Source organism: Phyllobates terribilis, unplaced genomic scaffold, assembly GCF_046119375.1.
Source record: "Phyllobates terribilis strain yellow unplaced genomic scaffold, ASM4611937v1 Scaffold_600__1_contigs__length_992639, whole genome shotgun sequence".
In the NCBI taxonomy this organism is placed as follows: domain Eukaryota; kingdom Metazoa; phylum Chordata; class Amphibia; order Anura; family Dendrobatidae; genus Phyllobates; species Phyllobates terribilis.
The window spans coordinates 1-144,179 of NW_027363360.1; the positions used below are offsets into that span (position 1 = coordinate 1).

The 144,179-nt window shown below is 46.4% G+C and overlaps 1 protein-coding gene across 1 annotated transcript; it reads right to left on the reverse strand.

The window, feature by feature from the left end:
* Nucleotides 1–3,792: 3,792 nt before the first annotated feature.
* On the reverse strand, nucleotides 3,793–56,634 carry LOC141233438 (uncharacterized). Its single transcript, XM_073667899.1, has 7 exons — nucleotides 56,574–56,634; nucleotides 17,875–18,024; nucleotides 17,566–17,745; nucleotides 17,359–17,482; nucleotides 17,178–17,275; nucleotides 16,554–16,644; nucleotides 3,793–8,863 (listed from the first exon to the last, which is right to left on the reverse strand). The coding sequence occupies exons 2-7, from the start codon at nucleotides 17,944–17,946 to the stop codon at nucleotides 7,335–7,337; spliced, it is 2,094 nt and encodes a 697-aa protein (XP_073524000.1). The 5' UTR covers nucleotides 17,947–18,024; nucleotides 56,574–56,634; the 3' UTR covers nucleotides 3,793–7,334.
* Between the last annotated feature and the right edge of the window lie 87,545 nt (nucleotides 56,635–144,179).

The following is a 144,179-nucleotide window of genomic DNA, read 5'->3' on the forward strand; positions in this document are numbered from 1 at the left end:
ACTCAATCTCAGAATCAATGGGATCCGCTGAAGCTCCAGAGTTATTACCTCATAAAGTGCTACTGCTCAGGAAGGTGAAAAAACAGGCTCTGGGGAGAAAGGGTTAATAGGACTTACAGGAGGAACCGGTCCAGAAAGCAGAAGATCCATTGAGTACCTGCCACATACAGTATTCTGTGATAGAACTAGGAGAGGAATAATGGCGTTGTGTGAGGACTTCTCTGGGCTTCTGTCCTTCATCCTGCAGTCGTCTGAATGGATCTAATGTGGACGGGAACCAGCTAAGCCGCATTCTGTACACAGCTGTTACCTCACTGTTCACACCACACAGAGACCCCAAAAGAGTCTCAGTGCTGAAGGGGTTAATGCCCCCCCAGCGCCCAGTAAAGGGGGATCTCCAGATACCTCCACCTGCAGAGCCGGTGGAGAAACTTCTCCGCAGTCAGTGACATTTCCGGCATTATTTGCCCCTCACTACTGGCACAATTACCCCGCGCCGCCTTTTCTACAGTTTTGTGTGTGGAATGTAACGTGGGATTTTCTCTGCTTGGAGACAAATAGACGACACATGAGGTGATTATTACCAGTTACCGGACGTCTACTATATGGCGGCATATGATTGTGCTATCCACTTCATACCAGGAGCTAAAATGCAGAAATCTCGTATGTTTAACCCCTTCCAGGGAGGGCGGCCTTGAAAAACTATATTCAGAAGAGTCCAGCTAAGGGCTCATACCCATACGTGAAAAAAAAATTCCGTATTCTGGACCGAAAAACGGAAGAGTTCCATGCGATTTTGATGAGAGGAAAATGCGATTTTTCGCACCTAACATCCGTATGGGTTTTTTTTCTCTGCAACTATTATTCTGCCATCATTTACAGGACCATTTACAGTGTTCTGTGCTACAGAATGATAATGTATCCATAAAAATCGGATGGCATACGGCTGGTCCCATTAACTTGCATTGGCGAGTCTCGTCCGATATACGCAGTATGCTGCGATTTTTTTCTCAGTCCAATTTCAGCTGAGAAAAAAAATCACAGATGAGATGTACCTCATAGATTAACATTGATCAGAGTGCAATCCGATTTATTATCGGATTGCTCTAGTCTGTTTTTCTTGCATAGGGCTCATACTCATCTGCGTGAAAAAACGGATGAGTGCAATCCGATAAAAAATCAAAGCATGCTGCAATTTGCCACATATATCGGACAAGACTCGCCAATGCAAGTCAATGGGCGCGAGAAAAAAAAAACGGATGGCACACGGACCATCCATATGGCATCCAATTTTTACGGCTACATTACCATTCTGTAGCATATAACACTGTAAATGATTATCGAATAATAGTTGCAGAGAAAGCAAAATGCATTGCATACGGATGTCATATGGATGCTAGGTGTGAAAAATCGCATAGTCCTCATGAAAATCGCATGACACTCATCTGATTTTCCGGTCCATATATCAAAACGTTTTTTTCACACATATGGGTATGAGCCCTAAGGGTGATATACGGCCATCCACCTCTCCAGTCACAGAGGGGTGGGTGAAGATCTTAGGCAGCACATTCAGGATGCTCAGGACAGTGCGCAGGAAGGTTTACCTATGAACAAGCTTTATGTACTGCCCTCTTTACGTGTAGATCTTTTTGATGAAGAACATGATTCCGTTTTAACTGGGCACGCGGGTTCGTCTGCCACTAGGAGATCTCTTTCTAGGTCCTTTTGGTGGCAGAATGCTCTTAAGGATATTGGAGAGTATGTTTGGAAATGCAAAGTCTGTTCCAAGGCTAAAGCCTCTCATCAAGCTCAGTGGGTTATTTCTTCCCTAACGATGTTTCGTTGCAGCCCTGGACCCACTTGTCCATGGACTTTGTCAATGATTTGCTTAACTCTGGTGGTATTACTGTCGTGTGGGTGGTGGTGGAACGTTTGAGCAAAAAGGTTCTTTTGGTCCTGCTTCAAAAGTTGCCAACTGCTAGGATCTTAGCAACTTTGTTAATTTCTCATAGATTAAATTTCATGGTGTTCCCAAAAATCTAATTTTTGATTCAGCGGTTCAATTTCTGGCTAGTTTTTGCTCCAGATTGGGTAATAAGCTGCTTTTTTCTCTCAGTCTATCATACCGAGACTAATGGTCAACCAGAAGGATGAACCAGGAAATAGAGCAGTATTAGTGATGTTTTGTCTCCTCTAATCAGGAAGACTGGGTGGAATTTCTGCCCCTTATCGAGTGTGCTCTAAATAACTGTTCCTCAAAGGCTACCGGGACCTTGCCTTTTTTTAGCTGCTGTAGTTTTAATCCAGTGTTTGGGAATATTTCAGGATTACAATCTTCCCTGCCAGAGGAGGAGAGATTTTGTCCCCAACTAATTAAGGTCTTGAGGGAGGACAAAAGGGATTTTTGGTAGCTAGTGACCAGGCCAAAAGTGGTGCTAACTGCAGACGTAGGAATGCTTCTATCTTTAGGGTGGGGGATTTTGTGTGGTTGTCCTCAAAATATCTGCACTTAAAGATCACATCTAAAAAGTTTGCACCTAAATTTGTAGGTACTTATAAAATTATTACAAATTTAAATCCTGTGACAGTTAATTTGCAACTTCTTATTACCTGGAAAATCATAATTCTTTCCATTCTTCTCTTTTCAAAAAATTTGAGGGGACCTCAAGACATAAATGAGGTGGATTTGGAAGGGTGTCGGGAGTATGAGGTAGAGCGAGTTCTTAGTTCCAGGTGGGTCAGGCGCTGTCTGCACTATCTCGTTAAGTGGAAATATTATGGTCCTTAAGGTAGCTCCCAAGTTAATATGGGGGATCTTCCTGCGATCAGATAAACAGATTATTGGGTGGGGCTGGGGAAAACCCAGCAGTCATGGTACACATTGGTACCAATGACAAAGTTAGAGGAAGGTGGAAGGTCACAGGGAATTAGGAGAGAAGTTGAAGTACAGGACCTCTAAGGTAGTGTTTGCAGAAATACAGCCAATTCCACTAGCGTCACTAGAAAGTTAGCGGGAACTTAAGGAGATAAATAAGTGGCAGGATAAAGGGTTTGGGTTCATGGAGAACTGGGCCTACTTCTGTTGGCTACAGGCTCTACGATAGGGACAGGCTGAACCTCAACTGGGGGGGGGTGCAGATGTGCTGCAGTGAAAAATGGTCAGATGGATGGAAGAGCTTTTAAACTGGGATCTGGGGGGAGGGAGGTTTTTTGTGAAAATAAGGGGATAGAGTAGACAGAGAGAGAGACAGTAGGGGTCAATGAGGATTTAGGGGGCTGGGACATTCAAGGAAAGTAAGGAGGCAAGAAGGAGTAATAAATAGTTAATAGTATTAAATGTCTGCTGGCAAATGCAAGAGGTCTTGCAAACAAAATTAATGAATTAGAGACTCTTAATGTCAGCCACAGATTACAATGTGGTGGGCATTACGGAAACCTGGCTGGCAAGTCACGACTGAGTGATAAACAGAGGATTACACTACATTCAAAAGGTTAGGAAAGATAAAAAGGTAGAGGGGTGGGTATTTTCATTAAATCCAACTTAAGACCTGCGCTAAATGACGACATTGGAGGGGAGCTTCGACAATGTAGAGTCAGTATGGGTAAATGTACAAGGAAATGCCAATAATGTAACGCTGTTAATTGGAATTTGCTACAAGCCTTCTAATATAGCTGAACATGTAGAGGATGAAATGCTGCAACAAAAACAAGTCATGGTCAAAGTGTTGGCTCCCTTGAAATTGTTCCAGAAAATGACGTAATTCTCCCAGAAAATTATTGCAATTACACATATTTTGTTATACATGTTTATTTCCTTTATGTGTATGTGAACAACACAAAAAAAAAACAGATAAAAAAAGGCAAAGTGAACATAATTTCACACAAAACCACAAAAAATGGACCGGTCAAAATTGTTGGCACCTTTTCTCAAAATTGTGGGGTGTGGGTAAACAACTTCGTTTCAAGCATGTGAAACTCGTTCATACTCAATTGTGGCAAGTAACAGGTGTGGGCAACATGAAAATCACACCTGAAACCAGATAAAAAGGGAGAAGTTGATTCAATCTTTGCATTGTGTGCAAGCGTGTGCCACACTAAGCATGGAGGACAGAAAGAGAAGAAGAGAACTGTTTGAGGACTTGAGAACCAAAATTGTTCTAATCTTGAAATTCTTGATATTTTTCAAGTCCATCTCCAGAGATCCGGATGTTCCTTTGTCCATGGTGCACAACATAATCAATACATTTACAACCCATGTCACTGTAGCTAATCTCCCTGGATGTGGACAGAAGAAAAACTGACGAAAGGGTAGTCCAGATGGTGAATAAGTAGCCCCACCAAAGTTGCAAAGAAATTCAAGCTGTCTTGCATGCTCAGGGTGCTTCAGTGCCAACGTGAACCAGCCGTCAACATTTGAATTAAATGAAACGCTATGGCAGGAGAATAAGGCGGACCCCACAGCTGACACAGAGGCATACAAAAGCTACACTGCAGTTTGCCAAAATGTACATGAGTAAGCTAAAACCCTTTCTGGGGAAGCGTCTTGTGGACAGAAGAGACCAATATAGAGCTTTTCGGTAAAAGCACATCGTTCTACTGTTTAAACAGAATGAAGCATGCAAAGAAAAGATCACAGTAACTACAGTGGAATATGGTGGAGGTTCAAAGATGTTTTGGAGTGGTTTTACTGCCTCTGGCATTGGGTGCCTTCACTGTGTGCAAGTCATCATGAAATCTGAAGATTACCAAAGGATTTTGTGTGGCAATGTAGTGCCTAGTCTCAGAAAGCTGGGTTTGCGTTCTAGGTCATGGGTTGCCAGCATGGCAATGACCCCAAACATACATCAAGAAGCACCCAGAAATGGATGGAAACAAAGTGCTGGAGAGTTGTGAAGTGACCGCCAATGAGCTTGGATCTAAATCCCATTGAACACCTGTGGAGAAATCTTAAAATTGCTGTTTGGAGAAAAATATTAAAATTTGAGAGTCTTCAGTAGTTGATACCTTTGGCTAACTGAAAAATTTCAAGACTACTCAGGTCTCTTTTCAGACACAGTATAACACAAAATCTGAAGTGTCATATATTTATACACAACAGGGCACAGGAATAATGCAATAGATAAGACAAGTGGCGTGAAGCAGAACTATTAGCATGGGAGAGGGAGAAGCAGTTGTGGCCATGAATATTGGAACAGTTCATTGATAAGGAGTGTGAAAGTTTTATTGTCCTGTGATTGAGGTCTGGTCCATGATTGTGACGCCCAAAACGGTCTGAGGAGCACGTTCCTTAGTTGACATAAATCCATATGACACATTAACTCCTGATCTGTGAGTGTGTCAAAGATTGTCATAAGTTTGTAATTCCACATTTTTCTGTCTCTCTGAGATTTGAAGTTCCCTTTTAATACAAGTAATTTCATGTCCATGATGCTGTGATCAGGGATAAAAAATGTTTGGCCACAGGTAGATCTATTCTTTTTTCTTTTATTGTGTGGCGATGAGAATTCATCCTTGTTCTAAGTTTTTGCCCTGTCTCCCCTATGTACAGACCGCCAGCTGGACATTTGGTACATATAATTAAGTACACTACATTAGAAGTGATGAAGCTGAAAGTACCTGGGATCGTGTGGTTGTCTCCTGATTTGAGTTGGGAATCCTTATCTTGTCAGTGGTCATTATAAATAGACAGGTTTTACATTTTTTTCTGGCTGCAGGGAAAAGTTCCTGTAGCTGTTGGAGAGGACAGGGAGTTTCTGATAATGATGCTTCTTAGATTTGGGGGCTGCCTAAATCACAGAAGTGCTGGGTCTGGAAATATAGATTGTAATCAGCATCTTTTTGTAATAATGGTTGTAATTTCCATGCAGATCCCATTGGCATCTCCAGATTTGGATTGTAGGTGACTACTAGAGACACCAGATTGCTTTCTTGTTTAGTTTTGAAATGTAGGAGATGATTCCTTGATATTCTGGTGGCTCTTGCAATCTGGTTTACAATTGTTCTTGTATGGTAGCTCTCGTTCAAAAAGGCCTTTCTGAGGCCACCAAGGTGTTAATTTCAGTACAGGAGTAGTTGAGTGTTAAGTTGATGGTGAGATGAAATTGATTAAAGTGTTCATGGAACGTCTTAAGCTGTTGCTGAGATTCCGTCCAGATGATTAAATTATCGTCAATGTAACGGTAGTAGGCAAGAGGCCTGATGGGACATGAGGACAAGAAGTCACTATAAAGCTTGGCCACAAAAAGATTTGCGTACTGTGGAGCCATTTTACTTCCCATTGCTGTACCAGTCTCCTGTAGATAAATGTTATCAAATTCAAATAATTGTGGGTGAGGATGAATTTTGTAAGTTTCACCACAAAGGTGAAACAATCCTCCTTGTCTGTTTTCTTTCTACCACTGTTAGGTTTCTGGGAAGTTATACTTATTCCTTTTATTTTTGGTCCTCATTAGCTTGCCTTCTTTGCCCTATATGAATGTGTCTTAGTTTCTCACTCTGGGTTTTCATATCTTCACACTTTTCTTTCCTCTTGTTGACAGTGTGTTGCGGCCTCCCCTCTGATTCCTCAGGAGGTAAGAGAAACTCTTCAACTGCCTATTAGGGAGTTAGGTCTGAGGTGTTATTTTTAGTTAGCTAGGGCCTGTCTGCACAGAGACCAATTGGGTGTAGTTGCTGCATTCTTCCCTGTGTGGGTTCTCTGGTGGCAATCAAGATGCGCTTTCTGGTTAAAAGATTTCCCAAATTTTGAACATGAAAAAGGCTTCTCTGCCCAACTCTCCTGAATCTCTTTTGCTCTTTATGATCCAAACTAGTCTCACAAAATACAAAAGTTCTTTAATAAGCTACCTTATACAGGCTGCTAAGAATATCATTCCTCGTCACTGGAAAAGTACTTCTCCACCTACTCTGGAGGAGTGGTTCTGTGACATAGCTCTTCTAAATAGGATGGAACATTTGATTGCCCGATCCCCCACTGGTTGTGATAGATACTGTGAGTCTTGGAGAGACTGGATTGAATTCCAGGAATCCGATGCCTACCGTCTTACATCAGACTGATGTGACCCACCCTTTTCTCTGGTGCGTTTCTTCTCTGTCCAGATTGTGCTCCGCATTGGTTCACGTCTGGCTGCACTATGTATGGTTTCCATTGGATTTTACAATTGTAATACTGATGGCCTAAAATGTTCCATTCCTTCCTTTTCCTTCCTATAACTTGATGTTTTATTGGACGTTATACTTATATTCTATGATATACTGATGCTGATATTGTCCTGGTTATTGTTTTTTTTTTGTTTTGTTTTTTGTATTTTTGTAATTGAAAATTATTTAACCTTTCAATAAAAATTGAATTTTGAAAAAGGCTTCTCCCCTGTGTGACTTCTCTGATGTTTATTAAGAGTTGCTTTCCGCGTAAAATATTTCCCACATTCTGAACATGAAAAAGGCTTCTCCTCTGTATGAGTTCTCTGGTGAATAACAAGACCATATTTCTGTTTAAAATATTTCCCACATTCTGAACATGAAAAAGGCTTCTCCTCTGTATGAGTTCTCTGGTGTATAACAAGACCGTATTTCTGTTTAAAATGTTTACCACATTCTGAACATGAAAAAGGCTTCTCCCCTGTGTGACTTCTCTGATGTTTATTAAGAGCTGCTTTTCGTGTAAAATATTTCCCACATTCTGAGCATGAAAAAGGCTTCTCCTCTGTATGAGTTATCTGGTGTATAACAAGACCGTATTTCTGTTTAAAATGTTTACCACATTCTGAACATGAAAAAGGCTTCTCCCCTGTGTGACTTCTCTGATGTTTATTAAGAGCTGCTTTTCGTGTAAAATATTTCCCACATTTTGAACATGAAAAAGGCTTCTCCTCTGTATGAGTTATCTGGTGTATAACAAGACTGTATTTCTGTTTAAAATGTTTACCACATTCTGAACATGAAAAAGGCTTCTCCCCTGTATGAGTTCTGTGGTGTTTAACAAGATTGCATTTCTGTTCAAAATGTTTACCACATTCTGAACATGAAAAAGGCTTCACCCCTGTGTGAGTTCTGTGGTGTTTAACAAGACTTGATTTCTGGTTAAAACATTTCCCACATTCTGAACATGAAAAAGGCTTCTCCCCTGTGTGAGTTCTCTGGTGCCTAGAAAAATTTGATTTGTGGTTAAAACATTTCTCACATTCTGAACATGAAAAAGGCTTCTTCCCAGTGTGAATTCTCTGGTGAATAACTAAATCTGATTTCTGGTAAAAACATTTCTCACATTCTGAACAGGAAAAAGGCTTCTCCCCTGTGTGAATTCTCTGGTGACTAACTAAATATGATTTCTGGTAAAAACATTTCTCACATTCTGAACATGAAAATGGCTTCTCCCCTGTGTGAGTTTTCTGGTGCTTAACAACATTGGATTTTTTTGTAAAACATTTCCCACATTCTGAACATGAAAAAGGCTTCTCCCCTGTGTGAGTTCCCTGGTGTTTAACAAGATCTGATTTCTTGTTAAAATATTTCCCACACTTGGAACAATAAAATCTATTCTCGGCTGTGTGAATTTTTTGATGTTTAGGAAAAGATTTTTCGAGAGGAAAACTATTTCCATATTCTAAAAATGTCTTCTTTGCTTTAGGAGCAGTTTGTTTTTTAATGCTTAATTTGTGACTATGATTTTCCTTAGTAGTCAGTAATGAATCAGAAGACAGGACCTGTTTCAAAGGATCAGATGACAAATCTTTGCTGTGAAGGGATGATGGTATATCTGGAGTAATAGCATTCACTTCAATTGTATATTGTGGGATCTCAAGATCTTCTGATTTAAAAATTGAAGATGTCAGCTGTCCCTCTGATCTCCAGGTACAGTTATCTGCTAAGATAAAAATCTATTATTTTTCAATAAAATATCCTTGGGTTTTATTTTTTTAAATTTCTACTTAAACAGTCTATAATAATGGCAAGTTATGTACCGTATTTTTCGGACTATAAGACGCACCGGACCATAAGATGCACCTAGGTTTTAGAGGAGGAAAATAAAAAAATAAAAATTTAAGCAAAAAATGTGGTCATGATGCACTTTTAAGGGGGAGGAGGGTCTTCTGCTGACACTGGTATAGGGGTTATGTCCCCCAATTCTGACAATATCCCCCATCCTGGTATATATGCCGCCCCATTCCTTTTATACGTGGTCCCAATCCCCATCCTGGTATGCCTGGCATCCCTCCATCCTGGTATGCATGGCACCCCTCATCCTTATCCTGGTATGCATGGCACCCCTCATACCTATCCTGATATGCATGGCACCCCTCATCCCTGTCCTAGTATGCATGGTACCCCTCATCCCTGTCCTAGTATGCATGGCACCCCTAATCCCTATCCTGGTATGCATGGCACCCATCATCCCTGTCCTGGTATGCATGGCACCCCTCATCCCTGTCCTGGTATGCATGGCACCCCTCATCCCTGTCCTGGTATGCATGGCACCCATCATCCCTATCCTGGTATGCATGGCACCCCTCATCCCTGTCCTGGTATGCATGGCACCCCTCATCCCTGTCCTGGTATGCATGGCACCCCTAATCCCTGTCCTGGTATGCATGGCACCCCTAATCCCTGTCCTAATATGCATGGCACCCCTAATCCCCATCATGCTGCACATTAAAAAAAAATAAACACTCCTACTCACCTTTCTTCTCTCTCCTCAAGCGCTGCATCCTGTCTGTCTGCACTGATCTCTCCATGTGAGCCGTGCATGATGTCACTGCCATGCGCGGCTCACAAGGAGAGATCAGCTGCCGGAAGTCACTGCTTCCCACGCCGGGACTGTGTGCGCGGGGAGCAGTGACTTCAGTCTCCTTCATAGCCGGCACATAGCGGAGCCGCGCTGCGGCTGCTGGCTATCTCCTGTGCCCGCTCATTAAAGGGCATGAATATTCACCCCCTCCCCATGCCCATGGGCGTGGAGAGAGGTTGAATATTCATGCCCTTTAACAGCGGGCATAGGAGAAAAAAAAAGGAGGAAAAAAGTGCGTCTTATAGTCCGAAAAATACGGTAAATACATTGAATTAATTATTCACCAAGACACTGACATTTCAAAATCGAATAGAAAACCTCATAGGATGAACCAGTAGAGCGTTGTTTTCAACTGTTTGTTCATTCTGCCTCCCAAATATGGAATAAAAAGCCACCAAGTTATGTAGGCAACAATAATACCAATAAAAACTTCTACTCATCTCACAAACAACAAGCCCCACTCAGGTCCATCGTCTGTAAATGAAAAAAATCATAGTTACCGGTAACAGGATTTTACAGAGCCCATGATAGCACCACCTGAGAGATGGTATCCGCCCACCCAGGACAGGAAACCTGCTGAATAAAAAAGGCGGTACCTCTCCTCCACATCAGTTTTGTTTTTGAGCATGAGAGGACCTCCAGACAGTATGTTAGTACACAACTACCACCAATAAAACATTTCATACTATACACCCATATATAGAGAACACCATAAGTGATCAAAAAAGGGGAGGGGGGCATATGAGGGTGCTGTCATGGGCTCTGGAAAATCCCATTACCGGTAGGTAACTATGATTTTTTTCCCTTTCTCCTATGATGGCACCACCTGAGAGATTTATATAGAACAGACACCTTAGGGATGGATCACCGCTTGCAACACCTTTCTCCCAAAGGATAGATCAGCAGATGAAGAAAGATCAAGCCGGTAATGGTTATAGAAGGTAGAAGGAGATTACCATGTTGCTGCCTTACATATGTTATCAATGGACACTTCCACCTTCTCAGTCCAGGAGGCTGCACTAGCTCTGTGGAATGGCCCTTCAGTTTCTCTGAAACCGGCACATTACTAGGGAAATATGCTAAGCTAACGGTGTCCCTGATCCATCTAACTATAGTTCCCCTTGTAACTTTAAGTCCCTTTCTTGCTCCCTGGAAGGAGACAAATAAGGCATCACTTCTCCTCCAAGGCCTTGTTACCTCCAAATACTGAACCAAAACCAGTCTAACATCTAGAGTTTGAAGCCTCTGTTCCTCTAAATCTTTTGGGTTAGGATACAATGAGGGGAGAATGATCTCCTGTGTTCTGTGGAATTTGGAGGCCACCTTCGGAAAATAGGCCGGGTCTGGTCTTAACGTAACTCCATCTACAGTGACCTGTGTAAAAGGATGATTTACTGACAGAGCTTGTAAGTCACTAACTCTACGGGCTGATGTTAGCGCTATCAGTATCGCTGTCTTCAGAGTGAGAGTTCTTTCTGTCACACTTCCTTAAGTCTCAAAAAGGAGACTTAGTCAGGGCTTCCAGGAACAGGTTTAGATCCCAGGGAGGCATTCTCGGGGTAGCAATAGGTCTGGATCTATCGCACACCTTTTTAAACCTGATAACCCATCTATCTGCTGCCAAATTATAGTTATATAAAGCTCCAAGCGCTGATACTTGCGCCTAAAGGGTACTGGTAGCCAACCCCATAACTAAGACCCTTTGAAGAAATTCCAGAATAGCTTTAATAGGAATTTTAACCTTAGCTGACTGCGCCGAAATAGATAGGAATTTTGCCGATGTCCTACCATAGATCTTAGTCGTCACAGGCTTCTTGCTTTTGAGCAGAGTAGTGACTAGACCTGGGGAAAACCCTTACTGGATTACTAACAACCTTTCAAACTCCAGGCCATCAAAAGCCCGACCTCTGAGCATGGAAGACTGGGCCTTGCTTGAGGAGATCTGGAGCATCTGGAAGGACCCATGGATCTGACTGGGACATCCTCTTTATCCAGGTGAACCAGGGTCTCTTGGGCCAGAATGGGGCGATTAGTATGACCCTTGCCTGTTCCTCTCGGATCTTCCTCAAAATCGTTGGCATTAACATTAGCGGGGGGAAAGCATAGGCTAGGCCAAAGCTCCAGGGTATTTGTAATGCATCTACTTTCTTTTGGATTTAAGGAGCAGAAGATCCTTATTTTTCTGTTTTGTTTGTTTGCGAAAAGATCTATTTCTGGTTGACCCCAGCGATCCACAATTTGCTGGAATACTGTTGGATTCAGCTCCCATTCGCCCTGCTTCAGTATATTCTGACTCAGAAAATCTGATCTTTAGTTTTCTTTGCCTCTTATATGCAGAGCCGAGAGCATAAATTGATGTTCTGCAAACTGTAGAATCTGCTCTTTCACTAACAGGAGAGGTCGGGATCTCGTGCCCCCGATGATTGACATAGGCGACTGTTGTCCTGTTGTCTGACATGATTCGGATGTGTTGTCCCTGTAGTTGGGAACTGAACTTCATCACTGCACTCTTTACCGCCGACAAATCCTTCATGTTTTGAGGAGAAGCCTTTCTCGCTGTCCGACCAGACTCCTTGTATTACACGATCTCCCAGATGTGCTCCCAGCCATCTGAGCTTGAGTCCGCTGTAATTATGTCCCACACCTGATACGACCAAAGAACTCTCTGTGACAGGTTCTCCCGATCCAGCCACCATGCGATTGAGATGATGGCTGTATTGGAAAGTGTCATCTTCCTGTCCAAGTGTCCCCTGAGTCTAGAGACATAATTCTGTTTTTCTTGTCTTCCGGTAGCAGACAAGTCTATCCCTCTGAGTCCAAGATAAGCCCTAAAAAAGACGGAACCTTCCGAGGCTCCAGGTTTGACTTCTCTAGATTCAGTATCCATTCAAGATTGATCAGGCTGGCTCTGACTCTTGTCAATGCGAGTTTTCAATGCTCTCTTGATCTGCATACTACCAGGAAGTCGTCAAGGTAAGGGACAACTAGAGTATCTTGTTCTCTCAAATGCGCCATTACTTCCAGAATGATCTTCATAAAGATTCTTGGAGCCATGGAGAGGCCGAAGGGCAGAGCTGTGAACTGAAATTGCCTCACACGATTGATGATATACACAGCTACTCTCAGATACTGCTGGTATCCTGTATGGATTGGGACGTGGTAATAGGCGTCCTTCAAGTCGAGGACACTCATATAACAACCCGGGAATAACACCTTTATGGCTGATATTATACAGTACAGACCAAAAGTTTGGACACACCTTCTCATTTAAAGATTTTTGTGTATTTTCATGACTATGAAAATTGTACATTAACACTGAAAACTATGAATTAACACATGTGGAATTATATACTTAACAAAAAAGTGTGAAACAACTGAAAATATGTCTTATATTCTAGGTTCTTCAAAGTAGCCACCTTTTGATTTGATGACTGTTTTGCACACTCTTGGCATTCTCTTGATGAGCTTCAAGAGGTAGTCACCGGAAATGGTCTTCCAACAATCTTGAATTAACACATGTGTTAATTCATAGTTTTGATGCCTTCAGTGTGAATATACAATTTTCATAGTCATGAAAATACAGAAAAATCTTTAAATGAGAAGGTGTGTCCAAACTTTTGGTCTGTACTGTAGATTCCATCTTGAAGGGTCTGTAGATTAGAAAGTTGTTTAGGCCCTTCTAGTTGATTTAGGCCCTTCAAGCCGTCCGGCTTCTTTATCAGAAACAGGGGCGAATAGAATCCTTTGCCCTGCTCGCTTATTAGTCTCTCTCAGAACCTTCTTTTCCACTACGTTTACTATCTCTTGCTCCAGGGCTGTTAGCTCTCTCGGCCTCCTGGGAGACGAAATCCTGAAGGTCTGCAGGAGAATGGATCTGAATTCCAGTCTCAGTCCTGTCTTTATAATCCCTAATATCCAGGCACTGGATGTAATTTTTTCCCAGGTAGGCAGGAAGTGGGACAGTCTTCCTCCTACCTGGGGAGGCCCATCACTTAGGGTTTTTTCTGTTCTCAGAGGAAGGGCCTCCGAACATGAAGCCTCCACTCCTTGTCCTTCTATCTGCCCTGGTCTCTGGAAAATTTACCTATTCTATACTTCCTTTTACGAAAGGAAGTCTTGTACTGAGGCATCAACACACTGGAAAACCCGTGTTTCTTATCTGCGGCTTTATCCAGTAGGTCATCTAGAGCTTTGCCAAAAAGAAACTCCCCTTCACACGGGATTGAACACAGTTTCATCTTAGACTGTACATCACCTGACCAGCTCTTGAGCCACAGAGCTCTGCGAGCTGCGTTGGATAAATTCGCTGATCTGGCGGCCAGCCTTACTGAATCTGCCGACGCGTCCGCGAGGAAGGCAGCCGCCCCCTGCATTAGCGGAAGACTGGCCAGGATTTTTTCCCTTGGAATGTCCCCTTTAATCTTGTCTTCTAGCTGCTGCAACCAGACCATCATTGACCTGGCTGTGCAAGTGGCTGCGACTGCCCGTTTCAATGCTCCCGCTGGTCACTCCCAGGTTTGTTTTAATAAGGTTTCCGCTTTTTTATCAAGAGGATCCTTGAAAGCTCCTAAATCCTCAAACGGCAGGGCGGATTTTTTTTTTAGAGAATTTTGATACTGTCACGTCAATTTTTAGGGTTTTATCTCACCTGGTTGATTCTTCTTCCTCAAACGGGTATCTTCTCTTTGAAGGTGATGGTAACTGCCCTCTCCTATCAGGTCTTTTCCATTCCCTGTCGATGAACGATCCTCTCTTTGACGGGGAATGTGCGCCTCTTCTTCTGATCCAGACCCCCAAACATAATGTCCTGAACAGTCCTAGAGGTCTTGGTATCGGCTATGCCCATAGTTGTTCTGATGGCTTTAATCAGCTTATCTGTGTTTTGCGCTGGAAAACATGGCCTACCTCCTGTATCGCTATCTGAGGAAGATGATGATGAGGATAACGAGTAGGTAGGAGAGGAAATAGACTTCCCCTTGCCCTGGAATACTACAGATTCCTCTGAGTCTGATGTATGACGTTTCAGCTTCCTACTCTTTTTACGTGTAGCCAACGTCTTTAGGGAGTCCCTAACCTCCGTCTGGATTAAAGATTTTAAATCCATAGCAAAATTAGGTGTTTCCTCTGATATGGTTTCTTGGATACAACTCGAGCAAAGCTTTTTAGTATAAGTGCTGGGAAAATTAACACCGCACAGCTCACACTACTTGTTATTCCTCTTGGCACTACACTTTTGGGGTTTTTCCTAGTACAAAAAATATGGTGAACTTTCATGTAGATCACTCACTACTCTGCCGTTCAGGGTACCGGAGATTGAGGCTGGATAAATTCATATGATTGCTCCTGGCTGGAGGTTGTGGACTCGCGACCTGCCCTGCTCCTCTGGCTGGTCTTGCTGCCGCTTGTCCGACTGCCACTGCTGCGGCCTTGATGATGGAGCTGCTGTTGCTGCTGAGGCTGCTTTGGTGGCTTCTGCTGCTGCTGCTCTGGAGATCGCACCCTACTAAAGCTGGAAGCATATTGCCGGAAGCTGCCAGATACAGCCTTGTTCTCCTCTGGTTCAGTCCTCTGTGCTCAGCTCCCGGCTTGTGTATTTGTTTCTGTTGGGACCCCGACCCGTTTACTGACTACTCTTGTGTCTTCTGATTTTGTATTTTCTCTGCTCTCCTGGTTCTGACCCGGCTACCTGACTATTCTTCTTCCCATCTCACACCATAGAACAGCAGGTAACACCGTGGCCCAAGCCTAGGGGTCTCTGTATAACGCCAGATCCATGTAGAAGGGTTAAAGAATAATGAGCAAAGCAATCCCTGGGATCTGGAAAACAGGGTAGATAGCGCCAAACCTGTTTGTGGTGGCCATCTTTTGAGCTGCCAAGTGACCACGATACATTGTGTCTGCAAACTAATCCACCAAGATCAGCATTCAAACAGCTAAATGCCGCTCCTTCCCTTCTTAACCTGCCTTGTGCCCAGACAATAGTGTACAACCGTATATAGGGTACTGTCAGATTAAAGAGAAGTTGGAAAATAATTTGTATAGTCCATTCATTTCCTATTATCCTTTGAGAAGAATTCCAAAATTATTCCCGCATAAAGTGACACACATCAGATTTGAAAAAATGGGGCCTGATTAGGAACACAAAAGTGGCTGTGGGAAGGGGTTAAATCAGAGTATGTTGAGCACCAATTACTGTAGTCAAAAACTGAATATAGACAAGAACACATCTACTGAAATGATCAAACTCAACAGTCTTCATCAAAAAATGACTAATGGAGTTTGGCCAGAAAGACTGGACCTGGTCTTGTAGGGACCATATGAGCACATTCAGCAGCACAGAAGGGAGAGAAGGTAGATTCATCCAATAAGATATCAAGGTTCTAGGAAGCCAACAGCATCATTACCCTCCGCTTTCTCTTACAGGCCCATCATAATATTTTTCTTTAAGTGATTTTCTAACTTGTCAGCACATTCTACGTACGCTGTCATTTGGCTTTGTAGTTTACAGATCTGGGCAAGTAACGGTCAGCGTCTCCTAATCCCAGGGGGTAGGTGAATTCTCCAGGTTGTAAATTCTATAGAAAAGGTCTTTCACAATTACACAAAGTAATTTGAACATTTTCGCACGGAGGAGAATGTTGTGGTCTAGCAGCAAAATGGTGATCACCCGATTGTGATACGGCCGGACTACACCACCGATAAAGCAGCCACAGCCGGTGACTGAGAAGAATCTGTGACTTCTCTGCCTTTAGTGGTTACTACTCACCTGGGTAGTCATATGTAGGAATCTCCTCTTTACACCACTCATCAACCCTCACATATGTCTCTGTAGTATTAATATGGGTCAGATCTTCACCCTGAAACAAATATTGTAAAAGTCACAGACAGATGGAGAGGTCACATCTATGATCAGCTCTAATCCTGCCATCTCCACCGTTCTCATTACACAAGTATAAAACATATAATACTGGTGGATAAAACAAGACTGAGCACCAGGGCTGTGGAGTCGGTAAGCCAAAACTCCGACTCCTCAATTTCCATGACACCGACTCCAAGACTCCCTCATACATGGTCCATTATTAAAGTGATAAATTTACTGTAGCACAGATTCATCTCAGCTAAAAGTCTAGACCCTTAGATCAGGAATACGACAGACATTTATAGGACATTTCATAACTTTCCCAAATTCTTATGAAAAAATATTCCCCACAAACTGCATTGAACTACTGTACCCAATTTATTATATATTTTAGGAGTCGGTCCATTTGATACCACTCCAAATCCACCAAAATGGGCTCCGACTCCGACACCACAGCCCTGCTGAGCACAAGACCTTCACAGCCGTCTACACATCATAGAGAAGATCTCATGATATCTTCTCTCTATCTACCTGATGATCCTGAGGAACATTGGGATCTTCTTGGTTACAGTCCTGTGGAAGAAGAGGACGGTGACATCTCTCTGGCGTTGTCCTCTTACTGGATAGAACTGGAGAAAACACATACAGGGACTGAATTCATTCTTTACATACAGATAATTATAGGCCGTGTGTATTTAGTCCTGTTTATTACCTGGTGATGTGAGAGGCTGAGGAACCTCCATCATGACATCTTTGTACAGATCTTTGTGTCCCTCTAAATACTCCCACTCCTCCATGGAGAAATAGATAGCGACATCCTGACACCTTATAGGAACCTGACACATACAATGATAATGTCATCCCCCCGATCCCTTCATAGCTTTACTGTATAATGTCCCAGCATTCCCAGCAGTGTCACCTCTCCAGTCAGCAGCTCAATCATCTTGTAGATGAGTTCTAGGATCTTCTGGTCATTGATGTCCTCATGTAGCAAGGGTTGAGGTGGAGGTCCTGTGATTGGGCTCAGGGGTCTTTCCCATCCCTCAGACACAGGGGCCTGACAGCGCCCACTAGAGGTCCTCTTCACTACTGTGTAATCCTGGTTATGGAGAGATACATTAATAAATCTCACTACAGACATTTCCAGAGTCCTCACCTCTCCAGTTCTGTCCATCTGTTATTCCTATAGATAAGAATGATGTAATGTGACGTCATTAGAATCTCTCACCTCTCCAGTAAGCCGGAAGAGGATCTCTAGGGTGAGGTGTAATATTTTCTCTGCCATCTTGACCTTGTCCATATCCAGTTTTGATGGGTAAATCAGGAAAACTCTCTTATATAGAAGATTGTCACTGAGCGGATCGAATATTGTAGAGACCTGAATGAGAAGAAGATAAGTAGATATAACATCATAAAAATCCTGTGTAATAATACAATTACTGGAGATAATTAGAGAAAAATATGAGGAGATTTATAATTTTATACTATTTAGTTTTTTTCTTTATATCTGCTAATAAAACCTATATATTTTAGGCCACAGACAACAAGCAGTTTCTTCCTCGGAGTCTGCAGCTGAATACGTTTCTCATAGACTCATCTTCAATAACGCTAGTTGTCGTCTCATTTACGGACACTACAATCGGCATTAGCAATACTGCAGGAGATATTCATTACACGTGACATGAGAAATAACTACTTCATGATGAGGACGACATTTTCATCTTCTTATACAGCTCCAGAAACATATTTGGCCAGAGTCCATCACTGACTACATCTCCACCCGTCTATATGAATGTTTCCCGTCTTCCCCGGACTGTAATCTTCTATCTCGTTAGATCTTATGTCTGATTCACACACAGAAGTTTGATGCTTTTATGAAACCTTTTTTGTTTACACAAATATTGTGGGCAGAAATTATTAGATATCAAAGTTTCCAGGTAAAGTGATTTATGGGGTTTATTTCTGGCCTTAGGCGTTCCTATATTACAAGAAAAACACCAGAAAAAAAGCAGAAATTAAAATGTTTCAAAAGAAAATTGGCACCAACAATTCTTATAAAAAGAAAAAAACATGCAAAAATCATAAGACACATTTTGTTATTTTCTAACACATTAAACATTTGTTTTAATATAATTAATTCCTTTGAGCACCAGAACATAGATGTACACCGCAGGGATGGCACAGGTGCGGCTGCAACATAAACCCTGGCAGTTTACCAAATTGCTGCTGTCAAAAGCAAACATGGCATCTCAGAAGGTGTGACAGAGTTTGGCTGAATGCCCCTCCTCCCCCAAGTACTCAATAGTATGGGGCTGCCTAGTTACTATGATACTTAAATACCTAATAATGGTGTCTGGGCCTGCAATGTACGAAAGTCTATTAGGCTGGGCCAGAGGCAGCGTCAAATGAGTTACATTTTAAAGCCCCCATACACATTAGACTAAAGTTGCATGGAAGTAATGAATTCGGGGTTGGCTAACTATATAATGACAGATGATGTCAGGGCAGAGAAGGATCTGGCATCCTGAATTTTAGAGGCTAATTGTTTGCTTTTCCTGTAGATACTCCCCTGCTAGAGGAGTCTGGAGGTGACCCTCATACAGACCACAAGAAAGCTGGAATATTTGTGTGTATGGTGGAGTCGGGAGAGATAGTCATCTGCCAAATGACTGTTCAGCCAACACTTATCTCGTGTATGGGGCTGTTACGTACACTACTCAAAAATATAAAGGGAACACTTAAACAACACAATGTAACTCTAAGTCAATCACACTTCTGTGAAATCTATCTGTCCAGTTATGAAGCCACACTGATTGTGAAGCAATTTCTCCTGCTGTTGTGTAAATGGTACAGACAACTGGTAGAAATGAGATTCAATTAGCAAGACACCCCCTATAAAGGAGTGGTTCTGCAGAACATTTCTCTGTTCTCATCCTTTTTGTCTGTTTTGGTCACTTTTGCATTTTATCATTGCTCTCACCCCTAGACGTACATTAGCATGAGGCAGTGTCTACAACCCAAGGAAGTAGCTCATGTAGTGCAGCTCATCCAGGATGGCACATCAATGAGAGCTGTGGCAAGAAGGGTAACTGTGTGTCAGCACAGTGTCCAAAGCATGGAGCATATACTGTACCAGGAGACAGGTCAGTACACCAGGAGATGTGGAGGGGGCCTTAGGAGGGCAACAACCCAGCATCAGGACCGCTACCTCCTCCTTTGTGCAAGGAGGAACAGGAGGAGCATGTCAGAGCCCTGCAAAATGACGTCCAACAGGCCACTAACATTTATTTGTCAGCTCAAACTGTCAGAAACAGATTCCATGAGGGTGGTATGAAGGCTTGAAGTCCACAAGTGGGTGTTGTGCTTATAGTACAACATGGTAAAGGGTCATTGGCATTTGGCAGAGAACACCAAGATTGGCAGATTACACATTGACGGCCTGTGTTCTTCACGGATGAGAGCAGGTTCACACTGCACACATGTGACAGACGTGACAGAGTCTGGAGATGCTGTGGAGAACGTTCTCCAGAATGACCGGTTGGCAGTGGGTCAATAATGGTGTGGGGAGGCATTTCCTTGTAGGGCCGCACAGCTTTCCATGTGCTCGCCAGAGGTAGCCTGACTGCCATTAGTTACCGAGATGAGATCCTCAGACCCCTTGTGAGACCATATGCTGGTGCAGTTGGCCCTGGATTCCTCCTAATGCAGGACAATGCCAGACCTCATGTGGCTGGAGTGTGTCAGCAGTTCCTGCATGATGAAGGCATTGATGCTTTGGAATGGCCTGTCCATTCCCCAGACCTGAATCCAATCGAGCACATCTGAGACATCATGTCTTGTTCCATCCACCAATGCCACATTGCATCACAGACTTTAATTTGGTGGAGTCATATTTCCCGACTCTGAAGACCGTATGCTGCCACTGCACTTGGCAGGCCCAGTCCAGATGGTATGGAGATAAATGAAGGAGACCAAAGTCCAAAAATAAACTTTACTTTACTTAACAAGAACTTGATGACAAGTATATATATCAGATAACAGGCACAACACTTTATGAATGTTTCTCCTGCATTATGCAGAGTCAAGAACTTTTGTTAAAAGCTACAACAGTATAGCAAGCCATTATGGGAAGGTCCATCATCCCTGTAAGGACCATACAGGTTGAGATGTGTCGTTACAGCCCTTGTTCGTCTAAGATAAGGAATCCTTCCTTAATTCCCTTTACTCACAGTGGCATGTAAAGGTTGAAACATCCATGGTCAAAATTACAAAACGGAAAATGGGCCGATGCAAAAGTTTGGACACCCTGATTGGTTAGTACCTAGTAGCACCATCTTTTGCAAGTATCACAGCTTGTAAACGTTTTTTGTAGCCAGACAAGAGTTTTTAAATTCTTGTATGAGGGATTTTCATCCATTCTTCCTTGGAAAATTCTTCCAGTTCTGTGAGATTCCTGGGTCGTCTTGCATGCACTGCTATTTTGACGTCTAGCCACAGATTTTCAATGATGTTCAGATCAGAGGACTGTGAGGGCCATTGTAAAACCTTCATCTTGTGCCTTTGTGGTTGTCTATTGTGGATTTTGAAGTGTGTTTAGAATCCATTATCCATTTGAAGAAGCCATCCTCTTTTCAACATCAGCTTTTTTTACAGATGGTGTTATTGCATTAAGAATTTGTTGAAACTTCATTGAATCCATTCTTCTCTCTACCCATGAAATAATCCCATGCCATTGGCTGCAACACAACCCTAAAGCATGATTGATCAACCTCCAGGCTTAATGGTTGGCAAGGCATTCTTTTCTTGAAATTCTGTGCTCTTTTTTCTCCACACATACCTTTGATCATTGTGGCCAAAGAGTTTTATTTTAACCTCATCAGTACACAGAACATGTTTCCAAAATGCATCAGGCTTATTTAGATGTTCTTTTGCATACGTCTGACACAGAATTTTATAGTGAGGACTCAGGAGAGGTTTTCTTCTGATGACTCTTTCATGAAGGCCATATTTGAGCAGGTGTCTCTGAACAGTTGAAAAATGTGCAACAACTAAAGAATCTTCTATATCTTTCTGAAGGTCTTTTGCAGGGGGGGTTTCTGATTTGCCTCTCCAGCAATCCTACGAGCAGCTCTCACTGAAATTTAGCTTGGTCTTCCTTGCTGTTGCTGTTAACTGCCATTTCTTAACCACATTTCGAACTGAAGAAAGAGTGTAAAGATAAGTGTCCTAAAATATGTATGCACATATACATACATTATATATATATATATATATATATATATATATATATATATATATATATAAAGTACAGACCAAAAGTCTGGACACACCTTCTCATTTAAAGATTTTTCTGTATTTTCATGACTATGAAAATTGTACATTCACACTGAAGGCATCAAAACTATGAATTAACACATGTGGAATTATATACTTAACAAAAAAGTGTGAAACAACTGAAAATATGTCTTATATTCTAGGTTCTTCAAAGTAGCCACCCTTTGCTTTGATGACTGCTTTGCACACTCTTGGCATTCTCTTGATGAGCTTCAAGAGGTAGTCACCGGAAATGGTCTTCCAACAATCTTGAAGGAGTTCCCAGAGATGCTTAGCATTTGTTGGCCCTTTTACCTTCACTCGGCGGTCCAGCTCACCCCAAACCATCTCGATTGGGTTCAGGTCTGGTGACTGTGGAGGCCAGGTCATCTGGCGTAGCACCCCATCACTCCGCCTCTTGGTCAAATAGCCCTTACACAGCCTGGAGGTGTGTTTGGGGTCATTGTCCTGTTGAAAAATAAATGATGGTCCAACTAAACGCAAACCGGATGGAAGAGCAAGCCACTGCAAGATGCTGTGGTAGCCATGCTGGTTCAGTATGCCTTCAATTTTGAATAAATCTCCAACAGTGTCACCAGCAAAGCACCCCCACACCATCACACCCCCTCCTCCATGCCTCACGGTGGGAACCAGGCATGTAGAGTCCATCCATTCACCTTTTCTGCATCGCACAAAGACACGGTGGTTGGAACCAAAGATCTCAAATTTGAACTCATCAGACCAAAGCACAGATTTCCACTGGTCTAATGTCCATTCCTTGTGTTCTTTAGCCCAAACAAGTCTCTTCTGCTTGTTGCCTGTCCTTAGCAGTAGTTTCTTAGCAGCTATTTTACCATGAAGGCCTGCTGCACAAAGTCTCCTCTTAACAGTTGTTGAAGAGGTGTGTCTGCTGCTAGAACTCTGTGTGGCATTGACCTGGTCTCTAATCTGAGCTGCTGTTAACCTGCGATTTCTGAGGCTGGTGACTCGGATAAACTTATCCTCAGAAGCAGAGGTGACTCTTGGTCTTCCTTTCCTGGGGCGGTCCTCATGTGAGCCAGTTTCTTTGTAGCGCTTGATGGTTTTTGCAACTGCACTTGGGGACACTTTCAAAGTTGGCCCAATTTTTCGCACTGACTGACCTTCATTTCTTAAAGTAATGATAGCCACTCGTTTTTTTTTACTTAGCTGCTTTTTTCTTGCCATAATACAAATTCTAACTGTCTATTCAGTAGGACTATCAGCTGTGTATCCACCAGACTTCTGCACAACACAACTGATGGTCCCAACCCCATTTATAAGGCAAGAAATCCCACTTATTAAACCTGACAGTGGACACCTGTGAAGTGAAAACCATTTCCGGTGACTACCTCTTGAAGCTCATCAAGAGAATGCCAAGAATGTGCAAAGCAGTCATGAAAGCAAAAGGTGGCTACTTTGAAGAACCTAGAATATAAGACATATTTTCAGTTGTTTCACACTATTTTGTTAAGTATATAATTCCACATGTGTTAATTCATAGTTTTGATGCCTTCAGTGTGAATGTACAATTTTCATAGTGATGAAAATACAGAAAAATATTTAAATGAGGTGTGTCCAACTTTTGGTCTGTACTGTATGTTTTTTCATACTACCATGTATGCAAATTCATATATATACACAGGTGCATCTCACTAGAATATCATCAAAAAGCCATTTATTTCAGTTCTTCAATAAAAAAAGGAAACTCATATTATATAGAGTCATTACAAACAGGGTGATCTATTTCAATTGTTTAGTTCTGTTAATGTTGATGATTATGGCTTAAAGCCAATGAAAACACAAAAAAGTCATTATCTCAGAAAATTAGAATAATTAACAAAAAAACATCTGCAAAGGCTTCCTAAGCATTTAAAAAGGTCCCTTAGTCTGTTTCAGTAGGCTCCACAATCATGGGGAAAACTTCTGACTTGACAGATGTCCAGAAGGCAGTCATTGACACACCCCACAAGGAGGGTAAGCCACAAAAGGCCATTGCTAAAGAAGCTGGCTGTTCACAGAGTGCTGTATCCAAGCATATTAATAGAAAGTTGAGTGGAAGGAAAAAGTGTGGTAGAAAAAGGTGCACAAGCAACCGGGATAACCGCAACCTTGAAAGGATTGTTGAGAAAAGGCCATTCAAAAATGTGGGGGAGATTCCCAAGGAGTGGATTGCTGCTGGAGTCATTGCTTCAAGAGCCACCACACACAAACATATCCAGGACATGGGCTACAAGTGTCGCATTCCTTGTGTCAAGCCACTCATAACCAATAGACAACGCCAGAAGCGTCTTACCTGGGCCAAGGAGAAAAAGACCTGGACTTTTGCTCAGTGGTCCAAGGTGTTGGAATCAAGGTCCCAGAGTCTGGAGGAAGAATGGAGAGGTCACAATCCAAGCTGCTTGAGGTCTAGTGTGAAGTTTCCACAATCAGTGATGGTTTGGGGAGCCATGTCATCTGCTGGCGAAGGTCCACTGTGTTTTATCAAGACCAAAGTCAGCGCAGCCGTCTACCAGGAAATTTTAGAGCAGTTCAAGCTTCCCTCTACTGACAAGCTTTTTGGAGATCGAAATTTCATTCTCCAGCAGGATTTGGCAACTGTCCACACTGCCAAAAGTACCAATACCTGGTTAACAAACAACAGTATCACTGTGCTTGATTGGCCAGCAAACTCTTCTGACCTTAACCCTATAGAGAATCTGTGGGGTATTGTCAAGAAGAAGACGAGAGACCCCAGACGCAACAATGCAGATGAGCTGAAGGCTGCTATCAAAGCCACCTGGGCTTCCATAACACCTCAGCAATGTCACAGTTGATCGCCTCCATGCCACGAAGCATTGATGCAGTATTGATGCAAAAGGAGCCCCGACCAAGTATTGAGTGCATTTACTGAACATACATTTCAGTAGGCCAACATTTCAGATTTTAAAATAATTTTCAAGCTGGTGTTATAAAGTATTCTAATTTACTGAGATAATGACTTGTGTGTTTTCATTGGCTGTAAGCCATAATCATCAACCTTAACTGAAATAAACTCTTAAAATAGATCACTCTGTTTGTAATGACTCTATATAATATATGAGTTTCACTTTTTTGTATTGAAGAACTGAAATAAATTAACTTTTTGATGATATTCTAATTTAGTGAGAAGTACCTGTATATGCATGTGTATATACACTGCGTGCCGAATTATTAGGCAAGTTGTATTTTAGAGGATTATTTTTATTATTGATCAACAACTATGTTCTCAATCAACCCAAAAGACTCATAAATATCCAAGCTTAATATTTTTGGAAGTTGGAGTGTTTTTTTTTTAGATTTGGCTATCTTAGGAGGATATCTGTTTGTGCAAGTAACTATTACGGTGCAGAATTATTAGGAAACAATAAAAACCAAATATAATCACACCTCACTTGTTTATTTTCACCAGGAAAACCAATATCGGTGCACAAAATTTAGAAATAAACATTTCTGACATGCAAAAACAAAAAAATTAGTGATCAATATAGCCACCTTTCTTTATGATGACACTCAACAGCCTTCCATCCATAGATTCTGTCAGTTGCTTGATCTGTTTTCGATCAACATTGCGTGCAGCAGCCACCACAGCCTCCCAGACACTGTTCCGAGAGGTGTACTGTTTTCCCTCCCTGTAGATCTCACATTTTATGATGGACCACAGGTTCTCTAAGGGGTTCAGATCAGGTGAACAAGGGGGCCATGTCATTATTTTTTCTTCTTTTAGACCTTTACTGGCCAGCCACGCCGTGGAGTGGTTGGATGCATGTGATGGAGCATTGTCCTGCATGAAAATCATGTTTTTCTTGAACGATACCGACTTCTTCCTGTACCACTGCTTGAAGAAGTTGTCTTCCAGAAAATGGCAGTAGGTCTGGGAGTTGAGCTTCACTCCATCCTCAACCCGAAAAGGTCCCACAAGTTAATCTTTGATGATACCAGCCCATACCAGTACCCCACCTCCACCTTGCTGGCATCTGAGTCGGAGTGGAGCTCTTTGCCCTTTACTGATCCAGCCAATGGCCCATCCATCTGGCCCATCAAGAGTCACTCTCATTTCATCAGTCCATAAAACCTTTGAAAGATCAGTCAAGATATTTCTTTGCCCATTCTTGACATTTTATTTTATGTTTCTTGTTCAAAAGTGGTCATTTTTCAGCCTTCCTTACCGTGGCCATGTCCCTGAGTATCGTACACCTTGTGCTTTTTGATACTCCAGTAACGCTGCAGCTCTGAAATATGGCAAAACTGGTGGCAAATGGCATCTTGGCAGCTTCACGCTTGATTTTCCTCAATTCATGGGCAGTTATTTTGCGCCTTTTTTGGCCAACACGCTTCTTGCGACCCTGTTGGCTATTTGCCATGAAACGCTTGATTGTTCGGTGATCACGCTTCAAAAGTTTGGAAATTTCAAGACTGCTGCATCCCTCTGCAAGACATCTCACAATTTTGGACTTTTCAGAGCTTGTCAAATCTCTCTTCTGACCCATTTTGCCAAAGGAAAGGAAGTTGCCTAATAATTAAGCACACCTTATATAGGGTGTTGATGTCATTAGTCAACACCCCTCCTCATTGCAGAGATGCACATCACCAGATTTACTTAATTGGTAGTTGGCTCTCAAGCCTATGCAGCTTGGAGTAGGACAACATGTATAAAAAATATCATGTGATCAAAATACTCATTTGCCTAATAATTCGGCACACAGTGTATTGCCTTATGTGCCTATGTCCCCATGTGTCCCCACACTTATATATGCCCACATGCACATAAATATAATTGTGCCTCCACACATATATAGTTGGCCCCCTTATAATAATTCCCCCACTTTTCAGATATGCCCAGGACAAGAAAAGTCTGGGCATGTCAAAAGAAGATGGACAGATGTCCATCTATTGCCTGTGACTATAGGCTGACATGGTTAATTACCATGTCAGTAGAGAGTCACACTGCTAGGATAAAAGGATCAAAGAGATCCTTGTCCTGGCAATAGCCGCTGCCTGCAGGCGTCCAGACGCCAGCACTGATATAATCATATCAGTGTGGGCGTCCCGCACTTCAAAGCGCCCTGCCGCCGGGTGCGCAAAGGTGCATACAGGGATGCCTGTGCATGCAGTGTCATCATAACGCCATGCTGGCACTCGCGTCCTGCATGCTTGGCAGGAGGACGGCGGAGGTCGTGGCAAAACGGCAGTGCTTGCACGCTCTACTCTTCTACTTCCCTGCCTGCCTCCACCTGACCTGCCGCTGTTCCCCTCCTCTCTAGCTCCACGTGTCATCCTTTGCCCGCAGTCCCTTCATCTCCTCTGCTCTCCAGCCTCAGCCCTGCTCCCGTCCTGCACTGTACTCCGCAGCAGCCCCTTCATCCATGGCCTCCTCCTCCTCTCTGTGTCATCCTCTGCCCGCAGTCCCTTCATCTCCTCTGCTCTCCAGTCTCAGCCCTGCTCCCATCCTGCACTGTACTCCGCAGCAGCCCCTTCATCCATGGCCCCCTCCTCCTCTCTGTGTCATCCTCTGCCCGCAGTCCCTTCATCTCCTCTGCTCTCCAGCCTCAGCCCTGCTCCCGTCCTGCACTGTACTCCGCAGCAGCCCCTTCATCCATGGCCTCCTCCTCCTCTCTGTGTCATCCTCTGCCCGCAGTCCCTTCATCTCCTCTGCTCTCCAGCCTCAGCCCTGCTCCCGTCCTGCACTGTACTCCGCAGCAGCCCCTTCATCCATGTCCCCCTCCTCCTCTCTGTGTCATCCTCTGCCCGCAGTCCCTTCATCTCCTCTGCTCTCCAGCCTCAGCCCTGCTCCCGTCCTGCACTGTACTCCGCAGCAGCCCCTTCATCCATGTCCCCCTCCTCCTCTCTGTGTCATCCTCTACCCGCAGTCCCTTCATCTCCTCTGCTCTCCAGCCTCAGCCCTGCTCCCGTCCTGCACTGTACTCCGCAGCAGACCCTTCATCCATGGCCCCCTCCTCCTCTCTGTGTCATCCTCTGCCCGCAGTCCCTATATCTCCTCTGCTCTCCAGTCTCAGCCCTGCTCCCGTCCTGCACTGTACTCCGCAGCAGACCCTTCATCCATGGCCCCCTCCTCTCTGTGTCATCCTCTGCCCACAGTCCCTTCATCTCCTCTGCTCTCCAGCCTCAGCCCTGCTCCCGTCCTGCACTGTACTCCGCAGCAGCCCCTTCATCCATGGCCCCCTCCTCCTCTCTGTGTCATCCTCTGCCCGCAGTCCCTTCATCTCCTCTGCTCTCCAGCCTCAGCCCTGCTCCCGTCCTGCACTGTACTCCGCAGCAGCCCCTTCATCCATGGCCCCCTCCTCCTCTCTGTGTCATCCTTTGCCCGCAGTCCCTTCATCTCCTCTGCTCTCCAGTCTCAGCCCTGCTCCCATCCTGCACTCCAAAACCAGGGGAGGAGTCCTGAGGAGATAATTTGCATATTCCCACTGCATTTTGGGGTAAGTGAAGAGTCTCCGCGAGCTCAAAGAACACTGGATTTTGGCTGTTGGAGCTGAAAAGAGGACATCGGTAAACCAGGGGAGGAGTCCTGACGAGATAATTTGCATATTCCCACTGCATTTTGGGGTAAGTGAAGAGTCTCCGCGAGCTCAAAGAACACTGGATTTTGGCTGTTGGAGCTGAAAAGAGGACATCGGTAAACCAGGGGAGGAGTCCTGAGGAGATAATTTGCATATTCCCACTGCATTTTGGGGTAAGTGAAGAGTCTCCGCGAGCTCAAAGAACACTGGATTTTGGCTGTTGGAGCTGAAAAGAGGACATCGGTAAACCGCGCGCCTACCGGCGCGAGCATTTTGGAGCTTTTTTCACTGTTTTCAGAACATTAACAGTAAGAACATGGAAGAGTCCAGGAGCCATTTGGTGAGCTCCATATCCTGCTACATGTTCACAGATTTGCCAGTGGAAAAGCCAAACTTCACATGCCAGAAATGCAAGCTTGTGTCCCTGTTGGAGGAAAAGTTGCGAAATCTAGAAGAGAGGTTAACTACCTTGAAAATCATTAAGGAAGGTGAAGAGTTCTTAGACAGAGCAGAATTATCTCTTCATGATTCAGAAAGAGAAGAAATTCGAACTGCACCTGATGAAACAGAGGAATGGAAGCATGTGACCCAGAGAAGCAGGAGGATCGAGAGGCAGTCAGCACCCATACTGCTCAGGAACCAGTACCAGGCTCTCACGCAGGAGAACCATGAAGAAATACAGCAAAATAAGACTTTGCCAGCAATGAATAACCTTGTAAGCCCTCAGAATCCTCCTGGATGGAGAAAGAAGAATGTTGTGAAGAATAAACGGAGAGTGGTGGTCATAGGGGATTCCCTGTTAAGAGGAACAGAGGCCGCTATCTGCAGACCAGACATAACCTCAAGAGAAATGTGCTGTCTTCCAGGAGCAAAAATTAAAGATGTGTCTGACAGGATATCAAGACTCTTCAGACCTACAGATCACTACCCATTCCTGCTAATACATGTGGGGACAAATGACACCGCAAGAAAGGACCTGGTAACCATCTGCAGTGACTTTGAAGACTTAGGCAAGAAAGTGAAAGAATTGGGAGCGCAGGTGGTCTTCTCATCCATCCTCCCAGTGGATGGCCATGGAACAATGAGGTGGAATAAGATTCTACAGGTGAACAACTGGCTACGTCGATGGTGCCGTCAACAAGGATTTGGATTTCTGGATCACGGAATGAATTACCTATACGATGGACTACTTGCTAGAGATGGGGTGCATCTTACGAAGACTGGAAAACATGTATTTGGAAGTTGCCTTGCTACACTCATCAGGAGAGCTTTAAACTAGAACAATGTGGGAAGGGAAGCAAAAGGCCAGAAAAAGCCATACAGCTGACAAATACTATTGAGATCTCTGCTACTGGAAGTGGAAAGGAAGAACAAAGACAAAACAATTTAAATAATAAAAATATGGGAGGAAGAGAAACCAATCACAAACTAAAATGTTTTTATACAAATGCACAAAGCATGGGCAACAAACAAGGAGAATTGGAACTACTAACGCAGGAAAAGGAATATGATATCATTGGAATCACTGAGACTTGGTGGGACGATACACATGATTGGAATAAAAGGCTAAAAGGATACAAATTATTTGCAAGAAACAGACTTGATAAACGAGGAGGAGGTGTCGCATTGTATGTTAGAAAAGCGTATATCTGCACAGAGATTGAAGCTTCAGAGACTGGGAGTTCTGTGGAAACTGTTTGGGTAAGACTACAAGGAGAGAACAACGGAAAGGACACGATTGTAGGCATTTACTACAGGCCACCTGGGCAAGCTGAAGATATGGATGAACTCTTTATGTATCAAATGACCAAGTTCTCCAAAAAATATGACGTAGTGGTCATGGGAGATTTCAACTATCCAGACATTTGTTGGGAATCTCTCTCAAGTAAAACTAACAGGTCAAGCAAATTCTTATCCTCTCTTGCTGACAACTTTATCTTCCAAAAGGTAGGGGAGAAAACAAGGGGATCTGCTACTTTGGATCTAATCCTTATAAACAGGGAGGAAATGGTTGAGGAGGTAAAGGTGGCTGGGACCCTAGGAGGCAGCGATCATGCTATTATAGAATTTTGGATAACTAGAGGAGGAAGACATGTGAAGACTCAAACTTCAAGGTTAGATTTTAGAAAGGCAGATTTTAAGAGACTCAGAAAGAGAATAGGAGGGATCCAATGGCTGGATGTCCTTAAGGACAAAAATGTCCAGGAAGGATGGGAAATTTTTAAAAATGAGATTCTCAAAGCACAATCGTTAACAATCCCGAAAAGTAGGAAGAATGGGAAGCATTTAAGGAAACCAGGATGGATTAACACAGAACTTAAACACATGCTAAAAAGAAAGAAAGAAATGTTCATTAAATGGAAAGAGGGAGGCATATCTAAAGAAGATTATAATGCAGTCTGCAGATCCTGTAGGGCACGTATCAGGTTAGCTAAAGCTGACAATGAATTAAGGCTTGCAAGAGATGTCAAAATCAATAAAAAAGGATTTTGGGGGTATGTCAAAAGTAAAAGAAAAGTCAAAGATGCTATAGGATTTTTACAGGATGAAAATGGAGAAATGGTAAGAGAGAATGTTGAGAAGGCCGAACTTTTTAACTCCTATTTTGCATCTGTTTTCTCTCAGAAAGAAAATGTAACATCAACTGATCTTCACTGTCCTTTTAAAGGAATAGAGGAATCCAAGTTATCTGTAAACAGAAAGATTGTGAGGGAATATTTAGCTAACATAAATGAGTTCAAGTCTCCAGGTCCAGATGAATTACACCCCAGAGTACTGAAGGAGATCGTAGAAGAAATTTTAGAACCACTCTCCATAATCTTTGAAAATTCTTGGAGAACAGGAGAAGTCCCAGAAGACTGGAGAAGAGCAAATGTTGTTCCTATCTTCAAAAAGGGGAAGAATGTGGACCCAGGGAACTATAGGCCGGTGAGTCTGACTTCTATACCAGGAAAGATCTTTGAACAAATTATTAAACAACATGTATGTAAGTACATGGATAAGAATGAAGTGATTAACCAGAGTCAGCATGGGTTTGTAACTAACAAGTCATGTCAGACTAACTTAATTTCCTTCTATGACAGAATCACTGACTGGGTGGATCAGGGAAATGCTGTAGATATACCGTGTTTCCCCGAAAGTAAGACCCCCCCGAAAGTAAGGCAGGGTGGGGGGTTTCGGGGGGTCCGCCAATGTAGGGCACCCCCCGATTGTAAGGCAGGGTAGCGGGGGGGGGCCGGGGAATGTAAGGCTGATTCGTCACAGGCTCCCTAGCCGGCTCGCAGCTGATTGGCCGATCAGCCTGTTCGTCACAGGCTCCCTAGCCGGCTCGCAGCTGATTGGCCGATCAGCCTGTTCGTCACAGGCTCCCTAGCCGGCTCGCAGCTGATTGGCCGATCAGCCTGTTCGTCACAGGCTCCCTAGCCGGCTCGCAGCTGATTGGCCGATCAGCCTGTTTGTCACAGGCTCCCTAGCCGGCTCGCAGCTGATTGGCCGATCAGCCTGTTCGTCACAGGCTCCCTAGTCCCTGCTGGCCATCAGCTCGAGTGTGATTGGCCAGTCAGCCGGCTCGCAGCTGATTGGCCGAATCAGCTGCGACGTCACCGCCTGCAGGCTCGCTCCGATTGGTCCAGCTTCCCCGGCATCCGAATCGTCAGCCCGGCACCGCAGAGGAGATCGAAACAGAAGGAAAGTAACGGTAAGTTCCGAAACTCTCTCTGTGTGTGTGTGTGTGTGTGTGTGTGTATACGATATGTGTACGGTATGTGTATGGGTGCCGTATGGGGCTGTGTGTGTGTGTGTATACGATATGTGTACGGTATGTGTATGGGTGCCGTATGGGGCTGTGTGTGTGTGTGTATACGATATGTGTACGGTATGTGTATGGGTGCCGTATGGGGCTGTGTGTGTGTGTGTGTGTGGTGGCAGAGTGGGGGGCAGAACCACTGTATGGGGAGGCTGCATACTGTTCAGCCTGTTTTTTTTCCCAATGTAAGGCCTCCCCCGAAAGTAAGGCAGGGTGGGACTTTTGGGGGTAAAATTAATGTAAGACAGGGCCTTACTTTCGGGGAAACACGGTAGTATATCTTGACTTCAGCAAAGCATTTGACAAAGTATCTCACACCATCCTTATTGAAAAAATGACCAAGTATGCAATGGACCAGGCAACTGTTAGGTGGATTCATAACTGGCTTAGTGATCGGACTCAAAGGGTGGTTGTAAATGGCTTCACATCCAGCTGGATGAATGTCTCAAGTGGGGTACCACAGGGCTCCGTCCTGGGAGCTGTATTGTTCAACATCTTTATCAATGATTTAGATGAAGGAATTGAGGGTAAACTGATTAAATTTGCTGATGACACAAAGCTAGGAGGGATAGCTAATACTAGAGAAGAGAGAGAGAGGATTCAAAAAGACCTAAATAAACTGGAGCAGTGGGCAGCAACCAACAGAATGGTTTTTAACAGGGAAAAATGCAAAGTACTACATCTGGGCAATAAAAATGAAAAAAGCATATACAGAATGGGAGGAATAGAGCTAAGCAACAGTACATGTGAAAAAGACTTAGGTATACTAATAGATCATAGACTGAACATGAGTCAACAGTGTGATGCAGCAGCAAAAAAGGCAAATACAATTCTGGGATGTATTAACAGAAGCATACAGTCTAGATCACGTGAAGTCATTATCGGTCTCTACTCCTCTTTGGTCAGACCGCATCTGGAATACTGTGTACAGTTCTGGGCACCACATTTTAAAAAAGACATAGACAAACTGGAGCAAGTTCAGAGAAGAGCGACCAGAATGGTGACTGGTCTGCAAACCATGTCCTATGAGGAACGGTTGCAGGATTTGGGAATGTTTAGCTTGCAAAAAAGAAGACTGAGAGGAGACTTAATAACTGTCTACAAATATGTCAAGGGCTGTCACATTGTAGAAGGATCATCTTTATTCTCATTTGCACAAGGAAAGACTAGAAGCAATGGGATGAAACTAAATGGGAGGAGACACAGATTAGATATTAGAAAAAACTTTTTGACAGTTAGGGTGATTAATGAGTGGAACAGGCTGCCACGAGAGGTGGTGAGTTCCCCTTCAATGGACGTCTTCAAACAGAGGCTGGACAGACATCTGTCTGAGATGATTTAGTGAATCCTGCTTTGAGCAGGGGGTTGGACCAGATGACCCAGGAGGTCCCTTCCAACTCTACCATTCTATGATTCTATGATTCTATGTACTCCGCAGCAGCCCCTTCATCCATGGCCCCCTCCTCCTCTCTGTGTCATCCTCTGCCCGCAGTCCCTTCATCTCCTCTGCTCTCCAGTCTCAGCCCTGCTCCCATCCTGCACTGTACTCCGCAGCAGCCCCTTCATCCATGGCCTCCTCCTCCTCTCTGTGTCATCCTTTGCCTGCAGTCCCTTTATCTCCTCTGCTCTCCAGCCTCAGCCCTGCTCCCGTCCTGCACTGTACTCCGCAGCAGACCCTTCATCCATGGCCCCCTCCTCCTCTCTGTGTCATCCTTTGCCCGCAGTCCCTTCATCTCCTCTGCTCTCCACCCTCAGCCCTGCTCCCGTCATGCACTGTACTCCGCAGCAGACCCTTCATCCATGGCCCCCTCCTCCTCTCTGTGTCATCCTCTGCCTGCAGTCCCTTCATCTCCTCTGCTCTCCAGTCTCAGCCCTGCTCCCATCCTGCACTGTACTCCGCAGCAGCCCCTTCATCCATGTCCCCCTCCTCCTCTCTGTGTCATCCTTTGCCCGCAGTCCCTTCATCTCCTCTGCTCTCCAGCCTCAGCCCTGCTCCCGTCCTGCACTGTACTCCGCAGCAGACCCTTCATCCATGGCCTCCTCCTCCTCTCTGTGTCATCCTTTGCCCGCAGTCCCTTCATCTCCTCTGCTCTCCAGCCTCAGCCCTGCTCCCGTCCTGCACTGTACTCCGCAGCAGCCTCTTCATCCATGGCCCCCTCCTCCTCTCTGTGTCATCTTCTGCCCGCAGTCTCTTCATCTCCTCTGCTCTCCAGCCTCAGCCCTGCTCCCGTCCTGCACTGTACTCCGCAGCAGCCCCTTCATCCATGGCCGCCTCCTCCTCTCTGTGTCATCCTCTGCCTGCAGTCCCTTCATCTCCTCTGCTCTCCAGCCTCAGCCCTGCTCCCGTCCTGCACTGTACTCCGCAGCAGCCCCTTCATCCATGGCCCACTCCTCCTCTCTGTGTCATCCTCTGCCCGCAGTCCCTTCATCTCCTCTGCTCTCCAGCCTCAGCCCTGCTCCCGTCCTGCACTGTACTCCGCAGCAGCCCCTTCATCCATGTCCCCCTCCTCCTCTCTGTGTCATCCTCTGCCCGCAGTCCCTTCATCTCCTCTGCTCTCCAGCCTCAGCCCTGCTCCCGTCCTGCACTGTACTCCGCAGCAGACCCTTCATCCATGGCCCCCTCCTCCTCTCTGTGTCATCCTCTGCCCGCAGTCCCTTCATCTCCTCTGCTCTCCAGTCTCAGCCCTGCTCCCGTCCTGCACTGTACTCCGCAGCAGCCCCTTCATCCATGGCCCCCTCCTCCTCTCTGTGTCATCCTCTGCCCGCAGTCCCTTCATCTCCTCTGCTCTCCAGCCTCAGCCCTGCTCCCGTCCTGCACTGTACTCCGCAGCAGACCCTTCATCCATGGCCCCCTCCTCCTCTGTGTCATCCTTTGCCCGCAGTCCCTTCATCTCCTCTGCTCTCCAGTCTCAGCCCTGCTCCTGTCCTGCACTGTACTCCACAGCAGACCCTTCATCCATGGCCCCCTCCTCCTCTCTGTGTCATCCTTTGCCCGCAGTCCCTTCATCTCCTCTGCTCTCCAGTCTCAGCCCTGCTCCTGTCCTGCACTGTATTCCACAGCAGACCCTTCATCCATGGCCCCCTCCTCCTCTCTGTGTCATCCTCTGCCCGCAGTCCCTTCATCTCCTCTGCTCTCCAGCCTCAGCTCTGCTCCCGTCCTGCACTGTACTCTGCAGCAGACCCTTCATCCATGGCCCCCTCCTCCTCTCTGTGTCATCCTCTGCCTGCAGTCCCTTCATCTCCTCTGCTCTCCAGTCTCAGCCCTGCTCCCATCCTGCACTGTACTCCGCAGCAGCCCCTTCATCCATGGCCCCCTCCTCCTCTCTGTGTCATCCTCTGCCCGCAGTCCCTTCATCTCCTCTGCTCTCCAGTCTCAGCCCTGCTCCCCTCCTGCACTGTACTCCGCAGCAGCCCCTTCATCCATGGCCCCCTCCTCCTCTCTGTGTCATCCTTTGCCCGCAGTCCCTTCATCTCCTCTGCTCTCCAGTCTCAGCCCTGCTCCCATCCTGCACTGTACTCCGCAGCAGCCCCTTCATCCATGGCCCCCTCCTCCTCTCTGTGTCATCCTCTGCCCGCAGTCCCTTCATCTCCTCTGCTCTCCAGTCTCAGCCCTGCTCCCATCCTGCACTGTACTCCGCAGCAGCCCCTTCATCCATGGCCTCCTCCTCCTCTCTGTGTCATCCTTTGCCTGCAGTCCCTTTATCTCCTCTGCTCTCCAGCCTCAGCCCTGCTCCCGTCCTGCACTGTACTCCGCAGCAGACCCTTCATCCATGGCCCCCTCCTCCTCTCTGTGTCATCCTTTGCCCGCAGTCCCTTCATCTCCTCTGCTCTCCAGCCTCAGCCCTGCTCCCGTCCTGCACTGTACTCTGCAGCAGTCCCTTCATTCATGGCCTCCTCCTCCTCTCTGTGTCATCCTTTGCCCGCAGTCCCTTCATCTCCTCTGCTCTCCAGTCTCAGCCCTGCTCCCATCCTGCACTGTACTCCGCAGCAGCCCCTTCATCCATGGCCCCCTCCTCCTCTCTGTGTCATCCTCTGCCCGCAGTCCCTTCATCTCCTCTGCTCTCCAGCCTCAGCCCTGCTCCCGTCCTGCACTGTACTCCGCAGCAGCCCCTTCATCCATGGCCCCCTCCTCCTCTCTGTGTCATCCTCTGCCCGCAGTCCCTTCATCTCCTCTGCTCTCCAGCCTCAGCCCTGCTCCCGTCCTGCACTGTACTCCGCAGCAGACCCTTCATCCATGGCCCCCTCCTCCTCTCTGTGTCATCCTTTGCCCGCAGTCCCTTCATCTCCTCTGCTCTCCAGCCTCAGCCCTGCTCCCGTCCTGCACTGTACTCCGCAGCAGACCCTTCATCCATGGCCCCCTCCTCCTCTCTGTGTCATCCTCTGCCTGCAGTCCCTTCATCTCCTCTGCTCTCCAGTCTCAGCCCTGCTCCCATCCTGCACTGTACTCCGCAGCAGCCCCTTCATCCATGTCCCCCTCCTCCTCTCTGTGTCATCCTTTGCCCGCAGTCCCTTCATCTCCTCTGCTCTCCAGCCTCAGCCCTGCTCCCGTCCTGCACTGTACTCCGCAGCAGCCCCTTCATCCATGGCCTCCTCCTGCTCTGTGTCATCCTTTGCCCGCAGTCCCTTCATCTCCTCTGCTCTCCAGCCTCAGCCCTGCTCCCATCCTGCACTGTACTCCACAGCAGCCCCTTCATCCATGTCCCCCTCCTCCTCTCTGTGTCATCCTCTGCCCGCAGTCCCTTCATCTCCTCTGCTCTCCAGCCTCAGCCCTGCTCCCGTCCTGCACTGCACTCCACAGCAGACCCTTCATCCATGGCCCCCTCCTCCTCTCTGTGTCATCCTTTGCCCGCAGTCCCTTCATCTCCTCTACTCTCCAGCCTCAGCCCTGCTCCCGTCCTGCACTGTACTCCGCAGCAGCCCCTTCATCCATGGCCCCCTCCTCCTCTCTGTGTCATCTTCTGCCCGCAGTCCCTTCATCTCCTCTGCTCTCCAGCCTCAGCCCTGCTCCCGTCCTGCACTGTACTCCGCAGCAGCCTCTTCATCCATGGCCCCCTCCTCCTCTCTGTGTCATCTTCTGCCCGCAGTCTCTTCATCTCCTCTGCTCTCCAGCCTCAGCCCTGCTCCCGTCCTGCACTGTACTCTGCAGCAGCCCCTTCATCCATGGCCCCCTCCTCCTCTCTGTGTCATCCTTTGCCCGCAGTCCCTTCATCTCCTCTGCTCTCCAGCCTCAGCCCTGCTCCCGCCCTGCACTGTACTCCACAGCAGCCCCTTCATCCATGGCCTCCTCCTCCTCTCTGTGTCATCCTCTGCCCGCAGTCTCTTCATCTCCTCTGCTCTCCAGCCTCAGCCCTGCTCCCGTTCTGCACTGTACTCCGCAGCAGACCCTTCATCCATGGCCTCCTCCTCCTCTCTGTGTCATCCTCTGCCCGCAGTCCCTTCATCTCCTCTGCTCTCCAGCCTCAGCCCTGCTCCCGTCCTGCACTGTACTCCACAGCAGCCCCTTCATTCATGGCCTCCTCCTCCTCTCTGTGTCATCCTTTGCCCGCAGTCCCTTCATCTCCTCTGCTCTCCAGCCTCAGCCCTGCTCCCGTCCTGCACTGTACTCCACAGCAGCCCCTTCATTCATGGCCTCCTCCTCCTCTCTGTGTCATCCTTTGCCCGCAGTCCCTTCATCTCCTCTGCTCTCCAGCCTCAGCCCTGCTCCCGCCCTGCACTGTACTCCGCAGCAGCCCCTTCATCCATGGCCCCCTCCTCCTCTCTGTGTCATCCTCTGCTTGCAGTCCCTTCATCTCCTCTGCTCAGCAGCCTCAGCTCTTCTCCCGTCCTGCACTGTACTCCGCAGCAGCCCCTTCATCCATGGCCCCCTCCTCCTCTCTGTGTCATCCTCTGCCCGCAGTCCCTTCATCTCCTCTGCTCTCCAGCCTCAGCCCTGCTCCCGTCCTGCACTGTACTCCGCAGCAGCCCCTTCATCCATGGCCCCCTCCTCCTCTCTGTGTCATCCTCTGCCCGCAGTCCCTTCATCTCCTCTGCTCTCCAGCGTCAGCCCTGCTCCTGTCCTGCACTGTACTCCGCAGCAGCCCTTCATCCATGGCCTCCTCCTCCTCTGTGTCATCCTCTGCCCGCAGTCCCTTCATCTCCTCTGCTCTCCAGCCTCAGCCCTGCTCCCGCCCTGCACTGTACTCCGCAGCAGCCCCTTCATCCATGGCCCCCTCCTCCTCTCTGTGTCATCCTCTGCTTGCAGTCCCTTCATCTCCTCTGCTCAGCAGCCTCAGCTCTTCTCCCGTCCTGCACTGTACTCCGCAGCAGCCCCTTCATCCATGGCCCCCTCCTCCTCTCTGTGTCATCCTCTGCCCGCAGTCCCTTCATCTCCTCTGCTCTCCAGCCTCAGCCCTGCTCCCGTCCTGCACTGTACTCCGCAGCAGCCCCTTCATCCATGGCCCCCTCCTCCTCTCTGTGTCATCCTCTGCCCGCAGTCCCTTCATCTCCTCTGCTCTCCAGCGTCAGCCCTGCTACCGTCCTGCACTGTACTCCGCAGCAGCCCCTTCATCCATGGCCCCCTCCTCCTCTCTGTCATCCTCTGCCCGCAGTCCCTTCATCTCCTCTGCTCTCCAGCGTCAGCCCTGCTACCGTCCTGCACTGTACTCCGCAGCAGCCCCTTCATCCATGGCCCCCTCCTCCTCTCTGTGTCATCCTCTGCTTGCAGTCCCTTCATCTCCTCTGCTCAGCAGCCTCAGCTCTTCTCCCGTCCTGCACTGTACTCCGCAGCAGCCCCTTCATCCATGGCCCCCTCCTCCTCTCTGTCATCCTCTGCCCGCAGTCCCTTCATCTCCTCTGCTCTCCAGCCTCAGCCCTGCTCCTGTCCTGCACTGTACTCTGCAGCAGCCCCTTCATCCATGGCCCCCTCCTCCTCTCTCCATGTCCTCCCTATGTGCCGCAGCGGGCAGCCTGTCACACTCTGCTGCTCACCTTCTGACCGGATCTTCTGCCTCTCTTCACCCCACACGACCCCAGCGTTCCTTCAGGCTGCAGCACCCACTCTCCTACCATCAAGCAACTGTGGTCACCCTCAAGCTGGATCTTCAGCTTCACAGTACCTGGACTCTGCTAAATATCGCTGCTATTAACCCCTTGTCCTCTGTAGGGATAGTTAGCGATGGGCAGGTGGATTGTTATTAATGTATGTATGTTTTTAGGTAAGTGGGTGGGAAGTATAATTAGGTTATTGTGGGGCTAATTATATATTATTATTTGTACTGTGATAGTGCGGTAATTAGTAGTATAATAACTGAAGACTTGTGTGTAATAAATATCTTTCATTGGTACGCGGTTTCATCTCAGTTAGTCGCTGTTCAGTATAGTTTATAGCATGTGAATCAGTGTACGTAACATGTGAGGTATTAGCCGGATATTGGTTATTGATAGCCAAGGCCGGCATTAATAATTAATATACGGAATAAAGCCCTGTAACAAAGGGAAAATTGAAAAAGCTTTGATATCTTCTTATGGTCTTCTCCTGCTTTGTGGCCTCCACCATTTTCATTTTCAGAGTGCTCGGCAGCTGCTTAGAAGAACCCATGGCTGCGGTTTTTTTGGCACAAGGTTAGAGGAGGCTGGGTTTTTATAAATCTGGGAAATTTGCATCACCTGGCCTTTCCTAACGATGATAGTGAACAAGCCATAACCCTAAGGTATGTGCGCACATTGAGTATTTGCTGCAGAAATGTCGGCAACATTTTTGAATCTCTTGGCAGCAAAAACACAACGGCTAATTAAGGTCAGAAACCTTGGTCAAACTGAGTCTCCACACTACAGTTGTGATGTAGTGACGTGTTTGTGCCTGCAGTGCACGGAGTCTCAGACTCACAGGTGAAGGGTGAATGGTGGATCAGGGAGCTTTCAACTCCTGATTCACTATTCTATTCAATGGTATCACCGTCACGGGAATGTGGATGTCGCTGAAACTGTGATGATGGGGAAGGAGAGGGAGGTCCGAGATACTGTTGTGGATCTATATAAACAGATGTAAGCAATGATGCTGCTGAATAATTGATACAGTCACTACCTTACCCTATCCTGTACCTAAACAAAGCTGATACTGGCTAACCGCAGAGGTTAGCACTCTAAGGAACAACAATGGCACCTCCACTCACTGATGGCTGTCCCTCAGAAGCTCTAGTTAACCCTGATATATATAAAAAATACACTGATACATTAAATAGGATCAGATATGTCTCAAGCTATATATAAATGGAAAGGGTATGGCACTCACCAGAGAATGCTTCAATAATCCACCTCAGTGCATTTCCCCACTAGTTTCATCAGGAGGCTTGATACAGGGATGATAATTCATGATGTTCAGCATAGTGTGTCTAATAGCCAGGTGTCCATGTTTAAATATCCCACTTCATCCAAAACCCCTCCCCAGACTAGGAGATCCATTCCCATTCCTAGAGGTGAATTGTCATAGGATATATAGAATGGAGTATGTCTATAATAATGTATTGTGGCTGCGCTACTTCTCATGCGCTAGAGGTCCGATAATGTCCATCCCCTAGTGTTCATGTCCGGAAGTGACGTGCTTTACACTGAAACGCCAGATAAACTGATTGCCTCCGTGCCACTCGTACCTGGGACTGCATGTTAAGGGGACGGTTGCAACAACTTTATTAAAATGGAAAGCAACCGAACCCGGGGTCCGCGATGCAGCCTAGAAGACTGCAGCCGAACACCTACCGGGTAAGAATGTAAAACAACCAACTAAAGTATAAATCCCTCCAGTGTTACTACACACCGGGACAGGAAAAGGGATTCGCACTATCTCCGTTAACTGCACGATAGATGTGCGACAAATAACGTAGCCGTAGCTCTGTTGACTGCACAGAGGCTACGCAGCAGGCGCTAGGAGGTGTGTGTGACTCACGCCGGAGTGTACGTGCTCCCAGCCGGTGTGTGACCAGCCTGCGGATTAACTCTCCAAGTGGCTAGCAGGCAGTGCCAGGGATACGGACCCCGCAGTCTGCTCGGGGTGTATAGCAACCCCCTTGCCGGAGCCAGAATGCCAAACGGGAACTACCTCCCTAAACACAGCTAAGCCTGCCTAAGCGACCTGTGCTAATCAGCCGAGCGAACTCTGGCATCGGAAGGTCACGGAGAGAGCAGCTAGGGAGCACGTGGAGCCCAAACAGACAAGCGTCCACACAAGAGCACAACCTAAATGGAATGATCAGAGCGCACCATGTTTGTGGTCGGGCTATTTAAAGACTAAGCCCTGCCCACAGTCGTATTATTGGTCGCACTACTGATGACGTCACCCGCGACCAATCAGGCGGTGCCAGGTCACCGGATCACCTGACATCCAACCACCAATCACAGTCCGCCATGTCACGGGCATGCTCAGTGCAGTGCACCCTGGACTTAGGCTGTAGCAGCCATGTTCCCCTCCGCAACCTATTCTTAACACTACTAGGAACAAAGACCCGAGAGACAGCTTGTACATCTCGTGCACTAGCTAGGCGTTGGGACTGATGGTGATGCTGAGCAGCATCTGCCCTGGCTGGACCAGAATGGGAGACCACAGAATCCACTGAGGATTCTGACCCAATTTCAGATCCAGCAAACGCCTGACGTCTAACACTGCGCATGGCCGTAGTTATGCACTCCATGCCAGAGCGCATCTAGGGTCATTGCCAGCGATTGCGCATGCCTGGATGTGTGTATTCTATGCTGGAGAGCATTACGGTCTCCTATGTATGACTGTGCATGAGTTCCATGCTGGAGTGCATAATGAATTTGGATTGCGTTCCAGCAATATAGAAAAGTCCCGTCTCTGAGATCAGCATGATAGGAGACTAAAAACAAGAATAGCTCATCCTCCCATCATGCAATAAGCATGTAGATCTACAATATCACTACATAAAATAGGGATGATGGACCACAGTATATTCCTAAATGGTCAAATTTGATCCCTATTGTATAATTAGAGATACACAAGGAACACCACACTTGTTAGTTACTAAATAGTATATGTGTGTGATATAACTGATAAGAAATAATTCTTATATAAAAGCTCAAATATCTCGATGAAGTACAACAATATGTGAACCCCATTCACAGGGAACGGAGTAGCAATGGGTAGAGTATACAATCCAAAAATGTAATCCGGAATGGGGCTGTATTCATACAAAACAGGCATAGGGAATTTGCTCATTGAGTGGCTAGTGAATAACATCTAAAAATTCACTTTCCTTTTTGAGGATACATCTATTGTGATCACCTCCTCTCACATTAGGTTTAACCATCTCAATGATACATAAGATGTCTCCGGTTTCACATCGATGTACACTGTTCATATGTCTCACTAATGGAGTGTCCCGACCATGGTGTATATCACCCAAATTCCCCCTCCCCCACCCTCCTCCTAGACTCCCTCTTGGTCCTGCATACATAATCTAGGGGGCAAGTGCATGTGGCCATATATATAAGTCCTGACGTTTTACAGTTGGAATAATCCCTCTGAAAAAAGGTTTTACCCGTGGAGGAGCTCGAGAAAGATTTACATGGTCTCATCCAATTACATGTACAACGTTCTCCACATCTAAAGAAACCGCAAACTGTTCTATCTAGCCAAGTCCCCTTCGGTGGAGTTTTTTTTTATAGAAACTATGCACTAAACGGTCCCTAATTAAACGACCCTTTCTGAAAGTTGTTTTGACAGTACATCCCACAGCACCCTCAGGTCCGGGTCGACCACAAGTATATAGCAGTGTTTTCTGAGGATATTAACCACTTAACCCCCGAGGGTGGTTTGCACGTTAATGACCAGGCCAATTTTTACAATTCTGACCACTGTCACTTTATGCGGTAATTACTTTGGAACGCTTCAACGGATCCCCCTGATTCTGAGATTGTTTTTTCGTGACATATTGTACTTCATGATTGTGGAAAAATTTCTTCGATATCACTTGCGTTTATTTGTGAAAAAAACGGAAATTTGGCAAAAATTTTGAAAATTTTGCAATTTTCAAACTTTGAATTTTTATGCCCTTAAATCAGAGAGATATGTCACGCAAAAGAGTTAATAAATAACATTTCCCACATGTCTACTTTACATCAGCACAATTTTGGAACCAAAATTTTTTTTTCTTAGGGAGCTAAAAGGGTTAAAAGTTGACCAGCGATTTCTCATTTTTCCAACAAAATTTACAAAACCATTTATTTTAGGGACCACATCACATTTGAGGTCACTTTGAGAGGTCTTTATGACAGAAAATACCCAAAAGTGACACCATTCTAAAAACTGCACCCCTCAAGGTGCCCAAAACCACATTCAAGAACTTTATTAACCCTTCAGGTGCTTCACAGGAATTTTTGGAATGTGGAAGAAAAAAATGAACATTTAACTTTTTTCACAAAAATGTTACTTTAGACCCAATTTTTTTTATTTTCACAGGGGTAACAAGAAAAAATGGACCCCAAAATTTGTTGTGCAATTTTCCCTGGGCACGCAGATACCCCATATGTGGGGAAAAAACACTGTTTGGACGCTCGGCAGGGCTCGGAAGGGAAGGAGCGCCATTTGACTTTTTGATTGTAAAATTTGCTTGAATAATTAGCGGACGCCATGTTGCGTTTGGAGAGCCCCTGATGTGCCTAAACATTGGAGCTCCCCCACAAGTGACCCCATTTTGGAAACTAGACCCCCAAAGGCACCTATCTAGATGCATAGTGAGCACTTGGAACCCCCAGGTGCTTTACAAATTGATTCGTAAAAATGAAAAAGTGTTTTTTTTTCACTTTTTCATTTTTACGAATCAATTTGTGAAGCACCTGGGGGTTCCAAGTGCTCACTATGCATCTAGATAGGTGCCTTGGGGGGTCTAGTTTCCAAAATGGGGTCACTTGTGGGGGAGCTCCAATGTTTGGGCACACAGGGGCTCTCCAAACGCAACATGGTGTCCGCTAACAATTTGAGCCGATTTTCCATTCAATTTGTTAGCGGACACCATGTCGCGTTTGGAGAGCCCCTGATGTGACTAAACAGTGGAGCTCCCCCCCAAGTGACCCCATTTTGGAAACTATACCCCTCAAGGATTTTGTTAAGGTGTATAGTGAACATTTTGAACCCAGAGGTACGACACAGAATTTGATAACATTAGGTCATCATATTGAATAAGTTGTCATTAGTCTTGAGCGCAAGTGCTCGCTACTTGAGTTTGCATCGGGTACTCAGGTATGCACCATGTACTGTGTGTGCTCGAGTGACATGCTCGAGTCCCTGCCCCGCATGTTTCAATGTTATTAGACACCCAAAAAAAACATGCGGGGATCGCTCGTGCATGGCAGGCAATCCCCACGAAGTTTTTTTGGCCGCGAAGCATATGGGGCGGAGACTCGAGCATGTCACTCAAATACCCACGATACTCAATGCATACCCGAGCACCCGATGCAAACTCAAGTAGCGAGCACTTGAGCTCAACACTAGTCGCCATATCGTCATCTTTTTTTCTTACTTTTGAAAAAAATCCCAACCCCATCACAACCCTAACCCCAAACCCAGCCCTAACCCTAGCCCAACCCTAACCCGAGAGTTTATTTTTTACGCCGTTCTTCATGCGGTATAAGTGATTAGACGACTTTATTCTTCGGGTCCGTGCGATTACAGTGATACCAGAATCATATGGAGTTTTTATGACTGACAGCTGTCACACACTAAAAGACGCATTTTTTGTAAAATCTAGTTTTTGCATCGCCATATTTTGAGAGCTATAATTTTTCCCAGATTTTGGCAGACAGTCATGTGACGGCTTGTTTTTTGAGGGATGAGTTGACGTTGTTATTGGTGCCATTTTCAGGCACGTGACATTTTTTGATCGCTTTCTATTCCGATTTTTGGGAGGCAGAACAAACAAAAACCAACAATTCAGGAATTGTTTTTTTTTTTATTCTGTTCCGCGTGTGGTAAAATTGATAAGGCAGCTTTATTCTTTGGGTCAGTACGTTTACAGCTGTACCACATTTATATCGTTTTTCTATGTTTTGCACTTTTACATAATAAAAGCAATTTTATAGAAAAAAATATTTTTTAGCATAGCTTTATTATAACTTTTATTTTTCGGCTGATGGAGCTGTATGGTGGCTTGTTTTTTGCGGGACGAGATGACGTTTTCAGCGGTACCATTTTTATTTATATTCGTCTTTTTGATTACGTGTTATTCCATTTTTTGTTTGGCGGTATGATGATAAAGCATTGTTTTTTGCTTCATTTTTATTTATTTTTTTTCCCTTGTTCACTGAAGGGGTTAACTAGTGGGAAAGTTTTATAGGTCAGGTTGTTCCGGACGCGGCAATACCAAATATGTGTACTTTTATTGTTTTTTTTATTTTTATAATAACATTTATTGATGGGTACATTCTATTTTTATTTTTGGTGGATTTTTTTTTTATATATTTTTACAATTTTTTTTTAATTTTTTTTTTCACTTTCTGATAGTTTTTATACATTACTTTGTCCCACTCTGGGACTTTCACTTTTTTTATTCTGATCGCCTGCATGGCACAGGAATGCAGCACCATCCCTGTGCTATGCAGGCTGTCAGCGCTGGACAGGGAGAAGATAGTTTGGAGATGCACTGCGCATGTCCAAACAATCTTCCTGTTGTCCGGTGACCCGGATGTTGTCATCGGGTCGTCATGGCAACATCCTGGAAGCCACGGCAGACAGAGCTGGAGGCCGGAAGAGGAGGTGAGTATCTGCGATCACCTCCCCTTGCCACCGCAATGCTGCGATTGACTTCGATCGCAGCATTGCGGGGGTTAATGTGCTGGGAGCGGTGCGGGACCGCTCCCTGCACATAGTACCGGGTGTCAGCTGACACCCAGCGGCGATCGCGCCCGCACAGCCTGTGTGCGCGCGTGATCGCGATGACGTACTAATAGGGGTCTGGCTCTTAAGTCCCAGGGCACAGATGCGTATTAGTACGTCTAATGTTGTTAAGGGGTTAAAGATATGGTCACTCTGATTGTCACAACTTCCTATTAATTGTGTTATCCTAAATTTTTCTTGGTCTCTTGGTTAGGTATGGAGGAGTGTCTGTCTCTCCCAATTTTCTGCAAACAATTGTGTGAAATCCAAAATGTACTGTGGGTACCTTTTTCCTTGAATTTGGTGTTCATGTCTATTGCCTGTATATTAATATCTGTGACATTAGTACAGTGCCTTCTCAACTGTAAAAATTGGCCCTTGGGTATTCCTTTTTTTAGGGGGATGGAGCGGTGGCTATCCCACTTCCATAGACCATTAGTGCTTGTCGGTTTATGGTAGATGAATGTCCCTAGGGTCCCATCCAGTTCTTTCTTGATTAGTACATCCAGGAAAAGCAACTGGTTATAATTAACCTCTGATGTACCTCTAAGGCCATCGCTATTGACATTGAGTTCCTTGACAAATTCAAGAAATTGTTCACTCGTCCCTGACCAGATGATAAAAATGTCGTGAATATATCTATACCATACCCCAATATATGGTTGCCACCACTTATGATCATCCCAGAATATTGTGGTTTTCTCCCACCAGCTCAAAACTAGGTTAGCATATGAGGGGGCACAGGGGCTCCCCATCGCAGTACCCCTGAGCTAGTGAATAACTTCCTGTCAAAAAGAAAGAAGTTATGAACAAGAGTGAATTTTAAAAGATCCTCCATGAAGTCATTATGTCTGCTACACTCTATTGATCTCGATTTCAAGAAATGTCTTACTCCTCTGATACCATCCTCATGCGGTATATTACTGTACAAAGCCTCGATATCTGGTAAGGCCTGCTCCCCTACATGCATGCATACATGCTTGAGGGTTTACATGTAGGGGAGCAGGCAAAGGGAAAACCAATCCCAGAGGAATCATTCCACGTGCAGGACCTCAGGACTTATTCCAACTGCAGGACCTCAGGCGATATTATGGGAACATTATACTGTGTGTGTGGGGGGAAGGTGGTACTATAGGAATATTACTCTGTGTGGGGACATCATACATACTGCATAAAGGGCATAATGGGGGCATTACACTGTGTGGGGGCATCATAGATACTGCATAAGGGCCATAATGGGGGCATTACACTGTGTGGGTGCATCATACATCTACTATATAATTGTCTTATCCCGTCTGTCTGTGTGTCTGTCTGTCTGTCCAGGAAATCCCGCGTCGCTCATTGGTCCGCCAGCGGCCAATCAGCGCCGCGGGATTTCTGAAAAAAGATGGCGGCCATTAGCGGCTCATCTGCGGGACGGAGCTGAGCGGCGATGCAGCCGGGAGATGACCGGCGCGAGGAGCTCATCTCCCGGCCAGCAACAGCAGAAGGAACCCGACCGCTGGACCCATCTGCGGGACGGAGATGCAGCCGGGAGATGAGCGCCGCGAGGCGCTCATCTCCCGGCCGGTAGCAGCAGAAGGACCGCCGGCGCCGCTGACCCGCCGCTGCGGGTCAGGATACTTCTGCTGCGAGCGCCCGCTATGTCCCGGGTTCTTGCAGCGTAAGTAGCCGCACAGGCAGCGCCGCTCCCCGGTCCTCACCAAGACGATTCGATGATTGGTCGCGGTCTTCGGACCCGACCAATCACTGAGTTAAGCACCGCTGTGCAGATTGGTCGCCGACGCTGCCCGTGACCAATCACCGATTTGGGCGCCAAATTTAAATATCGGCCGCAACCAATCAGCACAGCGGTGTTTAAATATGGAGCCAAGATCGGTGATTGGTCGCGGGCAGCGTCGGCGACCAATCAGCACAGGGGTGCTTAACTTTAAATATCGGCCGCGACCAATCACCGATTTGGGCGCCAAATTTAAATATCGGCCGCGACCAATCAGCACAGCGGTGTTTAAATGTGAAGCCAAGATCGGTGATTGGTCGCGGCCGATATTTAAATTTAGCGCCCAAATCGGTGATTGGTCGCGGGCCAAGACAGCGACCAATCACCGATTTGTGCGGCAGATTTAAATAGCGGCCGCGACCAATTGGATGTCAGCGCCGCTCCCCGATCCTCCCTTCACACCCTAGCCGCATGGATGTCAACGCAGCTGCCCGTGCGGATACTTCCGCTCCGAGAACCCAGGGCATGAGCGGGCGCTCGGAGCAGAAGTATCCGGACCCGCAGCGCCGCTCCCCGGTCCTCCCTTCACACTCTAGTCGCTGATGTCCCCACAGTATCCGCATGGTGTTACAAAGGTCCGGACATTTGTGTTAAAAATTGGTGATTGGTCGCGGGCGCTGCCCGCGACCAATCACCGATTTGGGCGCCAAATTTAAATATCGGCCGCGACCAATCACCGATCTTGGCTCCAGATTTAAACACCGCTGTAATGATTGGTCGCAGACGCTATTTAAATGTGCCGCCAAAATCGGTGATTGGTCGCGCACAGCGTCGGCGACCAATCAGCACAGCGGTGTTTAAATGTGGAGCCAAGATCAGCGATTGGTCGCGGCCGATATTTAAATTTAGCGCCCAAATCGGTGATTGGTCGCGGGCAGCGCCTGCGACCAATCAGCGATTTTTAACACAAATGTCCGGACCTTTGTAACACCATGCGGATACTGTGGGGACATCAGCGGCTAGGGCGTGAAGGGAGGACTGGGGAGCGGCGCTGACATCCAATTGGTCGCGGCCGCTATTTAAATCTGCCGCACAAATCGGTGATTGGTCGCTGTCTTGGCCCGCGACCAATCACCGATTTGGGCGCTAAATTTAAATATCGGCCGCGACCAATCACCGATCTTGGCTCCACATTTAAACACCGCTGTGCTGATTGGTCGCGGCCGATATTTAAATTTGGCGCCCAAATCGGTGATTGGTCGCGGGTAGCGCCAGCGACCAATCACCGATTTTTAAAACAAATGTCCGGACCTTTGTAACACCATGAGGATACTGTGGGGACATCAGCGGCTAGGGTGTGAAGAGAGTACCGGGGAGCGGCGCTGCGGGTCGGGATACTTCTGCTCCGAGCGCCCGCTCATGTCCCGGGTTCTCGCAGCGGAAGTACCCGCACAGGCAGCGGCGCTCCCCGGTCCTCACTAATACGATTCCGCTCCCTGCTCCTCACCAATACGATTCGCGGATTGGTCGCGTGCGGAGAGCGCGACCAATCAGGGATCTTGGCGCTAAAGTTAAACACCGCTCTGCTGATTGGTCGCGGCCGCTGCCCGCGACCAATCACCGATTTGGGTGCTACATTTAAATAGCGGCCGCGACCAATCACCGATCTTACCGCCACATTTAAACACTGCTGCTGCGAGCTTGGCGCAAAATTTAAACAACGCTCTGCTGATTGGTCGCGGACACCATCCGCGACCAATTAGCGAGATTGGCGCCAAATTTAAACAACGCTCTGCTGATTGGTCGTGGACTCCAGCTGTGACCAATCAGCGATTTTGGCGCCAAATTTAAACACCGCTCTGCTGATTGATTGCGGTCGCTGGCCGAGATCAATCAGCAGTATTGGTGCAAAATGTAAACAACGCTCTGCTGATTGGTCGCGGACGCCAGACGCGTCCAATCAGCGAGATTGGCCCCAAATTTAAACAACGCTCTGCTGATCGGTCGCGGACTCCAGCTGCGACCAATCAGCGATTTTGGCGCCAAATTTAAACACCGCTCTGCTGATCGATCGCGGTCGCTGGCCGAGATCAATCAGCAGTATTGGTGCCAAATTTAAACCTCACTCTGCTGATCGGTCGCAACCACCGGCCGTGACCAATCTGCGTTTTTTGTGCCAAATTTAAACAACGCTCTGCTGATTGGTCGCGGTCGCCGGCCGCGACCCATCAGCATTATTGGCGCCCAATTTAAACCCCGCTCTGCTGATTGGTCGCGGCCGCCGGCCTCGACCAATCAGCAGAGCGATGCAGAGCGGGGTTTAAATTTGGCCCCAAAATCGCGGATTAGTCGCGGCTGACGGACGCGATCAATCAGCAGAGCGTTGTTTAAATTTTGCGCCAAAATTGCTGATTGGTCGCGGACGGCGGCCTCGACCAATCAGCGATTTTGGCGCCAAATTTAAGCAACGCTCTGCTGATTGGTCGAGGACGCCGGCCGAGATCAATCAGCAGTATTGGCGCAAAATTTAAACACCGCTCTGCTGATTGGTCGCAACCACCGGCCGTGACCAATCAGCCATATTGGTGCCAAATTTAAACACCGCTTCGATGATTGGTCGCGGTGGCCGGCTGCGACCAAGCAGCGAAATTGGCGCCAAATTTAAACACCGCTCTGCTGATTGGTCGCGGTTACCGGTCTCGAATAATCAGCATTATTAGTGCCAAATTTAAACACCGCTGTGCTAATTGGTCTCGGCCGAGACCAATCACCATAATTGGCGCCAAATTTAAATACCGCTCTGCTCATTGGTCACGTTTACTGGCCGCGACCAATCAGCATTATTGGCGCCAAATTTAAATCCCGCTCTCCTGATTAGTCGCGGCCGCCGGCCTCGACCAATCAGCGATATAGGCGCCAAATTTTAACACCGCTTTGTTGATTGGTCACGGTTGCCGGCCTCGACCAATCAGCGATTTTGGCTCAAAATTTAAACACAGCTCTGCTGACTGCGCCCGGTCGGCCGCATACCTATTCTAGAATACCCGATGCATTAGAATCGGGCCACCATCTAGTACTGTATAAGGGGCATAATGGAGGCATCACACTGTGTGAGGGGCATAATGGTGGCATTACACTGTGTGGGGGGGAATCATACATACTGCATAAGGGGCATAATGGGGGCATCACATTGTGAGGGGCATAATGGGGGCATCATACATAATACATAAGAAGCATAATGGGGGCATTACACTGTGTGGGGGGATCATACATCCTACATGAGGGGCATAATGGGGGCATTACACTGTGTGGGAGCATCATACATCCTGCATAAGGGGCATAATGGGGGCATTACACTGTGTGGGGGCATCATACATCCTGTATAAGGGGCATAATGGGGGCATTACACTGTGGGGGCATCATACATCCTGCATAAGGGCAAAAAATTGGATCAAACACCATGATGCATAGTACAATAAACAGGGTACTCCTTAATCGAACATAGAGCCTAGAGAAAATGGAGTAGGACACCCAAACAATCAGAAACAAGGAAAAACTTATTTCAATTTAAAAACACTTTTATTAGATAGAAAAATTAAAAGAGTTTCCTTTTCAATATATATATGTGACACTAATAGAAAGAGGTCATACAGGGTAAGAGAAACACACATAGCAGTTACGGCAACTCGTTTGTGGGTCCCCCGGTAGAATAATGCAAAAAAAACCCGTCAAAGGGTACAAGATAGCATAGTGTGTATGCAATGTATACCATTATAGGGCGTAAGTAAGAGTTCAGAGTCAAAAAACAGGAGAAAAATGGCCACCACTCAGATAAGAGAAATAATGGCCAGGATACAGAGACAATGCATAGTATAGGACTCACCCATGGGGACTAGGGTAACCACGTGGCCGTACTGCAGCCCCGACGCACGTTTCGCGTGGCTTCCTCGGGGGGCTGTGGTTGTGGATGGGGTGGGCACCTTTAAATATACCTCAGGATTTTTTGTCATTTGCTGATACTGTGTCTTTTCACAGCGTGTGGATCTGAACAGATGGATCACAAAATACGTGAGCAGACGTGGCTCACGCAACTTAATAAGGTCTTCGGGGAGGAAACCACCGTGGTTTTAAATACGAGGGAGAATGAGGACTTACTTGATGAATTGAGAACCCTGTATAACAAAAAAATCCGCCTTTGGTGGAACAAAGCGTTTCTTGAGCGCTACATCATTAGGGGACTGATCCCCAGGGGTCTACGGATCCAGGTTTTTCCAGCACATAACTTTGATGATGATGCACTAAAGACCCAATGGGAAAAACTGTCCTCGGTATGCTCCAAGGGCTTTATGGAGCTTTTGATCAAATCTAATGAGTCTTCTTTACAAATTATTGAGACAGAGATTGATCGTCTCCAAAATTTGATATCTACTAAATTGACCCCTGAGGGATGGAATAAATTCAATACTGATTTGGATTCTGATTTTGTGAAGTGGGAAAAGGAAATAGTGGCTACCAAAACCAAAAAATATCAGAGGGATCTCTCTGATTTTAATTCCAAACGGGTCTACAAGTGGAGAGGACACAAGGGCCCCAATAGACAAACATGGGAGAATCGGTGGAACTCAGTGTCATCATTATCCTCTATGGATGAAGGGACCTCCACAAGTAATCAATCCAATGTCGGTGGCACTAAATTTGTGAATGACAAACAGCATGGACAATTAAGGGGTAAAACCTACTCAAAACGTAAATTGACACCCCCCCACTCTCTGGAGAAAAAATCAAAACCAAATAAATTAGAGGTAATTAATTTGTCCACACACACTCTTTCTGACTGCCAGATTGAAGTACTCTCTTTGGGATTGACTTTTGTTCCGACTAACGGTTATAATTTCTTCACAGTATTGAAGGACTTACAGCTTTTCCTTAGAAAAGTAATTCTACGTAGATTACACATGAAACCAACGTTTGATATGAATCCTGACACGACCCTGGAGAGAGAGGCTCTATCGGCTCTGGAAGAGCTAGAGGGAGAGGGCAACTCCGTTAACACAGGTACTTTCCCGTGTTCTATTCTGGCCAGATCTACCACATTTCCCCCCTTCTCCCTCTGCCCACAGGTGGAGATATTTAATAAATTGGTTAGTAGGGACCTTAGGGCCCTATCGGGTGGACCCAAACACCACAACCTTACAATCCAACAGAAAGAAGCTTTGAAAGAACTACAATCTTTTAAAGATGTAGTTTTTAAACCTGCGGACAAGGGGGGAAATGTTGTGATCTGGCCGGTTGTGAAGTATGAAAAGGAGGCCTTCAAACTCCTTAGGGACCGTGCGTCCTATGATACTTTACCTAATAATCCCATGATATCCTTCAGTGCCGACCTTCTCGACATTTTGGAGCGGGCATATGAACAGGGCATTATCCCTAAAAAAAGTTTTTGATGGCCTTTGTACCAAACACCCAATAGTTCCCACGTTCTACCTACTCCCTAAGGTTCATAAAAATCTCTTGGACCCACCGGGACGTCCCATTGTCTCTGGCATTGGAGGGCTATGTGACCCTATCTGTAAATTTATTGAGCATTATTTACATCCACTTGTGGAGACGTTGCCCTCCTATGTCAGGGACACTGGAGATGTCCTCGGTAAAATTGATGGTGTATATCTTGATCCGGGTAGTCTGCTGGTGGCTGTTGACGTTGAATCATTATATACCAGCATTGGCCACACAGATGGATTGCGTGCAGTAAGTTTTTTTCTTGAGACTAGCAGTCTGGATGCCTCACTTCGTGCACTGGTCCTCGAACTACTGGAATTCATACTTACCCACAACTTTTTCACATTTAAAGACCGTTTTTTTCTTCAGAAACGTGGCACTGCGATGGGTGCGGCATGTGCGCCATCTTACGCCAACCTCTTTCTCGGTTTTTGGGAGAGGGAGGTTCTCGGCGATGGCGCGTGCGCCGCCTCCCATGCGCAGTGCTGGTATAGATACATAGACGACATTTTTATTATTTGGCAGGGTTCCGAGGCTGAGCTTCACAACTTCATTACTTTTCTTAATATTAATCAAATGAACATCAGACTTACGTATACATGGAACTCTACCCACATAGACTTTTTGGATATCGGTATTACTGTCCAGCAGGATGGCCTACTTCAGACCGACGTGTTTCGTAAGAAAACATCGGTCAATGCACTTTTGCATGCAACATCAGCCCATACACCGGCTACTATTCGGGCCATTCCTGTTGGACAGTATCTTAGAACCAAACGCATTTGTTCTACCGATATGGCGTTTGAGTCTCAGTCTCGGGACCTGCGCCAAAGATTTCAGGAACGGGGCTACAGTGCACGGAGCATTAAGAGAGGCTACAGACGTGATAAGGGGACCCCACGTGATCTCCTCTTGACTAGTGTTGGTAGATCGTATGAAAGAGATCCTCCATTAAGATTTATATCAACGTATAACAGCCACTGGCAGACCATTCGGGGGATCCTTGATAAGCAATGGTCCATCCTCAAAACGGAACCGGTGCTTGGCAGGATCCTACCTGACAGACCTTTAATGACAGCCAGAAGAGGAAAAAGTTTGAAGGACTCACTAGTCAGGAGCCACTATGTGGTCCCTACGCCAACCCCATTTGGGATAACTAAATCGCGATGGGGTTGTTATCCTTGTGGATCATGCATGGCCTGTCGTAATATCACTAGGGCTAAATCTTTTTCCACCAATCATGGCAGGGAATTTAAAATCACCCATCACATCTCTTGCAGTTCTACACACGTTATTTATATGGCCACTTGTCCATGTAATTTGAACTATGTGGGACTCACGTCTCGTGAATTCCGGGTTCGTGTTAGGGAACACGTTAGGGATGTGGTGGCCGCAAAGGATGTGTTGGATGTGTCAACACTTAAGACTGTCCCGCGGCACTTCAGACTGCGCCATAACTGCGACCCCTCCCTCCTTAAGTTTATTGGTATCGATATGGTACATTTGGGTACTAGGGGAGGCGATTACAAATGCATCTTGGCGCTGTTGGAGTGCCGCTGGATTGCGATTTTGGATACGGTGACCCCTGGCGGTCTCAATGAATACAACAGTTTCTCTTCATTCTTGTGAGTTCTCCTCTCCTTCGTTTTTAAATGTGGATTTTCATTTTAGTATTATATATGTTTCTATTTTTTTATTTATTTTTCTGTTCTCTTTATCATTTCTTCATATTTAGGCACCACCATCTATACCTCCGCACTATTTAGGATGAGTTTCGGACGAATGTGGGATGGGCACCTATAGTGCTTATGAATATTCATCGTTACAAATAATTTTTAGGAGCCAATTTATTGTTACTTATCATGCACCCCGGCTCTTGATGACACGATTCCCGTGAATGGTGACAACTGTGCAACTACTGGACTCTCCACATGCCTTCAATTTGGCAATATATACTACACTATACATTTAAACTTGCCTGTCCCTGTCGTTCTGTGTAAATGTGATAACCACTGCTGCGCTATGTATGGGCAAATATGCTCCCTGTTTTATTCACACTGATGCATACTTATGGTGATATTATTGTGCTGTTTAGGCATGAATGGGACACTCACCGTGTCCATATCTTGTCCCACATCCAACTCGCAACAATGTATGTTTTTTGCCCTTTTCTTTGCCCTCACCCGCCATGGCGGCGGCTGAGCCGCGCATGTGCAGCGCCGCCCTCCCTTGGCCGCGTCCCGTCGGGCTTCCGTACGTGGGAGGTGTGGGCGGTGACGTCATTTTAGTATGTCGCTGCCCGCGCTTCCCCGGGAAATTGGCCGGACGTGACGCGGTATGGGGGGATGTTGTCGCTCCACATGCGCTGCACTAATCAGCGCTGCATCCTGAGGTATATTTAAAGGTGCCCACCCCATCCACAACCACAGCCCCCCGAGGAAGCCACGCGAAACGCGCGTCGGGGCTGCAGTACGGCCACGTGGTTACCCTAGTCCCCATGGGTGAGTCCTATACTATGCATTGTCTCTGTATCCTGGCCATTATTTCTCTTATCTGAGTGGTGGCCATTTTTCTCCTGTTTTTTGACTCTGAACTCTTACTTACGCCCTATAATGGTATACATTGCATACACACTATGCTATCTTGTACACTTTGACAGGGTTTTTTTGCATTATTCTCCCGGGGAACCCACAAACGAGTTGCCGTAACTGCTATGTGTGTTTCTCTTACCCTGTATGACCTCTTTCTATTAGTGTCACATATATATATTGAAAAGGAAACTCTTTTAATTTTTCTATCTAATAAAAGTGTTTTTAAATTGAAATAAGTTTTTCCTTGTTTCTGATTGTTTGGGTGTCCTACTCCATTTTCTCTAGGCTCTATCCTGCATAAGGGGCATAATGGGGGCATTACACTGTGTGGGGGCATCATACATCCTGCATAAGGGGCATAATGGGGGCATTACACTGTGGGGGCAGTAAAGGGGTCCTGTACTATGAGAACAATACGTTTCCTCCCTTCCTGTCTCCATAGTTGGGTCGTATGTATCTATTACAGGAAACAGAACAAAAACCTTATGATTCTTATAAAGGGGCAACACAAGACCCCAAAAGAGTCTCCGTGCTGAAGGGGTTAATGCCCCCAGCGCCCAGTAATGGGGGTCTCCACATACCTCCACCTGCAGAGCCGCCACCACATATATGGCTGCTCTGTGCGCACAGGAGCTGTGATGAGGTCACAGGAGGGGAGGAGTCACGGGTCACATGATCAGGGGCCTCAGTGGATGCAGGACTCTGCTGTGCTGGTTGTCATGGTGCTGGATGAGCTGAAGTTTATGTGTGGGGTCAGGAGGGGTTTACAGTGTGGATGTAGCAGAGCCGCGTGTGTACGAGGTGTACGGAGCAGAGCCGCGTGTGTACGAGGTGTACGGAGCGGAGCCGCGTGTGTACGAGGTGTACGGAGCGGAGCCGTGTGTGTACTAGGTGTACGGAGCAGAGCCGCATGTGTACGAGGTGTACGGAGCAGAGCCGCGTGTGTACGAGGTGTACGGAGCGGAGCCGCGTGTGTACGAGGTGTACGGAGCGGAGCCGCGTGTGTACGAGGTGTACGGAGCGGAGCCGTGTGTGTACGAGGTGTACGGAGCAGAGCCGCGTGTGTACGAGGTGTACGGAGCGGAGCCGTGTGTACGAGGTGTACGGAGCGGAGCCGCGTGTGTAAGAGGTGTACGGAGCGGAGCCGCGCGTGTACGAGGTGTACGGAGCGGAGCCGCGCGTGTACGAGGTGTACGGAGCAGAGCCGTGTGTGTACGAGGTGTACGGAGCAGAGCCACATGTGTACGAGGTGTACGGAGCGGAGCCGCACGTGTACGAGGCGTACGGAGCGGAGCCGCTGTGTACGAGGCGTACGGAGCGGAGCCGCGCGTGTACGAGGCGTACGGAGCGGAGCCGCGCGTGTACGAGGCGTACGGAGCGGAGCCGCGCGTGTACGAGGCGTACGGAGCGGAGCCGCGCGTGTACGAGGCGTACGAAGCGGAGCCGCGTGTGTTTACGAGGCGTACGGAGCAGAGCCGCGTGTGTTTACGAGGCGTACGGAGCAGAGCCGCTTGTGTTTACGAGGCGTACGGAGCAGAGCCGTGTGTGTACGAGGTGTACGGAGCGGAGCCGTGTGTGTACGAGGTGTACGGAGCGGCGTACATATGGAGCCGTGTGTGTACGTTGTGTATGGAGTGGAGCCGCGGGTGTACGCTGTATCCAGCTGTATACTCCCTGGTTCGGTCAGAGACACCGCGGCTCTTTATCAGACTGTAGAAGAACTGACACTGGACACTCGGTAAAACTGCGCTCGGACGTCTCTTGTTTCTCGCACAGATATTGATAACATAAGATGGAGTCAGACGAACCCTCCTACAAAACCTGATAACAAAGTCATTACTACAGGACTGGATGAGAAACGGATTTATTCTACAAGAAACGCTGGGGCCACAAATGAGAGAATCCGGGCCTCGTGGCTGGATACTCCGGACCCCCGGCGTGTTAGGACCAGACGGGGTCTTTGTCCCTGGAGCTTCTCTGCTCGGTATAATGAGACTCTGATCTTGTTCTTATAAAGAGGGTTGGAGTAAAATAGAAGCTGCCTGAATATGAGGACTTTGTCTGGTGTCTATGTCCTTGTGTACAGAGCTATGGAGATAGCGCTATTCTCTGTATAATAGATGTGATGTCGCTGGAGCCCTAATATTCCTGTACAGGGGTCTTTGTAGAGATAATCTTACCCCAGCATTATGGATTGGGAGAAGGGAAAAAGGGATTGGGGACATTTTATTGTAATTTCCCTTTAAAAAATGTAATAAAAAAAAATAACTGATTCACTGGTTAACGCAATTTTTCTGGCAAAAGGTTTTAAGACCTATTTTAAGTCAATTTTGGCTGCTGATTACGAATACGAACTCCGTTTTTGGCTATCACATCAGGATTTCGAGATATTTTCAATTTTTGATGAAAATTACTCCTATTGAATGTTTTTTGATAAAAACACGTGATTTTTGGTACTACATTTTGTATATTTTTAATCAAGGAATAACAAAGATTACAAAGTCTATGTACAGCAAATCAAATATACTTACAGAATGAAGCTACAAAATATAAAAACACATATATATGGCACACAGATGAATGGCAAATGGCAGTTATTTGAACTTTCTATCTTGGCTGATCTGTGATGTACAGCTTCTGGGTTGTCTCTCATCAAGCTCCAGCAATAGTCAGCCATCATATGTGAGTCCCACCGGCCTTGATACCGTTCTTCCATTGTTTTAATGTCCTGATGAAAACGCTCACCTTGTTCCTCGCTCACATCCCCAAGCTTCTCTGGAAAAAAGTCCAAATGGCTGTGTAAATAGTGAATCTTGATACTCATTCTACATCCAAGATTTCGCAGACTCATTAGTAGCTCTTCCACAATCTCTTCATAGTTGTCTGCTTTCTTATTCCCTAGAAAATTCTGCACCACATTACAAAATGCGTTCCAAGCTCTTTCTCCTGTCTCATTCATTGATGTGATAAAATTTGGGTCTCTCATAAGTGTTCTTATTTGAGGTCCATCAAATATTCCAGCCTTTTTCTTCTCTTCACTAAGACCAGGAAAACTTGAACGTATATAGTTAAAGCATTCTCCACTGTGATTGAGAGCTTTGACGAACTGCTTCATCAATCCAAGTTTTATGTGCAAGGGAGGAAAGACAATGTTCTTCCTATCCACTAGAGGATCATGGATGACATTCATATCGCCAGATGCCAATCTGTCGCTGAGGCCATTCAGTTTTCACCCAATGCTCTGCTGTAGCTCTACTGTCCCAGTAGCACAGAAAACAAGGGTGTTTTGTGTACCCTCCTTGCAGACCCAAAATAAAGTTAACCACTTTCAAATAAACACAAATTAACCACCCATGAACATTATATTGTAACCTCTCTAGAACAATCCTGATGTTTTTATATTCTTCTTTACGTTTTACAGAATGACCTATTGGTACAGAGCCATACTTATTTCCATTGTGTAACAGAACACATTTTAAACTTCTTTTGGAACTATCAATAAAAAGCCTCCAATCCCTTGAATCATATGCTGGAAGTCCCATAAAGAGAAGTAGCCCTTCAACATCAGTACAATAGACAAGCTGGCCATCTGAATGGAAGGACTTCCGCAGTTCTGCTTCCCTGTTGCGATAAAATGAGACACTTGTACCAGGTTTCAACATTCGATTCTCCTGTAGTCTTGAAGCCAATAGTTCAGCAGACTCTTTTGGTAGATAAAGATCTCTAACCAGATCATTCAATGCAGACTGAGTAAACAGAATTGGTTTGTCACAATCTTCATCACATGGCTGAAAAATATCTGGCCTGTCTTCTTCATCAGTATAACAATGTGAGGAGAGATCTGTGTCAACGTTTTCTGGAAGCGCAGTAAATTTTGGAACAAGTATGTCTTCACTATGGGCAACTGGTCGAATAGCTGAAGACATACTCGGGTATTGCAAATATTGCTTGTTTTTCTTATTGAAACCTTTTACATCGACAAGGCAGAAATAGCAGTCTTCTAAATGATTGCTTGGTTCTCTCCAAACCATAGGAACTCCAAACTGAAGTTTAGCATTCTTTCCTTGAGACCATGATCTCAAGCTCTCAATACAGGTTTTGCACACTTTGTGAGGAGCCCAATGCTTGTCTTGGTCTCCAAGTTTTACTTTGAAGTACGCAAAATACACCCTCTTAACAAAGTCAGTAATGTTGCGTTTCCACAGATGTAACAAAAAATATTTGGATCATTTGAGCACTGTCTTCTGCGAGATGTAGAGGCCATTGTTAGATCAGCAAAACATCCTGCAGAGAAATACAAGATAAAAGTTGTTAGCTACCTGAGTTGTTCATTGAATTTCTGTACCCCCCCCGCCACACACACACACACACACACACACACACCTGCCCACACATACACACAAACACCTGCCCACACACACACACCTGCCCACACACACACACACACCTGCCCACACACACACACCTGCCCACACACACACACCTGCCCACACACACACACACACCTGCCCACACACACACACACACCTGCCCACACACACACACACCTGCCCACACACACACACACCTGCCCACACACACACACCTGCCCACACAGACACCTGCCCACAAACACACACACACACACCCATATACACACACTTGCCCACACACACAACTGCCCACACACACACCTGCCCACACACACACACACACCTGCCCACACAGACACCTGCCCACACAGACAACTGCTCACACACACACACACATATACACACACACACATATACACACACACACACCTGCCCACACAGACACCTGCCCACAAACACACACACACCCATATATACACACTTGCCCACACACACACCTGCCCACACACACACACCTGCCCACACACACACCTGACCACACAGACACCTGCCCACACAGACAACTGCTCACACACACACACACACACACATATACACACACACACACACCTGCCCACACAGACACCTGCCCCCACAGACACCTGCCCACAAACACACACACACCTGCCCACACACACACACACACACATATACACACACACATATACACACACACACACCTGCCCACACAGACACCTGTCCCCACAGACACCTGCCCACACAGACAACTGCTCACACACACACACACATATACACACACACACATATACACACACACCTGCCCACAAACACACACACACACACCCATATACACACACTTGCCCACACACACACCTGCCCACACACACACATCTGCCCACACACACACACACCTGCCCACACAGACAACTGCTCACACACACACACACATATACACACACACACATATACACACACACACACCTGCCCACACAGACACCTGCCCCCACAGACACCTGCCCACAAACACACACACACCTGCCCACACACACAGACACACACACATATACACACACACACATACACACACACACACACCTGCCCACACAGACACCTGCCCCCACAGACACCTGCCCACAAACACACACACACCTGCCCACACACACATCTGCCCACACACACACACACTCACCATCCCCCGGCTCAATTCCTCCTGCCTGCTCTCTCTCTTTTCCGGTGCAGCACTGCAGGCCGGGGCGCACTGCGTGACGTCACAGCTAGGAGGCACAGCCGCGCACAGGGCCATGTCTCCTAGCAGTGACGCGGCCGGGCCAGCACAGGGAAGTTAACTGCTGCAGTGCTGGCCCGGCTGATGAAGAAGTAGCGGCGGCCGCTGCTGGGGGAGCGGTCCGGGCCCCCCCCTCCCGCCACTGCTACCGCTATGTGCCGCGGCCGCTCGCACATATAATGAGGGCAATCCGGCATTAGACACCCCGCCTGGAGCCGCGGGCCCCCTGCAGGCTCGGGCCCTGGGCGGTCGCCCGGATTGCCCTCATTATAATCCGCCTATGGATATAGGGCATGGAAAACGGCATCGCAGCTGCAGCGGCTACGCTGATGGTAGAGGGTCCCTCCGCGTCCGACATCTTCCTCCCCCCTAGTTAACCGTGGCCTACCTTCTGGCGATCCTCTTCTGTAGGCCGCGGCTCCGCTCGCGATGCTCTGGGCGAGGACCTTGCGTTGCTCGGTGATGACGTCGGCATCCGCTGGATCTCCTTCCAGGACCTTGCGCAGCGTCTCAGCGTAGGGCGGGGCTTCAGGTCTCGCGCGTTTTTGGACGTCCACGCCCCTCTTCTTCCGGCGCGGCGTCCCGAAGATGGCGCCCGATGGCGGGAAACGGCTCCGATTGGCGGGAAATGGCCCCGAATGGCGGGAAACTTCACTCAGATATGTATAGAGTCTTTTCCAGACACGCAATACCCGATTGTGGCGGGTTGGTCACAATTCTGCCGACTACGCCAAAGCTGACTCGCCCCCTGGGCCGTGGGGTACCCGGGCCTTCTAGTGTACGGTGCTGATGGGGGTAGTAGTGGCAACCCGATCCCATGGCTCAGGGTGGTCAGACCAAATGGTGGCAGTCTATTTATCAGTGTTTTGAATGTCCGACTACGCCACCCGTGGATTGCGGTTGGAGATAACCGCCGCTGCAAGGCAGACCGCTGAGGCTGGTGTTGGTGTGCAGCACAGGGGTAGGATAACTCCCCACGGGAAGAGTGTAGCCTCAGGGCAGTGTAGGTGGATGTTGGGGGTGATAGTGCAGGCCGCAATAGTAAGAGTTCAGAGTCCGGTTCAAACAGTTCAGGGTCTTTATTGTAGATATTATTAATGACCCAACAGTACCGGTTAGGAATGGGCCTGGGTGTCTGAGAGCATTCGGGCGAGCCCCACTGGTCAGGGTGAGTGTGTAGGCCTACCGTTCTCTCTATGCTCTTTCTGACTATCCCCCTTTTCGTGGTGTAATAGCCCACGTCCCTGAGCTGGCCGTTTACTTCTCTCCTGTATGGCTTGCGACTCAGGCCTTGGGTACCTGTTGCCTGCTCCTCGATGTACTGGTCCCTCTGTGTGGAGGAGCCTCCAGGCTTCTTAGGCCAAGGGACCTGAAATCCCTCGCAGGTTGGTTCTCTGCTGCTGGGCTTGTAACCCTGACAGCCTCGGACCCCAATGTCCGGTAGATTGGTTCTCTGCCAGGACCGGCTCTCGTCGCCTCTGTCCCTGGCTTGTAGTTTCTCCTCTGCCTCACGGACTCCTCAGCTGCAGCTGAACTGTCCCTCCTTCTCTGGGACTAGTCTCACTCCTGAGCTAGGTCGTCCAGTTCTCTCTAACCCTGCCCCCAGTTCCAGGTTTTATAGGGGCAGCCAGCTCCCCCTGCTGGCCTGGGACAGGAGGTGCTGTATTCTAATTGTCCCTAACCAGGGGACCTCCCTCCTGCTTTCAGAAACAGATTATTGTTTGTGGCATCCAGGCCTGGGGTGACACACACACACTGCTCTATATTTAGTATGATGCCCCCACTCCTCCATATATATAGCATGATGGTCCCACTGCTCCATATACAGGTGCATCTCACTAAATTAGAATAGCATCAAAAAGTTAATTTATTTCAGTTCTTCAATACAAAAAGCTGTCTTTCAGCTCATCTGCATTGTTGGGTCTGGTGTCTCTCATCTTCCTCTTGACAATACCCCATAGATTCTCTATAATAGATTCTCTATGGGGTTAAGGTCAGGCGAGTTTGCTGTCAATCAAGCACAGTGATACTGTTGTGTGTAAACCAGGTATTGGTACTTTTGGCCGTGTGGACAGGGGCCAAGTCCTGCTGGAGAATGACATTTCCATCTCCAAAAAGCTTGTCGGCAGAGGGAAGCATGAAGTGCTGTAAAATGTCCTGGTAGACGGCTGTGCTGACTTTGGTCTTGATAAAACACAGTGGACCTACACCAGCAGATGACATGGCCCCCCAAACCATCACTGATTGTGGAGCCTTCACACTAGACCTCAAGCAGCTTGGATTGTGGACTCTCCACTCTTCCTCCAGACTCTGGGACCTTGATTTCCAAATGAAAATTGGAACTCTAGGACCTTGTGGAGTGTGTCAATGACTGCCTTCTGGACATCTGTCAAGTCAGCAGTCTTCCTCATGATTGTGGAGCATACTGAAACAGTATTGAAGAACTAGAATAAATTAACTTTTTGAAGATATTCTAATTTAGTGAGATGCACCTGTATATACTATGATGGTCCCACTGCCCCACATACATATAGTATAATGGCCCCACTACTCCATATGTAGTATGATGGACTCACTACTCCAGATATATAGTAGGATGGCTCCACTGCCCGATCATTTAAAAAAATAAAGTTTATTCTCACTTAATCCTGATTCCCTACATCACGGCCTCTGTCTCCTCTTCCATGGCGGGACTGCAGAGCAGAGCGATGCAATGATGTCATCGAGCCACCTGCGTGAGTATGCTGACATCTCGTTAACCGCAGGCCTATGGCGATCTGTGGCATATGAAAGAGATAGTGATAGGGCAGGGAGCTTGTGTCTCACTGCTTTATCATGCGACGCCTCTGCATAAGAGACATTAGGGCTATATTAGCTACGTCACAGAAGACACTGGAGCTGGAGTATATAGAATAGGAGACACTGGGGCTGGCGTATATTCATCACAGGATACATTGGGCCTAGAGCATATACATCACAGAAGAAGCTGGAGTATATAGAATAGAAGACACTGGGGCTGGAGTTTATAGAATAGGAGACACTGGGGCTGGCGCATATACAGTTCTGCTCAAAAGTTTACATACCCCGGCAGAATTTTTCCTTTCTTGGCCTTGTTTCAGAGAAAATGAATGATAACAAAAACACTTTTTCTCCACTCATGGTTATTGGTTGGGGGAAGCCATTTACTGTCACATTTCTGTGTTTTCTCTTTTTAAATCTTAATGACAACTAGTGATGAGCGAGCATGCTCGCTACTGCTCGGTGCTTGCCCGAGTATCTCACTGCTCGAGATGGTCTGCGCTCACTGAGTATTTCCGGGTTGGTCGGGCGGGAAGTCGGGTCCCCTCCCTGCATGTTTGTCGCTCTTTACAGAGCCAATGAACATGCAGGGATTGCCTGCCATGCACTGTAATGCCATAGCCATGGGGGTTGTGGGCATTACAGTGATTGGCTGGCCGCACAGCGTCATCAGGTCTATATCTGACCTGGCGCCGCCATGCTCATCACAGTCACTCTGGATCAGACAGTGTAGGGAGAGCGGCTGCTGCGTTAGGGAGAGATTTGTTTGTGCATTAGGTAGTGTAGGGAGAAAAACAGCACATTACACATATCCATCCTAACAAACAGTCCTTCTGAGGACTAATCCATCTGCAGAGATATCAGGCAGGCAGTGTATATAGGCAGGCAGTGTATATAGCAGACTGCAGTGCATATAGCACAAGAGGCTCCATTCCAGTTCTGCCTTCTGCTGCTGTTAGATATTTCTATACAAAGGCCCAGGTCTCTGGGGCCAGGAATACTTTTCTTTGGATCTTAATCCTCATTATTTGCTTATAAAGCAATCCAGAGAACACCGTTTTTCTGCGCCATTTGCTTGTTGGCACTGCAGAATACAGCCAGGTCCTTTCCATATTAGAGCGCTAGAAATCCAGCTATTTAAAACTGTGTTTTCTCCGTCACACGGATCACATATACGTTGTCAGAAAATACTGCCATTTCTGGCCTCCATTTTTTCAGTGTGTCAGTGAAGCAATTCACAGCAGTTTGCTGTTCACACTACTTACCTACAGGCCAGGTATTTAAAACTCTGTTTTCTCCATCACACCGATCACATATAACTTCGCTTCAAACTCAGTCATTTGTAGTGACCGTGGAAGATACTATCCTCCATTTAAAATGGGCAAGGCACGTGGCAAGGGACGGGGAACTGGACGTGATGGTAATGGTGCATGCAGAGGCCGAGGACAAGGCCGTGGGCAAGCCGAAATTGTGCCACAACAAACACCCACATCTTCTCGCCTGACCTTCCTGTCCCAATTTCTAGGGGACCGCAGCACACCACTATTGAACCCAGATCAGTGTCAAAAGGTTGTTAGTTGGATAGCGGATAATGCTTCCAGTCACTTAGCCACCACCACCACCACCCTGTCTTCCACACGGTCAAGTCTCAGTAGCCATGAGTCTGGACCTCATATTCCTCACCCTGATCCTCCTTCCTCCCACCATGCCAAGTACCCAGAGACAACTGATCCCACACTTGGACAATCTGAAGAGCTGTTCACTTTTCCATTTATAGATTCGGGCCTCTCGCCCGGTCCACTTGAAGCGGGGCAAGAGGAGATCGCGTGTAGCGATGCCCAAATATTTGAGCAGCCACAGTCACATGAAGGCGACGGTGGGAAACTGTCACAAGAGGTGGACGATGCTGAGACACAATTGGCAGAAAGTCAGGAATAGTACCAGGGTGCAGAAGTGGGAGACGAGGTGGTGGATGATATAGTAACTGACCCAACATGGCAGGAGGACATGCAGAGCAAGGACAGCAGCACACAGGGGGAGGGAGGCAGAGCACCCCAACAGGCAGGAAGAAGCAGTGTGGTGGCCGCAGATAGAAGGCAGGCTACCGTTTCCCGTAACACCAACATGAAGGAAGTTGCCACTACAACTGTTAGGTCTTCCCGAGTCTGGTTGTTTTTTAAAGACTCTGCCGATAACTCCAAAAAGGCCATTTGCATCACGAGCCAGACCAGCATCAGCAGGGGTGGCAAAACGACCAGCCTGACCACCACCAGCATGATCAGGCACATGGCAGCAAAGCACTCGACTTTGTGGGCCGAACACCAGGGTCCAAGAACAGTGTCTACAGGTGGCACCATTGCTTCTTCTGCTGTTGTGCATGCAAGCCAATCCCCTGTCCATAGTGCATGAAAAGATGCCTCCTGCCCTGCATCTGTCATTGCACACTCTCAAGTAGCAGCATCAGGAAGCACATCCATGTCCTTGTCCCAGCGCAGCGTTCAGTTGTTCATACTCCAGTCCTTGGAATGCAAGCGCAAATATGCAGCCGACGTTCCACAGGCCACACTACTAAATTATCACAATTCACGACTGCTTGGCTCGAAATGTTGCCTTTTAGGCTTGTGGAGACAGAAGCATTCCGCAACCTGATGGCGGCGGCCGTCCCTCAGTACTATGTCCCCAGCCGCCACTATTTCTCCCAGTGTGCCGTCCCCACATTACACAAGCACGTGTCCCAAAACATTAGCCGTGCCCTCAACAACGCAGTTACCGGTAAAGTCCACCTAACCACGGACACGTGGACAACTGCTTGTGGGCAGGGACGGTACATCTCGCTGATGGCACACTGGGTTAACATAGTGGAAGCCGGGACCCAGTCGGACCTTGGGACGGAACACGTCCTCCCGACGCCAAGGATTGCAGGCCCTAGGTCAATCAGGGTTGCCCCCACGGTCAACAGCTCCTGCACCTCATGCTCCTCAGCCTCCTCCTCAGCCTCCATCTCCGAAATGACCACATCAGTCACAAGCTGGAAGCACTGCAGCACTGCCTCGGCCAAGCGGCAACAGGCTGTGCTGAAGCTAATATGCTTAGGTGAAAAACCACACAATGCTGAAGAGTTATGGACAGCTCTGAAAGAGCAGGCACATCTGTGGCTCAAACCGCTGAACCTACAGCCAGGCATGGTCGTGTGTGACAATGGCCGGAACCTGGTGGCAGCTCTGAGGCGAGGCAAGCTCACACACGTACCATGCCTGGCCCATGTACTTAACCTCGTGGTTCAGCGGTTACTCAAATCCTACCCGGAGCTGCCGGATCTGCTTGTTAAAGTATTCTGCCTGTGTGCCCATTTTAGAAAGTCACCTACAGCTTCCGCCGCCCTTGCAGTGTTTCAGCAGTGTTTGCAGCTTCTGGCTCACAGACTGGTGTGTGATGTCCCCACACGTTGGAACTCTACATTGCAGATGTTGGGAAGGATTTGTGAGCAGAAGAGGGCAGTTGTTGAGTACCAGCATCAAAAAGGCTATCGGTATTCAGTTCAGACTCCACACATAAGACCTCAGTAGTGGACGTGGATGTCAGACATATGTACCATCCTCCAAAACTTTGAGGACTCCACCAAGATGGTGAGCGGCGATGACGCCATAATTAGCCTCACCATCCCACTTCTCTGTCTTCTGAAACGCTCTCTGCTCACAATCAAAGATGATGCATTGCAGGCAGAGCACGATAAGATGGAGCAATTAACCATACAGGGTGATTACACACAGCCAAGCCTCATCTCATCCCAACGTGGATTGGGTGACAATGAGGAAGAGGAGGAGGAGGAAGGACAGGAACTAGTTTCATGACGGTGCTATTTGCACAGCTGTCATACCGTCTGTTCAGCGTGGATGGCCAGAGGACAGAGAAAAGGAGGAGGAGAGCATGGTCAGTCATCCTCTTGGTGAGGACACGGAAGTCTTGCCTGTTAGTAGTCTGGCACGCATGGCTGAGTTTATGTTATGCTGCCTTTCCCATGACCCTCGCATTCTCAAAATTTTAGGTCATTACTGGTTGGTGACACTTCTAGACCCACTCTACAAGGAGAACTTGATATCTCTTATTCCTGAGGCGGACAGGTGTACAAAAATGAGGCAGTACCAGAAGGCCCTTGTTGCGGAACTATTAAAAAAATTCCCATCTGAAAACGCTGGAGGCAGAGGGCACACTTCGTTCGACAACCAAGGAGTACAGGTGAGAGAGACACAACTTCAATCCAGCAGAGGCAGGGGAACACTGTCAATGTTCTGGGAGAGTTTTCTCAGACCCTCCCATCGCACAGGCCCTGAGGCGCAGGGTACTCTCACAAGGAGTGCAAAGTTTGGGAAGATGCTGAGGGAGTACCTTGCCGTACCGTACCAATGTCCTCCGTGATTCCTCTGTGCCTTATAAATATTGGGTATCCAAGCTAGATATGTGGAATGAACTGGCTCTCTATGCCTTGGAGGTCCTGGCCTGCCCTGCCGCCAGTGTTTTATCAGAGCGGGTTTTTAGTGCCGCTGGTCTAATTATAACTGATAAGCGCATCCTCCTGTCAACTGAAAATGCTGACAGGCTGACTCTTATAAAAATGAACAAGGGCTGGATTGGGCTAGACTTCTCAACACCACCGAATGATAGCAGCGTAACATAAACTCAAATCCAGTGTCTTTTCTTGGGAGGTGTATTCCCATGCACCTTTTCACACCCACACATGGGTATACGCTTCCTGATTTTGGCTATTTGCTCTTGTTCTCCTCCTTCTCCTCATCCTCCACCACCATATCACCAGGGTGACCGTGGTCCATGATGCAACACCCACATAATTTTTTTAAAGGGTGTTTGACTCGCCCCTGGGCCGTGGGGCACTCGGAGCCGGGCAATAGGGAGACGGTGGGGGTAGTAGTGGTGACCCGGTTCCGTGGCTCAGGGTGGTCAGACCAGTGGTAGTCCTTTAGCAGTCCTAAGTGATGTCCGACTACGCCACCCGTGGATTTCGGTTATTATGAACCGCCGCTGCAAGGCAGACCGCTGGGGCTGATGATGTATGCAGCTGAGGTAGTGTGACTCCCCACGGGAAGAGTGCAGCCCCAGGGCAGTGTAGTGGATGGTGGGAGTGATGGTGCAGAGAGTCCCAGTGCCGTTAGTGCTGGAGGAGCGAAAGAGTACACAGACAACGTACTGCAGTCCAATGTCTTTTACTCACATTTCATGTACTCCGGGTCAATTCTGTCAGCAATGACCGCCCGAGCCGTGCTGCGTCCACCAGGTGAGGGGCTCGGTCAAACCCAGGCAGTTCAGGAGCATGGCACAGGACCCCCTTCAATCCTTTCTCTGGCCTGCCTCACCAGTGACCCACTTTTGTCCAGCTGCCGCGGACTTGTGCGGGTAAACGTGGTTCCTGTTCCCCGCTGTCCTATATGGTGCCTTCCTAGCAGGTTTGATGAGGTGTCGCACCAATAAATGATCACGACCTCCGGTCTTTGGCTGAGGGCTGTTTCTCCTCCACCAACTTGGAATCCGGTACCCTTAATCTGCCTGACCCTTCACCCTGTATTCTCGTGGGTTCTTAGGGTCCCTTCTGCCGTCTTGTTCCTGAGCCCTTCTGTTTCTCTCTTTCTCTTTCTCTTCTGTTCCTTTCTGTTCTTGTTCCTTTCTGTTCTTGTTCCTTTCTGTTCCTGGCCTTCACCCTAGGCCTGCCTCGTGGAGCTGGGCCCAGACTGAGCCACAGCTCCCTGTCAGCCCTCTCTGGCTGAACTCCTTCTCTTACTCCACTCACTGAACTTCTCTTCTTCTCTTCTCTCTGTGCTGGCTGGGCCTCAGAGGCTAGGCCCGCCTACGTAGCAGAGCCCCTTGCAGAGGCCCCCACTCCGTCACTTCTTCTCTCTGACTGAACACTGTTCTAAGATGGTGCCCACCTTTTATACCTCCCTTTAGAACATGAGCCCAGGTGACCAGCAACCAATGGGCTCCTATCTACGCTCAGGAACCAACCCCTATCTGCTCCTACATCACTGGGTATTCCTACCCCCTCCCCACTCCAGCCAGGGACATGGTCTGTCGTGCCTGTGACGCGCCCCTGGGCCTGCTGTGTCGTGCGGCATCGCGCGCACGGGGGCTTACCCGGAGCCGGATCTGTTGAGGGTTGTAGTCTCGTGGCGGTGACCCGGTCCGTGCCCAGGGAGTCAGACTAAAGTGGCAGTCTATGGCAGTAGATGTTAACTTGATCGACTACGCCACCCGTTGAGTGCGGCTTTGAAGCCGCCGCTGCAGAACAGTCCACTGAGGCCAGGTGTATAAGGATGTGCAGCGTGGTGGTATAACCCCCAACGGGAGGGGTATGGCCTCAGGGCAGCAGGGTTAGATGATGGGGGTGATGGTGGTACACGAGCGCAACAAAGACAACTCGGAGTCTTGGTGGTGCAGTTCAGGGTCTTTACTCACGGTTACTTGGTTACTGCTCCAGGCCACCGCTGCAGAGGTGGCCGCCTGTGTCGCGCTGTGCTCACCAGGTGAGGGGCTCGGTTAACTCCCAGGTCTTTCTGGAGTGCTTTGCAGGACCCCCTTTATGTCCCCTGTTTCTGGTCTTCAACCCCACTAGTGACCACGCTTATGTCCAGCTGCCTCGGACCTTCTTGGTGGGCAAACGTTGGCCTGCGTTTCCCAGGTCCTATGTGGTGCCTTTCTAGCGGGTGTGGCGAGGGGCTGCTCCACATGTAATGTCGCAGCCTCCGGTTCTTAGTTGAGGGTAGTTTCTCTCCTCCACTAATTTGGGATCCGGTTCCCATCTTCTTGACCTGACCCCCCTACTCAGGTAGCGGCGGGCGTGTGGTGGCTTCCAGCCAGTCCACACCCCTGGGGTCCCCTCTGTCCTTTCTGGAGCCCAGTCTGCTCCTCTTCCTCCTTCTTCCCTCCTCCAGGCTCAGGCCTCCTGACAGGGCCTGCCTGTGGAGCAGAGCCCATAAAGCAGCTCTGCTCCCTGTCTTCTCCTCTCTCAACTCTCTCCCTTTCCAAGATGGTGCCTCCCTTTATACTCCTGTACAGAGTGCACCCAGGATCTACTTCCCCCACGCACACACTACCGGGTTCCCTTCTCTAGGTGTTCCCTCCCCCCACTCCAGCCAGGGACATGTTCACTCGTGCCTGCATAACTAATGGGAGCACCGTCGAGCTGTCCCCCGGAAATGTGGTGTAGTGCATGTGGGTGTTAGGGTCCTGAGCCACACTCCATCCTTACCTGGAAGTGAGATATCGCACATCTGGGTGAGATGCAATACCTCTGTAGCAACCGAACCCTCGGGGTGCTACATTCCCCCCTGGCAAAACCCAGCACGTCCGCGGGCTGGAACTGAGCAAAAGACAGGGTATACATTAGAACATGCAAATTTTTCATAAACAACAAGTACAACAGGTATCAACATTCAGTTTCCCTTTATGGGAACGGCTCTCTCTTAAACGGTATAAGTGCATGTGTACTGTTCTGGAACTCTTTTTCATAGTAACACATTCTAGCATATAAATTTTTCATATAAAACATTTCTAGCAGCAGATCCACGAAGAAGTCTCTTTATAACAGGTCACAGTTTATTCTGCAACCAGGTGTCCATTTTCCTAAAACAGGGAGACGTAACCAGGTAGGGGTCTGTCCTGCCCCGAGTCCTTAACAGTCTTTAGTCCGTCCTGGGTTACGCTCCAACTATGTACACAGGATTCCCGGTAAATCCACCAAGGACTCCTATACATTACTAGAAACACATAATTATTTACAGGATATGGCCGCTCTCAGTCCTCGGCCAGGTAGGGGTGGCTGTTCTCAGTCCCCAGCCAGTTAGAGGGAAAAGGGGTGGCTGTTCTCAGTCCCCAGCCAGATAGGGGATAAGGGAAACAGTTCTCTTTCTGTCCCAACGGGGACCACACTCTTAGTGGAAACAGTCCCACAACAGTCCTTATACCCGGTCGGGTAACTATTCACATCTCCTCTTTTACCGTTTACGATTAACGGTGTGCTCCACACGCTCCTTTCTCTTTCTCAGGTTCAGACCCGTCCGGGCCCTCTTGGTACTCGGGGTCTGAGTGGTACTATTAATGACGCCCGGGGTCAGGGGGTGCGACTTTGGGCCTGGGCGCGGGCTGGTGGTGGCAGTGCCCAGGTCTGGAGCAGGTCTGCGTCTGCAGCGCCCGGGATCGGCGACTCCACCGGGTGGCCCGGGAGCAGGCTGACGCTGGCAGCGTCCGGGACAGGGAGACTCCTTTTACCTGCTCCCGCGACCGCTCCTGCGTCACGCGTCTTCTCCTGGTGCTGGTCGGGGCCTGCGATGGCTGGGGCACTGCCGATGCTGGGCAGCTTAGTCTGCTGCCGGTCCGCCATCTTGCTGTCCGTTCCTGGTGTCCTCCTCCCCCCTGGTGGACCGTGGCCTACCTGGCGATGATCCTCTTCTGTAGGCCGCGGCTCCGCAGTTGATCATCAGGGTCGAGGACCTTCCGTCGCGCTCCTGTGACGTCGGCGTCTGCTGGGCTCCTTCCAGGACCTTACGCAACGTCCGGACGTGAGGCGGGACTTCAGTTCTCGCGCGCTTTCGGAGTCCACGCCCCTCTTCTTCCCGCGCGGCGTCCTCAAGATGGCGCCCAATGGCGGGAAAACTCCACAGATGGCGGGAAGAAGGCTGAAGATGGCGCCGGATGGCGGGAACCTTCACGGATGGCGGGAAGAAGGCTGAAGATGGCGCCGGATGGCGGGAAAACTTCACGGATGGTAAGTTTTAAAAGTCTCTTTTTCAGGCACGCAGTACCCGGTGGTTGCGGGCACGAAATCCTGCCGACTACGCCAAAAGTTGACGCGCCCCTGGGCCTGCTGTGTCGTGCGGCATCGCGCGCACGGGGGCTTACCCGGAGCCGGATCTGTTGAGGGTTGTAGTCTCGTGGCGGTGACCCGGTCCGTGCCCAGGGAGTCAGACTAAAGTGGCAGTCTATGGCAGTAGATGTTAACTTGATCGACTACGCCACCCGTTGAGTGCGGCTTTGAAGCCGCCGCTGCAGAACAGTCCACTGAGGCCAGGTGTATAAGGATGTGCAGCGTGGTGGTATAACCCCCAACGGGAGGGGTATGGCCTCAGGGCAGCAGGGTTAGATGATGGGGGTGATGGTGGTACACGAGCGCAACAAAGACAACTCGGAGTCTTGGTGGTGCAGTTCAGGGTCTTTACTCACGGTTACTTGGTTACTGCTCCAGGCCACCGCTGCAGAGGTGGCCGCCTGTGTCGCGCTGTGCTCACCAGGTGAGGGGCTCTGTTAACTCCCAGGTCTTTCTGGAGTGCTTTGCAGGACCCCCTTTATGTCCCCTGTTTCTGGTCTTCAACCCCACTAGTGACCACGCTTATGTCCAGCTGCCTCGGACCTTCTTGGTGGGCAAACGTTGGCCTGCGTTTCCCAGGTCCTATGTGGTGCCTTTCTAGCGGATGTGGCGAGGGGCTGCTCCACATGTAATGTCGCAGCCTCCGGTTCTTAGTTGAGGGTAGTTTCTCTCCTCCACTAATTTGGGATCCGGTTCCCATCTTCTTGACCTGACCCCCCTACTCAGGTAGCGGCGGGCGTGTGGTGGCTTCCAGCCAGTCCACACCCCTGGGGTCCCCTCTGTCCTTTCTGGAGCCCAGTCTGCTCCTCTTCCTCCTTCTTCCCTCCTCCAGGCTCAGGCCTCCTGACAGGGCCTGCCTGTGGAGCAGAGCCCATAAAGCAGCTCTGCTCCCTGTCTTCTCCTCTCTCAACTCTCTCCCTTTCCAAGATGGTGCCTCCCTTTATACTCCTGTACAGAGTGCACCCAGGATCTACTTCCCCCACGCACACACTACCGGGTTCCCTTCTCTAGGTGTTCCCTCCCCCCACTCCAGCCAGGGACATGCTCACTCGTGCCTGCATAACTAATGGGAGCACCGTCGAGCTGTCCCCCGGAAATGTGGTGTAGTGCATGTGGGTGTTGGGGTCCTGAGCCACACTCCATCCTTACCTGGAAGTGAGATATCGCACATCTGGGTGACATGCAATATCTCTGTAGCAACCGAACCCTCGGGGTGCTACACCTGCATTTGGGGTGAGTGTGCTGTATGCAGCTAACTGAACCCTGGTCCATACTCCATCCTTACCCGGGAGTGGAATATCACACCTCTGGCAGAGGTGCAATACCCCTGTAGCGGTCGAGCCCTCGGGGCGCTACATTTTTATGATGCCCGTAAAAAAAATTTTTTATACAGTATGTTCATGTATACCCCCCAGGAGTAAATGTTTGTCAGCCCATACACTTAGTGCATGGCATTACAAGTATAGGAGGCCCGCTCCTTTCTAATGGTAAAATTTTTTTATGATGCGCTCCTCCACGTCTCTTCCAAGGGCCATTGAAGTGCCTCCAAATTTTTGGCAGCCCTTGCAGTCACTGCATAGTCCAACACTATGGGAGACTCTCTCCTTTCTAATGGGAATTTGTCATTACTGTGGCCTGGTCTATGTGTCTTTAAATTCTTAGTGGGTTTTTTCCTAAACTTGGTCAGCTGTTGGACTCACTGCATACCCTATAACTGTATAGCAGACCCTCTCCTTTCTAATGGGAACATGTCATATCTTATTACTGTGGCCCTGCTCTGTGTGTCTTTAAATTCTTAGTGGGGATTTTCCTAAAATCTGTCAGCCGTTGGACTCACTGCATACCCTATAACAGTATAGCCGACCCTATCATTTCTAATGGGAATTTGTCGTTACTGTGGCCCTGCTCTATGTGTCTTTAAATTCTTAGTGGGTTTTTTCCTAAAATTGGTCAGCCGTTGGACTCACTGCATACCCTATAACTGTATAGCAGACCCTGTCCTTTCTAATGGGAGCATGTCGTACTTTGTTACTGTGGCCCTGCTCTGTGTGTCTTTAAATTCTTATTGGGGTTTTTCATTAAAATTTGTCAGCCGTTGGATTCACTGCATACCCTATAACTGTATAGTAGACCCTCTACTTTCTAATGGGAACATGTCGTACCTTGTTACTGTGGCCCTGCTCTGTGTGTCCTTAAATTCTTAGTGGCGTTTTTCCTAACATTTGTCAGCCGTTGGATTCACTGCATACCCTATAACTGTATAGCAGACCCTCTCCTTTCTAATGGGAACATGTCGTACCTTGTTACTGTGGCCATGCTCTTTGTGTCTTTAAATTGTTAGTGTTTTTTTAAAAAAAATTTGGCCACCCTTGCAGTCACATCATGGGCATAAACACTATAGAAGACCCGCTCCTTTATAATGGGAACATTTTTTTTTACTGAGACCCTCCTCTATGTCTCTTCAAAGGGGTATTAGGTTGCGTCCAAATTTTTGACAACCCTTGCAGTCACTGGATGCGCAATAACAGTATAGGAGACCCACTTGTTAATAATGGGAACAACAAAGCATAGCCCTCTGATGGCTCTCTAACAATAGCTAGGGCCGAATGCTAGCCTTTTAAGAATAGTAAGGGCCGTCTGATGTCTCTATAAAAATAGGCTTTATGACTTTCAGAGTCCCTCCATCATAAATAAAACAGGATGTGTCTGATGACACCACATTGCCAGATGAGGTTGTAAAATGTTAAAATGACATTTCCCGGTGAATGCATGTCATAAAAAATAACATGAAAAAAATAACAATAGGATCTTTCTTTAGTATAAAAAACAGCATCACCAATTTAACCTCAATGTAATCACATTGTTCAGCTCATGCACCTCCTCCTCCATCTCCGAAATGACCACATCAGTCACAAGCTGACAGCACTGCAGCACTGCCTTGGCCAAACAGCAACAGGCTGTGCTGAAGATAACATGCTTAATGCTTAATTGACAAACCGCCCAGCGCTGCATAGTTGTTGAAAGCTGTAACACAGCAGCTTGATCTGTGGCTCTCACCGCTGAACATACAGCCAGGCATGGTCGTGTGTTACAATGGGCGGAACCTGGTGACGGAGAAATGACAACCGGGGTAGATACGGTTTCCCTCTATGCCAGTCCTTTCACAGAGCTAAAGAATATGGCTGTGGTGAAATACAACTCCCACTGAGAAGCTGTTTCAGATTGAAAAACATTGTGCCCACCAGAGGATTTGTTTCTGAGGGCTAACCTTTCTCACCCGCTCAAGAGCCCCATAGCAGCTGCAAAGTTAGCGCTATCATGAACTCTCCTGAGGTAGAAGCCAAGGCACACCAGAGAATTCTCTGGTGGGACTGTCCAACCCTGCCGAGAAGCAGTCCTGGCTAAGAAAAGTGTGTGGGAAGATTCCAGGACACTCTATTTTTACTGAGGAGGAAACACACGCAAACATGGGGAGAACATACAAATTTCTTGCAGATGTTGTCCTTGCTGGGATTTGAACCCAGGATCCCAGCGCTGCAAGACTTCAGTGCTAAGCACTGATCCAATGTGCTGCCGTTCACCCTCTAATATCTAACAGGCTGGAGAAACTTGAACCTACTGCCACTCTATCATCAGCTCCTTTGTGAGAAAATGTATTTGGGCAGCCACTCAGTCTACCAAATAAAATTCCAGAGAAGGAAATTGAGGATGGCTTCGCTACTGGTACTGGGGGCAGTGCTAATACCATGGTGTTGTACCATAGTTTGCTGGAAATATTCCAGGCTGGTAGGAGGCAAGAAAATTCCCACAGAAAAGCACCAGCAGTAATGTTCAGGCCACATTTCAAGTGCAAGCAGCTTTAGAGGACTTCCTGGGAGAAATGACACGCAGGGTAGATACGGTTTCCCTCTATGCCAGTCCTTTCACTGAGCTAAATACAACTCTTATCAAAAAAAGTTGTGGACTGGCTCCATACCGTCCCTGGCCACATTCACCTGTCCACGTGTTTGTGGTTAGGCAGTCCTTCTTAGTAAGTGCACTGGGTAGGGCATGGGTAATGTTGTGGGACCCGTGCTTGTGGAAGGCGGAGGCGATACCGGGAAAAATACTGGTGGCTGGGGACCGAGTATGGACACCCGGCCGCCGCCTGCATGAGGTTGTGAAAAGCTTCCACCTCCACAAGCTTAAAAGGCCATATTTCAAGTGCAAAGAGCTGCCCAGAAATCTGTCAGTTTAGTGTTGCGGCCTGTGGGTGGGTGGGTGGCTGGCTGCATACTTGCAATTGCATTCCAAGTAACAGAAAACTAAGCAGATGATGGCCTCTATCATCATCATGGCCTCACCTCGGCACTATGAACTCTCCTGAAGGAGAAGCCAGGGCCCGCCGGAGGAGTCTCCGGTTCTCTGGTGGGCCCGTCCAACCCTGCCAAAAAGCAGCCATGGCTAAGAAAAGTGTGGGGGAAGGTTCCCGGACACTCTATGGCTGCTTTTTTAATGCGGATCGGCCATGCTTATGCATGTTCTTTCTCAAAACGCATTACGGATCAGGCCATTGTCCAACTCTGTATTCAAGAAATTAAATGCGCAAAGAAAGATGTGTGTGTGTCAAAGCACCATTGACAAGTGCGAGTTGATGTTGGATGGGCTGCCATTGCTTCTGCAACAAGCTCAATTACAGGATTTTCTGGGCGAAATGACACGCAGAGTAGATACGGTTTCCCTCTATGCCAGTCCTTTCACCGAGCTAAATACAACTCTTAGCAAAAAAAGTTGTGGACTGGCTCCATACCGTCCCTGGCCACATTCACCTGTCCACGTGTTTGTGGTTAGGCGGTCCTTCCCAGTAAGTGCACTGGGGAGGGCACGGGTAATGTTATGGGACCCGTGCTTGTGGAAGGCGGAGGCGATACCGGGAAATATAATGGCGGCTGTGGACCGAATATGGACACCCGGCCGCCGCCGGCATGAGGTTATGAAAAGCTTCCGCCTCCACGAGCCTAAAAGGCCACATTTCAAGTGCATGCAGCTGTCAAAAATTTGGCAGTATAGTATTGCATCCTGTGGGTGGGTGGCTGCCGGCATTTTTGTGCTTGCATTCCAAGGAATGAGGTAGGGACAACTGAACACTGCAGTGGGACAAGGACGTGGACGGTGATTGTTGCAAGTCTGCAACTACAGGTGCATGGCGGGAGGCATCTTCGCATGTGCCAAGGATCACTTATGATGGGCACACATTTAGGCAGTGACCTGGGAGTCAGAGATGTTTCCAGAGGTCTTCCCCTTGCTGTTCCCATGTCTTTTCAGCACTGCATGCATGTGTCTGATGATGTGTCACACACCACATGGCCAGATAAGGTTGTAAAATGTTAAAATGACATTTCCTGGTGAATGCATTTGTCTTGGTTGAAAGCAATGCAAAAGTGCAAAAACATGTCAAAAATGCTATGTTTGGACATAGCCCAAGGTGTGTAGGAGTATTTTTGTTTTTGTTTATTTATTTTGCCTTATATACAAGTCATTACCCTGGAAAGGATGTTCCTTACGCCGTAAAAGTGGTGTAATACTCTGACGACGTTGTTGACAGCAGTGATCTGGGAGTCAGAGATGCTTCCAGGGGTCTTCCCCATGCTGTTCCCATGTCATTTGAGCACAGTTCCCATCGATTTGGGCAATTATTAGGCCCTCTGCAGACCGCCGTGGGGAACCACCTGAAAAATGCTCAAGTTTCCCCTAGACTTATATTGGGCTCATTGCTCGGGTTGAGCACCCGAGTATTTCAATTTGCTCGACACGAGCAACGAGTACTCGAGCATTTTAGTGCTCGCTCATCACTAATGACAACCAAAAACATCCAAATAATCCTGATCAAAAAGTTCACATACCCTGGTGATTTTGGCCTGATAACATGCACAGAATTTGACACAAATGGGTTTGAATGGCTACTAAGGCTATGTGCCCACGTTGCATTTATGAAGCAGAAAATTTCTGCTGCATAAATGCAAGTCCTCTCCCGGAAAAACGCATGCGGAATTCCGCACGCGTTTATCGCGCATTTTTCGCGCGTTTATCACGCGTTTTCCACATGCGGAATTGCCTTGCGTTTTTTATGCATTGGACAAAGGCAATTCCGCTTGCGGAAACGCAAAATTAAATGACATGCTGCGGATTTTTGAACGCGGCATAAACGCTGCGGAAAAATCCGCAGCATGTGCATAGAACTTGCGGAATCCCATTGGGGAACATGGGGTGCGGATATACATGCGTTTTTCAAGCGTTTACGCTGCGGAAATTCCGCAGCATATACGCTTGAAAAATGCTACGTGGGCACACAGCCTAAAGGTAACATCCTCACCTATGACCTGTTTGCTTGTAATCAGTGTGTGTGCATAAAGCTGAGTGAGTTTCTGGGATCCAGCCACTGACATTTCTGGATTTTGAGATGGGGAAAGCAAAAGAATTATCAACGGATCTACGGGAAAAGGTAGTTAAACTGTATAACACAGGCAAGGGATACAAAAAGATATCCCAGGAATTGATAATGCCAGTCTGCAGTGTTCAAACTGTGATTAACAAATGGAAAATCAGATGCTCTGTAAAAACCAAACCACAGTCAGGTAGACCAACAAAAATTTCAGTCACAACTGCCAAGAAAATTGTTCGGGATGCAAAGAAAAACCAACAAATAACATCAGCTGAGAACACACTTAGGGGTGTACTCACTTTTGTTGCCAGCGGTTTAGACATTAATGGCTGTGTGTTGAGTTATTTTGCAGGCACACCAAATTTACAGTTAAACAAGCTGTACACTGACTACTGTACATTGTATCAAAGTGTCGCATCTTCAGTGTTGTCCCATCAAAAATATATATATGTATTCCGGCCCATTTTTGGAGTTTTGTGTGAAATTATGTCCAATTTGCCTTTTTTTTCTCAGTTTTTTTGTGTTGTTCCAATTTCTGAAACAATTTCAAGGGTGCCAGCACTTTCCGCCATGACTGTATATGCAGGTAGAGTCCTTAACCCCTTTACAACCCAAAGTGGTTTGCACGTTAATGAGAAGGCCAATTTTTACAATTCTGACCACTGTCACTTTATGAGGTAATTACTCTGGAACGCTTCAACGGATCCCCCTGGTTCTGAGAATATTTTTTCATGACATATTGTACTTTATGATTGTGGTAAAATTTCTTCGATATCACTTGTGTTTATTTGTGAAAAAAACAGATATTTGGCGAAAATTTTGAAAATTTAGCAATTTTCTAAATTTGAATTTTTATGCCCTTAAATCGGAGAGATATGTCACACAAAAAAAGTTAATAAATAACATTTCCCATATGTCTACTTTACATCAGCACAATTTTAGAACCCAAATTTATTTTTATTAGGGAGCTATAAGGGTTAAAATTGACCAGCGATTTCTCATTTTTCCAACAAAATTTACAAAACCATTTTATTAGGGACCGCATCACATTTGAAGTCACTTTGAGGGGTCTTTATGACTGAAAATACCCAAAAGTGACACCATTCTTAAAACTGCACCCCTCAGTGAATCGGGTCATCATGGCAACATCCGGGAAGCCGCGGCACACATTGCTGGACGCCGGCAGGAGAGGTGACTATCCCGATCACCTCCCCTTGCCCCCGCAATGCTGCGAACGACTTCGATCGCAGCATTGCGGGGGTTAATGTGCGGGACCTCTCCCAGCACATAGCACCGGGTGTCAGCTGTGACAATCAGTTGACACCCGGCGGCGATCACGCCCGCACAGCCTGTGTGCGCGATCGCAAAGATGTACTAATACGTATCAGGCTCTTAAGTCCCAGGGCGCAGATACGTATCAGTACGTCTTGGGCTTTAAAGAAGTTAAAATTATGTGAAAATGGGAAAAGTCACAAAACTTTGCAACTTTTCAAGAGCTTTATGCCAGTTTTCTGGCAAAAACACTGGTGAATCGGGTTCATAATCTCTAATCCTTTCAGCTCCCTTTAATTAGACTACTTTCAACAAACTAATTATAAGTATTGGGTCTGTTTTTTTTTAATGCTTTTAAAATAATTGTAAATATTTTCAATCCCCTTTTGTTATAAGGATTTCCCAAAAATTAGCTAATCATAGGTTGTCCTGCATTCGTGACAGTGATTGACTGCGCGGTCACTTGGAAGTTTACATTGGCATCACTACAGGGCAGATAAAGAAGGACTGTCAGGGACCCCCAGAGTGTGGTAAAATGCGCCAACTAATTCATAATTCATTTAATTCTCACACAATATACTAAGTTAGTGGAAGTCTACAAAAAAGCAACAAAACTTGGTGCTAAAAAAATTGAGCATAACTTTTTGAAAAATGAACCAGGTTATGCCAAATCTTACATATTTTGTGACTTTGTGATCAGTTATCAACACAAATATTTTACTCAAATTACCAGATCGATGGATAAGCATTGGGACTTTTCCCTAAATCTCTCCAAAACATCACCGCTTATAGAAGACCACCCTCATATCCAGATCAGATTTTCTGTGAGAGATGCCCAGATTCACAATATAGTATGCATACTGGCCATCTATGAGAAGTCCACCCCAATGGAAGTCCAGTTATTAAAGAGGATTTTACTGTTTATATAAGGGGCAGACAATGACAGTGAAGGGCCCTTAATCAGGACTTCTGATCTGGGCCCCCCACCCTCCATCAGGCACCACCTACATATACATTTCCATGTATATTTATATTAGGCACACATATAAAATTTGCACATGCTAATACTCTATACACATTTTAACGTATGCATATACATAGTGCACACAAACATAAAATACGGACATACACATAAGATGCACATACACAGTATAGAGTCCCGGTAGTCCTCATAGTTTTAAGCATGGACCCTGGCAAATTGTAGACGGACTTTTATTGTTCATGGGCTTTAAGGGAGAGAGGCTTCCTTTGTGGAGGACACTCATGAATGCCATTCATTTGCAGTGTACACCGTGTCGTGTCATGGAAAACACTCACCCTAGTTTGGCTTTCTACTTCTTCAGCTAATAGCAATGAATTTGTCTGTCGATTTTCTTCTCATCATCAGATGCTTTTGTTTAGATGTTAACTTCCATCTGACTGATAAGAAAAGCTTTGCTGATCTTCTTGTAGACTTCACATTTTTTGTAAAGAAATTATTTTCTTTCTCAGAAATGTCTTGTGACATTTCTCTTCTATGTGGTGCCACTTACCCTTCTCATCAGAGGACGCTTTTGTTTAGGTGTTAACTTCCATAGTCGGCCTGGACGTCTCTGTAAGATGGTTGCAGTTCCATCTTTGTTATAGTTTTGCATCACTTTTGCTACAGTATTCTGACTGATAAGTAAAGTTTTGCTGATCTTCTTGTAGACTTCACATTTATTGCAAAGAAATTATTTTCTTTCTTAGGTTTTGTGACATTTCCCTTCTATGTGGTGCCATTGCTGATAGCATGAAATGGGAAGGAGTTTTCTTTATTAAGTAACTTCCTTTTACAGACACCTGTCTGCTGGACATCTGTTTAATGAATAATTACACTTACCTGTGGTTCAGTTCTTGTTAATTAGAATTTTGTTGTCTAAACTTAGCTTTTCTCTTAAGACTGTTACTGGGATGTTCTCATTTTTGAAACATGATCTTGAATGAGTTTGTTAAGAAAATTACTTTTTTGGGGTCTGCAAAATACCAAATCTTGTTTGCATTCAATGGCTCAAATTTGCGAGAGTATTTTGTAGTATGGTATCCCATATAAAATGATGACTCTGAAAGGAAACTACAGGTTTGCTGACAAATCTATTTGGGTGTACTGATTTATGCTAAACACTGTATATATATATATATATATATATATATATATATATATACCTTATAAGTTTGGTATCACAGTAATCGTACTACTGACTCTGAATCATTTTGTCAGTTTGTTTTTACAACACAATACACACTGTAAAATGAAGGAACCCAAACCTGGCATTTTTTCTCATTTTTCAACACATTATATGATAAAATGAATGGTGTTGTTCAAAACTACAACACTAAGCGTCAGCACACTGTGATTTGCTGATCTGTAAGATGCGTTCTTTGTGCTGTGAAAATACACAGCTGTGATATCTCACCAAATATTCATAGTGGGAACTTAAAATTATGTTTTTCTGCCATGATTAAGGATGGTTTGGATGTATGAAACATGTTGACCTTTTATTTCTATCTTTGTGGAATTAAGGCTGCATGAACCAGTCACCAACCATTATCTGTATATGTACAAATATTAAGTGCTATTGAGTGCTGTAGGAAAAACTTAGAATAGTGAGGTGATTTGATAGTCCTGCCACAAATAATCTGTTTCTACTGCACACTTAAAATCTCTGATAGTGGGAATGAACATGATTGCCTGCAGTAGTGCACTCCTGAGAGCTGGTGCAGCAGAGAAAATGTCTTGGACATGAGAGTGGGAGGTCCTGATTATGGAGGATGTTAATCTTAGCTCATTGGAGTGTAGATATGGTAGAGATGCAGGACTGTGCAGCAGTGTGGAGAGGTTTGTGGGTGAGTGTAATGACTGGTACAGGGTGGAGGCACCAGTGTAACTGCTGGACAGAAATATGAGACTGACTGCTGCATTAAGGATAATGAGAAATACATTTAGTGAGAAGAAGAGCAATTAGTGAGTTACAAGTATTTGTGAATTCAAGACAAAAAGGAATCAGAGCAACAGTAACAGATTTTACTTTTTTTTAATTAATAATGGGATGAATAAAATCGTGAACATTATCAATAGACTAAATCAAAGTCAGGAAGATAGCCGGGGTCAGATACCAGGTGATCAGTAAATGACAAGTCAGACGAGCAGTATGAATACCGCGGAGCCCGATGACAGAGGCGTTACTGAAACTTGTCCAGGTTGACCAGTCAGAAGGCCACAGGTAGATGGTGAAAGTCCTTCTATACAGCTCCAGCAGTGATGGTGGATCTGCTGGACTTCAGGGCGCTGGATGTTTAGGTGTCCCGTCTTTTAGATGGTTTTAGGGCAACAGTGACAGCATGCAAATGCGCGAGCAGCCCTGGATAATCCACGCCGGCAGGATGATAAGATCCGGCTTAAGATGGAACCTATGACAAGAGAAATAAATATAATGTAAGTGATGGGACTCCATATTACATGATAATGCTGTGCAGTCACTGTGGCCGGACGGCAGAGGAATATTATCATACAGAGGTCAGGGGTCATTGTCAGCAATCATACATGTGACAATCCCATCACTGATAGATGACATCTACTCCACATGAATTATTCTCACTGACATCACACAACATGGAGTTGATTCTCACACTTACCTCGTCTCTTTTTCCCATTTTTTCCATTTTCTGAGATTTGTTGCTCCATACTCAGATTTATTGCCGATTTTCTTTCTTCATGAGATGGAAATTCTGATGAAAAATTAAAAAAAAAAATCAGTAACAATATATTCTTATAGGATCTGCTTTGTCATAATATGGATAACATAAGAGACCTATAGTATTGTATAAAAACTATGGGGAATATTTGAGCCTTGAAGTCAACATTCACATTGCTGGTGCTGTAGACATGTACATACCTGGCAATGGGTACGAGGGTGGCAAGATGGTAACAGCATCGTCTGTATTACATACAGGAACAGATACTTTCTGCCTGTTTGAAGAAGAAAAACATGTAAATCTCAAGTAAACTCCGTATAAAAGGGGTTGTCTCACTAGAAGAACACCGACTATAAGGCCTAGTAGGACATATGACTGTCATAGTGGGGAAGGTCTTCTGCTCAAGACTACCTTTTATAGAGAGCTGAGAGGAAAACAACTACCAAGAATGGCCGGCATTTCATACTACATCTCTCCTACAGTGAGGGCAGCACTAAAAGTGCATGACCGGCCACAATTATGGGCTGTTATCTCCAACAATTCCGAAAGCTGAAAGCACAATGACCCATAACCATGGAGCGGTGGATGCTGCATTTGATATTATGGTATTTATGTCCTATATGTGGTGTTGCGCACATATATCAGCCTGGAGCTCCCAGTAATGACCCCATAATCTACTCACATTTCTGAGATGTTTGTGTTGGATTCTGGTGTACACTGTGGAGGGGCCTTGGGATCCTCGTTGTTCACCATCCCGTTAGTGGTGGTAGAGTGCTAAATGTGGATAACAATAAGTTATTAAATATACATACTTTTTAATTTTATAGATACTTTTTTTGTAAATATTTTGGATTTATCGATCACATACTTACTTTAGAAAGCCTCTCAGAAGATGATGATGCAAATATTCGGAAGATAAAGTTCTCATCGTCCTCACTTGTGCCCTCTTTATCCTCTGAGACCAGATGGTTGTTTTCATCAGAGTGATCTACAAGACATAGGTAATGAAGGATTGTTAGAGGGTGTCAGTATAACACAGTCGCTATATCTCACTAGGTTACTAGATGATACAACGTAATATACAGAATACATGAAAAAAAACTCCTGTACAAAATTAGGGAAATAGGGATACAGTACGAACCCATGGTCAACATAGCTGAGATCCATGAAACATGGATAACATAGTAGACCAGAAAAACCATGTGGAAATATTTGAGCCTTGAAGTCAACATTCACATTGTTGGTGCTGTAGACATGTACATACCTGGCAATGGGGACGAGGGTGGCAAGATGGTAACAGCATAGTCTGTATTACATACAGGAACAGATTCTTTCTGCCTGTTTGAAGAAGAAAAACATGTAAATCGTAAGTAAACACAGTATAAAATGGGTTGTCTCACTATAAGAACACTGACTATAAGGCCTAATAGGACATATGACTGTCATAGTGGGGAAGGTTTTCTGCTCAAAACTACCTTCCATGGATCAGAACACAACTACCAAGAATGGCTGGCAAGTAATACTACAGCTCTCCTACAGAGTAGGCAGTGCTAAAAATGCATGACCTGCCACAATTATGGGCTGTTATCTTCTGCATTTTCTGAAGCCAAAAGTACAATGACCGTTAACCATGAAGCGGTGAATGCTGCATTTGATATTCTGATATTTATGTCCTATATTTGGTGTTGTGTACATAGATCAGCCTGGAACTCCCAGTAATGAAGTAATGACCCTTTATAATCTACTCACATTTCTGAGATGTTTGTGTTGGTTTCTGATGTATACTCTGGAGGGGCATTGGGATCCTCATTGTTCACCATCCTGGTAGCGATGATACAGAGCTAAATACGGATAAAAATAAGATATAAAATATTTTTTTTATGCACTTTTAGAGTTTTTTTAATTTTTTTTTACATATTTTGGATTTATTAATCACATACTTACTTTACAAAGCTTTTCAGAAGATGACGTAAAATTTTGGAAGTCAAGGCTCTCATTGTTCTCACTTGTGCCTTCCTCATCCTTTGAGACCAGATGTTTGTTTATATCAGAATGATCTACAAGAAATAGGTAATGAAGTTTTATTAGAGGTTGTCAGTATAACACAGTCACTATTTATCACTAATATTAATGGGAACAGATGATCACATATTAGGGAAGATGAGACAAACAGTCGCTTAGTCTAGATGACGTCTCCTTCTACTTACTGATAAATAAGCTGGTGTCTGCGTCTGAAACAAGCTGAGGAACATACTCCAGCTCCTGGCTCAGAATGTTGTCAAAGTCCAAGTCACTCAGGAATGGATGAACCTTGATCTCAAATGCTCCTCCTAGAAAAAGAAAAACAAAAGTGATGCGGACATAGTCAGGGATGGCTCCATATCTGAACAGTTTATCGTAATCTGAACTAATGACAAAACTGAGCCGACATGAAGGAAATAAACTGAAAGTCTTAGTGTGGAGAACTAGAAATACAGTAGATGAGCTGATAGAGAAATGCTGATCTTCATGGACATGAGCGATATGTCCTTGGTCTAATAAGGGAATATTAATACTAGTATATCTGTTACCTGTCCCAAGTCTACGCACAGGATTTCTTCTGAGCAGCCCAGTGATGAGATTCTGAGCATCCAGGGGTGGAGCGCGATCACAATTCCAAATTAGTTCTCCTGTTACATAGAAAATTACAGAAAATAAAACCTCTTTACTGGACTGTAACATAAAGCAAAGGAAATAACTAAACAAATGTAACCAATCAACGCAATGATCGGATTATTCTACTCACCAAAGACAACCCTTTTATAAAGCTCAGTGAGGGAATCAGCATCAAATGGTACATATCCCAGCAGGAATTTATACAGGATGATCCCCAATGACCACCAGTCAACAGGTCTTCCATAGCCTTCTTTCAGGATGATCTCTGGGGCTATGTAACATGGGGTGCCACAGAACTGGAAACCAACAGAAGATAGAGATGAGAATCGATGAAACAATTATTATGACAAGATATCATCGTTAAAACACAATGCAGAAGATAAAATATTAGTGGAAAAGTTCTCTAGAAAGGAAGAACGTAGAGAAGAGACAATAGTGTGATGAGATTTGCAAATAACAAGCTAAGTTCTTGTAGGTGATGCTGACCTCATGGTCCTGGAACTCTCTGGAGATGTCCACTGCTAATTCCTTGTAGGTGTTGGTTTTCGGTATCATTAGACCAACTTTAGAAATCCCAAAATCGGTAACTTTAATATGTCCAGTAGATGTAATCAGGAGGCTGCAAAAGAGAAGATGGTTTTAGCCTCACAGACTGAATGATAATAAATGACAACTTTCCCCACTTTATTATACTACGGGGGCACTTACTTATCCGGCTTCAGGTCTCTGTGCACCACACCGTAACTATGCAGGTATTCCACGGCAAGTACCGCCTCTGCAAAGTACAAGCGGGCCATGGGGACAGAGAAAGGACCCCTGGTGCTTAGAAGGGTCCCACAGTCTCCACCTATAGAAGAAAGGAAATATGACCGGTGAGGGGTTTATACAGAAGATAACCATGATATACCACGAGCAGATAACCATGATGTATAATGAGCAGTGAGCGGAAACATCCTGGGGAGATCACACAGATAGTGGCGTACATAGAAATCACAAGACCCTATATCAAAAGTTGTAATTGCCCCCCACCCTAAAAAGTAAAAAAGAAATATATTTATATCCCTGTTGAAGCAGCTTGGTGTTCTCACCAGCAATACAACTTTTATGGCCATTTTAGAGTATGATGCTCCCAAAAATGCCCACACCCACACTCAATGAGTATGGTATCCCCACAGTGAATCCTCCTAAGGAGGCCACCACTTAGAAGGAGGCCAGTCACAACCCCCTACTCGGTGTGATGGCACCCACAGCAACCCTCCCACTCACGATAATGGTTCCCACAGTCCCTCACACAATATAATGGTCCGCATAACTCCCCACTCAGTATGATGTCCCCACACAGAATGGGGGCCTCCATATAGAGTGAGGACCCCCACAGCACCCCACTTAATATGATGACCTCCACTGCATTCGCAGTCCCCCCATATCTAGTCATACGGCCCCCTTTCAGTATTTTGGCCCCTACTAGCCACCTACTCAGTATTTTTGCCCCCACCAGCCCCTTGAAGAAGCAAATACCGCTGAAATTGTGATGACAGGTGGAGGGATGCTGCCCACTGCCGAGCGTCGACAGACCCCCTCCGACTGATGAGCCCCATAGCGCCCCTGCACCAAGATCAATGAATTTACGAGCATCTTGGTAATAGATAACCTATAGTAAATGCTCTGTGGGGAAGTAACCAACAATGTCCTAATGATATGAGCAGTGATAAGATGAAAGCAGACATGGGCTGAATATAATACAATAGATGTGTCTTACCTCCTACATACTCCATGACCATACACAGGTGAGATCTAGTTGGAAAGGAGCAGAGCATGGAGACCACAAAGGGACAATCAGCAAATGTTAAGATGTCCCTCTCCAGAAAGGCCCATTCCAATCTCTGTGCAGTATTTAGGTTCCGCTTAGCCATTTTCTTCATAGCAAAGGTCTGGTGTGAGTCTTTATGATGCACTAAGTAGACGGCCCTGGAGAGAAGGAGAATCCATCGGTTATAATAAATCCTTATTAATAATCCATCTATAGAAATCATTATATGTTTAATACTGGTATCCAAGGGGTAACATTTCTCCTTGCGGAGAGTGACATGTTAAGCTTGTCAAGGTGAGGAGACTTTTAAGCCTCAATGATCCTCTGGGAAATATGCAAATTGTCTCTTCAGAGAGGAAGAGAACTAGAACTCTAGTGCCACCTATAGGAAGTAGTAATCCTAAAAGTCAATATCGACCCTTTAACGAGCCTTATCACATGACATGGAATAATAGCCATAACCAAAATCTCAATTTTCGGACACTATGTTTTGGGGTACAAGCACTCATCAGTGCAAAGTGTGAGATATGGTTTGGCTGGGTGAGAGGCATCTGACCGGGATCGAAGCGGTAACGTTTCTCCTTGCGGAAAAAGCCATGATAAACATGTCAAGGTGAGGAGACTTTTAAGCTGCAATGCTCTTCTGGGAAATATGCAAATTGTCTCTTTTCAGAGAGGAAGAGAACTAGCACCCTAGTGCCACCTATAGGAAGTAGCAATCCTATTTCCCAGAGGAGCATTGCGGCTTAAAAGTCTCCTCATGTCCGCAAGGAGAAACGTCAACCCTTTGGATACCGGTCAGACACCTCTCACCCCGTCAAACCATATCTCACACTTTGCACTGAAGAGGGGCAGTACCCCAGAACACAGTTCCTGCAAATTGAGATTTTGGTTTTGGCTATTATCCTAAGTCATGTGACAAGGCTTGTTAAAGGGTCGATATTGACTTTTAGGATTGCTACTTCCTATAGGTGGAGTTCTAGTTTGCTTCCTCTCTGAAGAGACAATTTGCATATGTTTAATACTAGAAGTCTGGCCGCCACTATAAATCCACATCTAGAAATACATAAAATAGCACTACATAGATCACCTATGGGAGGTCTCCACAATGCCACTTCTGCCGGAGCCATCACCCAGGTCACATTATAGATACGAGAATCTATCGAAATTCTCTTTGGGCAGATTCGCTATAACTGACCAAATACAATTTAGTGCAAATAAAATTGGTCCAAAATGAATGTGCTCCAGGGCTCTCTTCTGCTGCTGAGGCCAGTGATTGGGCCCACATGGTCATGGTGGAGGGTGTAGATGTCATTGACGTCAATATGGTGTCACCCTTCATGTGACCATGTGTAGCCAACTTCTCTGATCAGCTTCATAATGGAGCCCCCCCATCAAAACAAAGATCAGAGTGGAGAGCAGAAAAACTCAGGTGGAGGAGGCAGCATAAGAACAGATGAAGGTCTAGCACAGGCGAATGTAATAATATTATATTACTATATATTATATTATATGTAATTATATTATTTAAATCGCTTTCCTTACAGTTTGATTTGCTACAGATCATATAATTTCCCTATGATAACACTGAATGGCAGAGTGCAGGGGCAGAAGCATTGTCATAGGGAACCCTGAGAAATGTGGATTATGGCAACAGAAATCTCACCCAAAATTTCCACTGCTGATGAGTTTGGAAGTTTCATAGTCGCTCATATGCGGCTTTCTCGCCGGAACCAATGAATCCATCACGCTCTATAAAAGAATAAGAAATAATACTGATTTATTGAAGATGCAGGAAAAAAGTTACAGATGCAAAAACTTCTCCCCCCATATTATGTCCCAGATGATTTACACTGATATGATGTTGGGAGGATACAAACCGGACGCTGGGCAGACCTGGCGCTAGCACCCAGCATACCCAGGCAAGTGCCGGGGCCCTGAGTAGGCGAGGGGCCCACTTGCTGTCGGGCACCCTGGCGCGCTATGGGACCGGTGAGCAGAGGAGAGCGGTGCCAGCGCCAGCTAGTGGACCTTGCTCCCCCCCCCCCAATGCTTGCCAAGGGCCACGGCCAGCACAATACTTACCTCTCCACAGCTGGTGAGCAGTGAGGTGAGCATTTGATTTTTTTTTTTATGTATGGAGGTATGGGGCATTATATGGGGGGGGGAAGTGACATCCTGCATGGGGCATTATATGGGGGGGAGGTAGGGACATCCTGCGTGGGGTATTATAAGGGGGGGGGAAGTGACATCCTGCATGGGGTATTATATGGGGGGGAGTGACATCCTGCATGGGGCATTATATGGGGTGAGAGGTGACATCCTACATGAGGCATTATATGGGGGGGACATCCTGCATGGGGCATTATATAGGGGGGTGACATCCTGCATGGGGTATTATATGAGGGGGAGAAGTGACATCCTGCATGGGTCATTATATGGGGGGGAAGTGACATACAGCATAGGGCTTTATATGGGGTGAGAGGTGACATTCTGCATGGGGCATTATATGGGGGGTGACATCCTGCATGGGGCATTATATGGGGGGGGTGACATCCTGCATGGGGTATTATATGGGGGGAGAAGTGACATCCTGCATGGGGCATTATATGGGGTGAGAGGTGACATCCTGCATGGGGCAATATATGGGGTGAGAGGTGACATCCTACATGGGGCAGTATGTGTTGGGGGGACATCCTGCATGGGGCATTATATGGGGGGGTGACATCCTGCATGGGGCATTATATGGGGGGTGACATCCTGCATGGGCCATTATGTGGGGTGGGACATCCTGCATGGAGCATTATGTGGGGGGGGACATCCTGCATGGGGAATTATATGGGGGGTGACATCCTGCATGGGGCATTATGTGGGGGGCATATCCTGCATGGGGCATTATGTGGTGGGACATCCTGCATGGTGCATTATGTGGAGGGGACATCCTGCATGGGCCATTATGTGGGGGGGCACAGCCTGCATGGGGCATTATGTGGGGGGCACAGCCTGCATGGGGCATTATGTGGGAGGGGGACATCCTGCATGGGGCATTATGTGGGGGGGGGGCACAGCCTGCATGGGGCATTATGTGGGGGGTCAAAGCCTACATGGGGCATTATGTGGGGGTCACAGCCTGCATGGAGCATTATGTGGGGGGTCAAAGCCTGCATGGGGCATTATGTGGGGGGCACAGCCTGCATGGGGCATTATGTGTGGGGTCACAGCCTGCATGAGGCATTATATGGGGGCACAGCCTGCGTGGAGCATTTTATGGGGTCCATTATTCTATATGGAGCAATATATGGAGCTCATAATACGGTATAGAGGACTATGTGGTGCCATTATAATGTGTGGAGGACATTACTGTCCGGTCTGCACTGTGAGCTGTGAGGATTCGCCGCTTTCTGAGTTATTGTGGAATTTACAATAGATATCACTCATGTGATGTAAGAAGTGAAATCTTCGGGCTTATACTATATATATATATATATATATATATATATATATATATATATATTATTTATCTGCGGTATCTGTGCATCATGAATCGTGGTATGTGTTAAAGGGGCCACTGAGACTCTTTCGCCCAGGGCCCACGAAATCCTGGAGCCGCCCTGCAACGGTCATCATACATTACTATAACATTCTGGATAATGTGGGAGATCACACAGAGGAGGACTTACAGGTAATCTGTCACCAGGTGTTTGCTATGTATTCTGAAAGCACCATGATGTAGGGGCAGAGACCCTGATTCTAGTGATGTGTTACTTACTAGGCTGTGTGTGGCTGTTTCAATAAAATCAGTAGATTATCACTAGAAGACTATCTGTCTAGCCAGGTAGTCCTATTGCTCTGTACCCCTGCCTCCACCACTGATTAGCAGCTTTCTGCCTATGCACAGTGTACACAGAAAGCTGCCAATCAATGGTGTGGGCGGGGTTATACAAGACTCAGCATTCAGAGCTCTGCAGCAGAAAAAAATAGTGATTTTATCACAACTGCTCCACCGAGTAAAGTAATCAACACATGGAATCAGGGTCTCTCTCCCTGCATCATGCTTCTCTCAGACCAAATAGCATAAACCTGGTGACAGATTCCCTGTAATTCAAATGCAATTAACACCATAGGGTCATCTACACTTAGAATAGAGACGTCCCATGGTTGTATGGGGGATAATACTGGACGAGTCATTCACACCCCATGATCTGATGACACACACGCATCCCCCTCTATGATACTTACGGATTCTTGGATCTCCGGGATCTCACTAATTCCATTGTTAGGATTCGACAGCTCAGTTGTTTCTAAAATAATGATGAAGAAATGAAATGTATTAGAGGATATTATTCCTACATAGATAATACAGCAATATAACGGAGAAATGACAAGATTTCTGTAAATGGGATTAATACTCGTTATATGGGGATTCTAAATATGAGAATATACGGGGAATCCATAGATAAATGTAATGTAAATGATGGAGGAACCCCTTCATAAATAACAAAAGACTGACCATCACTTCCGAAAAGAAAATGGGTGTGAACAGGTGCATACTAAGAGTAGCCATCCAAATACATAACTAACAAAGTTGCACTCTGTAACGCTATAGCATGTAAACATGAAATAAATGAAATTTGAATTGCATTGCTGCTGTAGAAAATAGGATAAAAGGAAGATACTTAGCGCATAATTTGGCCAATTCATGCATGGCCAGCAGCCAGGGCAAGGCGACCTTCTTTTTCTGGGTGCATGCCCAGTAGCCATGGCAAGGTGACCTTTTTTTTTGCTGGGTGCATGCCCAGCAGTCATGGCAAGACGACCTTCTTTTGCTGGGTTCATGCCCAGCAGTCACGACAAGGCGACCTTCTTTTGCTGGGTGCATGCCCAGCAGTCATGACAAGGCGACCTTCTTTTGCTGGGTGCATGCCTAGCAGTCACGGCAAGGCGACCTTTCTTGCTGGGAACCTATCTCCACCCATCAGCCCGGGGTGGTTTTAATTACAACAGGATCCTACCTACCCATATAAATGTAGGCTTCAGCCTAGGAGAGGATTCACATTAGGAGAGGATTCCAACAAAAAGATCGCCTTGTCATTGGCTGCTGGGCATTCATGAATTGGCCAAATTATGTGCTCAGTATCTTAGTTTTTTCCCATTTTCTAGAGCAGCAATGCAATTTAAATTTAATTTATTTCATGTTACTTGCTATAGCACTGCAGAATGGACCCTCCATCACATGAATGAGGAAGCCCCCACCCACGCTGCACATATGAGTGATGGTAAGAGAGCTGAAACATAGGAGAGATTTGCAAATTAGCCTGGAAGTGCACTGGGGGCGTGTCACTGCACTTGGATTTCTTCTTTCACGCCCCCAGCGCACTTCCATTCTGATTTGTATATGGTGTCTACTTTACATTTCTCCTGACTGGCACATTGGATTTCTACAAACAATTATTATTAGGGGACAATGGCCTATACCGTCACACCACTACTTCTATATGTAACAATGTGCTGCCAGGTTCCCATTACACAGAGTAGAGAGTAAATCTAACATTATCCTCCGTCCTCTGTAATATCTGGACATTCCTTGTAGAAGGTCGGGTGATCGCTCACCTGTAATCAGATCGCTGTTCAGCTCCGGCTGACTCCTATTAGGGTCAGGGATTTTCGGGGTCACATTTTGCCCATATTTGGCGTCGCCTCCTGTTGTTTCCTGATAGATATAATATATATAATTAATATGTGGAAGATTTCACTAAATCACCAAATACATAAATCATGAAGGACTAAACCAACATTTACAGATGCACCAATTGTAACGATACAAATCCCGCGCCATCTTCAGACCTTTTCTCAGAAAGTCTCCTCAGATACGGTGGATTAAGATACGTCTATTAATATTGATCCTTACCGGGCGTTCCAATGAGCGTTCTAGTATAGACAGGACTTTTTCGGCCAGTTCTTTAAAGACAGCCAAATCTTCAGTCTGAGATCTTTCTTCAGCCTATAAAGAAGGAAAAATGGAAAGGAGAATTTTGAGATGAGAGCGGTCAGAATGGAGGCGGAAATTGTATGTGACATCAGTTCTCTGTCTGCAGATACAATGACTACATACTGTATTTGGGGACTCGTTGTGTTTTACCGTATTTTTTGGACTATAAGATGCCTTTTTTTCCAAAATTTTTGACCTCCCTTCTAACACTCTCGCACCCCTCGAATCTATCCTAAACTCTGCTGTCTGACTAATCCACCTGTCCCCCCGCTATTCCCTGGCTTCTCCCCTCGCTCCGCCAATCCCTTCACTGGCTACACATTACCCAGAGACTCCAGTTCAAGACCCTAACCTTGGCATGCAAAGCCACCCACAACCTGTCTCTCCATATATCTGTGACCTAGTCTCACGGTACATACCTGCACGCAACCTCCGATCCTCACAAGATCTTCTTCTCTACTCCCCTCTTATCTCCTCTTCCCACAATCGCATACAAGATTTCTCCCGTGCATCCCCCCTACTCTGGAACTCTCCACCCCAGCATATCAGACAGATTATTAATAATAATAATTGTCTGAATGTAGCTTACCAGGGGGGTGGCTGTGGTGGAGTGAGGTCACAGGAGGTAGGGTCACTGCTGTAGGAAGCCGGCAGTAGAAGTGGGGCGCTGCTGCGGGCCCCGAGCTGGGAGGAGCGGGGTATCCAGGAGGTGCGAGGCTGCGGGCCCTGGGCTTCAAGGAAATGTTAGCGGTGATTTAGGAGGGGAGTCCCCGCTCTGCTCATTGATTTTCTGGCGGTGGGCTTCAGGCAAATGGCCGCTGGAGGCAGTGCATGTGAAGATTTAGATCTCGGCTCAATGACGAGCTGAGATCTCAATTTGCGTATTGGCCATCTCCAGCAGCCTACTTCTTGAAGCCCACTGCAGAGAAATCAATAAGCAGAGCAGGGCCTCCCCTCCTGAATTACCGCTAACATTTCCTTGAAGCCCAGGGCCCGCAGCCTCGCACCTTCTGGACACCCCGCTCCTCCCAGCTTGGGGCCCGCAGCAGCGCCCCACTCCTACTGCCAACTTCCTGCAGCAGCGACTCTGCCTCCTGTGACTTTGCTCCACTGCCACCTCCCCCCTCAGTAAACAACCGAAAATTCAGACTATAAGACAGACCCCCATTTTATTATAATAAATGTTTTTCCTATTTTCCTCCCAAAAATTTTTGGTGCGTCTTATGGTCTGCAAAATATGATATATTAGAAGAAAAAACTTCTATCCCTCCATTATTATCTATCAATATTGAGATGTTCTGTGCAGAGTGTCCGCCACTTACCTGGTGTAGTAATGTCCTGATGTTCTGAAGTAAATCGGTCAGATAGTCTGACGTTAGACGACGTTGTCGGTGTTTGGTCAGGCAATCCTTTACTAGCTCCATCACCAGCCGGTGAGTGAAGCTGAGGACTCCATCGGGTGGTAGAAGCACACTGTTAGGACGATTGATCATAAGGATCAACAATAGTGCTTTTACCTGAGGAATGTCCAAAACAATTCCAGCCATAGTGAAAAACTGCAAGTGCTATCAGTCACTATAGAGCCAAGAAAGGCACGAGTGAGCCTATGTGCATTGTATATATAGCGACTGTGAGCAGTGATGTCACCATCACCTGTGATGTCATCACGGAATCTTGTGATAGAATCTTCACGGAGCAGCTCTGCGCAAATAGAATGCGGCCTGGTAATATATAAAGTGAAAACACCATACAATTAACTACCCATGTTATCATGGCCGTTCTATTTTATATCCAATTAGAACACAACCAGGATAAAGGTGCGTTCACAAGTTGGATTTTGGCAGCATTTTTTTTCTACCCCAAAAATCAAAGGTGGCAGGAAAAACGCTGCTTAAAATTCAGGTGTTTTTACTTGTGTTTTTTTTTCCATTCATTTGAATGGGTGAAAAATGCTGCAAAACCTCTGAAAGACTTGACAAGCTGCAGATTTAAAAAAAATGCAAAAAAACAGCATGTGAATGAGATTTCAGAAATGTCATTCACTAAGATGGTACTGTAAAACACAGCATTTTTGCTGCAGAAGAAAAAACAGTGAATACACCCTAAAGATATCCTCAGTCATATTATGGGAAATATTGTATATTTCGCATTTATTATCTCACGTGTTTTTCTTCACCATAGAACTTTTAAGGCTGTGTGCCCACTATGCGTTTTTTAGGCGTTTCTGCAGCGTAACTTCCGCCGCGGAAACACTTAAAAAACGCTTGGTGATAGGTCTGCAATGGTCCCCAATGATAATCCGCATGTGCTGCGCACATGCTGCGGAGATTTCCGCTGCAGATTATCATTGCGGAAAATTCCGCAGCACGTCCTTTAATTCTTCAGAGTCGCTGCGATTTAGCCGCCATTGACTTGCATTGGAACGCATAACATCCGCATGACTACACATACACATGTGGATATTATGCGACTCAATGCGTGGATGGTACCCGGGTCTGGAGATGAAGAGACTCTCCTCCAGACCCGGGTACTATAGTACCTGTAGTTAAAATAGAATTAAAATAAAAAATAAACATATACTTACCTTCTGATGGCCCCTGTCTGCTCCCGGCGGTGCTGCTGGCTCTTCGGCTGCTCGCGGTGGTAAAAGGACCTTCGATGATGCCATTTAGTCATGTGACAGGTCACGCGACCGCTGACATCGGCGGTCGCGTGACCTGTCACATGACTAAATGACGTCATGGAAGGTCCTTTTACAGCATCGTGATCCGCCGAAGACACCGGACGCACCGGAGAAGGAGATCGAGGACCATCGGAAGATGAGTATAATGTTTTTTTTTTTATTTTTCACCATTATTATTCTTTTTTTTTATTATTGATGCTGCATTTGCAGCATTGTAACTTGGTCACACTATGTAAATCCATGCCGGTTGCATGGAATTATATAGTGTGACCAAGTTGTCAAGCACTTTTCCAAGTGATGCTAAAATCACTTGGCAAAGCGCTTGACAACCCAGGGAGATGCAGAAACGTTTAGGAAAAATCCGCAGCATTTCTGCATCATGGTCATATATCCTAACTCATTGGCAAACTGTTATACAAGGCTATATTCACACTAGACGTTTTTTTAGCGGGCTTTTTTATGCAAATTTTCAGCTGCGTTTTACAGTACCAACAAAGTCTATGAGATTTCCGAAATCTCATGCACAAAGCTTGCTTATTTGTCCTCAGTATTTTGTGCTTTCCATGGCTTTTTGCAATAGAGTATGTCACTTGTTTCAGTGTTTTTCACCCATTAAAAAAAAGGGTGGTGGAAAAAAATGCTGAAAAAAGCCTAGTGTGAACATTTTGCTGCGTTTTTAGTGAAAAAAGCAAGTATGTGACGCAAATTTATTCCTGTGATTTTCCCAACTTTAAACCATCTTGTCTTGGTCACCTGAGATAGCAGCTTGGATTATTACAGTTTAATTAAATTAGTGATGCCTACAAAGTAAACATTGGTTGAGCTAGGTGTGAGATTGAACAACACGTGTGGCCCAGGGAGGTGTGAAAATGAACAATGCCTGAGTAACTCAATGGCAAACCATAATGTGAAAGTAAATAGTGTCCTACAAATTCAATGCACTGCCAGGGTCTTAGATAAACCATTCCAGACCAATTCACCCCCCACCCCCCCCTGTTACATTTGTAATGTGTACTTTTTCATGAACATATGTCTTGCAATGGTGACCTGTTTTCATGTGTCTATGGTGGAAGCAAAGCTGAACTTTGGGATCCTGAAAAACGCACCAAAAATGCACCAAGAACCACTGCAAAAAAACACACAAAAACCTGCGTTTTTGACGCTACTTCTTTCCTGCCAAGAGATTATGTTTTGCTGCAGAAAAAAAACACCTAGTGTGAATATAGCCTAAGACTTACTCTGCCAGCATTAATAGTCAATATTCTGTATATAAATAGGACTCCAATCCAGGTATTCAGTTTATCATAAACATACCTGAGTTAATCTGCCAAATACACATAGTATGCTTTCTCATAGGTGAAATATAAATCCTGTTAAAGGTCCAAGTTGCAGCAGTTAAGTAGAACAAAACAGACCTCTTCATTCTTTGCAGGTGGAAAAACTTTCGAAATTGTCAGTGTATCAAGTACTTATACTCCTGACTGTATATAGTATAATTGCCGCACTGCTACATACAGGTGCTTCTCAGAAACTTAGAATATCATCAAAAAGTGAATTTATTTCAGTTCTTCAATCCAAAAAGTGAAACTCATATATTATACAGAGTCATTACAAACAGAGTGATCTGTTTTAAGTGTTTATTTCTGCTAATGTTGATGATTATGGCTTACAGCCAATGAAAACACAAAAGTCACTATCTCAGTAAATTAGAATTAACAAGAAACACCTGCAAAGGCTTCCTAAGCATTTAAAAAGGTCCCTTAGTCTGTTTTAGTAGGCTCCACAATCATGGGCAAGACTGCTGACTTGACAGATGTCCAGAAGGCAGTCATTGACACACTCCTCAAGGAGGGTAAGCCACAAAAGGTCATTGCTAAAGAAGCAGCTGTTCACAGAGTGCTGTATCCGAGCATATTAATGGACGTGGAAGGAAAAAGTGTGGTAGAAAAAGGTGCACAAGCAACCGGGATAACCGCAGCCTTGAAAGGATTGCTAAGAAAAGGCCATTCAAAAATTTGGGGGAGATTCACAAGGAGTGGACTGCTGCTGGAGTCACTGCTTCAAGAGCCACCACACACAGACGTATCCAGGACATGGGCTACAAGTGTCGCATTGCTTGTGTCAAGCCCCTCATGACCAATAGACAACGCCAGAAGCGTCTTACCTGGGCCAAAGAGAAAAAGACCTGGACTGATGCTCAGTGGCCCAAGGTGTTGTGTTCAGATGAAAAGTAAATTTTGCATTTCATTTGGAAATCAAGGTCCCAGAGTCTGGAGGGAGAGTGGAGAGGCCACAATCCAAGCTGCTGGAGGTCTAGTGTGAAGTATCCACAATCAGTGATGGTTTGGGGAGCCATGTCATCTGCTGGTGGAGGTCCACTGTGTTTTATCAAGACCAAAGTCATCGCAGCCATCTACCAGGACATTTTACAGCACTTCATGCTTCACTCTGCCCAAAAGCTTTATGGAGATGGAAATGTCATTCTCCAGCAGGACTTGGCCCCTGTCCATACTGCCAAAAGTACCAATACCTGGTTTACACACAACAGTATCACTGTGCTTGATTGGCAGCAAACTCGCCTGACCTTAACCCCATAGAGAATCTATTATAGAGAATCTATGGGGTATTGTCAAGAGGAAGATGAGACCCCAGACCCCACAATACAGATGAGCTGAAGGCTGCTATCAAAGCCACCTGGGCTTCCATAACACCTCAGCAGTGCCACAGGCTGATCGCCTCCATGCCACATTGCCGCATTAATGCAGTAATTGATGCACGAGGAGCCCGAACAAGTAATGGGGGCATTTACTAAACATACATTTCAGTAGGCCAACTTTTCGGATTTTAAAAACATTTTTCAAGCTGTTGTTATGAAGTATTCTAATTTACTGAGATAATGACTTTTGTGTTTTCATTGGCTGTAAGCCATAATCATCAACATTAACAGAAATAAACACGTGAAATAGATCCCTCTGTGTGTAATAACTCTATATAATAGATCCCTCTGTGTGTAATGACTCTATATAATAGATCCCTCTGTGTGTAATGACTCTATATAATAGATCCCTCTGTGTGTAATGACTCTATATAATAGATCCCTCTGTGTGTAATGACTCTATATAATAGATCCCTCTGTGTTTAATGACTATCTAATAGTTCCCTCTGTGTGTAATGACTCTATATAATAGATCCCTCTGTGTAATGACTCTATATAATAGATCCCTCTGTGTGTAATGACTCTATATAATAGATCCCTCTGTGTAATGACTCTATATAATAGATCCCTCTGTGTGTAATGACTCTATATAATAGATCCCTCTGTGTGTAATGACTCTATATAATAGATCCCTCTGTGTGTTATGACTCTATATAATAGATCCCTCTGTGTGTAATGACTCTATATAATAGATCCCTCTGTGTGTAATGACTCTATATAATAGATCCCTCTGTGTGTAATTACTCTATATAATAGATCCCTCTGTGTAATGACTCTATATAATAGATCACTCTGTGTGTAATGACTCTATATAATATAGGAGTTTCACTTTTTGCATTGAAGAACTGAAATAAACTAACTTTTGATGATATTCTAATTTTGTGAGAAGCACCTGTATATAGTATGAAGCCCCACTGCCCCATATGTGTATGTATAATTTGATGCACATGACTCGCCCCCTGGGCCGTGGGGTACACGGAACCGGCCCTTCTAGTGTACGGTGCTGATGGGGGTAGTAGTGGCAACCCGATCCCGTGGCTCAGGGTGGTCAGACCAAATGGTGGCAGTCTATTTATCAGTGTTTTGAATGTCCGACTACGCCACCCGTGGATTGCGGTCAGGGATAACCGCCGCTGCGAGGCAGACTACTGAGGCTGGTGTTGGTGTGCAGCACAGGTGTAGGATAACTCCCCACAGGAAGAGTGTAGCCTCAGGGCAGTGTAGGTGGATGTTGGGGGTGATAGTGCAGGCCACAATAGTAAGAGTTCAGAGTCCGCTTCAAACAGTTCAGGGTCTTTATTGTAGATATTATTAATGACCCAACAGTACCGGTTAGGAATGGGCCTGGGTGTCTGAGAGCATTCGGGCGAGCCCCACTGGTCAGGGTGAGTGTGTAGGCCTACCGTTCTCTCTATGCTCTTTCTGACTATCCCCCTTTTTGTGGTGTAATAGCCCACGTCCCTGAGCTGGCCGTGTACTTCTCGCCTGTATGGCATGCGACTAGGGCCTTGGGTACCTGTTGCTTGCTCCTCGCTGTACAGGTCCCTCTGTGTGGCGGAGCCTCCAGGCTTCTTAGGCCAAGGGACCTGAAATCCCTCGCAGGTTGGTTCTCTGCTGCTGGGCTTGTAACCCTGACAGCCCCGGACCCCAATGCCCGGTAGATTGGTTCTCTTCCAGGACTGGCTCTCGTCGCCTCTGTCCCTGGCTTGCAGTTTCTCCTCTGCCTCACGGACTCCTCAGCTACAGCTGAACTGTCCCTCCTTCTCTGGGACTAGTCTCACTCCTGAGCTAGGTCTTCCAGTTCTCTCTAACCCTGCCCCCAGTTCCAGCTTTTATAGGGGCAGCCAGCTCCCCCTGCTGGCCTGGGACAGGAGGTGCTGTATGCTAATAGTCCCTAACCAGGGGACCTCCCTCCTGCTCTCAGACACAGATTATTGTTTGTGGCATCCAGGCCTGGGGTGACACATTCTCCCCTAGTAAAATTTAGTACTCCGGACTAAACAGGAAACACAAATACAGGGTATAAATGACAACATTACATATATACAAGTATATTTTGTCCTTGAGGTCACGGCGCTTCCATGACCGGGTATCCATTTCACCCAACAAGGTGAAGTTTTCCACGGTGTGGGGACCTGTTTCCATAAACCCCAATTTCCTGGCCTTGGGCGTGGCGACAAGGCTGAGCTCTCTACTTTGGGCCACAAGGAGGCCACACCGGACAGAATTTTCTTCCGTGGCCATCTTCGAAAGAGGGCACCAAGTGCAACTATCTACAAGATAGTTCCAGTTATTCAGCGTCCATAACCTGTTAGTCCATGAACTAGAAAGACTGGAAAAACATAATTAGCAACCAGGCAACAAACATAAAACATTTACAATATACAGCATTTAGATCTTCAAGCGAGCTGGTATTTGCCCCCTAGTGCCCCGGGTTGACCTGCGTAACCCACTGTCTGGTGGTGCTCTAACCTGACTTTCCCCACTAGCATTCAGGGTACAGCTACTAGCTGGGTTTACAGGCAGTGCAGGCAGCTATCTGCGGGTCCTTTGGCTTACCGCAGGTATGGCAGGCTCACTGTGAGCAGAGGGTTGACTCTCCTGGGCTGCTTGTATGGGTTCTTCTGCCTCTAGGGCTGCTTGGTCTTCTGATTCCTCCTGCTCTCCTGTAGGTTCCTGCTGGGTTGGTTGAAGGAAGTGTAGGACAGGTACCACTATTGCATCATTTATCCGAGTCCAGGACCGGGGGAACTCTCCAAGAACTGTGCTGATCATTTCTTTCTTGTCTTCTGTGGGTTCAAGGTCATCTTGATCTTCTCCTGCACTCTGTAGTTGCTCGGGGCACCTTTTTAGGTGGTGTCTGGAGACGGTGCTAGTGGTTTCTCCTCCATCCTTGGTAATTACACATACCTTCGGGTTGTTGTGGTTGGACTGCAGTACTGTGTACGGGTCGCTCTCCCACTGGTCATCTAGCTTGTGAAGCCTTCTCTTCCGCTTCAGGACCTGCTCACCAGGTTCCAGGGGACCAGCAGGGGCGTGTTGGTTGAAGAGCCTCTCTTGCTTTTCTCTCGCTTGAGCCAGACTCCTCTCCACACTCTCCTGTACCTTCTTGTACTGTAGCCGCCGTTCCGTATCCCAGTCCGCGTCTGGGGAGGTGTCCTCGGGGGTCAGGACTCCCATCTCCAGGTCTATCGGCAGCTTACCTGGTCTTGCCCGCATCAGGTAAGCCGGGGTGCAATTTGTAGCATTCACCGGGATATGGTTGTATAAGTCTATCAGGTCTGGCAGCTTCTCCGGCCACAGGCTGCGTTCTTCCAGGGGCAACGTTTTGAGGAGATCAATGACGATATTATTCATTTTCTCACACAGCCCGTTGGTTTGTGGGTGGTAAGACGTTGTCCGAATCTTCTTACAGCCGTAGAGGTTGCAGAACTCCTGGAAGATTTCAGCCTCAAACGCTGGACCTTGATCTGTCAAGACCTGTTCCGGATACCCGTGTGGACGGCAGAAGTGTTGTTGGAAGGCTCTGGCCGCTGTTTGGGCTGTCAAGTCTTTAACAGGAACCACCACCAGGAACCGGGAATAGTGGTCCACTATTGTCAGGGCATAGACATAGCCCGACCGGCTTGGAGCCAGTTTCACATGGTCCAGAGCTACTAGCTCAAGAGGCTGCCTGGTGACGATGGGCATCAAGGGCGTCTTCTGGCTGGTACCGTCCTTCCTTCTGAGGTTACATGGGCCGCAGTCCCTGCACCACTTCTCTATGGCCCCTCTCATTCCGACCCAGTAGAACCGCTCTCTCAGTAGGAACTCCAGTTTCTTCCACCCGAAGTGTCCCGCTCTGTCATGGTAGGCCTCCAGGACCATTGCTGCATCTCGTCTCGGGGCCACTACCTGCCAGGTCAGCTCGTGCGTCCGGTGGTTGACAAGCCTTCTGCACAGCTTACCTTCGTAGAGGAATAGCCTGCTTTTCTCCTTCCATAACTGCTTGGCTTCCTCTGGAGCGTCCGAGCCAGGGCTAGCGTCTGCCTGGGTCAAGAGGTCTTTCACCAGGCGAATTGCAGGGTCACTATCTTGCGTTTCAGCCCAGCTGTGGTGAGGTAAGGGATTGAACATGACAGTGGTCAAGTCTTTGTCTCTTACACGGTGGGAGTACTGAGTGGTCCCGTACCGGTGGAATGCAGGGAGCTCTATTTCCTCCAACTCGTCTGGATCTTCTCCCTCATCGGGCAAGTGGGGCATTCTCGATAGGGCATCTGCATTGGCATTGGCTCGGCCTGCCCGGTACTTGATGGTGAAGTCATAGTTTGCTAGCCGGGCCATCCACCGCTGCTCTAGGGCACCAAGTCTCGCATTGTCCAGATGTGTCTACGGATTGTTGTCCGTGTACACAGTGAACTTCACAGAGGCCAGGTAATGCTTGAAACGTTCTGTTACGGCCCACACCACTGCCAAGGACTCCAGCTTAAAGGAGCTGTAATTCTCCGGGTTTCTCTCGGTGGGCCTCAGCTTCCGGCTGGCGTACGCGATCACCCTTTCTCTGCCCTGTTGGTTCTGTGACAGTACGGCTCCCAGCCCCACATTACTGGCGTCTGTGTGGAGGATAAAAGGCTGGCCATAATCAGGGTAGGCCAGGATCTCATCCCCCGTGAGGGCCATCTTCAGCTGGCGGAAGGACTCCTCTTCCGGCTTGTCCCACTTGAAGGGTGGCTTTTGGCTTCTGGTCTTAGATTGTCCTATAAGGAGGTCCTGCATAGGGGCTGCCATCTTGGTGAACCTGGGGATGAACCTTTGGTAGTAGCCTACCAACCCGAGGAACTGCCTCACTTCTTTTATGTTAGAGGGGCTTGGCCAGTTCTTTATTGCCGTGATTTTGTCAGGGTCGGGGGCTACTCCTTCTGCACTCACCACGTGTCCCAGGTACTGTACCTTCGGCTTTAACAGATGGCACTTGGAGGGTTTCACTTTCATGCCAAAGCCTGCCAGGGCATCGAACACCTCGGCCAGGTGCTTTAGATGGTCCTCGTAAGTCTTCGAATAGACAATCACATCGTCCAGGTAAAGTAGGACCGTCTCAAAGTTTCGGTGCCCTAGACAGCATTCCATCAGCCTCTGGAAGGTCCCGGGTGCGTTGCAGAGCCCGAACGGCATATAGTTGAATTCACTTAATCCCATCAGGGTGGTGAAGGCGGTCTTCTCCTTATCAGCCTCTGCCACAGGAACCTGCCAGTACCCACTAGTAAGGTCCAAAGTAGAGAAGAAATTAGCTGATTTTAGTGCGGCCAAAGACTCCTCTATTCTAGGCAACGGGTATGCATCTTTATGGGTGATACGATTGACTTCTCTATAGTCCACGCACATTCTCATAGTACCGTCTTTCTTTTTTACCAGAACCAAGGGGGCTGCCCAGGGGCTACAACTGTCTCTAATGACCCCGGCTTCCTTCATTTCTCTCAGAATGCCCTTTGCGTTCTGATAGTGTGCGGGGTGGTACAGGTCTGTATCTTTCTTTTATTGGTGGGTGGCTCCCCGTGGGGATGTGGTGTTCTACTCCTTTCACTCTGCCGAAGTCTAGCGGGTGCTTACTAAAGATTCTCTCGTACTCTTGAACCACCCGGTAGACTCCTTGTTTTTGGTGCAAGGGAGTGGAGTCAGCACCCACGTGGAGTTTCTGGCACCAGTCCTCCTTGGGTTTCTGGGAACCATTACCCTCCGCCTGGGGAGATGGAGGCAAGGGTTCCATGGCCCTGACAGCATTGTGTTCAACAGTATACAATTTGGCTAGTGTAGCGTACCGGGGCAAGTGTACTTCCCTTTCCCCAATGTTTAAGATCCGGACGGGCACCCTTCCATGGCGGACATAGACCACCCCCCGGGCTGTCAAAATGGTGGGCCTGCTGTCTGAGTACACGGGTTCTACCATGGCTTGGTAGTCTCTCCCTCTTAACCCGATTGCAGTCCGACACCAGATCATTTCACTTTTGGGGGGCATAGCAATGGGGAACAGGTCGCTCATCCTCACGCTACCGATCTCACCACCAGACAGTTCTACCTGTTGCCATCTCATCAGGGCTCTTATCTCCTTCTGGAGGACCCTCTGTTGGCTGGAGCTCGCATTCATCGCCACCTGCTGCAAAATTACAATTACTTCTGAAAGACAATTTTCAATCACATTAGTACCCAAGGTTATTTTAGGGTGACTTTCTCGACGGTCAATGTCCACAATGATCACTCCCTGTGCCGGCAGTTCAACTTTACCAATCTTAATGGTCATCTCTCTGAACCCCACCTGCGGCACGGGTTGACCATTGCTGGCGATGATGCTCAAGTCATCGTCTGGATAACGAGTTATATCAGTGTCACTCCAGTACTGCTTGAAAAGTACATAGGGGATGGTAGTCACTTGGGACCCAGTGTCCAGCAGTGCACTCATGCGGATACCGTCCAGCACTACGGGTAAAACCGGGCGTCCCCCTACGTACTTATCACGCCAATTAGATGGGCCTGATGACCTTATGCCTGGGGGTTGGCCCTTTGCCCCAGGTCGGACCCATTTAAAGTACAGTACCTGGCTACGTGTCCTGGCTGGCTGCAACGGCGGCAAATCGGCTGTCCATCCTCAGTGTAATGATCGGCGGGCCTCCCTCTGAATGACGGGATCCTCCTCCGTCGACGCCATGGGACATCCTCCGGACTGGAAGCCAGCTTGAATGGTCCTGACGGGTCCATCTGTAACGACTGTACGGTCCTGGTCAATGCAGAAACACTCTTTGTTAGTTCTTGGACCTGATGGTGCAGGTTTGCAGGCGGGGATGGATTTAGGGCCTGCGCATCGGCCCCCACAAGGTCTGCGGGATAGGGCGCCGCACCCTGGTGGTAAGGGATGGCAGGGCGCCGGGAAGCTACAGCGCCACCCGGTGCAGGTTCTCGGAGCTCCTGGATGGCCCTATCTTTGAACTGTGCAAAAGTCAAATCGGGGTTCTGTAGGGCCATGAGGCGCAGCTGGGTTCTGTGGGCGCTGGACAGCAGACCTTCTATGAACTGGTCAGTCAATAGTTTATCTGTATCCTGCACGCTGCCAGGGTCAGCTTGCTTAATTGCCCCCAAGGCTTCCTGTAAATTTAGGGCATAATCTCGGATGCTATCTTGAGCTCGCTGCTTACATCCATAGAACCGCATTTTGATTTCTGCTGAGGTACGGGTATCAAAGGTGTCCCGTAGACGGGTCAGAACCCCCCTTACAGTCCTTTTCTCCTCAGCTGTCCAAGACTTTACCTCCCGCTGGGCCGCACCAGTTAACTGCCCTATCAGTATGCTTACTCTCTGTTCTTCTGTCAGGGGATAAACTTTGAACAGTCTATACAGCCTTTCTTTAAAGTCGCCCAAGGTATGCGACTCGCCGGCATACTGGGGCAGCCAGGCCGCTCCGGGGATATAGGCAGGGGTGGATTAAGAGTAGCAAGGGCCCCGGGCAGTTTAGAAGGCGCGGGCCCCCTCCACACACCTGATTTATCACGTGACATGTCACATGATCCCCTGTGATAGATCATGTGATAGTTCACGGGAAATTAATTTGGCATAATATTAATTGTGCAGCCTCATCTGAGAGCAGCACAATATTGGGGCAGATACCCTGATTCCAGCGATGTGTCACTTTTTCAGCTGCTTGTTGTCATTTTGAGAAAATCACCGTTTTATCTGCTGCAGATCTAGCAGCTCTCTGAATGCTGCGCTCTGTATAGCCCCACCCACACCACTGATTGGCAGCTTTCTGCCCATGCTCAGTGTACACAGAAATCTACTGATCAGTGATGGGGGTGGGGTCCTACAGAACTTACTAGTCATCTAGTGATAATTACCTTCTGACAAATCAATGATTTTATCAAAACAACACTAAGCAGCCCAGTAAGTGACACATTACTGGAATCAGTGCCTCTAACCCTACATTATGCTGCTCTCAGATTAGGTGGCAAAAACCTGATGACAGATTCCCTTTAAAGGAGCTGTAAAGACAAAAAAGTTTGTATTAAAAAAAATACAAGCCATTTGTTAAATTAACTTTTTTTCATTGTTAATTCACATTAGATTGTATCTTCAACACTTTTGTCAGCAGGTCTTATTACAGACTCTGAATAGGGCAGCTCTCTCCCTCTCCCTCAGCAGAAAGTCACAGCATGGTTAAAAAACGGGATCTTTTATGATTTTCTCATAATAAATAAAAAAGGACATGCAAGTCCTCCAAACTATTTTCCGTTTCTCTATAGGCGAGGTCCTAAATCTTTCTTGTTCTTTAGTTGATCACATGTCAAAAATGCAAAGCATTTACTATGAACTCGCCTAAAAAAATCTACACTTGGAGAGTAATATCATCATCTGCATGTAAATATTCCTTGACTCTAAGGGCTCGCTCACACTGTCGTATAACACGGCCGAATGCTATGTGATGTTTTATCGGATAGGACTCGGCCCTATGTTATACTATGGGACAGTGCGATTATTGGCATGAGAAAATAATCTCATTCGATATTCGGACCATGTGCACCCATACAAGTCTATGGGTGCACGTAAAACATTGGACTGCACTCGGATGTCATCCAAGTGCAGTCCGATGAACACTCACAGAGACTATGGAGAAGATGGAGAAATTAAGTTCTCCATCTTCTCCATATCTGGGCTGCGAGAGAATCGGATCACACTCAGTTGAAGCTCTGACAGAGTTTGAGCCCAGTGTCATTAGCATAATTGGCCCTATTCTCTTGCATGAGAGAATATATGGCTTAGTGAGTGGACCCTAAAACTGAATAGTAGTGACGGACAGGCACCTCACAAGCGGGATCCATGTAGCTCTCAGATGTCATGTAGGTAGGGCTTCATTCCATGGGGTAGGGCTTAATTTCAAGGTATATAAAAAAAATGGACTTCAAATAAAAATCAAATGAACACAAAAAGCACAAATTGAATTATTTTTTTCGTATTTATGTTTGCAGCCCCTTTAAAAACCCTTTGAGGACCAAGGCACATATATGTCCCATAGTTTTAAACTGGAAAAAAATTTGATTGAATAAAATTTAAGGTCCTCAAAGGTTTAAGTAGGTCATAAATTCATATGAATACTTGCTCATACAATTGCACATGCCAAAAGAAGAAGAAGAACAGAATCAAAAATATGACATTAAGTGGAGCACTTACAGGTATTCAAGGTGAAAGAGACCAGCAAAGGCATCGTCTCGAATGACAGTAAATGAGTTAGAATTCAGCAAGCTGAAAATGAAGACAGCAGGTTAGAAGCGAACCAGACTTTATGGTGCTCAGAATTAGTCAAGCAGAATTTATTGACTGCTCTTGCAAAGCACTGAGACTCCCGCTGTGTATAGATGGCGCCGTGCGGCCTCCCGCTGTGTATACGTGTATAGATGGCTACGTGCGGCCTCCTGCTGAGTATAGATGCCGCACGGCGCTACCCCCAGAGACAGCAGGAGGCCGCACAGCGCCATCTATACTCAGCGGGAGACCACACGTAGCCATCTATACACAGCAGGAGGCCGCACGGCGACATCTATACTCAGCGGGGGGCCGCACGTAGCCATCTATACACAGCGGGGGGCGCACGTAGCCATCTATACACAGCGGGGGGCCGCACGTAGCCATCTATACACAGCGGGGAGCCGCACGTAGCCATCTATACACAGCAGGAGGCCGCACGGAGCCCCCCCAGAGACATCAGGAGGCCGCACGGCGCCAACTATACTCAGCAGGAGGCCGCATGCAGTCATACACACACACAAACATATACAGACACACATAAACACATTTGAAACACAAAAATACATACAAAGAGACATCACACAATGACATCTGCCCACACACACACACACACACAAACAGACAGACATCACACACAAATCTGCCCACACACACACACACCTGCCCACACACACACACCTGCCCACACACACATTTGTGTGTGTGTATGTATAGTGTGTGTGTGTATAATGTGTGTGTATGTATAGTGTGTGTGTATGTATAGTGTGTGTGTGTGTATATGTATAGTGTGTGTGTGTGTATAATGTGTGTGTATGTATAGTGTGTATGTATAGTGTGTGTGTGTGTATAATTTGTGTGTGTGTTTTTTTTTTAAGTTAAAAACAAGTAAAATGCTTGTGGCATCAATATCAAGACTCCAGATATAAGGGCCTATTCACACTGAATTTTGCAATGCATTCATCTCCTCTTTCCAGGCTTCTATCTAAATCCCTGAAAAATGGCATTCAGATGTGCCTTGACATAGCCATTGATTTGAACAAAGGCAAACCAAGGCTAAAGTCTGAATCTTTAGGCTCCATTTTCTCTGCTTTCAGATGTCTCATTTCAGACAGCACAATCCTGAATTTCAGGCATTCAGTTGTAAGCCTTGTGTAAAGACCTGAATGCAGCGCTGAATGTAGTGTGAATAGGTCCTTACATCCTACACCACCTCAGGGGATTGTTGTTATGGAGTATTGCCCCTGGGTGGCCGCAGTTATGACCACCACCAGGGCTCGCGGTCACCCACCCTAACTTTGGTATTCTGGGGAGCTGGTATAATGAATATCTGAGAAGAGCCCTAGAGAAGCAAGAACATTGGACAACCAAGAGGTGGTGGCCTCAAGTCAGGTGTAGTGTTCAACAGGGCAAGACTTTCTAACCTGCCCACACACACACACACATGTACACATACACACACCTGCCCACACAGACACACACAAACACACACCTGCCCACACAGACACACACACCTGCCCCCACACACACACACACACACACACCTGCCCACACACATACACACCTGCCCACACACACACACACCTGCCCACACACAAACACAACTGCCCACACACACACACCTGCTCACACACACACACACCTGCCCACACACACACACATACACACCTGCCCACACACACACACTAACACCTGCCCACCCACACACACACCTGCCCACACACACACACCTGCCCACACACACACACACACACACCTGCCCACACAGACACCTGCCCACAAACACACACACACACCCATATACACACACCTGCCCACACACACACCTGCCCACACACACACACACCTGCCCACACAGACACCTGCCCACACACACACACACACACACATATACACACACACACACACATATACACACACACACACCTGCCCACACAGACACCTGCCCCCACAGACACCTGCCCACAAACACACACACACCTGCCCACACACACACACACACATATACACACACATATACACACACACACACACCTGCCAACACAGACACCTGCCCCCACAGACACCTGCCCACAAACACACACACACCTGCCCACACACACACACACACACATATACACACACATATACACACACACACACACCTGCCCACACAGACACCTGCCCCCACAGACACCTGCCCACAAACACACACACACCTGCCCACACACACATCTGCCCACACACACACACTCACCATCCCCCGGCTCAATTCCTCCTGCCTGCTCTGTCTCTTTTCCGGTGCAGCACTGCAGGCCGGGGCGCACTGCGTGACGTCACAGCTAGGAGACACAGCCGCGCACAGGGCCAAGTCTCCTAGCAGTGACGCGGCCGGGCCAGCACAGGGAAGTTAACTGCTGCAGTGCTGGCCCGGCCGATGAAGAAGTAGCGGCGGCCGCTGCTGGGGGAGCGGTCCGGGCCTACCTTCTGGTGATACTCTTCTGTAGGCCGCGGCTCCGCTCGCGATGCTCTGGGCGAGGACCTTGCGTTGCTCGGTGATGACGTCGGCATCCGCTGGATCTCCTTCCAGGACCTTGCGCAGCGTCTCAGCATAGGGCGGGGCTTCAGGTCTCGCACGTTTTTGGACGTCCACGCCCCTCTTCTTCCCGCGTGGCGTCCCGAAGATGGCGCCCGATGGCGGGAAACGGCTCCGATTGACGGGAAATGGCCCCGAATGGCGGGAAACTTCACATAGATATGTATAGAGTCTTTTCCAGGCACGCAATACCCGTTTGTGGAGGGTTGGTCACAATTCTGCCGACTACGCCAAAGCTGACTCGCCCCCTGGGCCGTGGGGTACACGGAACCGGGCCTTCTAGTGTACGGTGCTGATGGGGGTAGTAGTGGCAACCCGATCCCGTGGCTCAGGGTGGTCAGACCAAATGGTGGCAGTCTATTTATCAGTGTTTTGAATGTCTGACTACGCCACCCGTGGATTGCGGTTGGAGATAACCGCCGCTGCAAGGCAGACCGCTGAGGCTGGTGTTGGTGTGCAGCACAGGTGTAGGATAACTCCCCACGGGAAGATTTTAGCCTCAGGGCAGTGTAGGTGGATGTTGGGGGTGATAGTGCAGGCCGCAATAGTAAGAGTTCAGAGTCCGCTTCAAACAGTTCAGGGTCTTTATTGTAGATATTATTAATGACCCAACAGTAACGGTTAGGAATGGGCCTGGGTGTCTGAGAGCATTCGGGCGAGCCCCACTGGTCAGGGTGAGTGTGTAGGCCTACCGTTCTCTCTATGCTCTTTCTGACTATCCCCCTTTTCGTGGTGTAATAGCCCACGTCCCTGAGCTGGCCGTGTACTTCTCTCCTGTATGGCTTGCGACTCAGGCCTTGGGTACCTGTTGCTTGCTCCTCGATGTACTGGTCCCTCTGTGTGGTGGAGCCTCCAGGCTTCTTAGGCCAAGGGATCTGAAATCCCTCGCAGGTTGGTTCTCTGCTGCTGGGCTTGTAACCCTGACAGCCTCGGACCCCAATGCCCGGTAGATTGGTTCTCTTCCAGGACCGGCTCTCGTCGCCTCTGTCCCTGGCTTGCAGTTTCTCCTCTGCCTCACGGACTCCTCAGCTACAGCTGAACTGTCCCTCCTTCTCTGGGACTAGTCTCACTCCTGAGCTGGGTCGTCCAGTTCTCTCTAACCCTGCCCCCAGTCCCAGCTTTTATAGGGGCAGCCAGCTCCCCCTGCTGGCCTGGGACAGGAGGTGCTGTATGCTAATTGTCCCTAACCAGGGGACCTCCCTCCTGCTTTCAGAAACAGATTATTGTTTGTGGCATCCAGGCCTGGGGTGACACACACACACTGCTCTATATTTAGTATGATACCCCCACTCCTCCATATATATAGCATGATGGTCCCACTGCTCCATATACAGGTGCATCTCACTAAATTAGAATAGCATCAAAAAGTTAATTTATTTCAGTTCTTCAATACAAAAAGCTGTCTTTCAGCTCATTTGCATTGTTGGGTCTGGTGTCTCTCATCTTCCCCTTGACAATACCCCATAGATTCTCTATAATAGATTCTCTATGGGGTTAAGGTTAGGCGAGTTTGCTGCCAATCAAGCACAGTGATACTGTTGTGTGTAAACCAGGTATTGGTACTTTTGGCCGTGTGGACAGGGGCCAAGTCCTGCTGGAGAATGACATTTCCATCTCCAAAAAGCTTGTCGGCAGAGGGAAGCATGAAGTGCTGTAAAATGTCCTGGTAGACAGCTGTGCTGACTTTGGTCTTGATAAAACACAGTGGACCTACACCAGCAGATGACATGGCCCCCCAAACCATCACTGATTGTGGATACATCACACTAGACCTCAAGCAGCTTGGATTGTGGACTCTCCACTCTTCCTCCAGACTCTGGGACCTTGATTTCCAAATGAAAATTGGAACTCTAGGACCTTGTGGAGTGTGTCAATGACTGCCTTCTGGACATCTGTCAAGTCAGCAGTCTTCCTCATGATTGTGGAGCATACTGAAACAGTATTGAAGAACTGGAATAAATTAACTTTTTGAAGATATTTTAATTTAGTGAGATGCACCTGTATATACTATGATGGTCCCACTGCCCCACATACATATAGTATAATGGCCCCACTACTCCATATGTAGTATGATGGACCCACTACTCCAGATATATAGTAGGATGGCTCCACGGCCCGATTATTTAAAAAAATAAAGTTTATTCTCACTTAATCCTGATTCCCTACATCACGGCCTCTGTCTCCTCTTCCATGGCGGGACAGCAGAGCAGAGCGATGCAATGATGTCACCGAGCCACCTGCGTGAGTATGCTGACATCTCATTAACCGCAGGCCTATGGCGATCTGTGGCAGATGAAAGAGATAGTGATAGGGCAGGGAGCTTGTGTCCCACTGCTTTATCATGCGACGCCTCTGCATAAGAGACATTAGGGCTACATTAGCTACGTCACAGAAGACACTGGAGCTGGAGTATACAGAATAGGAGACACTGGAGCTGGAGTATATAGAATAGGAGACACTGGGGCTGGAGTATATAGAATAGGAGACACTGGGGCTGGAGTATATAGAATAGGAGACACTGGGGCTGGAGTATATAGAATAGGAGACACTGGGGCTGGAGTATATAGAATAGGAGACACTGGGGCTGGTGCGTATACAGCTCTGCTCAAAAGTTTACATACCCCGGCAGAATTTTTGCTTTCTTGGCCTTGTTTCAGAGAAAATGAATGACAACAAAAACACTTTTTCTCCACTCATGGTTATTGGTTGGGTGAAGCCATTTACTGTCACATTTCTGTGTTTTCTCTTTTTAAATCTTAATGACAACTAGTGATGAGCGAGCATGCTCGCTACTGCTCGGTGCTCGCCCGAGTATCTCACTGCTCGAGATGCTCTGCGCTCACCGAGTATTTCCGGGTTGGTCCGGCGGGAAGTTGGGTCCCCTCCCTGCATGTTTGGCGCTCTTTACAGAGCCAATGAACATGCAGGGATTGCCTGCCATGCACTGTAATGCCATAGCCATGTTGGTTGTGGGCATTACAGTGATTGGCTGGCCGCACAGCGTCATCAGGTCTATAACTGACCTGGTGCCGCCATGCTCATCACAGTCACTCCGGATCAGACAGTGTAGGGAGAGCTGATGCTGCGTTAGGGAGACATTTGATCGTGCATTAGGTAGTGTAGGGAGAAAAACCGCACATTACACATATCCATCTCAACAAACAGTCCTTCTGAGGACTAATCCATCTGCAGAGATATCAGGCAGGCAGTGTATATAGGCCGGCAGGCAGGGTATATAGCAGACTGCAGTGCATATAGCACAAGAGGCTCCATTCCAATTCTGCCTTCTGCTGCTGTTAGATATTTCTATACAAAGGCCCAGGTCTCAGGGGCGAGGAATACTTTTCTTTGGATCTTAATCCTCATTATTTGCTTATAAAGCAATCCAGAGAACACCGTTTTTCTGCGCCATTTGCTTGTTGGCACTGCAGAATACAGCCAGGTCCTTTCCATATTAGAGCGCTAGAAATCCAGCTATTTAAAACTGTGTTTTCTCCGTCACACGGATCACATATACATTGTCAGAAAATACTGCCATTTCTGGCCTCCATTTTTTCAGTGTGTCAGTGAAGCAATTCACAGCAGTTTGCTGTTCACACTACTTACCTACAGGCCAGGTATTTAAAACTCTGTTTTCTCCATCACACCGATCACATATAACTTCGCTTCAAACTCAGTCATTTGTAGTGAGCGTGGAAGATACTATCCTCCATTTAAAATGGGCAAGGCAAGTGGCAAGGGACGGGGAACTGAACGTGATGGTGATGGTGCATGCAGAGGCCGAGGACAAGACCATGGGCAAGCCGAAATTGGACCACAACAAACACCCACATCTTCTCGCCTGACCTTCCTGTCCCAATTTCTAGGGGTAAAGTCGACCTAACCACGGACATGTGGACAAGTGCTTGTGGGCAGGGACGGTACATCTCGCTGATGGCACACTGGGTTAACATAGTGGAAGCCGGGACCCAGTCGGACCTTGGGAAGGAACACGTCCTCCCGACGCCAAGGATTGCAGGCCTTAGGTCAATCAGGGTTGCCCCCACGGTCTACAGCTCCTGCACCTCATGCTCCTCAGCCTCCTCCTCCTCCTCAGCCTCCATCTCCGAAATGACCACATCAGTCTCAAGCTGGAAGCACTGCAGCACTGCCTCGGCCAAGCGGCAACAGGCTGTGCTGAAGCTAATATGCTTAGGTGAAAAACCACACAATGCTGAAGAGTTATGGACAGCTCTGAAAGAGCAGGCAGATCTGTGGCTCAAACCGCTGAACCTACAGCCAGGCATGGTCGTGTGTGACAATGGCCGGAACCTGGTGGCGGCTCTGAGGCGAGGCGAGCTCACACACGTACCATGCCTGGCCCATGTGCTTAACCTCGTGGTTCAGCGGTTACTCAAATCCTACCCGGAGCTGCCGGATCTGCTTGCTAAAGTATGCCGCCTGTGTGCCCATTTTAGAAAGTCAGCTACAGCTTCCGCCGCCCTTGCAGTGTTTCAGCAGCGTTTGCAGCTTCTGGCTCACAGACTGGTGTGTGATGTCCCCACACGTTGGAACTCTACATTGCAGATGTTGGGAAGGATTTGTGAGCAGAAGAGGGCAGTTGTTGAGTACCAGCATCAAAAAGGCTATCGGTATTCAGTTCAGACTCCACACATAAGACCTCAGTAGTGGATGTGGATGTCAGACATATGTACCATCCTCCAAAACTTTGAGGACTCCACCAAGATGGTGAGCGGCGATGATGCCATAATTAGCCTCACCACCCCGCTTCTCTGTCTTCTGAAACGCTCTCTGCTCACAATCAAAGATGATGCATTGCAGGCGAAGCATGATAAGATGGAGCAATTAACCATACAGGGTCATTACACACAGCCCAGCCTCATCTCATCCCAACGTGGATTGGGTGACAATGAGGAAGAGGAGGAGGAGGAAGGACAGGAACTAGTTTCATGCACTATAGACGGTGCTAACTGCACAGCTGTCATACCGTCTGTTCAGCGTGGATGGCCAGAGGACAGAGAGGAGGAGGAGGAGAGCATGGTCAGTCATCCTCTTGGTGAGGACACGGAAGTCTTGCCTGTTAGTAGTCTAGCACGCATGGCTGAGTTTATGTTATGCTGCCTTTCCCATGACCCTCGCATTCTCAAAATTTTAGGTCATTACTGGTTGGTGACACTTCTAGACCCACTCTACAAGGAGAACTTTATATCTCTTATTCCTGAGGCGGACAGGTGTACAAAAATGAGGCAGTACCAGAAGGTCCTTGTTGCGGAACTATTAAAAAAATTCCCATCTGAAAACGCTGGAGGCAGAGGGCACACTTCGTTCGACAACCAAGGAGTACAGGCGAGAGAGACACAACTTCAATCCAGCAGAGGCAGGGGAACACTGTCAAAGTTCTGGGAGAGTTTTCTCAGACCCTCCCATCGCACAGGCCCTGAGGCGCAGGGTACTCTCACAAGGAGTGCAAAGTTTGGGAAGATGCTGAGGGAGTGCCTTGCCGTACCGTACCAACGTCCTCCGTGATTCCTCTGTGCCTTATAAATATTGGGTATCCAAGCTAGATATGTGGAATGAACTGGCTCTCTATGCCTTGGAGGTCCTGGCCTGTCCTGCCGAAAGCGTTTTATCAGATCGGGTTTTTAGTGCCGCTGGTGGAATTATAACTGATAAGCGCATCCTCCTGTCAACTGAAAATGCTGACAGGCTGACTCTTATAAAAATGAACAAGGGCTGGATTGGGCCAGACTTCTCAACACCACCGAATGATAGCAGCGTAACATAAACTCAAATCCAGTGTCTTTTCTTGGGAGGTGTATTCCCATGCACCTTTTCACACCCACACATGGGTATACGCTTCCTGATTTTGGCTATTTGCTCTTGTCCTCCTCCTTCTCCTCATCCTCCACCACCATATCACCAGGGTGACCGTGGTCCATGATGCAACACCCACATAATTTTTTTAAAGGGTGTTTGACTCGCCCCTGGGCAGTGGGGCACTCGGAGCCAGGCAATAGGGAGACGGTGGGGGTAGTAGTGGCGACCCGGTTCCGTGGCTCAGGGTGGTCAGACCAGTGGTAGTCCTTTAGCAGTCCTAAGTGATGTCCGACTACGCCACCCGTGGACTGCAGTTATTATGAACCGCCGCTGCAAGGCAGACCGCTGGGGCTGATGATGTATGCAGCTGAGGTAGTGTGACTACCCACGGGAAGAGTGCAGCCCCAGGGCAGTGTAGTGGATGGTGGGGGTGATGGTGCAGAGAGTCCCAGTGCCGTTAGTGCTGGAGGAGCGAAAGAGTATACAGACAACGTACTGCAGTCCAATGTCTTTTACTCACAGTTCATGTACTCCGGGTCACTTCTGTCAGCAATGACCGCCCGAGCCATGCTGCGTCCACCAGATGAGGGGCTCGGTCAACCCCAGGCAGTTCAGGAGCATGGCACAGGACCCCCTTCAATCCTTTCTCTGGCCTGCCTCACCAGTGACCCACTTTTGTCCAGCTGCCGCGGACTTGTGCGGGTAAACGTTGTTCCCGTTCCCCGCTGTCCTATATGGTGCCTTCCTAGCAGGTTTGATGAGGTGTCGCACCAATAAATGATCACGACCTCCGGTCTTTGGCTGAGGGCTGTTTCTCCTCCACCAACTTGGGATCCGGTACCCTTAATCTGCCTGACCCTTCACCCTGTATTCTCGTGGGTTCTTAGGGTCCCTTCTGCCGTCTTGTTCCTGAGCCTTTCTGTTTCTCTCTCTCTCTTTCTTTTCTGTTCCTTTCTGTTCTTGTTCCTTTCTGTTCTTGTTCCTTTCTGTTCCTGGCCTTCACCCTAGGCCTGCCTCGTGGAGCTGGGCCCAGACTGAGCCACAGCTCCCTGTCAGCCCTCTCTGGCTGAACTCCTTCTCTTACTCCACTCACTGAACTTCTCTTCTTCTCTTCTTTCTGTGCTGGCTGGGCCTCAGAGGCTAGGCCCGCCTACGGAGCAGAGCCACTTGCAGAGGCCCCCACTCTGTCACTTCTTCTCTCTGACTGAACACTGTTCTAAGATGGTGCCCACCTTTTATACCTCCCTCTAGAACATGAGCCCAGGTGACCAGCAAACAATGGGCTCCTATCTACGCTCAGGAACCAACCCCTATCTGCTCCTACATCACTGGGTATTCCTACCCCCTCCCCACTCCAGCCAGGGACATGGTCTGTCGTGCCTGCATTTCTGTCTAATGGGAGCACTGTTGAGCTGTCCCTCGGAAATGGGGTGAGTGTGCTGTATGCAGCTAACTGAACCCTGGTCCATACTCCATCCTTACCCGGGAGTGGAATATCACACCTCTGGCAGAGGTGCAATACCCCTGTAGCGGCCGAGCCCTCGGGGCGCTACATTTTTATGATGCCCGTAAAAAAATTTTTTTATATAGTATGTTCATGTATACCCCCCAAGAGTAAATGTTTGTCAGCCCATACATTTAGCGCATGGCATTACAAGTATAGGAGGCCCGCTCCTTTCTAATGGTAAAAATTTTTTATGATGCGCTCCTCCACGTCTCTTCCAAGGGCCATTGAAGTGCCTCCAAATTTTTGGCAGCCCTTGCAGTCACTGCATAGTCCAACACTATGGGAGACTCTCTCCTTTCTAATGGGAATTTGTCATTACTGTGGCCTGGTCTATGTGTCTTTAAATTCTTAGTGGGGATTTTCCTAAAATCTGTCAGCCATTGGACTCACTGCATACCCTATAACAGTATAGCCGACCCTATCATTTCTAATGGGAATTTGTCGTTACTGTGGCCCTGCTCTATGTGTCTTTAAATTCTTAGTGGTTTTTTTCCTAAAATTGGTCAGCCGTTGGACTCACTGCATACCCTATAACTGTATAGCAGACCCTGTCCTTTCTAATGGGAGCATGTCGTACCTTGTTATTGTGTCCCTGCTCTGTGTGTCTTTAAATTCTTATTGGGGTTTTTCATTAAAATTTGTCAGCCGTTGGATTCACTGCATACCCTATAACTGTATAGCAGACCCTCTACTTTCTAATGGGAACATGTCGTACCTTGTTACTGTGGCCCTGCTCTGTGTGTCCTTAAATTCTTAGTGGGGTTTTTCATTAAAATTTGTCAGCCGTTGGATTCACTGCATTCCCTATAACTGTATAGCAGACCCTCTCCTTTCTAACGGGAACATGTCGTACCTTGTTACTGTGGCCATGCTCTTTGTGTCTTTAAATTGTTAGTGGTTTTTTTCAAAAATTTTGGCCACCTTTGCAGTCACAGCATGGGCATTACCACTATAGAAGACCAGCTCCTTTATAATGGGAACATTTTTTTTACTGAGACCCTCCTCTATGTCTCTTCAAAGGGGTATTAGGTTAACAATAGGATCTTTCTTTAGTACAAAAAACAGCATCACCAATTTAACCTCAATGTAATCACATTGTTCAGCTCATGCACCTCCTCCTCCATCTCCGAAAAGACCACATCAGTCACAAGCTGACAGCACTGCCTTGGCCAAACAGCAACAGGCTGTGCTGAAGATAACATGCTTAATGCTTAATTGACAAACCGCCCAGCGCTGCATAGTTGTTGAAAGCTGTAACACAGCAGTTTGATCTGTGGCTCTCACCGCTGAACATACAGCCAGGCATGGTCGTGTGTTACAATGGGCGGAACCTGGTGACGGAGAAATGACAACCGGGGTAGATACGGTTTCCCTCTATGCCAGTCCTTTCATAGAGCTAAAGAATATGGCTGTGGTGAAATACAACTCCCACTGAGAAGCTGTTTCAGATTGAAAAACATTGTGCCCACCAGAGGATTTGTTTCTGAGGGCTAACCTTTCTCACCCGCTCAAGAGCCCCATAGCAGCTGCAAAGTTAGCGCTATCATGAACTCTCCTGAGGTAGAAGCCAAGGCACACCAGAGAATTCACTGGTGGGACTGTCCAACCCTGCCGAGAAGCAGTCCTGGCTTAGAAAAGTGTGTGGGAAGATTCCAGGACTCTCTATTTTTACTGAGGAGGAAACACACGCAAACATGGGGAGAACATACACATTTCTTGCAGATGTTGTCCTTGCTGGGATTTGAACCCAGGATCCCAGTGCTGCAAGACTTCAGTGCTAACCACTGATCCAATGTGCTGCCGTTCACCCTCTAATATCTAACAGGCTGGAGAAACTTGAACCTACTGCCACTCTCCCTGGCCACATTCACCTGTCCACGTGTTTGTGGTTAGGCAGTCCTTCTTAGTAAGTGCACTGGGTAGGGCATGGGTAATGTTGTGGGACCCGTACTTGTGGAAGGCAAAGGCGATACCGGGAAAAATACTGGCGGCTGGGGACCGAGTATGAACACCCGGCCACCGCCTGCATGAGGTTGTGAAAAGCTTCCACCTCCACAAGCTTAAAATGCCATATTTCAAGTGCAAAGAGCTGCCCAGAAATCTGTCAATTTAGTGTTGCGGCCTGTGGGTGGGTGGGTGGCTGGCTGCATACTTGCAATTGCATTCCAAGTAACAGAAAACTAAGCAGATGATGGCCTCTATCATCATCATGGCCTCACCTCGGCACTATGAACTCTCCTGAAGGAGAAGCCAGGGCCCGCCGGAGGAGCGTCCGGTTCTCTGGTGGGCACGTCCAACCCTGCCGAAAAGCAGCCCTGGCTAAGAAAAGTGTGGGGGAAGGTTCCCGGACACTCTATGGCTGCTTTTTTAATGCGGATCGGCCATGCTTATGCATGTTATTTCTCAAAACGCATTACGGATCAGGCCATTTTCCAACTCTGTATTCAAGAAATTAAATGCGCAAAGAAAGATGTGTGTGTGTCAAAGCACCACCGACAAGTGCGAGTTGATGTTGGATGGGCTGCCATTGCTTCTGCAACAAGCTCATTTCTGGGAGAAATGACACGCAGGGTAGATACGGTTTCCCTCTATGCCAGTCCTTTCACCGAGCTAAATACAACTCTTAGCAAAAAAAGTTATGGACTGGCTCCGTACCGTCCCTGGCCACATTCACCTGTCCACGTGTTTGTGGTTAGGCGGTCCTTCCCAGTAAGTGCACTGGGGAGGGCATGGGTAATATTATGGGACCCGTGCTTGTGGAAGGCGGAGGCGATACCGGGAAATATAGTGGCGGCTGGGGACCGAGTATGGACACCCGGCCGCCGCCGGCATGAGGTTATGAAAAGCTTCCGCCTCCACGAGCCTAAAAGGCCACATTTGAAGTGCAAGCAGCAGTCAAAAATTTGGCAGTATAGTATTGCAGCCTGTGGTTGTGTGGCTGCCGGCATTCTTGTGCTTGCATTGCAAGGAATGGGGTAGGGACAACTGAACACTGCAGTGGGACAAGGACGTGGATGGTGATTGTTGCAAGTCTGCAACGACAGGTGCATGGCGGGAGGCATCTTCGCATGTGCCAAGGATCACTTATGATGGGCACACATTTAGGCAGTGACCTGGGAGTCAGAGATGTTTCCAGAGGTCTTCCCCTTGCTGTTCCCATGTCTTTTCAGCACTGTATGCATGTGTCTGATGATGTGTCACACACCACATGGCCAGATAAGGTTGTAAAATGTTAAAATGACATTTCCTGGTGAATGCATTTGTCTTGGTTGAAAGCAATGCAAAAGTGCAAAAATGTGTCAAAAATGCTACGTGTGTAGGAGTATTTTTGTTTTTATTTATTTTGCCTTATATACAAGTCATCACCCTGGAAAGGATGTTCCTTACGCCGTAAAAGTGGCGTAATACTCTGACGACGTTGTTGACAGCAGTGATCTGGGAGACAGAGATGCTTCCAGGGGTCTTCCCCATGCTGTTCCCATGTCATTTGAGCACAGTTCCCATCGATTTGGGCAATTTTTAAGCCCTCTGCAGACCGCCGTGGGGAGCCACCTGAAAAATTCTCAAGTTTCCCCTAGACTTATATTGGGCTCATTGCTCGGGTTGAGCACCCGAGTATTTCAATTTGCTCGACCCGAGCAACGAGTACTCGAGCATTTTAGTGCTCGCTCATCACTAATGACAACCAAAAACATCCAAATAATCCTGATCAAAAAGTTCACATACCCTGGTGATTTTGGCCTGATAACATGCACAGAATTTGACACAAATGGGTTTGAATGGCTACTAAAGGTAACATCCTCACCTATGACCTGTTTGCTTGTAATCAGTGTGTGTGCATAAAGCTGAGTGACTTTCTGGGATCCAGCCACTGACGTTTCTGGATTTTGAGATGGGGAAAGCAAAAGAATTATCAACGGATCTACGGGAAAAGGTAGCTGAACTGTATAACACAGGAAAGGGAGGCAAAAAGAGTATAACACAGGCAAGGGATACAAAAAGATATCCCAGGAATTGATAATGCCAGTCTGCAGTGTTCAAACTGTGATTAACAAATGGAAAATCAGATGCTCTGTAAAAACCAAACCACAGTCAGGTAGACCAACAAAAATTTCAGTCACAACTGCCAAGAAAATTGTTCGGGATGCAAAGAAAAACCAACAAATAACATCAGCTGAGAACACACTTAGGGGTGTACTCACTTTTGTTGCCAGCGGTTTAGACATTAATGGCTGTGTGTTGAGTTATTTTGCAGGCACACCAAATTTACAGTTAAACAAGCTGTACACTGACTACTGTACATTGTATCAAAGTGTCGCATCTTCAGTGTTGTCCCATCAAAAATATATATATGTATTCCGGCCCATTTTTGGAGTTTTGTGTGAAATTATGTCCAATTTGCCTTTTTTTTCTCAGTTTTTTTGTGTTGTTCCAATAAACACAAAGGAAATAAACATGCGTGTAATAAAACATGTGTAATTTTCTGAAACAATTTCAAGGGTGCCAGCACTTTCCGCCATGACTGTATATGCAGGTAGAGTCCTTAACCCCTTTACTACCCAAGGTGGTTTGCACATTAATGAGAAGGCCAATTTTTACAATTCTGACCACTGTCACTTTATGAGGTAATTACTCTGGAACGCTTCAACGGATCCCCCTGGTTCTGAGAATATTTTTTCATGACATATTGTACTTTATGATTGTGGTAAAATTTCTTCGATATCACTTGTGTTTATTTGTGAAAAAAAGAGATATTTGGCGAAAATTTGGAAAATTTTGCAATTTTCAAAATTTGAATTTTTATGCCCCTAAATCGGAGAGATATGTCACACAAAAAAAGTTAATAAATAACATTTCCCATATGTCTACTTTACATCAGCACAATTTTGGAACCCAAATTTATTTTTATTAGGGAGCTATAAGGGTTAAAATTGACCAGCGATTTCTCATTTTTCCAACAAAATTTACAAAACCATTTTATTAGGGACCGCATCACATTTGAAGTCACTTTGAGGGGTCTTTATGACTGAAAATACCCAAAAGTGACACCATTCTTAAAACTGCACCCCTCAGTGAATCGGGTCATCATGGCAACATCCGGGAAGCCGCGGCACACATTGCTGGACGCCGGCAGGAGAGGTGACTATCCCGATCACCTCCCCTTGCCCCCGCAATGCTGCGAACGACTTCGATTGCAGCATTGCGGGGGTTAATGTGCGGGACCTCTCCCAGCACATAGCACCGGGTGTCAGCTGTGACAATCAGTTGACACCCGGCGGCGATCACGCCCGCACAGCCTGTGTGCGCGATCGCAAAGATGTACTAATACGTATCAGGCTTTTAAGTCCCAGGGCGCAGATACGTATCAGTACGTCTTGGGCTTTAAAGAAGTTAAAATTATGTGAAAATGGGAAAAGTCACAAAACTTTGCAACTTTTCAAGAGCTTTATGCCAGTTTTCTGGCAAAAACACTGGTGAATCGGGTTCATAATCTCTAATCCTTTCAGCTCCCTTTAATTAGACTACTTTCAACAAACTAATTATAAGTATTGGGTCTGTTTTTTTTTAATGCTTTTAAAATAATTGTAAATATTTTCAATCCCCTTTTGTTATAAGGATTTCCCAAAAATTAGCTAATCATAGGTTGTCCTGCATTCGTGACAGTGATTGACTGCGCGGTCACTTGGAAGTTTACATTGGCATCACTACAGGGCCGGTAAAGAAGGACTGTCAGGGACCCCCAGAGTGTGGTAAAATGCGCCAACTAATTCATAATTCATTTAATTCTCACACAATATACTAAGTTAGTGTAAGTCTACAAAAAAAGCAACAAAACTTGGTGCTAAAAAAATTGAGCATAACTTTTTGAAAAATGAACCAGGTTATGCCAAATCTTACATATTTTGTGACTTTGTGATCAGTTATCAACACAAATATTTTACTCAAATTACCAGATCGATGGATAAGCATTGGGACTTTTCCCTAAATCTCTTCAAAACATCACCGCTTATAGAAGACCACCCTCATATCCAGATCAGATTTTCTGTGAGAGATGCCCAGATTCACAATATAGTATGCATTCTGGCCATCTATGAGAAGTCCACCCCAATGGAAGTCCAGTTATTAAAGGAGATTTTACTGTTTATATAAGGGGCAGACAATGACAGTGAAGGGCCCTTAATCAGGACTTCTGATCTGGGCCCCCCACCCTCCATCAGGCACCACCTACATATACATTTCCATGTATATTTATATTAGGCACACATATAAAATTTGCACATGCTAATACTCTATACACATTTTAACGTATGCATATACATAGTGCACACAAACATAAAATACGGACATACACATAAGATGCACATACACAGTATAGAGTCCCGGTAGTCCTCATAGTTTTAAGCATGGACCCAGGCAAATTGTAGACGGACTTTTATTGTTCATGGGCTTTAAGGGAGAGAGGCTTCCTTTGTGGAGGACACTCATGAATGCCATTCATTTGCAGTGTACACCGTGTCGTGTCATGGAAAACACTCGCCCTGGTTTGGCTTTCTACTTCTTCAGCTAATAGCAATGAATTTGCCTGTCGATTTTCTTCTCATCAGAAGATGCTTTTGTTTAGATGTTAACTTCCATCTGACTGATAAGAAAAGCTTTGCTGATCTTCGTGTAGAGTTCACATTTTTTGTAAAGAAATTATTTTCTTTCTCAGAAATGTCTTGTGACATTTCTCTTCTATGTGGTGCCACTTACCCTTCTCATCAGAGGATGCTTTTGTTTAGGTGTTAACTTCCATAGTCGGCCTGGACGTCTCTGTAAGATGGTTGCAGTTCCATCTTTGTTATAGTTTTGCATCACTTTTGCTACAGTATTCTGACTGATAAGTAAAGTTTTGCTGATCTTCTTGTAGACTTCACATTTATTGCAAAGAAATTATTTTCTTTCTCAGGTTTTGTGACATTTCCCTTCTATGTGGTGCCATTGCTGATAGCATGAAATGGGAAGGAGATTTCTTTATTAAGTAACTTCCTTTTACAGACACCTGTCTGCTGGACATCTGTTTAATGAATAATTATACTTACCTATGGTTCAGTTCTTGTTAATTAGAATTTTGTTGTCTAAACTTAGCTTTTCTCTTAAGACTGTTACTGGGATGTTCTCATTTTTGAAACATGATCTTGAATGAGTTTGTTAAGAAAATTACTTTTTTGGGGTCTGCAAAATACCAAATCTTGTTTGCATTCAATGGCTCAAATTTGCAAGAGTATTTTGTAGTATGGTATCCCATATAAAATGATGATTCTGAAAGGAAACTACAGGTTTGCTGAAAAATCTATTTGGGTGTACTGATTTATGCTAAACACTGTATATATATATATATATATATATATATATATATATATATATATAAACCTTATAAGTTTGATATCACAGTAATCGTACTACTGACTCTGAATCATTTTGTCAGTTTGTTTTTACAACACAATACACACTGTAAAATGAAGGAACCGAAACCTGGCATTTTTTCTCATTTTTCAACACATTATATGATAAAATGAATGGTGTTGTTCAAAACTACAACACTAAGCGTCAGCACACTGTGATTTGCTGATCTGTAAGATGCGTTCTTTGTGCTGTGAAAATACACAGCTGTGATATCTCACCAAATATTCATAGTGGGAACTTAAAATTATGTTTTTCTGCCATGATTAAGGATGGTTTGGATGTATGAAACATGTTGACCTTTTATTTCTATCTTTGTGGAATTAAGGCTGCATGAACCAGTCACCAACCATTATCTGTATATGTACAAATATTAAGTGCTACTGAGTGCTGTAGGAAAAACTTAGAATAGTGAGGTGATTTAATAGTCCTGCCACAAATAATCTGTTTCTACTGCACACTTAAAATCTCTGATAGTGGGAATGAACCTGATTGCCTGCAGTAGTGCACTCCTGAGAGCTGGTGCAGCAGAGAAAATATCTTGGACATGAGAGTGGAAGGTCCTGATTATGGAGGATGTTAATCTTAGCTCATTGGAGTGTAGATATGGTAGAGATGCAGGACTGTGCAGCAGTGTGGAGAGCTTTGTGGATGAGTGTAATGACTGGTACAGGGTGGAGGCACCAGTGTAACTGCTGGACAGAAATATGAGACTGACTGCTGCATTAAGGATAATGAGAAATACATTTAGTGAGAAGAAGAGCAATTAGTGAGTTACAAGTATTTGTGAATTCAAGACAAAAAGGAATCAGAGCAACAGTAACAGATTTTACTTTTTTTTAATTAATAATGGGATGAATAAAATCGTGAACATTATCAATAGACTAAATCAAAGTCAGGAAGATAGCCGAGGTCAGATACCAGGTGATCAGTAAATGACAAGTCAGACGAGCAGTATGAATACCGCGGAGCCCGATGACAGAGGCGTTACTGAAACTTGTCCAGGTTGACCAGTCAGAAGGCCACAGGTAGATGGTGAAGGTCCTTCTATACAGCTCCAGCAGTGATGGTGGATCTGCTGGACTTCAGGGCGCTGGATGCTTAGGTGTCCCGTCTTTTAGATGGTTTTAGGGCAACATTGACAGCATGCAAATGCGCGAGCAGCCCTGGATAATCCACGCCGGCAGGATGATAAGATCCGGCGGAAGATGGAACCTATGACAAGAGAAATAAATATAATGTAAGTGATGGGACTCCATATTATATGATAATGCTGTGCAGTCACTGTGGCCGGACGGCAGAGGAATATTATCATACAGAGGTCAGGGGTCATTGTCAGCAATCATACATGTGACAATCCCATCACTGACAGATGACATCTACTCCACATGAATTATTCTCACTGACATCACACAACATGGAGTTGATTCTCACACTTACCTCATCTCTTTTTCCCATTTTTTCCATTTTCTGAGTTTTGTTGCTCCATACTCAGATTTATTGCCGATTTTCTTTCTTCATGAGATGGAAATTCTGATGAAAAATTTAAAAAAAAAATCAATAACAATATATTCTTATAGGATCTGCTTTGTCATAATATGGATAACATAAGAGACCTATAGTATTGTATAAAACCATGTGGGAATATTTGAGCCTTGAAGTCAACATTCACATTGCTGGTGCTGTAGACATGTACATACCTGGCAATGGGGACGAGGGTGGCAAGATGGTAACAGCATCGTCTGTATTACATACAGGAACAGATACTTTCTGCCTGTTTGAAGAAGAAAAACATGTAAATCTCAAGTAAACTCCGTATAAAAGGGGTTGTCTTACTAGAAGAACACCGACTATAAGGACTAGTAGGACATATGACTGTCATAGTGGGGAAGGTCTTCTGCTCAAGACTACCTTTTATAGAGAGCTGAGAGGAAAACAACTACCAAGAATGGCCGGCATTTCATACTACATCTCTCCTACAGTGAGGGCAGCACTAAAAGTGCATGACCGGCCACAATTATGGGCTGTTATCTACAACAATTCCGAAAGCTGAAAGCACAATGACCCATAACCATGGGGCGGTGGATGCTGCATTTGATATTATGGTATTTATGTCCTATATTTGATGTTGTGCACATATATCAGCCTGGAGCTCCCAGTAATGACCCCATAATCTACTCACATTTCTGAGATGTTTGTGTTGGATTCTGGTGTACACTCTGGAGGGGCCTTGGGATCCTCGTTGTTCACCATCCCGTTAGTGGTGGTAGAGTGCTAAATGTGGATAACAATAAGTTATTAAATATATATACTTTTTAATTTTGTAGATCCTTTTTTGTACATATTTTGGATTTATCGATCACATACTTACTTTAGAAAGCCTCTCAGAAGATGATGATGCAAATATTCGGAAGATAAAGTTCTCATCGTCCTCACTTGTGCCCTCCTTATCCTCTGAGATCAGATGGTTGTTTTCATCAGAGTGATCTACAAGACATAGGTAAAGAAGGATTGTTAGAGGGTGTCAGTATAACACAGTCGCTATATCTCACTAGGTTACTAGATGATACAACGTAATATACAGAATACATGAAAAAAAAACTCCTGTACAAAATTAGGGAAATAGGGATACAGTACGAACCCATGGTCAACATAGCTGAGATCCATGAAACATGGATGACATAGTAGACCAGAAAAACCATGTGGAAATATTTGAGCCTTGAAGTCAACATTCACATTGTTGGTGCTGTAGACATGTACATACCTGGCAATGGGGACGAGGGTGGCAAGATGGTAACAGCATCGTCTGTATTACATACAGGAACAGATTCTTTCTGCCTGTTTGAAGAAGAAAAACATGTAAATCATAAGTAAACACAGTATAAAATGGGTTGTCTCACTATAAGAACACTGACTATAAGGCCTAATAGGACATATGACTGTCATAGTGGGGAAGGTTTTCTGCTCCAAACTACCTTCCATGGATCAGAACACAACTACCAAGAATGTCTGGCAAGTAATACTACAGCTCTCCTACAGAGTAGGCAGTGCTAAAAATGCATGACCTGCCACAATTATGGGCTGTTATCTTCTGCATTTTCTGAAGCCAAAAGTACAATGACCGTTAACCATGAAGCGGTGAATGCTGCATTTGATATTCTGATATTTATGTCCTATATTTGGTGTTGTGTACATAGATCAGCCTGGAACTCCCAGTAATGACCCTTTCTAATCTACTCACATTTCTGAGATGTTTGTGTTGGTTTCTTGTGTATACTCTGGAGGGGCATTGGGATCCTCATTGTTCACCATCCTGGTAGCGATGGTACAGAGCTAAATACGGATAAAAATAAGATATAAAATATTTTTTTTATGTACTTTTAGAGTTTTTTTTTTTTTTTTTTTTACATATTTTGGATTTATTAATCACATACTTACTTTACAAAGCTTTTCAGAAGATGACGTAAAATTTTGGAAGTCAAGGCTCTCATTGTTCTCACTTGTGCCTTCCTCATCCTTTGAGACCAGATGTTTGTTTATATCAGAATGATCTACAAGAAATAGGTAATGAAGTATTATTAGAGGTTGTCAGTATAACACAGTCACTATTTATCACTAATATTAATGGGAACAGATGATCACATATTAGGGAAGATGAGACAAACAGTCGCTTAGTCTAGATGACGTCTCCTTCAACTTACTAATAAATAAGCTGGTGTCTGCGTCTGAAACAAGCTGAGGAACATACTCCAGCTCCTGGCTCAGAATGTTGTCAAAGTCCAAGTCACTCAGGAATGGATGAACCTTGATCTCAAATGCTCCTCCTAGAAAAAGAAAAACAAAAGTGATGCGGACATAGTCAGGGATGGCTCCATATCTGAACAGTTTATCATATTCTGAACTAATGACAAAACTGAGCCGACATGAAGGAAATAAACTGAAAGTCTTAGTGTGGAGAACTAGAAATACAGTAGATGAGCTGATAGAGAAATGCTGATCTTCATGGACATGAGCGATATGTCCTTGGTCTAATAAGGGAATATTAATACTAGTATATCTGTTACCTGTCCCAAGTCTACGCACAGGATTTCTTCTGAGCAGCTCAGTGATGAGATTCTGAGCATCCAGGGGTGGAGCGCGATCACAATTCCAAATTAGTTCTCCTGTTACATAGAAAATTACAGAAAATAAAACCTCTTTACTGGACTGTAACATAAAGCAAAGGAAATAACTAAACAAATGTAACCAATCAACGCAATGATCGGATTATTCTACTCACCAATGACAACCCTTTTATAAAGCTCAGTGAGGGAATCAGCATCAAATGGTACACATCCCAGCAGGAATTTATACAGGATGATCCCCAATGACCACCAGTCAACAGGTCTTCCATAGCCTTCTTTCAGGATGATCTCTGGGGCTATGTAACATGGGGTGCCACAGAACTGGAAACCAACAGAACATAGAGATGAGAATCGATGAAACAATTATTATGACAAGATATCATCGTTAAAACACAATGCAGAAGATAAAATATTAGTGTAAAAGTTCTCTAGAAAGGAAGATCGTAGAGAAGAGACAATAGTGTGATGAGATTTGCAAATAACAAGCTAAGTTCTTGTAGGTGATGCTGACCTCACGGTCCTGGAACTCTCTGGAGATGTCCACTGCTAATTCCTTGTAGGTGTTGGTTTTCGGTATCATTAGACCAACTTTAGAAATCCCAAAATCGGTAACTTTAATATGTCCAGTAGATGTAATCAGGAGGCTGCAAAAGAGAAGATGGTTTTAGCCTCACAGACTGAATGATAATAAATGACAACTTTCCCCACTTTATTATACTACGGGGGCACTTACTTATCCGGCTTCAGGTCTCTGTGCACCACACCGTAACTATGCAGGTATTCCACGGCAAGTACCGCCTCTGCAAAGTACAAGCGGGCCATGGGGACAGAGAAAGGACCCCTGGTGCTTAGAAGGGTCCCACAGTCTCCACCTATAGAAGAAAGGAAATATGACCGGTGAGGGGTTTATACAGAAGATAACCATGATATACCACGAGCAGATAACCATGATGTATAATGAGCAGTGAGCGGAAACATCCTGGGGAGATCACACAGATAGTGGCGTACATAGAAATCACAAGACCCCATATCAAAAGTTGTAATTGCCCCCCACCCTAAAAAGTAAAAAAGAAATATATTTATATCCCTGTTGAAGCAGCTTGGTGTTCTCACCAGCAATACAACTTTTATGGCCATTTTAGAGTATGATGCTCCCAAAAATGCCCACACCCACACTCAATGAGTATGGTATCCCCACAGTGAATCCTCCTAAGGAGGCCACCACTTAGAAGGAGGCCAGCCACAACCCCCTACTCGGTGTGATGGCACCCACAGCAACCCTCCCACTCACGAAAATGGTTCCCACAGTCCCTCACACAATATAATGGTCCGCATAACTCCCCACTCAGTATGATGTCCCCACACAGAATGGGGGCCTCCATATAGAGTGAGGACCCCCACAGCACCCCACTTAATATGATGACCTCCACTCAGCATTCACAGTCCCCCCATATCTAGTCATACGGCCCCCTTTCAGTATTTTGGCCCCTACTAGCCACCTACTCAGTATTTTTGCCCCCACCAGCCCCACCTCCTTGAAGAAGCAAATACCGCTGAAATTGTGATGACAGGTGGAGGGATGCTGCCCACTGCCGAGCGTCGACAGACCCCCTCCGACTGATGAGCCCCATAGCGCCCCTACACCAAGATCAATGAATTTACGAGTATCTTGGTAATAGATAACCTATATTAAATGCTCTATGGGGATGTAACCAACAATGTCCTAATGATATGAGCAGTGATAAGATGAAAGCAGACATGGGCTGAATATAATACAATAGATGTGTCTTACCTCCTACATACTCCATGACCATACACAGGTGAGATCTAGTTGGAAAGGAGCAGAGCATGGAGACCACAAAGGGACAATCAGCAAATGTTAAGATGTCCCTCTCCAGAAAGGCCCATTCCAATCTCTGTGCAGTATTTAGGTTCCGCTTAGCCATTTTCTTCATAGCAAAGGTCTGGTGTGAGTCTTTATGATGCACTAAGTAGACGGCCCTGGAGAGAAGGAGAATCCATCGGTTATAATAAATCCTTATTAATAATCCATCTATAGAAATCATTATATGTTTAATACTGGCATCCAAGGGGTAACATTTCTCCTTGCGGAGAGTGACATGTTAAGCTTGTCAAGGTGAGGAGACTTTTAAGCCTCAATGATCCTCTGGGAAATATGCAAAGTGTTTCTTCAGAGAGGAAGAGAACTAGAACTCTAGTGACACCTATAGGAAGTAGTAATCCTAAAAGTCAATATCGACCCTTTAACGAGCCTTATCACATGACATGGAATAATAGCCATAACCAAAATCTCAATTTTCGGACACTATGTTTTGGGGTACAAGCACTCATCAGTGCAAAGTGTGAGATATGGTTTGGCTGGGTGAGAGGCATCTGACCGGGATCCAAGCGGTAACGTTTCTCCTTGCGGAAAAAGCCATGATAAACATGTCAAGGTAAGGAGACTTTTAAGCTGCAATGCTCTTCTGGGAAATATGCAAATTGTCTCTTTTCAGAGAGGAAGAGAACTAGTACCCTAGTGCCACCTATAGGAAGTAGCAATCCTATTTCCCAGAGGAGCATTGCGGCTTAAAAGTCTCCTCATGTCCGCAAGGAGAAAAGTCAACCCCTTGGATACCGGTCCGACACCTCTCACCCCGTCAAACCATATCTCACACTTTGCACTGAGGAGGGGCAGTACCCCAGAACACAGTTCCTGCAAATTGAGATTTTGGTTTTGGCTATTATCCTAAGTCATGTGACAAGGCTTGTTAAAGGGTCGATATCGACTTTTAGGATTGCTACTTCCTATAGGTGGAGTTCTAGTTTGCTTCCTCTCTGAAGAGACAATTTGCATATGTATAATACTAAAAGTCTGGCCGCCACTATAAATTCACATCTAGAAATACATAAAATAGCACTACATAGATCACCTATGGGAGGTCTCCACAATGCCACTTCTGCCGGAGCCATCACCCAGGTCACATTATAGATACGAGAATCTATCGAAATTCTCTTTGGGCAGATTCGCTATAACTGACCAAATATAATTTAGTGCAAATAAAATTGGTCCAAAATGAATGTGCTCCAGGGCTCTCTTCTGCTGCTGAGGCCAGTGATTGGGCCCACATGGTCATGGTGGAGGGTGTAGATGTCATTGACGTCAATATGGTGTCACCCTTCATGTGACCATGTGTAGCCAACTTCTCTGATCAGCTTCATAATGGAGCCCCCCCATCAAAACAAAGATCAGAGTGGAGAGCAGAAAAGCTCAGGTGGAGGAGGCAGCATAAGAACAGATGAGGGTCTAGCACAGGCGAATGTAATAATATTATATAATTTCCCTATGATAACACTGAATGGCAGAGTGCAGGGGCAGAAGCATTGTCATAGGGAACCCTGAGAAATGTGGATTATGGCAACAGAAATCTCACCCAAAATTTCCACTGCTGATGAGTTTGGAAGTTTCATAGTCACTCATATGCGGCTTTCTCGCTGGAACCAATGAATCCATCACGCTCTATAAAAGAATAAGAAATAATACTGATTTATTGAAGATGAAGGAAAAAAGTTACAGATGCAAAAACTTCTCCCCCCATATTATGTCCCAGATGATTTACACTGATATGATGCTGGGAGGATACAAACCGGACGCTGGGCAGACCTGGCGCTAGCACCCAGCACACCCAGGCAAGTGCCGGGGCCCTGAGTAGGCGAGGGGCCCACTTGCTGTCGGGCACCCTGGCGTGCTATGGGACCGGTGAGCAGAGGAGAGCGGTGCCAGCGCCAGCTAGTGGACCTTGCCCCCCCCCCAATGCTTGCCCAGGGCCACGGCCGGCACAATACTTACCTCTCCACAGCTGGTGAGCAGTGAGGTGAGCATTTGATTTTTTTTTTTATGTATGAAGGTATGGGGCATTATATGGGGGGGAGAAGTGACATCCTGCATGGGGCATTATATGGGGGGGAGGTAGGGACATCCTGCATGGGGCATTATATGGGAGGGAGGTAGGGACATCCTGCATGGGGCATTATATGGGGGGGAGTGACATCCTGCATGGGGCATTATATGGGGTGAGAGGTGACATCCTACATGAGGCATTATATGGGGGGGACATCCTGCATGGGGCATTATATAGGGGGGTGACATCCTGCATGGGGTATTATATGAGGGGGAGAAGTGACATCCTGCATGGGTCATTATATGGGGGGAAGTGACATACAGCATAGGGCTTTGTATGGGGTGAGAGGTGACATTCTGCATGGGGCATTATATGGGGGGTGACATCCTGCATGGGGCATTATATGGGGGTGTGACATCCTGCATGGGGTATTATATGGGGGGAGAAGTGACATCCTGCATGGGGCATTATATGGGGTGAGAGGTGACATCCTGCATGGGGCAATATATGGGGTGAGAGGTGACATCCTACATGGGGCAGTATGTGTTGGGGGGACATCCTGCATGGGGCATTATATGGGGGGGTGACATCCTGCATGGGGCATTATATGGGGGGTGACATCCTGCATGGGCCATTATGTGGGGTGGGACATCCTGCATGGAGCATTATGTGGGGGGGGACATCCTGCATGGGAAATTATATGGGGGGTGACATCCTGCATGGGGCATTATGTGGGGGGCATATCCTGCATGGGGCATTATGTGGGGGGGACATCCTGCATGGGGCATTATGTGGAGGGGACATCCTGCATGGGGAATTATATGGGGGGTGACATCCTGCATGGGCCATTATGTGGGGGGCACAGCCTGCATGGGGCATTATGTGGGGGGCACAGCCTGCATGGGGCATTATGTGGGAGGGACATTCTGCATGGGGAATTATATGGGGGGTGACATCCTGCATGGGCCATTATGTGGGAGGGGGACATCCTGCATGGGGCATTATGTGGGGGGGGCACAGCCTGCATGGGGCATTATGTGGGGGGTCAAAGCCTACATGGGACATTATGTGGGGGTCACAGCCTGCATGGAGCATTATGTGGGGGGTCAAAGCCTGCATGGGGCATTATGTGGGGGGCACAGCCTGCATGGGGCATTATGTGGGGGATCACAGCCTGCATGGGGCATTATATGGGGGCACAGCCTGCGTGGAGCATTTTATGGGGTCCATTATTCTATATGGAGCAATATATGGAGCTCATAATACGGTATAGAGGACTATGTGGTGCCATTATACTGTGTGGAGGACATTACTGTCCGGTCTGCACTGTGAGCTGTGAGGATTCGCCGCTTTCTGAGTTATTGTGGAATTTACAATGGATATCGCTCATGTAATGTAAGAAGTGAAATCTTCGGGCTTGTACTATATATATATATATATATATATATATATATATATATATATATATTTATCTGCGGTATCTGTGCATTATGAATCGTGGTATGTGTTAAAGGGGCCACTGAGACTCTTTCGCCCAGGGCCCACGAAATCCTGGAGCCGCCCTGCAACGGTCATCATACATTACTATAACATTCTGGATAATGTGGGAGATCACACAGAGGAGGACTTACAGGTAATCTGTCACCATGTGTTTGCTATGTATTCTGAAAGCACCATGATGTAGGGGCAGAGACCCTGATTCCAGTGATGTGTTACTTACTAGGCTGTGTGTGGCTGTTTCAATAAAATCAGTAGATTATCACTAGAAGACTATCTGTCTAGCCAGGTAGTCCTATTGCTCTGTACCCCTGCCTCCACCACTGATTAGCAGCTTTCTGCCTATGCACAGTGTACACAGAAAGCTGCCAATCAATGGTGTGGGCGGGGTTATACAAGACTCAGCATTCAGAGCTCTGCAGCAGAAAAAATAGTGATTTTATCACAACTGTTCCACCGAGTAAAGTAATCAACACATGGAATCAGGGTCTCTGTCCCTGCATCATGCTTCTCTCAGACCAAATAGCATAAACCTGGTGACAGATTCCCTGTAATTCACATGTAATTAACATCATAGGGTCATCTACACTTAGAATAGAGACGTCCCATGGTTGTATGGGGGATAATACTGGACGAGTCATTCACACCCCATGATCTGATGACACACACGCATCCCCCTCTATGATACTTACGGATTCTTGGATCTCCGGGATCTCACTAATTCCATTGTTAGGATTCGACAGCTCAGTTGTTTCTAAAATAATGATGAAGAAATGAAATGTATTAGAGGATATTATTCCTACATAGATAATACAGCAATATAACGGAGAAATGACAAGATGTCTGTAAATGGGATTAATACTCGTTATATGGGGATTCTAAATATGAGAATATACGGGGAATCCATAGATAAATGTAATGTAAATGATGGAGGAACCCCTTCATAAATAACAAAAGACTGACCATCACTTCCGAAAAGAAAATGGGTGTGAACAGATGCATACTAAGAGTAGCCATCCAAATACATAACTAACAAAGTTGCACTCTGTAACGCTATAGCATGTAAACATGAAATAAATGAAATTTGAATTGCATTACTGCTGTAGAAAATAGGATAAAAGGAAGATACTTAGCGCATAATTTGGCCAATTCATGCATGGCCAGCAGCCACGGCAAGGCGACCTTCTTTTTCGGGGTGCATGCCAAGTAGCCACGGCAAGGTGACCTTTTTTTTTGCTGGGTGCATGCCCAGCAGTCACGGCAAGACGACCTTCTTTTGCTGGGTGCATGCCCAGCAGTCACGACAAGGCGACCTTCTTTTGCTGGGTGCATGCCCAGCAGTCACGACAAGGCGACCTTCTTTTGCTGGGTGCATGCCTAGCAGCCACGGCAAGGCGACCTTCTTTTGCTCGGTGCATGCCCAGCAGTCACGGCAAGGCGACCTTTTTTGCTGGGAACCTATCTCCACCCATCAGCCCGGGGTGGTTTTAATTACAACAGGATCCTACCTACCCATATAAATGTAGGCTTCAGCCTAGGAGAGGATTCACATTAGGAGAGGATTCCAACAAAAAGATCGCCTTGTCATTGGTTGCTGGGCATTCATAAATTGGCCAAATTATGTGCTCAGTATCTTAGTTTTTTCCCATTTTCTAGAGCAGTAATGCAATTTAAATTTAATTTATTTCATGTTACTTGCTATAGCACTGCAGAATGGACCCTCCATCACATGAATGAGGAACCCCCCACCCACGCTGCACATACGAGTGATGGTAAGAGAGCTGAAACATAGGAGAGATTTGCAAATTAGCCTGGAAGTGCACTGGGGGCGTGTCACTGCACTTGGATTTCTTCTTTCACGCCCCCAGTGCACTTCCATTCTGATTTGTATATGGTGTCTACTTTACATTTCTCCTGACTGGCACATTGGATTTCTACAAACAATTATTATTAGGGGACAATGGCCTATACCGTCACACCACTACTTCTATATGTAACAATGTGCTGCCAGGTTCCCATTACACAGAGTAGAGAGTAAATCTAACATTATCCTCCGTCCTCTGTAATATCTGGACATTCCTTGTAGAAGGTCGGGTGATCGCTCACCTGTAATCAGATCGCTGTTCAGCTCCGGCTGACTCCTATTAGGGTCAGGGATTTTCGGGGTCACATTTTGCCCATATTTGGCGTCGCCTCCTGTTGTTTCCTGATAGATATAATATATATAATTAATATGTGGAAGATTTCACTAAATCACCAAATACATAAATCATGAAGGACTAAACCAACATTTACAGATGCACCAATTGTAACGATACAAATCCCGCGCCATCTTCAGACCTTTTCTCAGAAAGTCTCCTCAGATACGGTGGATTAAGATACGTCTATTAATATTGATCCTTACCGGGCGTTCCAATGAGCGTTCTAGTAGAGACAGGACTTTTTCGGCCAGTTCTTTAAAGACAGCCAAATCTTCAGTCTGAGATCTTTCTTCAGCCTATAAAGAAGGAAAAATGGAAAGGAGAATTTTGAGATGAGAGCGATCAGAATGGAGGCGGAAATTGTATGTGACATCGGTTCTCTGTCTGCAGATACAATGACTACATACTGTATTTGGGGACTCGTTGTGTTTTACCGTATTTTTTGGAATATAAGATGCCTTTTTTTAAAAAATGTTTGACCTCCCTTCTAACACTCTCGCACCCCTCCAATCTATCCTAAACTCTGCTGTCTGACTAATCCACCTGTCCCCCCGCTATTCCCTGGCTTTTCCCCTCGCTCCGCCAATCCCTTCACTGGCTCCACATTACCCAGAGACTCCAGTTCAAGACCCTAACCTTGGCATGCAAAGCCACCCACAACCTGTCTCCTCCATATATCTGTGACCTAGTCTCCCGGTACTTACCTGCACGCAACCTCCGATCCTCACAAGATCTTCTTCTCTACTCCCCTCTTATCTCCTCTTCCCACAATCGCATACAAGATTTCTCCCGTGCATCCCCCCTACTCTGGAACTCTCCACCCCAGCATATCAGACAGATTATTAATAAAAATAATTGTCTGAATGTAGCTTACCAGGGGGGTGGCTGTGGTGGAGTGAGGTCACAGGAGGTAGGGTCACTGCTGTAGGAAGCCGGCAGTAGAAGTGGGGCGCTGCTGCGGGCCCCGAGCTGGGAGGAGCGGGGTATCCAGGAGGTGCGAGGCTGCGGGCCCTGGGCTTCAAGGAAATGTTAGCGGTGATTTAGGAGGGGAGTCTCCGCTCTGCCCATTGAATTTCTGGCGGTGGGCTTCAGGCAAATGGCCGCTGGAGGCAGTGCATGTGCAGATTTAGATCTCGGCTCAATGAGGAGCTGAGATCTCAATCTGCGTATTGGCCATCTCCAGCAGCCTACTGCTTGAAGCCCACTGCAGAGAAATCAATAAGCAGAGCAGGGCCTCCCCTCCTGAATTACCGCTAACATTTCCTTGAAGCCCAGGGCCCGCAGCCTCGCACCTTCTGGGCACCCCGCTCCTCCCAGCTTGGGGCCCGCAGCAGTGCCCCACTCCTACTGCCAACTTCCTGCAGCAGCGACTCTGCCTCCTGTGACCTCGCTCCACTGCCACCACCCCCCTCAGTAAGCAACCGAAAATTCGGACTATAAGACAGGACTATAAGACAGACCCCCATTTTATTATAATAAATGTTTTTCCTATTTACCTCCCAAAAATTTTTGGTGCGTCTTATGGTCTGCAAAATACGATATATTAGAAGAAAAAGCTTCTATCCCTCCATTATTATCTATTAATATTGAGATGTTCTGTGCAGAGTGTCCGCCACTTACCTGGTGTAGTAATGTCCTGATGTTCTGAAGTAAATCCGTCAGATAGTCTGACGTTAGACGACGTTGTCGGTGTTTGGTCAGGCAATCCTTTACTAGCTCCATCACCAGCCGGTGAGTGAAGCTGAGGACGCCATCGGGTGGTAGAAGCACACTGTTAGGACGATTGATCATAAGGATCAACAATAGTGCTTTTACCTGAGGAATGTCCAAAACAATTCCAGCCATAGTGAAAAACTGCAAGTGCTATCAGTCACTATAGAGCCAAGAAAGGCACGGGTGAGCCTATGTGCATTGTATATATAGCGCCTGTGAGCAGTGATGTCACCATCACCTGTGATGTCATCACGGAATCTTGTGATAGAATCTTCACGGAGCAGCTCTGCGCAAATAGAATGCGGCCTGGTAATATATAAAGTGAAAACACCATACAATTAACTACCCATGTTATCATGGCCGTTCTATTTTATATCCAATTAGAACACAACCAGGATAAAGGTGTGTTCACAAGTTGGATTTTGGCAGCATTTTTTTTCTACCTCAAAAATCAAAGGAGGCAGGAAAAACGCTGCTTAAAATTCAGGTGTTTTTACTTGTGTTTTTTTTTCCATTCATTTGAATGGGTGAAAAATGCTGCAAAACCTCTGAAAGACTTGACAAGCTGCAGATTTAAAAAAAATGCAAAAAACAGCATGTGAATGAGATTTCAGAAATGTCATTCACTAAGATGGTACTGTAAAACACAGCATTTTTGCTGCAGAAGAAAGAACAGTGAATACACCCTAAAAATATCCTCAGTCATATTATGGGAAATATTGTATATTTAGTATTTATTATCTCACGTGTTTTTCTTCACCATAGAACTTTTAAGGCTGTGTGCCCACTATGCGTTTTTTAGGCGTTTCTGCAGTGTAACTTCAGCCGCGGAAACACTTAAAAAACGCTTGGTGATAGGTCTGCAATGGTCCCCAATGATAATCCGCATGTGCTGTGCACATGCCGCGGAGATTTCCGCTGCGGATTATCATTGCGGAAAAATCAGCAGCACGTCCTTTAATTTTGCAGAGTCGCTGCGATTTAGCCGCCATTGACTTGCATTGGAACGCATAACATCCGCATGACTACAAATACACATGTAGATATTATGCGACTCAATGTGTGGATGGTACCCGGGTCTGGAGATGAAGAGACTCTCCTCCAGACCTGGGTACCATAGTACCTGTAGTTAAAATAGAATTAAAATAAAAAATAAACATATACTTACCTTCTGATGGCCCCTGTCTGCTCCCGGCGGTGCTGCTGGCTCTTCTGCTGCTCGCGTTGGTAAAAGGACCTTCCATGACGCCATTTAGTCGGTTGCATGGAATTATATAGTGTGACCAAGTTGTCAAGCACTTTTCCAAGTGATGCTAAAATCACTTGGCAAAGCGCTTGACAACCCAGGGAGATGCAGAAACGCTTAGGAAAAATCCGCAGCATTTCTGCATCGTGGTCATATATCCTAACTCATTGGCGAACTGTTATACAAGGTTATATTCACACTAGACTTTTTTTAGCGGGCTTTTTATGCAAATTTTCAGCTGCGTTTTACAATACCAACAAAGTCTATGAGATTTCCGAAATCTCATGCACAAAGCTTGCTTATTTGTCCTCAGTATTTTGTGCTTTCTATGGCTTTTTGCAATAGAGTATGTCACTTGTTTCAGCGTTTTTCACCCATTAAAAAAAAGGGTGGTGGAAAAAAATGCTGAAAAAAAGCCTAATGTGAACATTTTGCTGCGTTTTTAATGAAAAAAGCAAGTATGCGACACACATTTATTCTTGTGATTTTCCCAAGTTTAAACCATCTTGTCTTGGTCACCTGAGATAGCAGCTTGGATTATTACAGTTTAATTAAATTAGTGATGCCTACAAAGTAAACATTGGTTGAGCTAGGTGTGAGATTGAACAACACGTGTGGCCCAGGGAGGTGTGAAAATGAACAATGCCTGAGCAACTCAATGGCAAACCATAATGTGAAAGTAAATAGTGTCCTACAAATTCAATGAACTGCCAGGGTCTTAGATAAATCATTCCAGACCAATTCACCCCCCACCCCCCCTGTTACATTTGTAATGTGTACTTTTTCATGAACATATGTCTTGCAATGGTGACCTGTTTTCATGTGTCTATGGTGGAAGCAAAGCTGAACTTTGGGATCCTGAAAAACGCACCAAAAATGCACCAAGAACCACTGCAAAAAAACACACCAAAACCTGCGTTTTTGACGCTACTTCTTTCCTGCCAAGAGATTATGTTTTGCTGCAGAAAAAAACACCTAGTGTGAATATAGCCCAAGACTTACTCTGCCAGCATTAATAGTCAATATTCTGTATACAAATAGGACTCCAATCCAGGTATTCAGTTTATCATAAACATGCCTGAGTTAATCTGCCAAATACACATAGTATGCTTTCTCATAGGTGAAATATAAATCCTGTTAAAGGTCCAAGTTGCAGCAGTTAAGTAGAACAAAACAGACCTTTTCATTCTTTGTAGGTGGAAAAACTTTCGAAATTGTCAGTGTATCAAGTACTTATACTCCTGACTGTATATAGTATAATTGCCGCACTGCTACATACAGGTGCTTCTCAGAAAATTAGAATATCATCAAAAAGTGAATTTATTTCAGTTCTTAAATCCAAAAAGTGAAACTCATATATTATACAGAGTCATTACAAACAGAGTGATCTGTTTTAAGTGTTTATTTCTGCTAATGTTGATGATTATGGCTTACAGCCAATGAAAACACAAAAGTCATTATCTCAGTAAATTAGAATTAACAAGAAACACCTGCAAAGGCTTCCTAAGCATTTAAAAAGGTCCCTTAGTCAGTTTCAGTAGGCTCCACAATCATGGGCAAGACTGCTGACTTGACAGATGTCCAGAAGGCAGTCATTAACACACTCCTCAAGGAGGGTAAGCCACAAAAGGTCATTGCTAAAGAAGCAGCTGTTCACAGAGTGCTGTATCTGAGCATATTAATGGACGTGGAAGGAAAAAGTGTGGTAGAAAAAGGTGCACAAGCAACTGGGATAACCGCAGCCTTGAAAGGATTGCTAAGAAAAGGCCATTCAAAAATTTGGGGGAGATTCACAAGGAGTGGACTGCTGCTGGAGTCATTGTTTCAAGAGCCACCACACACAGACGTATCCAGGACATGGGCTACAAGTGTCGCATTGCTTGTGTCAAGCCCCTCATGACCAATAGACAACGCCAGAAGCGTCTTACCTGGGCCAAAGAGAAAAAGACCTGGACTGATGCTCAGTGGCCCAAGGTGTTGTTTTCAGATGAAAAGTAAATTTTGCATTTCATTTGGAAATCAAGGTCCCAGAGTCTGGAGGAAGAGTGGAGAGGCCACAATCCAAGCTGCTGGAGGTCTAGTGTGAAGTATCCACAATCAGTGATGGTTTGGGGGGGCCATGTCATCTGCTGGTGTAGGTCCACTGTGTTTTATCAAGACCAAAGTCAGCGCAGCCTTCTACCAGGACATTTTACAGCACTTCATGCTTCACTCTGCCCACAAGCTTTATGGAGATGGAAATGTCATTCTCCAGCAAGACTTGGCCCCTGTCCACACTGCCAAAAGTACCAATACCCGGTTTACACACAACAGTATCACTGTGCTTGATTGGC

Excerpts from the sequence above, each read along its gene's own strand:
- LOC141233438 (XM_073667899.1), bottom strand. The coding sequence starts at position 17,946 with ATGGACAAGGTCAAGATGGCAGAGAAAATATTACACCTCACCCTAGAG. Across the intron at positions 17,746-17,874 it reads TCTTCCGGCTTACTGGAGAG|GATTACACAGTAGTGAAGAG; the intron begins GTGAGAGATTCT and ends CTCCATAACCAG. Across the intron at positions 8,864-16,553 it reads TCCTACATATGACTACCCAG|ATAACTGTACCTGGAGATCA; the intron begins GTGAGTAGTAAC and ends TTATCTTAGCAG.